This window comes from Miniopterus schreibersii (genome assembly GCF_964146895.1).
Source record: "Miniopterus schreibersii genome assembly, chromosome: 12".
Taxonomy (NCBI): Eukaryota; Metazoa; Chordata; class Mammalia; order Chiroptera; family Miniopteridae; genus Miniopterus; species Miniopterus schreibersii.
Window position 1 is genome coordinate 57935318 of NC_138112.1, and position 142982 is coordinate 58078299.

The 142982-nt window shown below is 46.5% G+C and overlaps 2 protein-coding genes and 1 long non-coding RNA gene across 6 annotated transcripts; 1 reads left to right on the plus strand and 2 right to left on the minus strand.

Moving 5' to 3' along the window:
• Nucleotides 1–1306: 1306 nt before the first annotated feature.
• On the minus strand, nt 1307–38939 carry LOC308565096. Its single transcript, XR_014000007.1, has 5 exons — nt 38875–38939; nt 22023–22065; nt 10123–10238; nt 2696–2881; nt 1307–2420 (listed from the first exon to the last, which is right to left on the minus strand). It is a non-coding gene; the product is annotated as an uncharacterized lncRNA (long non-coding RNA).
• An 820-nt stretch (nt 38940–39759) lies between these two features.
• PRR5L (proline rich 5 like) lies at nt 39760–99911 on the plus strand. 4 transcript variants are annotated; one of them, XM_081153009.1, is made up of 9 exons: nt 39760–39869; nt 56243–56533; nt 56998–57078; nt 69471–69519; nt 81104–81161; nt 85545–85636; nt 88316–88456; nt 92512–92638; nt 97160–99911. In XM_081153009.1, exons 2-9 carry the CDS (start codon nt 56370–56372, stop codon nt 97552–97554), a joined length of 1107 nt encoding a protein of 368 aa, XP_081009135.1. In that variant the 5' UTR covers nt 39760–39869; nt 56243–56369; the 3' UTR covers nt 97555–99911. The 4 variants fall into 4 exon arrangements, with proteins under 4 accessions (XP_081009135.1, XP_081009136.1, XP_081009138.1 ...); XM_081153010.1 differs by lacking the exon at nt 39760–39869 and adding an exon at nt 40009–40206; XM_081153012.1 differs by lacking the exons at nt 39760–39869; nt 92512–92638 and having other exon boundaries at nt 56280–56533; nt 97160–97291.
• A 9557-nt stretch (nt 99912–109468) lies between these two features.
• TRAF6 (TNF receptor associated factor 6) lies at nt 109469–127686 on the minus strand. Its single transcript, XM_081153008.1, has 7 exons — nt 127475–127686; nt 121873–122190; nt 118759–118909; nt 117710–117868; nt 116276–116347; nt 114402–114479; nt 109469–111997 (listed from the first exon to the last, which is right to left on the minus strand). Exons 2-7 carry the CDS (start codon nt 122166–122168, stop codon nt 111131–111133), a joined length of 1623 nt encoding a protein of 540 aa, XP_081009134.1. The 5' UTR covers nt 122169–122190; nt 127475–127686; the 3' UTR covers nt 109469–111130.
• Between the last annotated feature and the right edge of the window lie 15296 nt (nt 127687–142982).

Below are 142982 nucleotides of genomic sequence, written 5' to 3' on the forward strand. Positions count from 1 at the left end.
CAGGTAGAGTTTGGGGATGGGAACAGAGCGGGCAGGAGACTTTGCACTTAATACCATTTTGATAAACATGTAAATGTATTGCCTGTATCTATCTAGAGATCTACAGAATGGCTCAGAGAAGGGAAGACACAGTGGTGATGGGTTAAAATCGTGGCTTTGTACCTCATTGTAAGTCACCTGCTTGTCTGATATCATGACTTTGGGAAAGGGAGAAGGGACAGGGCAGGCAAGAAAATGTAAAGGGTGCAAGTGAAGACTAGGGGGTGGTGTGTGTGCTCCGCCTGAAAGTGGAGAGTGCCACCTCCACATGCTGATGATGCCATTGGTGTGCTCCCCACGTCTCAGTTCACTGGATGTCACTGAGCAGGTGCTTGGAAATATGACTGCTAAGGTCTGAGGCGGCGAGTGCGCTGTGTAATCTGGTGGCACAGCTCTTTATTGCCACCCACTTGGGAGCCAGGACAGGGCATGGAACCCGGCATCAGAATAAACCTACATTCAAGTCCTGGCTCCTTCACTAACTAGATCCATGGGCTTGAGTATCTAATCCATCCCCTCTGAGCTTGTGTTTCTTTACTTATAAAACAGGAATGATACTAGCCCCCACCTCACTGTTATAAAGCATCATCACATGAGTGCCCTGAACATCACCTGGCCTGTTAGAGATGCTGTTTGCTTTTACTAGTGTAGTCATTTACTTTTGTGGCCAGGAGCGTAGGCCTTGACTCTTTGTACTTAAGACAGAGCAGAGGCTACGGTTTCTGTCCTGGGCAGGGCAGCCCGCACCCTCCTGGCTTGGCCGCCCGACGAGGCGGCTGCGAGGCCTAACGCGGGGCTCTCTGGGGGAGCTGCTCTGGGGCCAGATGTCTCCTCTAGGATTCCACAGGTAACGCCAGATGTTGGCGGGCAGCTGTGTTCCCAGAACACCCATCCGTGCTTATTCCCTGCGTGACTGCAAAGTAAGCTGCTTAATGTCATTGTGAAAATGACTCTAAAAGTTAATGGTTCCTCGAATAGGAGAAGCCTCCTCCCGCCTCCCAGCCACACCAGATCGCTTAATTCTCTGTCTTCTTTCCATCTCACGGAAGGAAGCAATGGCCCCAACTACGCCCTGGGCGAGAAGTTTCCTTAGAGCTCCGTTTGTGATGAACTAATCTCGGTTGGGGTGAGAAGTAAAGGACGTGTTAGCTGTTAGCTGTGTTATTGGGGATTTCCAACTCTTAATATTGTTGTGTTTTTTCCCCCACCCCGTGAAAGAAGTTTTAAGCCACACCAATGTCCAAGGTTCAAAGAGTTAAGTGCGTCTCAGGTTTTAAAAACGTTTAATGCATCAAAGATAGCTTTGTCCCGGGCCCCATGCTGTGGTCAGAGACAAGCCTTGCTTTGCTGTGTTGCCAAATGCTATCTCTTTATGAAGCAGCAGGTGAGCCAAGGACAGACAAGCCTGCCCTTCAGATGTAATCAGACTGTGCTCAGAGCAGGGACGGGCCTGGGGACCCGACATCTGGCTCAAGTCCCATTTCATCCCCTGTGTCTTTTCCTGCGGGGGAAAAAGCCAAACAGCTCAAAACAGGGGCCCAGCAGCAGCAGCAGAGCAATTGCCCTTACCTGCATTGCCAGGGACTCTACGTGAAGGAGACTGCGAGGCAGGGTGTGGACACTGGGAGCGCAGGAGCTGCATTCGGGAGGTTAGAGGGCCCCGCGGTTAGAGGGCAGCCTGCCCTGGGCGGTTTGGGGGCAGGCACACCTTGGAGACATTGCAGGCTCCATCCTGCTGCAAGAAACCGAGCTGTCGACTGCTTGCTGGTGGAGGGTCTTGCTTTCGGTTTGTAAAAAATATGTAACATTTATGAAGCGCAAGAAAACAGAGCGAAATAAAATGAACAGTGCTGGTAGTGGTTCATGTCATAGCCTCTTAAGCCAGCGGCCTGAGGTGAAGTCCCAGCTGTGTTTGTCCCCAGGAGCTGTGTGGTTTTCATCCCGTCACTGAACTTCCCTGTGCCTCAGTTTCTCTTCTGTACAATGATCATAATAGCACCTACTTTGTAGGGTTGTTGTGAGGGGTACATGAGTTAATATGGGGGAAGTGCCTGTTTCATAGTGAGTGTAGAGCAGTTTAGTCTCACATACCCTGTGACGAGTCTTTTATTTTTCTGGCTTGGTACCTGGTACTGCAGAATACTTGATACCGCTGAATTGTGTGGTTGGCAACAAGGAACTGAAATAAGCTCCCTGTCAGTGATTTATGGAACTTGGATGGGTGTCAGTTGGCCCCTGGGGCTTGGCTTCTTGTGTCCACACAGATAGTCTCTGTGTTCGCCTTGCAACAATCCAGCTCTTGGCGCCTCGGAGTTACCCTAAGAGAATCTCCTCGCACATAAGTGCACATGGTGGACTCTCCAGCAGTCTCCTGGTGAGATCTGACGAAGAGATGGGGGTGCATATTGCAGCGTGAACACACACACACACACACACACGTGCGCACACTGCCACAGGCTTCACCATCTCCCTCAGGATCTCTCCCCTCCAAAGTCCCTGCTTGGCTGTGCTTTCACGGTTTCCTTCGGTGCCCTTTTCCCCACACCAGCCTCCAGTGTTGTTTTCTTCTCTCTGCCCCTTGGGAACCTCACATTCCTCACTCCTTTTACTAAGCACAGCCGTGTGGCCCTGCCCCAGCTCGGGCGCACGAACTTACCCAATCAAGCGCAGCATCGCCCAGCGTCTCCAACTTGAGTCATTTCATGTATCGGGACGTTGCTTTCCTGAGGGGCGTGCAAGCACTTAGCTGCCATTCCTCTATCGAGTACCTACTGCTCTGTCATTTACGCGCTGTGTGACGGTGGGCATGCTGCTCAGCCTCTCTGAGTCCCAGGTTCCTCATCTGAAAAATGAAGAAAACGATAGGACTGCTGGGGCTGTGGTGAAGACAAAGTGAGCTGGTGCCCGCAAAACCCAGAACAGTGCCTGCTGTTCAACAGGAGTGCAGTCGGTGCTGCGTGAATAAAGAATAGCCGACTCTCTCACAAAACATAAATGGGATTAAAGAATAGCCGACTCTCTTACAAAACATAAATGGGATTTCTCCCAATTGATAACTTCTGATGAGATGTGTACAAGGCACAAAAGGAGCGAACAGTTAGGTCTGTCTGGATGGCAGCGGGAACTTTTGCAAGTTAATTAATCATTCTTCACCTTAGTTTCCTCCACTGCAAAATGGGAATAATAATAGTGCTTATTTATATGGATGTTGGGAAGATTAAATGAGATAATGCATATAAAAGCAAAGCCTCATCCAACTTAAAAGTTTAGAAAACTGTAGCTATTTTTATTAATTTTTTTTTTATTGAACTGAACTGTTAGGATAGGAAAGTGTATTTGCCCCCTTTCCTGGTATAAAATTAAAATTTGCAAAGTTCAGATGTATTTAGGAAATCTCGGTGCTGTTTTACTGAAGGCTTTAGTCAAGACAGAAGTTATTTAATTTAAGCTGATAGCTTTGGCTTCAGAAATTTTAAATCACTACACAATCCATAAACTTACTAATGAATCTCTTGATATTCAGTTTAGGGAATCTTAACTTCTTTGGGGGCTGTTAGCTTTGTTGTAGTTTCCTTTCATCAGCTACACATTAAGAATTAATTTGGGGTATGAGCTAATAGCCCAGCACTCCTGACCAGTCTTCCCTTTGATTTTATGTAAATTGTGAGCAATTGACCATATTCCACGAGCAACTAGTTATGAAGATGGAATATGCATGAACAGAGTTTAGCGTTGGGATCAAATAAGGCTTGTAACAAATTTAATATGATGTTGTAAGGGATATGCAAAATCAATACAGTGCTGTGGAGTGACTGGACTTCAGTGCAATTCACACAGATGACTGTAGTCACCTGGCCCCAGAAAAGTCCTTTCAGGATTAGCTACCAGAGGAGGGGGTGGGTCTGTTAGAAACAGAAAGCATCCAGATGTCTGTCTTTGGGGATGGGGCCTGAGTGACCAGGAGTCTTGTTGTTTAGGACCAGGACATGATGAAATCAACCTCCTCTTGGACCCCCTCCTAGGGGTCTAACTGCAGGCCAACTTGATTAGTCTGGGCCAGGGGTCGGCAATCTTTTTCTATAAAGAGCCAAATAGTAAATATTTTAGGCACTGAGGGCCACATGGTCTGTGTTGCAGCTACTCAACTCTGCCTTTGTAGGGCAAATGCAGTCACAGACTGTACGTAGACCAACAGGTCTGGCTATGTTCCAACAAAGCTTTATTTCAGAAACAGGCAATGGGTTGGATTTGGCCCGCGGGTTGTAGTTTACAGACGCCTGGTCTAGGCTGAATGGGACACGGGAGAAAAGAAGAACCCAAAGCAACGTTTTCCTGAGGCAAGCTAGCATCTGGGTTCACGGGTGAAATAGGGGCGAAGGAAGTGGGAGAAAATGCCCTTTTCTCTTCCCTCCGTTCACAGAGTTTGCCTATTTTCATGAAGGCGATCACTTGGGAAGGTGGGACAAAATGGATACGAGTGTCAAGAGTGACTGGGATCAAGTTTAAATCCTAATGCTTTCGTATTTAGCTGTGTGACCTTGGGCACGTTTTTCTACCCCTGTGAGCCCACCTGTAACATTGGGATGATAGAGCTTGTCTCACAGAGCTGTGAGGATTAAATGAGCTTTGTTATATAAACTGTTTAGCACACATTCAATGGTGGACATGGTGTGTTATGTGCAATTTAAGGAAAGTTCAAGAATAATTTTTTGGGGGGGATTATTTTTTACCTCTCCTGCAGACTTTAGAATGCAGCTCCCCATAAATTGGGTCTGTGTTATTTGACTAGTTCCAAGATGTCCCCAGGAGGGGAATGGTTGAGTGGTAGGTTTTTCATGTTCAGCTTTAGTAGATACTAAACTGGTTAGTAGACGGTAACTGGTTTTCCAAAATGGTTATACTTATTTGCATTCCCATGAGCTATGTTATGAGAGTTCCAGTTACCATTCTGGTTTCTGGTGGTTTTCACTGGCATCTTGCAAGGGGGTCATGACCTCTTGACATGTGTGTTAGCCACTGGAATATCCTGTTATGGGAAGGGCCTGTTCAAGTACAGAGCTTTCTGGTAGATTTGTAGAAGTTCTTTATATAGTCTGGAGATGAGAACTTCAGCTGCTAAGGAGTTTTCTGATAAACAGAAGTCCCTGGTTTTAATATAGTTCTATTTTTCAGTCTTTGTTTTACTTTTCTAAGTTCAAAGATTTAGTAAATTATTTGATACTCTTACACCACACTGCTTGTAACGTGTCACACAGCCAATCAATACACACCAGTTAGATCACCGGATTAGCTAGCCAATTTCCTCCCACTCCTGAGATTTCATGAATCCACGAAACCTGACCAGTTGGTGTTCATTTGGGTTCATTTTCAACACACGTCAAAAGGATGGGTGTGGATGTGTGGAGCTACTGACCAATATGAATCATGGTGAACACTGAGGGTGGAAATTTTGGAGTGCTCGGACCACACTAGGACAGGACTACAGGGGTGAGGTTAAGTGGTACAGTGATGGAGGTGTGAGAAACCACTCAGTGTAGCCAGGGAGGGGTCCTGAATATCTGAAAAAGTGAACACGAATTAAGAGAGTTGGTCCAGGATAGGTGGGAGGGAAGGGAGTTGGGGGGAAGGTAGAAAAGATTGTAATTTGGTAGCAAATGTCAGAGACTCGAATGTAACAAAAGAAGGTGTTCATGGGACTTTGGCCTAATGACAACTACCGTCCTTGACTTTTCCCTATTTTTTACTAGAAAGCCTCTAATAGTCCAAACCACCTACCACCATTTAAAAAAATAATAAAGGCACTTAATACCCGCCACATTTTTCTCTCCTGATGAAAATAAAATGGATTATTAACTCTTGAATAGGTACTATATGAAATAAAGGGAATAAAAATTTAGAACCGGAAGCAAGCACTGTGAAGAGTACACATCCCATGTCAAGATTATAGGACTGGCCCGGCCTGTTCTCCCGTTTCCCTGAGGGTCCTGTGCAGGCCATACGGGAAGGCTCATTTTAGCAGATAGAAATCTCGTTTGTAAATGACTGAAAACCCAACTTGGAGGCCTCAATGATAAAAGGAAGTTTTTGACTCTCATAATTGAAAAATCTAGAGGGAATGTTGGCCTCAGCTTCGGCCTTCTCCAGCAGCTCGGGTGATATCACCAGGGATTGGGATTTTCTCTGTATTTTCTCTCTGCCTTCATTACTGTCCGCTTCATCCGTTGCTTATATGCACGGTGCTCCTGTGTCCCCTGGTAAGTTCTCAGTGCCCCCTCATGGAGCTAAATCGCTAAAGCCGCTGTGGTCCTCATTCCCCGCTGGACACGGGAATGTAGGGAACCTCTTCTATGTCTCCTGCTGAAAACCTGGGATTTGCAACCTCTCACTGGCCGGGATTGGGTCGCATGCCTGAGCCTCACCCACTCCGGCGGCCAAGAGTCTAAGGCAGGCTGCTGGACTGGAGAGTCCAGGTCCAACGTGGGACTGGTCCTGCCCACTCTGCATGGCTGGTCATGGCGGAGGAATGAATTCTCCAGTTAAAGGAAGGGTGCTGACGTGGGAGAGGCATCGAAGACAGGATGCCCTGGACCTTGGAGCTTCAGGGAAGCTTCTGTGAACAAAGAAAGGACTTGTGATTTTGGAGCCAAAAGGCTAACACAGTGCAGCTTCCAGAAAGTGCTGCTAGAGTGAGAAAACCCGGCTGGATTGTGGTCCAGTGCTTATTAGGTTAACCGAACACCGAGTCTCAGATTCCTTATCTGATTCCAGGCCTCTTGTTATTGGAGGAGTGAATGACAGAATATTTTCAGAAAGGCTTTGGACAATGTAAAGAGAACACGGACATAAACGCATGACGTTTTTACTGCTAAAGACCGTAGCAGGCATAAACAAATCCCGAATGCAGCATTTCCATTTAAAGTTTGACTTCTGCAGCTAACGTTCGTGTAAAGTGACATTTTGGTTGGGCCATCAATAGTAATGATCAGGATCATAGTGTCGAGCATGTCAGAAGTGCTAACCGCTGACATCTATTTCGGGTTTACGACGTGCCAGGCACTGTTCTCAGCAATTTTCACATATAATTTCATTCGATCTTCAAACAGCTTTATGAGTCAAGCACCGTAATTATCCCAATTTGATAGATGAGGAAACTAAGCCACAGAGAGGTTAAGCGACTTGCCCGACATCCCCCAGGTAGCAACGGTAGAGCTGAGGGTCAGATCCAGGCAGCCTGTCTCTAGAATCTGAACTGAGCGTCGCTGTGTTACCCAGGGCTCGCTTCGGCAGCACACATCCTAAACCACGATCTCACCCCCGGCCCACAGTGCTGAAACCTACCATTTTGCAAGTCCGACGATGGAGCCAAAGTTACTTCCACCGTTTTGTGCACTAATATATCAATTAATGCAAAGTATGTTAATAGACTCATTAGCCTGTGAAAATAAATACCTAAATAGAGACATTTATTATGTTGGTATTTTTTTCTTGTGGTGACTTGGTTCTCCAGCTTTGATCTGTGGGTGTGTGGACACATCCCAAGGCAAAAGCATGTTTGTGGGATTACAGTTTGTAGAATAAAGAGAGTTTGGAATCAAAAGATGAGAATTACGGGCACAGTCCAATTACCAGCTATAACTGATTCACATTTCTGTTTTCTAATCTGTAAAGTAGAGCTGGTGTCTCCTCCAGAGTGAGTATGGGGCCAAAACCGGATGTTATGTAGGACTGTCTTTGGAGAGCTGCCAAGCACTGTACAGATCTAAGATGTTTATTAATTTTCATAATAATGATGCTCCCAGAGACCATTTGTGCTATCATTGAATTAATTATGTACCATTGAATTAATTAGGAACAGTTTTTAATACTACCTGTATTTCCACAGGATTGTGCTTTTAAATTTCCTTGAAGTCTGGCCCTCCTAAGAGGCCTGATCTCCATCCATGGAGATGTCTGGTCCAGCTGTCAGTATAAGGTAATGGGTTACCTTCCCTGTTTGGGGGTCCACCTGAAGTCAGCATAAAATGATGCTTTATGGGGGGGTCCTTGAGGGATAGAGGCAGCCTGTGTGAGCACACAAATCTCTAGGCTCTCAGACCTGACCCCCCCTGTAGAAATGGACTCTGAATTCCTTAAGGAAAAACAGATCTATTACCAAAATAAAGGGTAGCCAAAATGTAGATTCCCAGAAGAGAGAGCCCCATTGTTCTAGCTCAGGTCAGTGTCCCTGGAGGGCGATTTACCAGCCCTTCCAAGGCCATACACTGGGGGGAAGGGTTGTTTCTATAGGGAAAATTAGGGAGCTATTATCAGAAGAACAGGCACTGGGGTCTGGATCTAGTCCATCAAGACAGGGAGGAGTTCCCTAATCAAACATGTTCATCAGGCACCCTATACATGAAGTTCATCAAAAGCAGTTTTGTGTGAGATAAAAGCTCTCTTTGACAGAAGACCTGCATCCTAGTTGTAATCCTGCCGCTAACATGCTTTGTTGCCTTGGGCAAGGTAGCAAACTTCTCTGGGCCTTAGTCCTTCCAGTACAAAAAGAAGGTGATGAATTAGGAATCTTTAAGGTCCCTTTGACTGCCAAGTTTTGAAGATTCTTTCCATGTATCAATTATCTTGCCTGTTAATCTCTAAGATATAATACTGTGCCCTCTGTGTGGTTCACCCTTTTGCATAATCAGTAGCTGTGGGACCTCCCTGCTCTTACTTAATTTCTGGAGCATGAATTTCCACATCTGTTATTGGCCCTGCCCTGGAAAATGGTATGAGGATTAGAATTAGGTGCACTGTGTGCTCAAGAAGGCAGTTGTGTACTAGTTGAGAGTGGGGGTTTGGGAGTTAGATGAAAAGGACTTAATTCTTATTTGGCCTCTTTTTTACTGTACCACAGAGCAGATTATTTAAACTCTTGGAATCTTTGTTTCCTCATCTATAAAATGGGGGTATTTATAGAACCCTGTCCATGGGACTGTTGTGTAGATTTATTGAGATACTGCATATAACAGGTTTAGTACAAGGCTTGGCACATGGTAGATAATCTGTAAAGGACAATAGTTTGTCATAACTGCTTGTAATGGTTTTACAGGTCTGAGACCCAGCCCCTCTGCTATGTAACTCAAGTGATTCTCTTAACCCTCCAGACTTAACTCATTACTGACTCTCAAACGATAATCTCCTAAATATCTTGCCAATCCATCCACTTGTCTCCATCTCCCTTACTTCTGTCCACCACCACCTCTTATCTAAACCACAGGAGTCCTCTAATTGCCCTTCTTCCTTCCATCCTTGCTTTCTGTATTCAATAGGATCAGCTTTGGCTGAGAGTTACAGAAAATCCAAAATAGCATGGCTTAAACACAATTAATAAGGTAATTCTTCTTCTCACTTTCTGCACCCCCATTAGAATATATAAAAGTTTCAAGACTAAGTCATGGCAAGAGCATGGAGCAACTGACACTCTCATTCACTGCTCGTGGGAGTATAAAACTTTACACTCACTTTGAAAAGCTGGCTTTTTCTCATATTGTTAGATACCTACCATGTGACTCAGCCATTCCACTCCCAGGTGTTTACCCAGAGAATTGAATCATATCTCTACACAAAGATTTGTACAGAAAACAACCCAATATTTGTAGAGTAAACCCAATATTTGTCCAGTAAACAGCTCAAATATCCACCAACTGGTGAACGGATTAAACAAATTGTGCTATATCCACACACTAGAATACTACTCAGCAATAAAAAGGAAAGACCTATTGATACAATAACATGGATGAATCTCTAAATAATTATGCCTAATGAAAGAAGCTAGAAAAGACAGTACCTACTGTATTTCATTTATATAAAGTTCTGGAAAAGTAAAACTAGTCTATAGGGGGCAGAAAGCAGGTTGTCTCACGCTGGGAGTACAGGGACAGGTGAATCACAAAGGGGCATGGAAATCACTTGGGGAGGGTAAAATGTTCTGAATCTTTGTTATGTTGGTAGTTACATGGATGTATACAACTGTCAGAATGCACCAAATAGTATACTCTGAATGCAGGCAGGGTTTTATATATAAAAATTGTATATAAATTATACTTCAATTAATTAAAAAGTTGAAGGAGCGGTCCAGGGCTGGATCCTTTTTTCTCGTTGCTCCATGATACGTGGCTTCTTTCTCCCATCTAAGAAGGCAGCATCTAGTTTCCAGGTTGCTGGATGAAGGGACAAAGAAAAGCAAAGATCACAAGCAGTTTGCCTCTTAAAAGTCTTAAAAGCTCCTCCCACCTGACAATTCTGCTCGTATGCCATTGGCTATAATTTAGTCACATGGACAGATCTAGGTACAAAGGAGTCTGGGAAATGTAGTCACAGCATGTCCATCCAGGGGTGGGGAACCTTTTTTCTGCCAAGGGCCATTTGGATATTTATAACATCATTCGCTGGCCATACAAAATTATCAACTTACTTAAAAATTAGCTATGGCCCGGCTGGATTGGTTCAGCAGTTGCACATAGATCTATGATCCAGGAGATCAAGGTTTGATTCCCAGTCAGGGCACGTGCCCGGGTTGTGGGCTCGATCCCCAGCGGAAGGGGGGGAACGTGCAGGAGGCAGCCAATCAATGATGACTCTTATCATTGATGTTTCTATCTCTCTCCCTCTACCTTCCTCTCTCTGAAATCAATAAAGACATTTAAAAAAGATTAGCTATGAAAAAAGCTCCTAGATTTATTGAATTTTGAGTCCCACCTGCAGTTGTTGCCTTGGCAGGGCCAGCCCAAATGATTTTGCTGGTATATACAGGCCGAGGTCTCGACCTTCCCCACCCCTGCAGACCAAGGAGAAAATAGATATTGAGGGACAATTAGCTGACTTAGAGCTCTTCAATGGCTTTTCATTGCTCTGAAAATTAAGCCCAAACTAACTCCTTGCCATGGCCTCCAAAATCCTGCCTGATCAGGCCCCAGCTTACATTTATATCTTACTCTCTACTTCAGAACCGCAGCCTTCAGCTCCTCTAGTCCGTCAGCAGGGGTTATTCATTGCTCCCCTCTGCGTAGACCACTTTTCCTCTCCTCTGCCTAGTTAGCCGCTCTTTATCTTTCAGCTCTGCGTTCATCCTGGCTCCTCAGCTTCGGTCAGATCCTTCCCCAGAGAACACTTCTCACAGTTGGGAATTTTGTATTTGTGTGACATTTAGATCGCTATCTTTCTCACACACTAGGCTGTCAGCTCCTTTTTGTTCACCTTTGCATTCCAGCGTGTAACCCATTACCTGACAAGCAGAAGGAGCTAAACACACCTTTCCTGGGTGAGCGAATGAATGAATGCACAGGCTTTCTCTCGCACTATTGATCCAAGGGAGATTGCTAAGGAGCAGATTTGTAGTTCTGCTGAGCCCTGGCTGCAAAACAGCTCACTCACTAATTACCTTTGTTAGGTGTCAGTTTTAAAAGACTCAATAGTGTTTTATTTGATCATTTGCTCTGTACCTGCACCTGAATTTTCATTTCAGTTACCACTTATACTTTGAGATCTTTCTATAAATATTGTCTGCTTGGATGGTAGGGTGTGTGTGGGAGCGGGTGATGTGAAATGAGTAAAGTTTGTGGAAATAAAAGTTACTGTACGGTTCATTAACTCCTGTTTCCCTAGGGGGAAATCTGAATTATTTAGGACAGGAACAGGAATGGTATGCAGACTCAGGGGAGAGCGGCAACATGCTGTAATGTGTTTATGTTGCTCATTTAACTTGGAGGTGAGCCTCTCTTGATTTACTTGACGGAAAAATTATTCTCAAGTTAATGGTATTTATTTAGATGCAGATACAGTATGGTCTGCTGAAGTGGGAGCTTTGACGGGATAATTACAGGATATTAATAGATTCAGAAAAACAGGTTCTTCACAGTGCACCTTGTGGCCCACCAAATATATAATAAGCAAAAGTGAAAACCACTTTTCTTTATAAATATTTTCTCATTCAAATTTTCCTTGATTCACAAAGCTTTGCCACAGTTAATCCAATTAATGGTGTGTGTTTTTTATAATTTCGGCATGCAAATACTCTGATTTTATCTTACTTACATCTCAAAACATAGTCAAAGAAAGAAATGGAAGATATGAGATATAAACACAGGAAGAGAAGGGGTTGGGGTGGGGATGCAGGGGGCATTTCTTGGTGAGAGCTCAAGTCTGGAAACACCTTCCCGTGGGCTCTAAAGGGCCTGCCTCTGGCCCAAGGCATCCCAGATGTGGCTCACTTGGTGGTGCCTTCGCCATGTTGCCAATATCAGCCAACCACCCAGGCTTTGCTCGCTCAATAAGATGGGTTCCATTTTTCAAACTTAAATTTACTTAGGAAGACAAACTAAACTAATTGTAAAAGAAAATGTATCATGCCAGCTCCAGGGGTCAGGGATTCCTCTGCTCTGCTCCCTGCTGTGTCCCCTCAGTGCCCGATATGGTGCCTCATAGATACTCGAAGAAGGCTTGTTGGATGAGTGAATGTCATTGTCACCAATAGGGAAGCAAGCATTTCTCTAAGATACGCTGTCAACATATAGCTGTTAAAAACAATAAAAAAAAGCTCATTTGCTTCCCACGTACAGCCCCCTTGCATGCCACCATCCTTATGTACCATGCGCCACACTTTCCTAGGCCACAGAACAGTGGTCACTGCAGAAATGACCTCACTCCGTCATTTACTCATGGTCTTTGTCACTCCCTAGATAGGCAACTCCATTCTTAATGATTTTGTCCATCCTTGTATCCCCAACACCTAGCACAGTATCTATGAAAATATATAACGGAATATATATCATTATTATTCCCCTGACTACTGGAATATATATACTATATATTATATATGGACATATGCTTTATATATATGTACGTAATCTTGAGTTTGCACATAGGACTTTTCCTTAAGTCCCACTGGTCTTATCTAAATCAGACCTTAGTCACATGGCTGCACCCAGCTACCGGTGAGCTAAGAAGTATAGTCCATTCCTGGCAAATAAATTAGGTGCTTTGTTAAAAAAGAAGACAAGGACACACCTAGTTGTCTCTACCATAGCCTGGCGTTGAAGGCCTTTTAAAATCAAATATCGACCCAGCTTTCTGGGTTTTCTTTGTCTCCCAGGTGTTCTGAACTCTCTGTCCCCACTGAGCTCCTGAGCTGGCTGTCCCGAAACACTAAGTACTTTGTCACCTCCTGTCCGTTTACTCAGCCCTTCTGGAATGCCTTTTGCTTCATGTCCAAGCCACACCTTTGTTTCCTTGATGTTCCCCTGACCACTCAAATCTGAGATGACTTCCCCTGAGTCTGAACTCGTCTAGCCATGAGCGTGTGTATGACATTCTCTCACATAGCCACGCTCTTCTGCCTCAGACGGCTCTCTTTTGATGCCTGGAACAGTGTTCAGTCTTTCATTGTCTATTTTTTACACATTTAGGTCTTGTCCCCCACTTCCACCCCTCATTCTAGATTCCCTGAGGACAGGAGCCCCTTACTCAACGAACATTCCTTGGCCTCCTACCTCTCATGTGGCCCGTGAACAGTGTTTGGGACTTAGTAGTGAGTGAGACATGGGGCCTTGCCTCAAAGTCTAACATTTCCCATGGAACCTGGTTTTAAAACTTGCACATGTTAAGTGCCTTATAAATTTCTGTTACTTTGTGGAGCAATAAGAGCTGACATTTATTTAAAAGATTATTACTTATGTTCATAGTGTTAACTATATTACGTGCTAGGCACTATGCTAGCCTTTCATGTGTTTCCCTTTCTTTCTTTCTTTCTTTCTTTCTTTCTTTCTTTCTTTCTTTCTTTCTTTCTTTCTTTCTTTCTTTCTCTCTTTCTTTCTTCCTTTCAACAGCTATGAGCAGGCACTATTAATTTTCACAAGGAAAGAACGAGGCACAGAGAGGTTAAGTTACTTGTTCAAGGTCACACAGCTGGTAAGGAGTGAAGCCAGGATTTAATTCACGCAGCTTGAGTCCTGAGCTTGTAGTTACTATGTTAAGAAAGTGACTGGAAAGTAAGGGTGATCTCATGGTTTGAAGATTTAGTGGCATTATTTAAAATAGCCTTCCACAATTTGGACATAGCCTGCATCCTGGTCCAATAGGAGGCTTTCCTAGGCTGGATGCCCTTTTCCTGAGGAGTGTCCCCAGGCTGGGCACTGCCAGCCTGCGGTTCCCCATCTGAGCCTCAGCCCGCCCCGTGGTGTCTCCTCTCTTTCCTTTTGGCTTTCAAATCCTACTGTGCATACAATAAAAACAACTCACCCACCTCTGCATTTCGTGAGGCTGCCCGGCTCTGATGTCATCCATTCTGCGGTAACAAGAGGGAATAAACGAGCAGATGCTGCGGTCTGGAGGCTCCCAGCTGGATCAAGACCACTGACTTGTTTTGTTTTGCCCAGTGTTTAGTAATGTTTTAAAAAAAACTTGTTGTCAGCATTTACAAATTGGAAGATGCCATGCAAAAATCTGGATTTTTGGCTTCTTAGGAAAAACTGGAAGATTTTGGAAACATTGGGTCTGTATGTCTGCAGGCTCAGGCTGCCAAGTTCAGATGGAGCATGTTCTGTCTGAATTGACACAGTGCCTTCCTGCCTCTTACCCAGACACCTACAGGCACATTCATTTCTCTTACCAGCCTTCAGCAAATAATAATTGTAACACAAAAAGCATTATACGTATATATACATAAGCACTATATGTCAGACACCATCCTAAGTGCTTTCATTGCCTTTCATTACCGCAGTCACCTTGGGAAGAGGTACTGTTACTATCCCACTTTACAGATGAGAAAATTAAGGCCGCACTAATAATAGTGGAAGGGCTGGGACTCGCACCCAGGCTCCACAATCTTTGCTTTTAAGTTCTATCCTGTTACCTCTCAATGCAGTATCAAAATTTGTGTCCCTGCTCTGAAGGGACAAGAAAGCGGGGAGGGGCCCTTTCCCTGTCCCTTGTGCTGCCTAAAGTTGACTCATCGAGAACACAGACCCACAGAGTTGATTTCCTGTACAAGCGGCATGCAGAGGGAAAGGCTGCTTCTCCTTACTCTTCTGGACAGAGCTGAACCTGCACCAGAGGGAATCAGGACAGTGAAAGGAACCCGGGGGCACACCTGCCAGTGACTTTGGGGCCATCTCAGAGCCAGCTGTGGGGGAGCATTTCCCTTATCTCTCCTCCCTCCTGGAACAGAGGGAATTAATTCCACTGAGTCTCCAGCCAGCTCTCAGCTGAAACATTAGCCCATAAACAAGTGTAATCCATCTCAGCCCCGATTCTCTCCCAGGGAGGTGATTGGGGATGAAATACGATGCCAGGCTGAGCAAGCATCTCAGCCTTCCCGAGGGGTCCAAGGTGGTCCCCCGCCTGCCTGAGCCCCTCCCTGGGCTGCTGGGTGAGTCCATGGGGAGAGCAATGGGGTCTGCGGCACAGAGAGAGTCATTTGGCCAGGTTCCCTGCCTGTGCCTCACACACCCTGAGGAAGAGGCGGGTGGGTATAGCCAGTTCAGGTGGGTGAGGGCTGTCCCAAGACCCACTGGGAGAAGTGTCTCTGAAGCCATTCACCGAGCACTTTTCATGCACCAGGTGCTGTGGACGCAGAGATGGACAAGCTTATGACATAGTTGGGGTGATCATAAGATCCCAGACCAGGGTGCCCTGGAGAGTGAGGGAACATAGGCTTGAAGTGGGACTATCTGGGCCTAACAGAGATATTTGGTCACAATAAGACCACTCACGGCTCTGGAACTCCCGATTCTGGATCTGGCCAAGGAACAGTAAGCAAGTTCACCTCTGAGCCTGTTTCTCGCCTGTAAAATGGGGATGCTAACAGTCCAGAGTCCTTACCTCTCAAGAATGTCCTGAGGATTATATCAGATAAGGTAGTGGCCGGGAGGAGCTGAGAACCCCTCCCCACAGGGACGTGCTTGAGGCCAAGCAGCTGGGCTCGGGGACTAACCTGGCTTTATAAGCTGAGATGCCTGGCAGGCTTTGCAAGGTGAGAGCTGGTGCCCAGTGGCTCTGGGAAATCAAGGGGACTCTACAGGCTTAAGGTGGGAAAGAGAGAGGAGAAATGAAGAGACAACTGAAGAGGAAATAAATTTGGGGTAGTGACAGAAAGAGAGCTTAATGGGGAAGTTTTAAGTTACACTGTGACCGTAGGCTACATGCCCATCTTTGGGTGAGGCCCTTAGTGGAGGGGCCTTTGCTCACGGACGCCTCTTAGATGTCTTGGAGGATGCAACAGACTCCAGGTGGGTGCGTGGTGAGAGCGGGGACCCCCTGGTGAAGGCTCACTCCCCGGAGTTCCTGGGTGCCAGGCGCTTAGCTGGTCCATAGGGAAGGCTCCATAAAGGTGAGTTCCTGCTCTTGTATCACAATTGTTCCTACCGAGGCCAGGTTTCCTCTGTCAACACCAACCTGGAAATACAAAGCTGAAAACCAGTGGGGCAGCCAGGATGGAAAAAATGCCCCATGAAGACAAAGGAGGGTGTTACTAGAACACACCATTCCCAGAGAAACCTAGCATTCGGCAGGACTGACTTCTGGAAATCGCAGGCCAGCCTTGGGCAGCTCCCGGACTGGTCAGGCCTACCTCAGAGAGAAGAGGGGGGCACTCTTCCCAGATCGCTTATTTGCAGAATGAGAGGAATGTTAATTAATCCTGTTATCTGAGCCGAATACTTTCTGGTTTAATTTCTCTGATAAAACCTTCCTGAATGGAGAGTTCTCAGAATACCAAAGGAGGCCTTTCTTCGGGATTCCTGAGGTGCAGTGAGACCTGGAAGGGTGAGGGTGGGGAGGGTAGCCTTTCTGGCCCCAGAAACTTCGAATTCAACACTGACTTTGTCTTCCCAGTATTCTGACTGCAGACCCTTTACCATCCAGTCTCCTTGCTCCATTAAACATGACTACACTTCAGAAAGGAATGGGAATATATAAATTCATTGAAAGAAGGAAGGAATGAAACAAAGAGAAAGAAAGAGAAAAAGAAAGAAAGAAGAGAAAAGAAAGAAACCCTAGTTCAAAATCTGTAAGGGGGTACATGTAGGAAATTAAAAATTCAGAACATGGAGTTACCTAGAATTTTTGCACCAGATTTAATAATCATGGAATCGTTGTGCACTTACATGTGCCAGGTACTATCCTTATGGCTTTACAGGTTCTATGTTTGTAATTTACTCTGAAACATTTCAGCTTAGACTGTGTGACATTTGGGTACATTATTGGAAGTGATAGCACAGGACAGCCAATCAGGCGTCTGTTCTCGAGGGGTGGTCAGCTAGAATTATACCAGAAAAGTCTCACTCCAGAACAGGCCATTTTTAATGTTTTGGCTGTCTTAACCTTGAGAAATACCAAATGTCTTGCCAGTTAGCAAACTAAGTGTCGGAAATGGGATTTCACTGATGACATTAGTAGCATGTTTATAGGTTTAGTGGATATCAGAAAGAGGCTCTCAACCACTATTGGTGGGTGGTGTTCGAGATCTGTAGATTGGCTAAAATGTCTTACTATTGATATCTCCACCCTTGTGTGAAAAGTATATAAGAATTCAAGTCATGATTGTAAATGGCCCTTTATCTAACTATTTGAAGAATTTCTTTGTTGTCTGAGGGTTGCACAGTCGTATCTCTGAACTATTGGGGACCCTTTCATGTGTAATAAAATAGGACAACATGCCCAAAATGGAGCTGTTTATGCTAAGCCGCATGCAACCAAACCAAAACTTAATTAGTTTCAGCTCTCCTAGAAATGGAATCTTAAATCAATCAGAAATCACTTGATCAGCACTGCTGGATAGACCCCTCCCAGGTCCTAAAGGAAAATAACCTTGAAATAACCAACTGGCTTTTTGCCTAGTATAACTTCCTTATATCCTTCACCCACCCTTCTGCCTGTAAAAGATTCTGCCTGATTCAAGTTGATTTTTGCTTAAATAAACTCTTAAGGTTTTTAATATGTCTCAGTTTATTTTTTAACACATGCAAGGTGGTGGTTGGTCTGAACAGCTAAAAAAACAATTAGAAGGGACTTAAACTGAGCACATAGAACAGGTTGTAGAATTTATATTATTCCTGTTCACTGATAAGAGTTTAGCAAATGTTGGCAGAGTGGGGAAGGAAAAATACTTTCCTCTATTCTATTAGGTTCAGTATCTGGGGTATGTGAATTAAACTGACCAAAGACATATTAACAGGAAAAAAAGTTTATTCTGTATATACATGGGGGGGGGGGTTTCACAAAAAAGAAGTAAAAACTCCACCAAAGTGGTTGGACCTAAGAACTTATACCATTTTAACAATGGGTGATAAATTGTGGAGAAGTGACAAGACCTTCATCTTGCGAAAATGGGTTTTTAGGGGTGGTAAATTGTGAAAAGGTAAATATATAGGGGAACCAATGGAAGAGAGCGGTTGTTTGCAGACTCAAGGCTTACTATAATTCTGTGATGCAGGCATTATTATTACCTCCACGTCCTGCTAAGAAAACAGGTCTGGAAAGATTGAGACACTCATCTAAGGATACAGAGTCAGAATATAAATCTAGGTCATTTGACTTTAAAACCTGTGCTTTTTCCACCACATGGAAATAAGATTTACAATTTTTTTCTTGGTTTTACAAATATAACATGACCACAAGGAAATTGGAAAACATGAATATATAAAATAGACTAATTCTTCTACTCAAAGAAAACCATATTAAACTTTGGTGTAATACTTACAGAAATTTTTATGCATATTTATTTGAGATTATACAGTGCTTATGTTTTTATCTTGCTTATTTAACATGTTGTAAATATGTCTTTATATTCTTAACAATTCTTCATTAACATCATTTTAAGGTGAACATAATATTCCATCCTATGGCTGTGTCATACCACCTGTCAGACAGTTAACTTTGTTCTGATTTTTTACTACCATCAATAACAAGATGGCCATCTATGAAGCTAACCTCTTGTTTACATTTCTTACTATTTCTTCAGGGTAGTTTCCTGGAAAGAAAATTTCTGGTCAACAGGCAAGAACATTTAATAGATATTATGAAGCATTAAACTAGACCACAGTGTACTCTGCCTTTGTAAATAACAAAGACCAACATTACTTTCTAAGACAGATTTAAAATCAAGATAAATTGAAACTGAGCGTTTTGACTAAGAATGGACTCACCAGCTGTTTCTTTAGTGGTTTATTTAGTGTTACTTTTCTAACCAGTAGGGGGCAGCACAAACAAATACCATCAGAGATCCTCCTTGGCCGTGGAACTTGACATTTTTGTAGCATGGTGATCTTTTTTTTTTTTTTTTTCCAAACTTCCTTTGTTAAAATTTAGTAACAACAAAGTCATCAAATTTACAGGCAAGGGCCAGAGAGGAAAATCTATTTGACTTGAAAGATTTACACTTTTCAGGAATGCTCTGGAAAACTGATCCAGGAAGCAAAGGGCTAAAGAAAAGAAGGCCTTTGCAACATGGCCTTTGCTCCAAAGGCTAGGAAAGCAAGTCAGGGTGAGAGCAGCAGCAGAAAGAATGGTGTTGGTCGGTGGGATTGATGGTGGCATTCTGTGCCTGGCGAGACGTATCTGAGGGCAGGGAAGTGAGTTTATCATCCCAAACAGGATAGTCAGAGGAAGGAGCCACATGACAGCCAGCCCGGGGAAGACCTCTGGACCGGCAGGCACAAGGTCAGTGATGCAAGGAAGGGAAGTGTTAATGAATCACAGAGAAATATGCTGTGTCTGAACTAATGACAAGGGGCGGGCTAAGCCTCAATAAGGAACATGATTGTGATATACCTGGAGCCAGGGCTGCTGACCTGAGAACTGGGGGCCGTGGAGAGCATCTTCAGGAAGTCTGTGCGCACCCTGAATTTATGCAGAACTCGTATAGAAAAATAGACACAGTTTTCTGGGGGAAAGAACTGTAGCTTTCAGAAGTCCATGACCCGCAAAAGGTTAGGAACAAGTGATCTGTGTATATTCCCTCCAACTCCAGGGTCAAAAACACTTTCTCCCCTGAGTTGAACCCTTTCAGCCCTGTTCCAAAGACATGTCTTTCCCTACAAGTGGCAGATGCCTAGATGGAGTGGCGGGTGCACCAGCTTAAGACCTGGGTGATGGAGGGCTTAGCGAGAGGTGTGGGTGGGTCAGATGATACACGAAAGACCCTAGGCTGTGCACTAGGAGAGGTCAGTGCAGGGCACAAATGGAAGGTGACATGATTCACAAAGCCTGGAGCTTCCCATCTCATCTTTCTTTGTACCCAGATCGTGCTCCTCCTTCAACCGACTCAAGTCCCGCTTCTCTGACCCCTCAGCCATCTGCCCTCGCAGAACGTTCGGCCTTTCTGTCATTATTGCCCACTTGGGCTGGTAACACTATGCCGTGTGGCCTCGTATCATAAATGAATCGTTTCACAGGTGTGTGTCATGGCCACAACAGAAAGTGAGATCCCAGAGAGCTGGGGCTTTGTTTTCTGCATTTTCAAGTGAATAATTATTAATAAGAAATTAATTGGAAACTAATAATAGATGCTAAAGTCAAAGAGATTGCTGTGCGTCAGATACGGTGTGGATGCCTTCGCATAGAATTAAAATTTAATAATATTCCAAAATCCCTATAAAGTAGGTATCAGTGTTCCAGCTTACTGGTGAAAATGGGGTTTAGGAAAGTAATTATGAAGCTGTAGTAATTGAGTAATTCAGTACCACCAAACGATATTAAGGGACTGATTCTTTTAGTCTCAGTGCCAAGCACACTGTGAGCGCAGAGTAAACGTGAAGTAAAATACCTTTAGCACCCCTCTCTGATGAATTTGAGATTTTAAAAATTGTTATATCTAAAAGCATCTAAGTTAAAAACAAAAACCAAAACCCGACAAACCATGTGAGCTTGCATTTGGTCCTTTGTGGCCTCTGTTTACCGAACAGGCAGAGACTCACCTGGAACTGAACCAGGGCCAGCGAGGGAGGGGAAGCAGGAGGCCCTGGTGGGGCTCTGGTTTCCTGCGGGGAAGGCCAGGGGCTGAGTGTCCCGCTTCCTTCTGGTCGATTGTTCATAGGAAGGAAGGAAAGGGACCTCTGTTCTTTCTCTAGAATCTCATGATGCCAGCAAGAATATTGATTCCCCCCCCCCAAGAAGCCCTCCACCAAGAGCCCCTACCTGGGGGCTCTTGAAGGGGAATGGGGGGTCCTGGTGGGGTGCAGCTTCCTTTATTTCCTCCCTGATGGCAGCACATGCAGGTTTAGCTTATCACTTTTTTTTTTTAACTCAGCATTTTTGAACCCTCCACTACACAAAGCATCTTGGGGGTAGCCCAGGTGTAATTGGGCTCACTCTTTCATTAAATAACCAGAAAAAAAATATGATGAGACATGCCCATCCCCCCAGAAGGTTCAGCAAAGGAGCGTGGCCTAAACCATTTCTGGCTCTGACCTCCTGCCACCTGCTTCCTCTCATCGCCACTAGCCTCTTCCTCATTGATGCTGGAGGCCACTTTCAGCTCTCTGCACCATTTAGCCCCCAGAGTAATGAGGTTATATGTAATTTTCTCTCGATGTTATTTCCCATATTCTGGGGGGCTAAGAGAATTAGTTACATCACAGGGCAAGCACACTACCGGCAACATAGTAAAGTGACTAAAAGCACAGATTTCCAAGTCAGACTGCCCCGGTTCAAATCCCAGGCGTGCCTCCTACCAGCCGTGTGGTGTCAAGTAAGTCACTTAACTTTTCTGTGCCTCAGTGTCCTCATCTGTAAAATGGACATAATAAATAATACCACTAGGATTGTCGTGGGGATTAAGTACGTGTGAGGAGCTTAGAACCCTGCCTGGCACATAGTAGGCACTAGGTAATCAGCTTTTCAACACCTTCCGTAGCATCTGGCACATCTCTGCCTCTGACCTGGCCAGTTTCTGTGTGGCCGGAGCCTGTGCCCCACCTTACCTTGACGAGCAGCCGCTTACATTTTCTTACCTTCCATGATTCCTGGGCCTCTCCAAAATGCATATGACTCAGGCTGCAAAGGAAGATGGACAATTCTTACTTTATTATGGACGACAGTTTTAGCTTCCTTTATTTCTGCTTCTTCCTTCCAGGGTGAGGCAGACAACATTTTATACCTAAAGGCTTCTCATCACGCTTTTCTAAATAGAAGATCAGTCTCCTCCTCCTCACTCCCCCACCGCTGGAACAATAGACAATGCCCCTCGCTGTGTTCATGATGCAGAAAGACTGTGGTCATCGTGTTTTAATAAGACTTTAGCCTTTGCAGGGGAGGAAAAACATTTTTTCTGCCCTCTCAGGCTCTGAGACTCGGGACTGGAAATTTAGCTGACAAACGACAGAGTAACAGGGGAAAAGCATACACATTGTATTTGATATTAATATTTTTACATGGCAGTGGGTTTCATAGAAGAGAAATGATCATTTCAAAGAAATGGATTCAGGGGCTGATATACCATTTTAACAAAGGAGAGAAATTGTGGAAAAGAGACTGGACAAAGGAAAGGGGTGTAGGCTCCGAGGGGTGGTAAACTGGGAAGGTGACTAGGAAATATATGGGGGAGGCTAGTGGAAGACAGGGTTATTTTATTAAGGGTTAGCTGTGAAGGCTGCGCTCATTGTCAACTCCCTGTCTTGGGTAATAAGAATGTTCATGTCTTCCTGGGCCGGGAGGGCACCCTGCTCCTGGGAAACTAATGCCTTGCTTTTGGGCAGAAAGGGGTAGTAGAGTAAGAGCAAGAAAGAAGCAGTTCTGCTGGCTTTGGGGGAATCACCATGAAGAAGGATCCTGAAGCATCAGCTGCTTTTAGGGAAGGTGGAGAGAGCATGACAGGGAGAGAAAACGTGCCTCAGGTCACACGTTAGGGGCTGCTGGGAATCCAGGTCCAGCTCCTGCATCTCTCAAGGATTTCGCTCTGGAGAAAGGGGGGTGGATTAGGAATTTTGTCCTGTAATTCAGGTGGTGATAAGAAGGGCCTGGGCCGAGAAAGAAGAGATTACAGAGGAGTGAAAAGAGGCAATTGCAAGAGATTCTTACAAGGAAACATAAAGCTTTACTTACAGAAGGATAAGGGAGGGAGGGAGGGAGGGAGGGAGGGAGGGAGGGAGGGAGGGAGGGAGGGAGGGAGGGAGTTCAACTTTCAGAATTTGTTAAAACCAGAGAATTTTAGAGCTGCAAGGGCTCACCCCTGCCCAAACACATCCCTTTTCAGATGAAAAGTTGAGCCCCAACACATTCATGTTAGTTCCAGGTAGAGCTCTGGATCCCCAGGCTGCATCCCCAATTTTCACCGGTTCCTTTCATTTAAATGACAGGCCAGTGCCAACAGTAGAACTTATCATCCCTGGTGCGTTTCAGCCACTAAGGCACCAGTTTTAGAAAGAATGGACTCTTATACCAGGTTTCTTAACCTCAGCACTACGGACATTTTTGTCCGGGTGACTGTTGTGGGTGACTGTCCTGTGTGTTGTAAGATGTTGCCCTTAGCATCTTCCCCTGCCTTCAGTCATAAAAATTAATAATGTTCATAGACATTGCTAAATGTTCCTGGTGGGGTGGAGGTGGGGGTGCCAAATCACCCCTGGTTGAAAACCAATGCCTTCTATCAGTGTTCTCACAATGAGTTCCAGCACTGCATGAGTGAAAAGCCCATAAAATCTTAAAGGCTGAAGGCCTTAGATCATTCATCAAGAGTTAAATGATTAATATTTTCCAAATAATCTTTAGAAAGGTGATTTGTTCATTCATTTAACAAACATGTACTGTGTGTCAGGAGCTGTGGAAGTCTTTAGAGACACAGGGATGAATGAGACGGCTTTCAAGGACTAAAGCCAGATAATGAGGTGACGATTCATGACCCTCCCTAGTTTTTAAAGAGTCCCACAGAGGGTGGGAGAAGGGAAAGAAGCCAGAGAACTCAACAGTTACGTGATGTGCACAGAAAACTTCATGCTGCTACAGAAGCCGATAAAAGGTTGGGCTGCTGAGAGTATGGACTTCAAAGTCTGATGCACGTGAGCTTGATATGACTTGGGCAAGTGCCTTTCTTAACCTCAGTTTCCTTATCTGTAGAATGGAGATAATAACAATACTCAGCTCACGAGTGTTTTTGAAGATTCAATACGATAATGCATGTAAAGCTCTTTGTGCAGAGCCTGGGACTCTGTAAACACTCGACAATCCCACAGAAGCCTCTAACCATCTTTCAGCTCATGCTCTAGGCAAAAGCACACTCACTGCCACCAAAGAGGGGAGTAAGTCACTGGGCAGTTATTTTAGTTTCAGCCACCTGATTGTCCCTTATTCATGGCTTGTTGGTTGTGTGTGTGCTTGGTTTTGAGGTGTCTTATGAGTATTGCTAAATCCTGTATTTCCTATATATGCACAAGAGCAATGAGAGTCTTGAACGTGCTACTTATGGGAGATGTTTGCTCATAATAGAAATAAAAGTAGAGATCAATTTATTAAATCAAAAGTCAGAACCTGCAGAATTTTGCATGTGCACTTGAAGCAAAGCATTGTACAGTGGGGACAATGATACATATAAAGTCCTTAGAAACAAACATGATACACAGCAGGGACTCAAGAAGTATCTTCCAACATCATTTTCATCATCATCATCATCATCATCATCATCATCATCATGTAGAAAAAAAGAATCCTAGAGTATGTCAAAAACGGTGAGCTTATGCACTCTACAGTTACCAGCCAGAGGCAAGGGAGAGCACAAGTGAACTAGAAAAAATCTCAAATATGCGGCTAGACCTGAGCACCAACCGCAGAAGCCTCATGCAAATTTAGGAGCCAGCTGGGGGCTGGAGACACAAGGCTTAGCTTGCAGAAAGTGGAAATTGCCACTTGGATGTTTGTCGCAAGCCACGAGTGTTCCGTGAAATTAAGGTTCCTTGGAATCTGTTCCTCATTAAAATGAATCTTGGGTGAGTGGGCATGGATCCCATAGATCTCTGAGACCCTTAGGAAAACCATCTGGGAACGGAGTGTCATTTGCCTCAACAGATTTCCAATGTGATCTATTTTAAGGAAATATGCCCCAGAGAGGAAAGTATGACCATAGCAAGGAGAAACATTAACTTGAGAGCATAAACTAACGCCTCTATTTCTTGGATTGTGAAGGGGAACTGCAAACTTAAACTCTTCTCGGTCACCTGAGATTTACAACAACTCTCATTTATTGACCATATCATATGTGCCAGACAGTGTTCTAAGCATATTTCATGGACTTTCACCAAAACTCTATGAGCCAGGTACTGCTCCGTTTCCACTTAATACATGTGGAAGTTGAGGCCCAAGTTGCTTAAGGGATCCACGCAGTCGGTTGTGCAAGCAAGAGGTGAGCTGAGCAGTCTGGCTCCAGAGCCCATGCTATTAACAACTGAACTTACAAATGGCCTTTTAACACCTGACCGATTTTCAAGTATAAAAGCTTCTGTATTATCATCCTACTGCTATCAGGGCAGCACCGTCACTGGCGTCAAGGAGAATTACGACCAAGTCAAAGGCATTTGATTTAGAAACAAGCACATCACTGACCCCTGAGTGCGTGAGTTCTGTAAAGCGCTGGGATGGCTTATGGAAGCCAAGGGAGCTGAGGAAAGGGAGGCCTCGGTGTATAGATCACTTCCAGGAGTTTGGCAGTAACGGGAGAGAAAAATAGAATTATAACTACAAGGAGCAGCCAGCCATGCGAAGGCTTGCCTTCTTCTCCCCAAGGTGATGGATACACGCTGGGAGGAAGGAAAGGGGGCTGGTAGAGGGGAGGATGAAGTTGCTGAGAAGGAAGGAGAGATGTTTCATGGGAACCCCTGGGAAGGGATGGTGCTCAGGGCACTAGCGGGAGGGCTGACGTCCGGCTGGATGTGGAGATGATTTGGGCTTTATGAGTTAATGATCGCCCATGAATCAGTAGTTAAATTTTTAGAAATCTGGACCCACACTGAACTGAAAGCCCACATTCTCCCAGTGTGGATGGTTCATTATCTAATTAGAAGAACTGGGTGTGCTTCTTGGAGCTGCTATGAAGTAGCTCTGTGGTCTTGGACAAATAAGTCACTTCTTGTCTCTGAGCCTTAGTTTCCTCATCTGTAGAATGGAAGACTTAAACTAAAGATCTTAGATCTTTTGTACTTGCAAAGTAGTAACTTCTAATATGTCTAGGACAATGTCCTGCCTCTTTAGGTGAAGGATTAATACCCTTACAGTGCGATTTTTATCTTAGAATGAGAGGGAGGCCACAGTCACTTCCCTCAGTGCTAGAGAGAGAGGTGCTTTGACCAGAATTGTAAGCAGACATGCATTATATTTATAAAGGTACATAATGTTCACTGAAATTGTCTAATTTGTTACCAGGATTCTAAAGGCATCATTCTAAATACTATAAAAACTTATGATCTTTATTAGCTATCTATCTATCTATCTAGCTAGCTGGCTATACATATATATATGTATGTATATCTGAGCCTCAGGAACGTCGTGAAATATGGCTAGCTTGTTGCTGGAGATTGAAGCATTGTCATTTGAATACACAGGCCCATCTATTAGTAGTGGGACTACTGATCTCCCCAAGAGCGTAGTTCTCAGGAAGGAGAACCAAATGGTGTATTTGTGTTGCTAACCATCAATCATTAACAGCGTCTAATAAGCAGAAATTCCCCTAGCCACCAGAACTATAAAATTCAACTCAGCAAGTGCATAGAGTGCCTACTATGTGTCGGACACCAAACAGGAAAATGGAGAAGGTAGATACCAGTTTTGCTGATCAAAGCCTGTAACCACAATAAAAACACAAAACAGGAAACCATGACAAGTATCTATCTGGTGTGCGACCATTAGGAACACAAGGGGTGCAACCCGTCAGCTAAAGGGGTGTGTGTGTTTGTGTGCATATGTGGTGTGTGGTCAGTGTGGATGGATAGGCTGATAAGGCAGAAGGCTTTGTGGTAGGCACCCACAGAGAAAACCTGCAAGAGTGATGGTTTTGTCTTGTTATGGATATGCTATTGCTCATGACCGTTTATCCCGGGTGTTCCCAGCAGCTCCAACACACACACACATGCACGCGCACACACTCCTACCTCTAGAGTGCCTTGGTGTGTACTCATGGCCCTAAGCCAGCCATTTGATTCAAGATGCAGGTGGTATACTCAGTAGCAGTTCTCGAGGTGTGGCCTGGGGACCTTTGAAGTTGCCCTTGGGACCTGTGCAGTCACACACAGGGCCCTGTGCTCAGTTTAAAGCTCTGTTGTGGCTGCCTTGAAATTCTTAATAACTTTTGAGCAAGGCACCCCACAGTTTCAGTTTGCACTGCAGACTATGTAGCTGGTCTTTGTTGCTTGATAGCCTTCCATGGGGTCCGTGAGCTCAAAGCTATTTTAACAATATTATTATTAATAATAATATATAATAATAATAGATATTTTGCCTTTTCCACTCTTGTTCTCACACAAGCACACAGTGGCGTTTTCCCAAGGCTATATGCCATAGGTATTGTCACAGGTTGAATGGAGAAGCAGATAGGAGAATCCAGCTGTTTTCTCTTCAGCCAGGCATTAGAGAGGCTTCTAAAAACCAAAAAAATGATTCCACTCTCCTCACTGTATATATGTTGCTTTTGGAAAATACAGTCAGTTTTCACAAAAATATGCTATTTATGTTCTTAAAATTGTTACTAAATAAATTAATAAATAGTTTAAATTTTTCTCAGTTTTAGTTTTTAATATATTAAATATTGATAGATATAACTCACAAAAGCTGAAGGTCTTTTGAGTCATCAACATATTTTAAGAGTATAAATGGGTACTGAGTTCAAAAAGCTTGAGAGCCACGGTTCCATAAATATTTACTATTTCTACTAGTAGAAAAGAACCATTAGGAGATGTGATCAAAAGATACAGTGTGTTTGTTTATACTTGCTGTATTAGGGTTCGCCAGAGAAACAGACCTTTAGGATGTGAATATAAATGGAGACTCATTATAGGAATCAGCTCACGTGATTGTGGAGGCTGAGAAGTCCCACGACCTGCCACCTGCAGCTGGGGCCCCGGCAGAGGCCGCAATGTGATTCAGAGAGAATCGTACGTCCCGAGATCCTGGAGCACCCGTGTCCAGGGAAGGAGAAGACGGCTGTCCCGGCTCAGGCAGAGAGCACATTCGCCCTTCCTCTGGTTTCTGTTTGTTTTTTGCTCTTTTCATACTCTCAGCGGACTGCATGGTGCCCACCGTCACTGGTGAAGGAGATTTTCTTTACTCGGTCTACCAATTCAAAGGCTAACCTCTTCCAGAAACATCCTCACAGACACTCCCAGAAATACTGTTGCATCCGCTATCTGGGCACCCTTTAGCCCAGTCACGGTGACACATGAAACTAACCATCACGATTGTTCATTTATGTAGGTAAAGATACATCTATTGAAAGATGAGGCAAAGACATAATCTTTCCCTCACCCTTGAACTTCTGCACAATTCCCCAAAGTGTCCTCTAACACAATTTACTCGATTTTCCTTGTTTCTCTCCTTTGTAGGAGTTGCGGAGTGGCAGACTTTGGGTTGCACCTCGCTACTGGAACTTTCTAAACTGGAATGGCTGCTTCGAGAGGTAGCGAACTCCTCTCTCCTCAAGGGGTTCCAGCAGAAGCTAGCTGCCCACTTCTGGAGGGGTGCTGGAGAGGATTCCAGCATGAGGCTGAGTTGGACAGAGCGACCTGAGAGGTCCCCGGCCCGTCTGGAATGCTAGTAAATGAGAGTGTTTTCCCTGACCACATCCAAACTCGCAGGGCTGAAGTAGTAATGAATGGGTACAAATCTTAAAAGGAAAAAAAGAAAGAGAGAGGGAGAGAAAAGATATTCTGTCAGCCCCAAAGCAGTGGACTAGACCCTGGCGGTTCCGGCCTTGCACATGACAGGGCACCCACTGGAGCCTGGGAGAACTTTCTCCAAGTGACGCAGGTACGTGAGGGAGAGCGCAGGGCAGGACACGGTGGGGGTGGAAATGACATGCTCTGGTTCTCGTGGCGCTGACTCACTGAGATTGACATTTTTTAAAGTCACGGATCCCTCCCTTCCCTTTCAGGAGCCCCTTTCCTCTACTTTTAGCAGCAAAGTGTTCACGTGCTTTCTCCCCATTTGCTCTTTGAAAATCCATCTTGTACAGGAATGTAAGGTGTTTGCAGTTGATAATTCAACACATTACCCTTGCGAAAGAAACAAGGAGATCCTGGAGACAGTATCTTGACTGCAAGGAGCAAACCTCCTAAGGAGGAAATCTGAGACACTGGGTAGGCAGAATAAGACATGTGAGTGGGTGGGGAGGGGTTTTCTAGCAAGTCTCCAACTACACCTATTGTTCTAAAGGGGTGATGAATTATGCCTGCCCTCCCTCTCTGCAGCTCTTTCCTTCTTCATTCCCACTTTCCTCTTTTCTTCTGTAAAATCTTTCACGGAGCCTCTTGTTAGACCCCAGGCATTGCCTAGGTATTGGGGATTCAGAGATCAACAACGTGGCGTCACTCATTTCTTAGTTTGTGAGCGGAAACACAGGTGAACTGATCACTATAACATGCAGAGGCAAAGGCTCTGGGGGGAGGCGTGCCAAGTGCTGGGCAGCCCGCTGGGATGGAGGGGAAGGACACGCCTGACCTCGCTCCTGGAAGGGAAGTGGGAGTTTAGATGCGGAACAAGAGAGCAAGGCACTCCAGGCCCAGAGAGGTCAAGGCACGTGCCCAGTCACACAGCTGGACCAGCGCAGAAGCCTGGTTCCATAGCCTGTACCCTTGGCCTAAACATAAGGAGCTCACCTGGCACAGGGTGAGGTGGAAGAACAGGAAGAGTGACCCGGAATGAGCCCGGACGTCGCATAGCATCCCTTTAGTCACACTGGTAAACAGAAAGGGAGGCAAGCATTTATGGACCAGGGCAAAAGAGAGCCACTTCTTTGAGGCGCTGGTAACTTATATCCATGTCACAAGTTATTGACATATATGCACTGAGCGCCTGCTCTGTGCCGGGGCAGGCTTCGCTCCCTCCCCTCCGGAGCTCACGTCCTTCCAGAGTAGCTGGGGGCAGCCACCGTGCTCAGCAGGACTCATTGTTAATGGCTCCCCGTCATTTCTGTAGATGCTGCGGTTGCAGCTTCTCACCGCTTCCTTAGAAGACCTCCTGCCCCTCCTCCTAACAAAACCCCCGACTTACGCCTTTCCTTCCCTCCTTTCCTTCCTCCCGCTCCCTCCGTCGGGGGCACGGAAGAGCAGCGAACTGACCCCGCAACAGGTTTCCCGCCCAGGGAGGAAGGGGCCGGCGGGGCAAGCAAGGATTGACCTACCTCTACCAGCTGCCGGACAAAGGGACTTGGTCCCCTTTACCTGCCCGATGCGGGCAGAGAGCTTGCTCTTCCAGAAACAGCCAGGCCCAGGGAGAATGGCCCACCCCTCCCGCAAGAATGCAAACAAACAATTGGCTATTAATCTCAAGGAGGGGGCACAGGAACCCATCCAGCCAGGAAATCTAAATCGAAGAGTGCTTAAGTGCAAGCTCCCCGGCTCCGGTTAACTGCCAGGACTGCAGATGGCTCGGCATTCCCCTTAGAGGCCGGTTTAGCGACAGGTCTTGGGAAAGGACTACGCTTTTCATTGAGGGGCCCCCTTGTGCTCATCCGGCAGCTCTCTGGGTGGTTAAACCTGAGGACTAGGGAACCAGACTGTCTGGGTCTGAATCCTGCTCTGCCAATTGCTGTGCGTCTTTGGGCAGATTATTTAACTCTCTGTGCCCCAGTTTTCTCATCTATGAAATGGGAATAATAATAGGAGCAGCCTCATACTACTGTTTCTTTATATTATGAGAATTACATTAGTTGATATTTGTGATGGGCTTAGAACTATGTAAACACTTTTAAGGGTTAAACTAATAAATATATTATCCAGCTGCAGGTGGTACTTGTTTCTGTCTTGTCCATCTCCCAGCATGTCTGTGACTGGACAGAAGGAAAGGATTTAGCAAAGAGTCTTAAGAGCAGGAAATTTGGGGTCAAACCATCTCAGTTCAAATCCTGACTCCACTGCTTAATTAGAGACTGTCAGCTAATCTCTCTGATCCTCAGTTTCCTTATCTGTAAAAGGGGGTTATTGTTGTACCTATTTCTTAGGATGGTCATGAGGAATGAGCTGTGTCAAGTTCTCAGTGTAGTGCCTGGAACATGGGAAGCATGCCCTAAATTTCAGCTATTATTTTCAGGCATTCTGGGGGAAAAAGTGCTATATAAACATAGCAATTTTAATTGCACAAGTTACACTAGGGCCAAAGTTAACATACTGAGCAAATGTGGCCAGACCCTCAAGCCAGCGCCTAGAAGCGGGTTGTGTGCTGGGTAAGGAAGAGCTTGGCGGCTTGGCGGGGTGTGGAAGAGCCCAGCTGTTTGAGTTCTGGCTCTCCTGCTTGCTAGAGGCGTGATGTTGGGCAAGTTAACATCTCCAAACCTCAATTTGTTTCCTTCCTCCCACCCTTCCTTCCTTTAATAAAGATTTATCGAGTGTCTACTCAGTGGAGGCACAATGCCAAGCTCTGGGTCTTCCCCTAGGGGACAGGTCAGTGATGCATCCCAGGCAGCTGTAAGGACTGAAGGAGTCACTGTCTGCTGGGGTTTAGCCTGGGGCCTGGGCCCCAGTGGGCCCTGCTCATGCTAATTTACTCTCAGATGTCCTCAGATCACATCCCTCCTCGTGGCTGGTTCTTATTCTTTTCTCCAGCCCCGAGGAGGTGCTTGGGCAGGTCAGGGGAAATCACTGGTCGAGGTTACTCGTTTTGTTTCTGCAGTGGCAAGTGAGCAGTGATATTTTACCCCAGTAGATTTAGGATAGTATCAGTAGATTAGTCATCCAAGAAATTAAAAAGCAGAAAGCACAGTCTACTGAGTAGACTCAATTAAGATTTCCCCTTGATCTTATTTAGTCCTGGGCCCTTTTCAAAGCAAATTTGACCAACATGCAATTCTTCTGTCTAGGATAGCATTTCCCTAATTACAGTCTGTGGAACACTAGATCCTAAACTGTTAATGATATTCCATGGAAAGAAATTAAATTATTGAATGTTTCTTTCCTGCAGACCACGGCCAAGTTCTTAATAGACTAATGCATATTATGCTATTGTATGCAGTATTTTCAAAATTTATTTGACTAAGGAATCTTTCTCCAGCAACACTAGTCACATCCTGGGGTCCTTCCTTGGAGAACAGTTTAAGAAATGTCCATCTAGGAGATCTAAGCTAGACTTTGTTGATGAAACCAGGCTAAAATACCCAAGCTCTGGTAACGTGAGTATCATATTTATAAGGAGAAGTGAAACAGGTGTTGAGTGAGAGGCTGGCTGTTGCTGTTGTTAGACCAGAACTGCCCCAGTTAATGCTGGAGCAGGAACAGAGAGTCTTTTGAAGGGCAGCCATCTACATGCCGGCCTGGCTTACCTGGATGGGGGGAGGGGGAGGAGGCATCCAAGCACTGCCTGGTACTATTGTCCTAGGGGTCAGGGCATCTTTGCTCTGCCCACTTTCTACCACTGCAGAATTCTCCTCATTTCCCACATCCAGCAGGAAGCCTCCCTACAGTTGGTGGTTTGGATGAAAATATTTATCTTCCCCAAACAGCTCTGCAACTTCCCCTTCCTAAATTGGGAGGTCAAGATGACTAAAAGTCGGGAAGAACTTACAGTGGGAAATAACACCTTGTAATTTGTGGTTATTTCTACCTCCGAAGAGCTGTGTGACCTTGAGAAAGGACTAAACCATTTATTTTAGCCTTAATTTTTTCATCTGTGAAATGGGGGTAATAATAGTGTGCATGTCATAGTGTTGTCGGAGGAGTGAGGTACTGCTTGCAAAATACGGTGACTATAAAGGAGACTGGTATAGTGTCAGCACCTTGTACGTCTGCAATTAATACTAATGTCAGTTGTAATTGTTATTATGGAGTGCACACTTGTATATGTGTGTGTGTGTGTGTGTGTGTGTGTGAGAGAGAGGTTGAGAGAGAGAAAGAGACTGGGAGAGAGCATTTGAGAGAGTGAGAAGGGAGGAAAGAAGGGTGAGGCATGTGTAATGCTTAGGGTATAACGGGAATTCCATCTTGCAAAGAAAGATTTAGATTAAAATGAAAACAAATAGACTTCCTACTAATGCTGACGCTTCCATCTAAAAAGATAATTTGTAAGTGCGATGCTAGGTAAAGTCCCAGGGGCCAATATTATTGATTATATATTAATATCTTAGTTTATACATCAGTCTCTGGAGAATTTAGTTACCATGAGTCAATCCCAAAAAGCTTACTTTACTTGGATGCACCTTGTGGAGGTATCATGGTACCCAGGAGGCTGGGTTAGTGGGTAGAGGGCTGTTTGGTGGGCACTGACTCTGAGGAAAGGGGCTCAGGTGGCCTCAAAGGATTTTTCATTGACATTTTGACCGTAGCCTAGATGAACTACCTGGATCAGGAGGCCTCTTTCACCGCTGCCAGCTGTGTATCTGTCCCTTCCTGTCTCCTTCTCCCCTCGCCCAGTAGGAATAAGCGAACACATTCTCGTTCATTCCATTTGCCTTTGTCCACACGAGATGCAGACTATTCATTATGTCATCATATTTATACGATTATGCTCCTTATTTTTATTTTATCTGTTTTTGAAACAGGGAGAGCATGAATGTCACGTCTTTACTCTTAGGATTACCAGTTTATTTCCATATTCTTGGACCACGTATTGAAGTCTCCTTTATAGTCAACAGTATTTTTTAATACAAAAATACTTTTGCATATGTGTATTGCAGTAATACAATAAATACTAGAGTATAAAGAAAAGCTGAAACATATCTGAACCCAACTGGGAATCGAGCACAATACAAGGCTTCAATAACTGTACAATTTCAATAACTCTTATAAACCTCATTTAAGTCTCATAAAGTCCCTGAACACCAGGCTGTGTCTGCAACTGGGACTATGATGGATTAAGGAACTGCCGCCCAGCAGTACACAAGGTCTAAACCAAACCTTAGGCTTCTTCCCACAAGGAAATATTTCTTGGCTTTTACAAGAAGGGATGACTGTTCTGGTTAAGATACCTGTGGTGCAAAGGACAGCCTTACCTGTACCCTGTACCCCGCTATCTCAAATAAAAGGGGCCTCTCATAGAAACGAGGCCAAGCTGGACTTCATGATAGCTGGGGCCAGAAAGAAGTCTGTCTCCCTCTCTCTGTGTCTCTCTCTTTATCTCTATCTCTCTCCCTCCACCTCCCTCTCTCTCTCTCTCTGTATCTGTATGCACATGCGCACACAGATGTATAACTTACCAGTTGTGAGATTCTCACTGTCTGCGAGTCATTCATTCATTCTCTCAACAAGCATTTGCACAGTTCCTATGTAACATGGAGGTCATGGGTAACACTGACAAGTGGTTTCAGCAGAACAGAGAGGCTGAAAGCCAGATTGGAGAAAGTCAGAGAAAGAAAAAGAGAAGAAATATTAGGGACATCGAAAACTCTTTCAAGGTGTTTGCACTACATGAACCAAAGGGTGGGGTCGGGGACATTTTACATGTTCCACTGGGAGACGGAGAAGGGAGGGGGGCAGGATCTGATGCCCTGTGGAGGGCGTAACCCCAGGTTTGGCACTGGCAGTTCATCCCCAGCAGCAGGAGGGAGGCAGAAAATGGCTACAGCAGTGCTAGTCTACACCTCTTAGCTCAGGCTGCTACTACAAAAACCATAGATGGGAGACTTAAACAACAGACACCCATTTTCTCACAGTTGTGGAGGCTGGGAAGTCCAAGATCAAAGTAACAACATTTAATTCTTGGTGAGGGCCCTTCTCACAGCTCGCAGATGCCACTTTCTTGCTATGTGTTCACATGACCTTTTCTTGGTGGAAAGAGAGAGGAGAGAGGGAGAGAGAGAGAAAGAGAGAAATCCTGTGGTGCTTTCTCTTTTTAAAGGGTCACTAAGCCCATCTTGAGGCCCCCATCCTCATGATCTCATCTAGCCCTAATTACCTCCTAAAGTTCCCACCTCCAAATGCCATCCCATTGGGGCCTAAGGGTTCAACACATCAACTAGGGGAGGGAACACCAACATTCAGTCCACAGCATTATGGAAGTTAGTATTAGACTTTCCTATATTCTCAAGCAAAGAAGGAGGGAAGGTTCTCAGGTGAGAGTGAGGATGTGGGAGAAAATTTTGTAATGTTGGAGACAGTGGGAAAGGGAGTAGGCTAGAGCCATTTCTTTGATGTGGGTGCAGAGCGGTGTGGTTGCGTATATTTCTCCAGCCGTGTTTTTACTGAGTAGGAGGAGGCTCAGGCTAAACAACTTTGACTTAGCAAAGCAAATACAGTGAAGCGAGAAAGGAGCAAGGGAGTCCAGGATGTATGCAAAGAAGTTAACATAATAATGGAATCTAATCTGGGTGAAGACAGAAGTGAGGACCTGAAGGGAAGGAGAGGCCATAAAAAGGCAGCATATCTCAGGGAGTTGAAGATTTATGGGAGTCAGATTACTGGAAGGTTGGAGACTGGGAGAGGGTGGCAATAGGAAATGACAAGGTCAAGGCTGGCCATGAGAATAAGCCACGGTGGTGAGAGTGGAGAACAAGGGCATTGGGGCAGAGCTCAAGGAACTGAGATGCCAGGAGATTGAACAAGATTCTTTCTATGGAAATTGAAATCACCTTGTTTCTCATAGAAACAAGGCCAAGCTGGACTTCATGACAGCTGCCCCCAGTCAGTGTTTGTCAACTGACTGACTTATAACTGTGGGAAGGAATAATTGAAATCTGGAAAGTTCAGGGGAAATTCAAGTAAAATTGCTAAAATTCTTTTCACTGTTCAGATTTGCTCATTCAAGTCATTCTCAAAGTACAATCAGATCGAATTCAATACCAGCCCCTTTGGAATGGATGACAGATACTTCCCAGTACCAAAGACAAAAAAAGAGAGTAAAAAAACCAACATACCAGAAACACCCCATTGTTATCAAGAAAAAGATGAAAAGGGTGTGAAAATTATGTTTTGTTTGCATCATCCAAAGTTCTTCCAAAAACAAACTTCAAGGTCCTCAGTGTTCTACTGTGGAAGTTAGGAAGAGAGCAGAAGGAAAGGAAGCTATTTTTGACGTGTGTAGTTAAGTTTTGCTGCTGTGCCAAAGGTCACTGATTTTACACCCTGGGGTTAGATCAGATGCTGAGCTTATTTCTCCAATGGTCTGTTTTTATGGATGGTGTAATACTGTTGATGAATATTGAGTGCTTATGCAAGTTCTATATCTAGATGAGCATTTTTCATGAGTAAGTACATTAACTTATTTTATGACTGGAGCTCTGAGGACCTGAAAAACTGTGTGTTTTAACACTGCACAGGCCTGAGGGACCTACTTGTACTCCTCAAAACCTCTGTATCAGGCATCAGCAAAGGATCCTTTTATTTATATAAAGGAGATAAGTTATGGAAGGGTATGATGCTTTCCTTCACTGGAATAATTTTTTGACATGGTATGAGACATGGAAGTAGCATGGAAGGAGGTCCAAACGGGAGACCAGACCTTGAACACCTTAATTCAGCAGATGTTGATTTCCTACTTATTGTAGATCAGGTCCTAAGCCACTAAATGCTATGATTCAGGGATGGAAGTAGTCAATCAGACCAAGAAGGAATATCATGTAGTTCAAGAGCACTGAGTTGGGATCAGGGTTCCATGCCCTGTCCTTTCTTGTCCGTGTATAACTTTGGATGGGCACCTACCCTTCTGGAACTCAGTCTGGTAAGTCTTTGGGGATAGACATGTGCAATGGGGATGGGGTGGGTAGGCACTGTTACGGGAACAAAAGAAAAGTAGAACAGGCCTCTGGAAGAGCAGGAAGTGGATGGTGGTTTTGATCTCAAGGCAGCCCTTTGGGAGGGCCTCCGCTGCTTCTCCCTGTCTTGATGCCCACTGGCCCCCATTTCTACCCCCTAGCTTGTTTTACTTCAGTAGCGTCCAGATTATGTGAGTGCAAGCAAATTTTGGTTAAAAAAACCTTGTTGCTATGGAGCTGGAGAGAACCCATGCCATCCTATAGCATAATTTCTGCTTCTTCCTTCCGCTGGTCCCTCCTGATATATGTCAGCATCCCTTCTCTAGGTGCATCTGGTGGCAGGGGAATGGGTGAGCGGGCTGGGAACGAGAAGCATTGATTGGGGAGCGCCTGGCCTTGGGGCAAACTGGAAACTGCCCGGTCTAACGGGGAGAGAAGTGCTCCAGTTCCAGCTAACTGTGGCTGTGCCGGCCTGCAGCATGTTCAATGCCACGTCTTCCAGAGTTTTCAAGGCAAGCTGAAAATTCATATTTTTTGCCTGAGGTTTTCTGATTTCTGCACGTGAGCAATTATTTTTTTTAAATGTTGACACAATGGGGTTCAAATAATATACATTGAATTTACATTTAGCCCGTCCACAGACAGCCCATCTGCAGCTTCTAGAGTCTAAAGTTCAGATAAAGCCAGGACCTTTCAGCTTTTGTTCTGGATACTAGCTACAGTGTGTGTGTGCTTATGTTCTCATTCCTGAAATGGAATCCCATTGGCTCAGTGTATCTTTTTCATGCCAGTGTTTGTCACAGAGTTTGGCTACATTTGGGTGAGGTGCTTGCCCTTAGTCTTAAAGGGGGCTACCTAAGGCCAACTTCCATTTCAGAGGCTGTGGCCATGGCAAGCTGGATACCTGACGTGTCTAACAAAGACCTTGAATTTCCTCTTCCATAAATGAATGTTTAAATAGAGAGACCAGTACTGGATTGTCCTGAAAAAATTCTGTTTCTTAATAAGAAAAGGAAATGTTCCAGTGACACTTAGAATTTTGGTAAAAATTTGGGTGGTAACAAGTATAATATATTAATCATCCTTAGGACAAAGTTCTGATTTACACCAAAAGGTCAGCTACTTCTTATTTTGAGAAAATTCCGCTTACAAAATCAGCAACTTCTAGGGCAGAAGAGACTTTTACCTCTGTAAAACTCCCTTCTAGTCCCTGAATACTCTTTTATGGCATCTCCACCAAGCTGGCATTGCCTACATTGTGAATACGTCTCTTTACCAGGGAGTGTACTCCTTCCAAAGGGAGCTTCTTTTATCCTTGGATAGGCCTGGTGATTATGTTTTAGATTTTTTTTAATTGCACAGTGCCCAACCCACCATAAGCACTCAGTACAGCATAAATTTGCTAAATGAATCCACTTACCCTTCATTCATATAATATTTACTGGGTGCACAGGATATACCTGGCACTGTTCTAGAATTTTGGGCAATATCAGTGAACAGAATAGATCCATGTTCTTATAGAGCCACGCTGTCCTGGAAGTAAGAGGTGGTGGGAGAGAGACAATACGTTTTTTTTAAAGAAGTAAATTGTGTAATATGTTACAAGTGATAGATGCAATGGAAAAAGAAAAAGTAGAGTTGAATGAAGGGGTGAGAGGAGTGAGTTACAATTTTAAATAGACCCAATAGAGTGGACCTCATTGAACAAAGACTTAAAGGAGATGAGGGAGTTTGCAACATAGAACGAATGTTCCCAAGTCAGTCTTCCTGTAGCTTTGTAGAAATAGCTTCCTTTTCACCTCCAAGACCTGACGGATAATTATAGTAACAATAGCATAATATCTGTTGAACCCCAGCACTTTCATTAAATCCTCATAACAACCCTACGAATTCATTAAATCCTCATAACAACCCTAAGAGATAGTTCACTACGCTATACCCATTTTCATGGCGGCAAACTGAAACACAGCAAAGTTAAGAAACTTGGCTCTTACCCTGCAGCTAGTAAGGAAAAGAAGTGGCACACAAACCTTCACCTTCTGCTTCAGGGCTTTGGCTCTTAAAGGCTCAGCACAGCTGCTTTTAAGACAAAGCTCAAATCCCCTCCCAGATCACTGCCCCCTCAGGTTTTTCTTTCTTAGGCACGTGCCTGGTGCCAAGTTCCTTTCATTGTACGTGATTTCTGGGATAGATTTAAAGTCTCTCCATCATCCTGGGGTTTGTACTGAGAATACTTGAGCTTTTCACTAATGTCGCTGGACAAGTGGGAGACCCAGAGCTTCATCAATTCCCCCTCCCCTTTGGGCACACCCTGACCAGCGACCCTTACATAGGTGTTGTAAGGTCACAGTGATCAAAATAAACATGAATTTTTCCCCCTCTGTTTTGACTTAAAAAGATGCATCTTTTCTTCAGCAAATGTCACTGTGGTTTTGAAGCCTAAGTGTGATGTGTAAGCAGGCAGCATTTTAAAAGTATTTCCTGCTCAACCATAGGGTGAAATTATGCAAGCCAGTGAGTCCTGAAACAGCTGCCTTTAATTCTTAACACCTGCAAAAAAAAAGAAGTTTTGAAAATAATTTTACGTTGTTTTTAATTTTGGGATTGGTTGGTTTTCTGTTGTTTCAAACTCTGAAGGGCCGTCCAATTCATGAAACCTTCAGTTGGAAAGAGAGCTTTCAAAGAGCTTTGCGTATCTAAGGGAGAGGCTTCACTGAAATTATACTTTCACAAATGCACTTAGAACAACTTCTGGAATGGGCCGGGGGGCGCTTCTTAAGACAACAGAAGGTCCAGGCTCTAGCTCTCCAGCGAGCCTTCGTGTTTCCAGTAGTGAGGAGGGGGAGTGTTGGGGGGGGACCCCGGCGTGGAGGGGGCGGGGCGTCTGTGCTTGTGTGAGGGAAACGCCGCACCGAGCTCCCTGACCTGTTGCATCCTCCCAGGCTTTTCAAGTGCGAGAGTTGGATTTCCTGAAATTGTTGAACTGGATGTAAGTGCAGGCGCCCCCTCTCCCCTTCTCCCCCCTCTCGAGCCGGGTGAGAGTGCGATGGAGGGAGGAGGTGGGGGCCTCGCAGGGAGACTGAAGCGATGAACACTGGACAGGAAAAGTGGGAGGAGGAGGCGGCGGGGGAGGAGGCCGCGAGACGAGCGAGGAGGGAAACGTGTCACCCGCCGGCTCCGGGAGCTGCGCGGCCGCCCGTTGGCTGACTCGCGCTGGAGACGACTGGAGGCTGGACGGGACCCCGCGGAGGGCAGCGCTGGGAGCGCGCGCAGGGGGAGCTGGGCAGAGCGCGCCGGGGGGCCCCCACGTCCCGCGCTTCCCTCGGGTGAGAAAACTCTCGGGCACAGCGGAAACTTTTCCCCGGGCGCGCTCCTGGGCGGGAGGCGAGCTGCGGGTGTGCACGACCCGCAGTGACTCACTCCCGGACCCCAAGAGGGAGAGTGGGGAAGCCTCCGGGAGGGGCCGGAGTCGTCGGCTCAGCAGGAGCACGGGACTGAGAACAAAATTTCCGGGCACGCCGCACACACTCCGGTGGGGCACCGGGGAAGGGGGCTTGGGGAAAGCGTCACATTTGGGGGCAACCGGCTGGGGACCCCCCGCGAGGTCGAGGGTCCTTCTATGGGACGCTGCAGGCAGGCTTAGAGGTCCGGACTCGAGACCCCCTTGGGGGGCAGGGTGAAGCGCGCTCCGCGTCCGCGACTTAGGGTGGGCGAGGCACCAATGTGGCTCGGGATGGGGGATGCCGCCGATCGTGGGACCCAGGCTGAGCCCAGGCTGAGATCGAAAAAGAAAGTTTGCTTGTTTGTCTCTCTCATTCTCCTTCGGCCTGTGGGGCAGATTGCTGCCGCCCTCGGGCGCAGGCGCCCCCGCGCCCCGAAACAGCCCATCTTTTCCTGCCGTCTCCGTTTTCCGGAGAGAGGTGTGGGAGGGGAGGGCTGGGAAGGCAGCCGCTCTGTCGTGCGCGCAGCTGGACGTGCGCCGACTGGGGTCCGGGGCGCAGCCCGCGGGAGACCCGCCTGGGGCCGGCGGCGCTGGGCGCAGGGCGCTCGGCGCCGGCCGCAGCCCTTTCGCTTCGTCTTTCCCGCCGCCCTGCTTTCGGCTGGGCTCTTCCCTGCGCGCCTACTGTGCGCGCGCGGCGAGCTCACTTGCGCACAGGGGGCGCTCTGGAGCCCCGCCCGGGCGGCTGGGATCCTGGGCTCCTAGCGCTTTTCCTAGGGACGCCGCCCCGGGTCAGACCTGGTTGTGTACTTGCAAACTGTGCTTCAGGAATCGGCCCTGGGGTGCCTCCCTGGTTGGCGGTAGGGTTTTCCCCTCTTCAGCCCGGCCCCAGCCCTCGGTCACATGCCGCCGCCTCTGCCCCGCGGTGGCGGGAGCCCGCGCTTTGTGGCTCAGCTGCACTGCGGTGAGTATTTATAGATGCCACTGCCATCCTGCGGTAGGCAGGGTTTCAGTTACTGCGATGCGCTCCGAAGACCGACGGACGGCTCACGCGCGGCGGCTCGGCGGCTCGTCTGCTTCCGAGACCCGCAAGGAGAAAGCTCTAGGCTGGAGTCTGCAGGCATCCCTGCCGCGGCGCAGTTCTCGACCAGAGGAGACGTGCACATTCAAATGACCCATGCAAAGGGACAAAGCAGTCAAAGGGTCCGGATTGTCTCCTTCCTCTGCCCTCCACCCCCACCCAAGGGTGCTCGCTGATCAAGCCGTGGAGACTGCCCTTTTTGACCTCCCTTTGGTGATTCTGACCACCCTGGGTTGCAGACTTGACATTTCGTTGGCCTACATGCTGCAAAATGTCACAGTGCTGCACTCTGGTAAATTGTTCTGGGGTGGAAGGCTCTTACTGACAGCAGCAAGTGAGTCAGGAGGGGAAATGGAGCTTGCAGAAACTAATTTAGCCACATTTTAAATTTAGCTCGTGCTACTGAGAACCCTGCAGGGCTCCTCTGTGGAACCGGGTTGCAGGATTGAGCCCTAGAATCTGACCTAGGGTGCTAAGGGAAACAATGCTGGGTGAATTCACAAAGTTGTCTTCAGTTTTTCCAACCCCAGCCATTGTCCTTTCGGTATTTTACTGACGCTTCTAATAGCCAGCACCATTAATGGTGTAAAAAAGAAAGGCATTAGAGGTAAGTTAGTCCAACTGGCTTATTTCTCAAGGGCTCAGTTTAGACTAGCTTGTTTCTCAATGAGGAGACCTCATTTCTTTCAGAACCAGAGGGTCATGGATGTATACTTGTTTCAGTGGGCAAGATTTCAATAGTGGTCTGTGTTTAAACATTACAAAAATCTTCCCTGTTTGAGAAGTTCAAAGTCACACACGGGGTGGAGCTGAGAATGGGTTCCAGATCTGTTACTGCAGGCTTACAGTGCCAGCCTGGCCTCGAAGCGGCTTTCCCTTCAGCTCCTCGGTTGTTGATTAGATTATAGTTGAATTTACCTGGTGGCTTCTTTCTTTTTGAATGTCACATAATACATAGAGCGGCTCAATTATTGAAAATAAAAAAATCCACCCTGGCTGGTGTGGCTCAGTTGGTTGGGTGTAGTCCCATGTGCCGAAAGATCTCGGGTTGATTCCGGGTCAGAACACATGCCGGGGTTGGAAGACATGCCCGGGGTTGCAGGCTGGATCCCTGGTGGGGGGTGTGCAGGAGGCAGCTGGGTGTTTCTTTCTCACGTTGATGTTTCTATCTCTCCCTTTCCCTTTCCCTTCCTCTCTCTCTAAAATTAATAAAAACATATTTAAAAAGAAAAAAACCCTAATCTTGTCTTTAGAACCCTGTTACACTGCTATGTGAAAATTTCATGCTGGTAACCCAGACCTAAATGTCATAATCTTTTTTGTTCATTGATGATGTATGTGCAACATTTAAACCATTTATCAGTAGAAAATTGAATTTAGTAAGGACTTTGTGGATTTCTTAATTATTTCTCTATCCTAAGGATTTGTGATATGCATGTGTATATTTCCCTGTGGTCACTCCTTTTGTACTGCCCTTGTACAAGGTAAAATGTACCAAAACCTTTCTTGAATTGCAGCCTTTTTCTCTTAATCTATACAGAATTGATTTGAGAAATAGAGTTTGAGCCCCTCTGAAAGTTCCCTACTGTGTTTAACACCTGTCATTAAAAGTGTGTTCCCCAGAGTTGCCTCTATATGCAGAATGCAAATGCTTGTTAAAAGCAATGCTTATAGAAACTATCATTTGTTAACTCAGTGTGAATTAATATCTCAGTTGCTGAAATTTGGAAATCACATATTTTGTGGATTTTTTAAAATGGAGAATGGGGTTAGGAGTGTGATACCCTGTTAGGCAGAAGGCATTGTTTTTCAAGGGAAGATTCCCCTTTGGAGCCTATAAGGAAGATGGGAGTGGATGGTGCAAGGCAATGGCGGGGCATTAGAGGTGAACTTGAGTTAATTCACGTTTTTGTTAAGGGCTGGGGATCTAAGCTTTGCTTTGAAACTTGTACAGTTAAACAGCCTAACTTATGTATTGGGCAAATACTGTGAGCCAGGTACAGCCATGGTAATGTTGTTTGAGCCTACCAACAACCCGAGCAGGTAGATGCCCTATTTTCTGCTTAAGATGTGAAAATAGAGGCTTAGAGAAGCTCATTACTTTCCTGATATCACACAGCCATTAACTTAAGCTCCTTGTTCTTTCCAGTCCATTTTGATATCTAACCTTGAAGGCTTTCCCTGAGGAACCAGCATCCCAGGTACTCAAGAAGGGCCTAGTGGTTCACGTGGAAGTTTCTGGATCGGAAATTGATACCAGAGCAGTGCAGGAACTCTAAAATGAGGGGACAGGAGGTGGGTGAACAGTGGAGGAGCTGAAGGGACAGACTGGATAATTCTGACAGTAGTTATTCCACAGAAGAAGGAGAAAGGCCCTGTAGAGAGTGGGAATATAGAGAATTACCAGCATTGATCTGGAAGGGGAGGGGCTGTCACACAGCAGAGCAAGACCTGGCGACTGGCATGCCAGACGAGGTGCCCAGAGGGCAAGAGTGCGGAGGAGTCCCTTGACCTCCCTTGGCAGGCCTTCTGTTGTGAAGATGCCTGGTTAGAATCCTCAGGTTATAGTTGATATAAATTAGGGAGCCGGTGTGACCTGTTTTCATTTTTGTTGAACTTGGCCCTTTGAGGTAACATTTGCCCAATCACTGTCTTTAAATATTCTTTTCTTATTCTTTGCCAGTTTATGGCCTTTGTAGATCAATTCTTGAATTTTATTTAGAGGAGAGAGAGAAGTAAAAAGCAAAGGTTAGTGATTACCTAAATTGGATTAAGTTCTGTCTGCCAGGGTTTAAAGAAATATGTTTACTCTCTAATTACCATCAACTAGGAATTTAAATGGTCTATTAAATTTGACTTTTTTTTTTTTTTTAAACCTGCAATTGTTTCAGCTCTAACATATTCTGGGATTTGGGAGGCTTTTTCTGTTCTTCAAATGTGTAGAGGAAAGTCTCTGCCTCTCTCCCACCCCCTCCTATAGGAAAACCTGGTTAGCATCTACCCTCGCTGCTTCCCAAATAACCTATCGTAATTATTTGTACAGTTTATTTTGCGTATAATCATATGTTACATAAAAGCATGTATTTACCTCTCTGGGCTTTCATCTGTTTCCCTCTCCTCAATTTTGAGTTGTAGATTTCTGTCATGCACCCATCAGTGTTCTGGTTTCACTTTAGCTGCTTGCCAAACGCCAGCAACACCTCCAGTTTCTTGGTTCTTTCCTCACTGGTTCCAGAACTTTCTCCAGTTTGTTGGTCCTTTTTGACACAGGTCAGTTCTGGGGCCACTTTGGGCTCCCTCAGCCATTCAGGAAACAGATTCTGTGTCAGCTTAAGCTGAGCCTGGGAGAATACCTGAGAGAATTTGTTTTTTGTTTTTTTCCCAAGGACTGGGGCAAAAATCCAGCAAGGGCTGTGATGTGTGTCCGCATTATTCTGCACTAAGCTGCCTGAAACCCTGCTATAACCTGCTCATGACCTCAGCTGCGTAAATCCTCCGTGTAAAGCCTTTTACACTTGCTGGTTAATTCTAAATATGCTTTAGAGCTAGTTTGGGATCACTCCCCACATGTCTTTGGGAGAGACCACGTCAGCGGCTGCCGTCATTTTGGAGAACTCTGCTCCGGCTTGCTGGCCGCTGGCTGCTGGAGTCCACCGCTGTGGGAGCCTTGTGGCCACTTTCAGTGTAAACTATCTGGAGGCAGAACTAGTGGGCAAACGTGGTAATCCTTTGTTTAATTATCTCAGATAATTTAAAAAAATTCTTGACCAATGGGACAATCAATTCCTTTCAGGCTTCATAAAAGACCCCCAAACACCTAAAACATCAGTATCAACTTCGCAGAGAGGGGAAAGCTGTTGAAACAGTTTGGGTGTTGATCCCCGGTGGCATCTCAGAGACAACACGGATCAGGGTATTGAGATCTGGAATCTGGTTTTGGCTCTGCCGTGGGTAAGCTGTGGGACCAGGGGCAAGTTGCTCGGTTGTTCTGGGTCTCAGTTTTCCTGTCTACAGAATAATGAGATTGGCCTACCGCCCAAGTTCCTTTCTGTTCTGAAATTCTGTGATGGCCAAGGAAGCATGGTCTAGAGCAGTGCTCAGGTGCATATGAATCACCTTGGGATCTTGTTAAACCAAGAATCTGATTCGGTGGCTCTGGGTTGGGGCCTGAATTTCTAACAAGCTACGACTGAGGTGATGTTAATTCTGCTAATCCTCAGATCACAGTTTAAGAAGCTAGGAGCTAGAGTCTAGATCAGGGTTTCTCAATCTTGGCTGTGTTGACATTTCTAGCTGGATAATTTGTCGTGGGGCTGTCTTGTGCAATGTAGGATGTTTAACAGCATCCTTAGCCTCTACCCACTAAGATGCGTGTAGCATCATCCATTGCCACGCACTACAGCCATGACAACCCAAAATACCTCCATACATTGCTCAGTGTCTCTGGGGAAAGGAAGGGAATGGCAAAATCAGCCCAGTTGAGGATGTTGGTCTAGACCAGTGTTCTCAAGCCTGGTTGTGCATCGGAATCACATAGAAGATGTCCAGAAAGTACAATAGCCTGGAGTTCTTCTCTTTGAGATTCTGGAAAAGTACAAGTGCTAGATTTGAGTCCCAGTGCTGTCCCTCCACAACAGTGGGACCAGAGCTCATATGCTCTCATCCAGAAATCCTTCACTTCTAAAATAGGGGTGATAATGATGCCTGCTTCATAGGGCTGTTGGGGAGATCAAATGAGATGACTTGATCATGAGCTTTGGAAACTACGAAGTCCTGTGCAGAAGTTAGTGGTGAGGGTTATACCACAGGCCTCTGGGGTTTGATGTCATTGGTTTAATGACTTGATTTTTCCCAGGACTGGATTCATCTTCCCTCTGGCCTGCCTCAGTGACCTTCACACCCTTCCTTCATCATTCCTCCAGCCCTCACTGTGACAAGCTGTACACGGTTTCCTGCAGTCACTCTAGAGTCTAACCCAAGGGCCTCAAACTGGCAGCCTGCGGGCCCAACTTTAGCATCAGATGTGTTTGGTTTGGTTTGAATGGTGTTTCTGTTTCACTGCAGCCGGCCCTGGGCCCTCTAACCACCATGGTGCTCCCTACCTCCCCCCCGCCCCGCATCGAGTTTGCCCTTCCTGCTTTCGGCCCTCTTGTCTTTTTCTTTAATCAGGATGAGTCAGCCTTCCCCTTTCTTTTCTTCATCATTGGTAGGACCATATCTGGCTCATCTTGGTGTCCAGGGTGGTAGGTGCTCACCAGGTATTTGTTGAGATGCGGTATTTTCATCCTGTCCTTGCCTATCACAGATAAAAAAGCATATTTGTTGAGCTTTATCTATGGAAGCTTGTTTTGCCTTCCCCAGATTTCCTTTCCAGTCCCCAGTGTCCGTATTCCTTAGCTGGACAGGACAAGGAAATGGAGAACTCACCTTTGTTAGCTGACCTTTCATTAGTTTTGCCTTGTAACTGCCCCAACCTTGTTTCAACTGCCCATCTTCAATTACAGCCCTTGGTGTCGAGTTGCATTTATAACATTACTTTTGAGCATTTCCTGAGAGCCCCTGAGGCCCTCGGGGAGGAAGGTACTCCCTTCTTTGCCCGGTAGGGCTTCCTCTCCTCAGATCCTGGCTCACAGTGGACCTTCCATCGTCTGGTGTTGAATGGACTTGAGCTGAACTCATGACCTCCGTGAAATGATCAGATGTGAGAGCCCATTCAAGGCCCTTATACCTAGCTATGTGACCTGGGGACACGTTTCCTTTCCCTTCATCTCCTTTTCTTATGAAAAAGTATTTCATCCTGTTGAGAGAGTGCAGCTAATTTTTAATCAATAGCACATGTTAGTCTAGGGCACATTTCCCCATAGTTAAAACTCTCGTGGGCTGCCAGACAGTAGCTTTTGACTGCTCTGTCACCCACCGGGGTTTTATATGTGTTACATGTCAGAAATGTAATTGCTCACATAATGGTCAGTCAAGCTCCCGCTTGCTTGTGTCTAGACTTATCGGTTTACCATCTGGTATGGGCAGGGAAGAATCACCCTGGATGGCGTTTATGGGCCACACCCAAACAATTTGCACTCCAAGAAACTCGATGCTGAAAAGTGGGGCTTATAGATGAGTAAATAAGTAAGATGTGTGGTTCTTTCCCACAGCTTTGCCTGACTGGTACCAAAGCGGGGATTTTTCTGGTGATTACACAGTGGTTTTGCAGGCCAGGGTGGTGATGATGATGTGATGAAATAATTACTGCTAGATGGGTCTAAATTGTCAGTGCTCTGAGTCCTGTGGACATTTAGCAAAGGCTGCTGAGCAGAGATAAACACTCCAGCTTGCATCCTGTTTGCGCCAGTGTTTACTACTGCACAAATTTGGACTTCCAGACTCTTTTGTCTGCTTGGTTTCCAGTGGAGGGCTGAGAAAGTTGTCTCATCCTTCCTGTTGAGCCTTTTCCATAGTCCAAACGTGACCGTTAACATTTTCTCCTTTGTAGGAGCGTCTGTCTCTCTGCCGGCCTCTGTCTCCTGAGTTGTGAAGTCCATTCTGAATTAAAATAGACCCGCTGTGCTATGCATAAGGTGCCTCTCCTCTGCCACGTTTGTGGGCTCCCCTAACCAGCAAACAGACCCAGGGTCCATGCTTGACAATGCTTAGGTGGCCTCGAGTTCAGCCCACTGTGAAGAGAATTTTTCTGGTCCCTGGGAAATGGGAAGGCCCTTCTTCCTGGTTGCTCAAAAGTCCACATTTCATTCCATCATTCATGAGTATTTACTGGGCACCTTTCGTGTGGCCAGCACTGAGCTCACAGCAGGATACTGCCATGAAGGAGATGGGCAAGGTCTTTGACTTTGAGGAACTTAGATGCAATCATTCCGGGCTGGTCAGACAGTAAACAAACACGATGACTTCATTGTGCTTGCTAAGTGCTGTGAAGAAACACAGTCTCCTTCCTGTGAGGGACAGAGCGCTTGCTGCCTGGACCAGGTAAGAAGCTGTCAGTGGTGTTCAAGAAGGGAAGCCACCGGTGGCGTTCAGCTCTCGCCTCTGCGTGTGGTAGACGTGAGCATTGCTTAACAAAGTGGTTAGCAGCTCAGGCCCTGGAATCAGGTAGGATTTGACTCTGGGTCCCTCTTACCAGTCTCCTGACTTTGGGCAGGTTAATTCCTATGCTTCAGTTTCTTCATCTGCAGAATGAGAATAATAAAATCTACCCCTCTGGTTTAGGGTGGAAATGAACTGAGATGACAGATGCCAGTAGAGCATTGGCACCATCCTGACCCTCATGGCCAGCCTGTGATGATAGATACTATATTCTTATCAGCAATAAATATAATAAAACAGTTATGATAAGCAATTGATTTGCAAAATCAAATTACTGCTCTTAAGAGAAATCCTACTTCTGACTTGGCTTCTATCCAGTGGGCAGGGTGCGGTGTGTGGAGTTCAGACCCACTTTCCCAGGTTGGCTCGGTGGGTCCTGTTTGCTGTGTGTTTCTTTTAGCCATACCCCAGGTGCTGCTGGCCTGCCCTGTTGTAAGAGTGGATCTGGGTGTGTGTTCAATACAAAGGGGAACTGAGGACTCAGTGGTGGGATCAGAGTGAGATAAGACAGAGAGCTGGTTAAGAGGCTGGCCAACTAGATGGTGTGGTAGATGGGAGTGGAAACATCAGCGGAAGGTTCTGGGTTTGTGCTGTGCCACCTGCTCTCTCAGAGGTGCCCAGGGCTCTCAGCCAGGGGCTGAATGTATACTTGGTTATGCTGAGAGATCATCATGGCCATCGACTAGGCCGAACTCTTAATTAATTGATAAGTCAGAAGCCCTGGGGAAGGGGAAGGACTTGCCCAAGCCCACAGTGGCTGGTTCATGCAGGCTTACATTATACCTGGCTTAGGCCTGGGTAAAAGGTGTGAGAAGGCTGGTGGCCATAGCTGTGACGGGATAAAATAAAGGTCTGGTCACAAACCTATATGTCAGGCTTCTAAAGTGCTAGGTGGCTTGGTGAACTCATTGCCAACACTTACAAATCAGTGATTTTGCAGTTTTAAAAATCTAGATTTCTGGCTTTTCTTGAAAAATTCAGATCTGACAAAACTGAGCTTATATCCTGAGATGGTAAAACCAGATTGGACGGAGTGGTGGCTGCCTCCTTTAGCCTGGGCAGGACTTGCCCATTGTCTGTGACGTTCCAGGCCTGGACCTTTGGGTAAATGTATAGTAGTACATGGTGCAAAAAGGAAAGAGATTTTTTCTTCCTTTTAGCTTTTCTTACCAGGGTTTATTTTCTGGCCCATGTGTCCCTTACTCAAGGCAGCTGCTTTGTAGAATAAGTGCTGAATAAATGAATTTGTGTGGAATGAATGAATGAACTGTAATTGATAGAGCATTGAACTTGGGATCAGAAGCCACCTTTGAATCCTGACTTCCTCCAAACAGCTGAGTGACTTTGAACAAATCCTATAACCTATATTTTTGTCTTTCTTTTTTGGGGGCAGGGGAGAGGGTTCACTGTTGTTCTTACTTACTTATTTGAATAAGTAATACATTTTTATGTTTCAAAATCCAAAGGTACAAGAAAGTCTATGAAAAAAGTCTTCCCTGCTGTGTTCCTGCCACCCAACTCCCTTCCCTGTGGGAAAGGAGTGTGAGCAATTTCTGCTTTGTCCTTTCATAGATATTTTTATACATATAATAAAATATGTAAATGCTCTTTTCATATTTTTTTACCTAGATAGTAGCATAATATGTACACTCACATCTGCGTTTAGCTTTTTAGCACACTTTCATTTAGAGCGCCCCCTGGAGAGCACCCCGACCAATGCATGAAGAGTTTTCACCTTTCTTAGAGCTGGGCAGGGTTCCAGCATGTGGGACACCATAGGTTACACAGCCAGTCCTCTGTTGCTGAGCATTTAGGTTCTTTCCCACCTGTTGCCGTTGTAAAGAAGGCTGCAGTAAAATCCCTCGTTATGTAGGTCATTTGAGACACCTGGAGTAAAATTCCTGGAAGTAGAATTGCTGGATCAGAGGCCTTTGTCATTTTGGTAGGTCTTCCAGCAATGTGTGAGAGGGCCCTGTTGCCCCATACCCTGGCCAGATGTCACCTTTTGAAGCCTATGAGTTTAGTGAGGGACACAGTGTTTTATAAAAATGTTAATGCGAACTGCAGTTTTTTTGGCCCCTACTATGGACCCATCATGATCTAGGGCATCTAATTTAATCTTAACAACGTTGAGGGAAGTATCACACTCATTTGACACATGAGGAAACTGAGATTCAGAGTTTGAGTCATTTACCCGGGTCACCCAACTGATACATTGTAGAGGCTCGATTTAAACCTAGGGTGGCCTGGCCGGACGTTGCTCAGTAGTTGAGCATTGACCTAGGATCCAGGCGATCGGGGTTCGATTCCCAGTCAGGGCACATGCTCGGGTTGTGGGCTTGATCCCCAGTCGGGGGCATGCAGGAGGCAGCCGATCAATGACTCTCTCATTATTGATGTTTCTATCTCTCTCTCTCCCCCTTTCCTTTCCTCTCTCTGAAATCAATAAAGATATAATTAAAAAACAAAAACAAAAAACAAACCTAGGATGATCTGATTTCAGTACCAGGATGTTTTCATTGGTAAAGCTCTAATTTAGGTGTTGGTGTTCCCAGGTGACACTTGCTTACAGTTCCTGTGCCCCTCCCAGCAGTAGGGCCTCTCACATGGCTGGTTTATATGCCCATTCATTAAATGCTTGTGAATCCCCGTATTATACTAAGCCCTGGGGATGCACTTTTCAAACAAGATAGACATAGACATAGTTTATGGACTGCACAAAAACAATACAAAATAGTTCTGTAGTCATTTATTGTGATAGATTGTGACAGGACAACAAAGGTGGTGAGGAGGGTGGGACTGTGGAATGATGTGACCTAATCATGGGTAGGGGTGAAGGAGTGCCTCTCTGAGCAAGTAAAGGACAGGTGATAAAAGGTATGTGGGTTTGAACCTGGAGAAGTGGCGGGGGAGTGGGGGGAGAATATTTCACACAGAGGCCACAGCAGGTGCGAAGGTCCTGAGGTAGGGAAGAGCAGGCGGTGGTGGAGGAAATGAAGGAAGGCCAATGAGCTGGCATGCAGAGGTGGGAGGTGAGTGTGTGATGATGGGGTTTGGGATTTATCCTAAGAGCTCGGTGGAACCTTTGAAGGCATTGGAGCTACAAGGTGATGTGAGCGTGGTGGGCCCTGGACTGTTGGGTTCTTGCCCCAGCACCACCTGTCACAAGTCTTGTGACCTTAGATAAGTTAAACAATTGGCACTTCTGTTTCCTTCTCTGTAAAATGGGGATGGTAATAGCATCCTGGAGGTTGTGAAGATCAGACACTTTCATACATTTTCATACATTTCATACAGGGACTTTCATACATTTTCACTGCCACATACAGTGTGAAATATGTGATACATTTTGACTCAGTCCACGAGTACACACGTAATGTATATGTTTCCCCAAAATGCGATTGATGCACTCTGATGTTTCTATTCCAACTTATTTCATTAAAGATTTTTGGTCGAGCCCTAGCCAGTTTGGCTCAGTGGTTAGAGCGTTGGCCCTCGAACTGAAGGGTCCTGGGTTCGATTGTGGCCAAGGGCACGTACCTTGGTTGCAGGCTTGATCCCTGGCCCCGTTGGAGCACGTGCAGGAGGCAACCAGTTGATGTGCCTCTCTCACATCAATGTTTCTCTCTCTCTCCCTCCTTCCCACTCTCTGAAAAAGCAATGGGAAAAATATCCTCAGGTGAGGATTAAAAAAAAAAAGATTTTTGGTCAAGACCCCCTATGTTCATTTAAAAAATACTGAGATAATACACACCAAGTGCCTATTCCACAGTTGACACTTGTTCAATGGTGCAATCATTCTCCTCAATGTCATCATTATAAAAATAATTCTGGCTGCAGTGAGAGAGTGGATCGGTCGAGTCCAATGACAGTATCCAAGTCCTGACGGTGCTGAAGGACATTGGTCTCCGTTCCTGTGTCCCCTGGCAGAGAAGAGCTCCACGCCGGGCATACTGACTGCAGGAGCTCCCGAGGGGAGTGTGTAACATGGGCTGGCTGTCTGGTTTCCCTGGGAACTGGCTTTTCCTCATTTTCGGGCGGTCACATCATACTGTGCTGTTTTCTTTGACTTCTTTGTTATTTACACGCAGAACGGCTTTTTCCTGGAAGCCTCAGAGTCATTATAAGCCTCCCACTTCTTTATTTTCAGTTTTGCCATGATTTTACTTCCCTTTTCAGGGTCAAGGGTTGGTGCCTTAGTAGAATTCATTTGCATTTTCCACGAAGAGTCCCACCTTCTTCTGCCCACTGGCCCTGCCTGATGGCTGTGCCCCTTCCCTGTGCCCTGGCCCAGGCAACTGGGGTGAGAAAGCAAGACCCCACCTTCTTTTTCTCCAGGAACACATCCTGGATCCTGAGCTCAGGTTCGATGCTGATTTTCTGGCTGCGTTTGGTAGCATGACTAGGTAGGAGTGGGCTGTAGCATTGGGCACCTGTCAGGGATTTGACACTTATTAGCTGTGTGACTTCTGGCAGGTTACTTCACGTCTCTGATCTCCTGATGGGGTTTTGTGAGGACTGAGTACGTTTACCCACTGTGACAGTGCTTGTCACGGTGTCGGGCGGGCAGTTGATGCCTCATTAATTGCTGTCCTTTCCTCCCTCCTCACCGTGGGCAGCGTGCTTAATCTTGAGGACACAGGGATGAGTCAGTCCCCATACCAGTCTTCAAAGAGTTTATAGGATGGCCTAGGTGGGGGCTGGGGAACTTTCTAGATCAGGAGTCAGGGAACTTGAGTTCTAGCCAGTGCCGGCTCTCTCCTACCTCAGTGAGGGTAGGATAGGTTTCTCTGCTCTTCAGGGCGTCACTTGTCAGTGGGGGCCTGGGCTGGCAGCACTCCAAGGTCCCATCTGTCTCGTCACTTTCTGATTTGTCACGTTCAAGCCAGGACAAGCCTGTGCCTGCGGGGCCAGCGCGTAGCAGGTAGGTATAGGGTCCATCAGCTCTTCCCTTGAGGCCACTCTTGTCGACGCCGCCAGCCGCTTCCTCTCCGTGGGGCTCTGCAGAGGCATGTTGGCTCTGTCCGCAGTCGGAGTGGTGGGAACAAAGATGGCTTTGGGTTGCCTTCCGCCCATCAGGATCTGAGGGCTGCAGATTTTGCTGAGCAGTGAGTCAGAGGCAGCCTCTTGTTGTGTGCCCCTCGGCAGCGATGGGAAGCTGTGGGAACTGCAGTCATCGTCCTTTCTCGCTGAAAATCACCTTTCTTTAACAAGGGTCATCTGTGTGGATGGGGCTGCCTGTGTGTCTTGCTGGATGCGCACATGGCTTGAGGTGGGAGGCCTGGGGAACGCCAGCTGAGAAGCGGGGGTGGCAGGAGCCAGCCGCATGATCCCCAGTGTCACCCGGCCTCCTGGCGAAGTGGCTGTCTTGGCAAGCAGCCAGAAGGTGAACACCTGGAATGATCCATTCAGCTCACCTTTCTACCTCCCCGTTCAGCTGCCACCGTGTGGGAGGCAGCTCCTTCACCTCGAGTTTAAGATTCTCATCAAAGGAGTTAACATTCCTGTAATTACACAGATAGATTGCACTTAGCAGGCCCATTTAAAGAAGGGCCGTGAAATGGATCCTCTTTTAATAGTGTGGCCTTTGCTTGGTAAGCGAGCTCCCAAAGCCAGCCACTGTGAGGGCTCCGAGGGGGCCTCTGTGTTTTCAGGATATCTTTGCCTCATTCATTGATTTGTATCGATCTTTCCAAATTCCAGTGGCACTTATGGAGTTGCTGAGGCCCTCCCACACTTGAGCAGGCGAGTTCTGACTCCCCAGCATTCATTGATAAACTTTAGCCATTACTGACTCATTCCAAGAAGGGGGTGGAGGGACAGAAGACTGTGAAAGAAAACGGTGCGCAATTCTGCTCTCCTTCAAATTTCACAGGGGTAGGACAAGCCATTCTTTCTTTGGCTCCTGTTCTCACAAGTTCATTGCCCCTGTGCCCATTGGCTATTGACAGCTGCTGCCTCACCCACGCTCTCTGAATGGCAGGACTTGGTGCCTGTCATACCTCCGTCTTCTGGCCCCGCACAGCATTGAATTGGGAGATGACACCTTGGTTTCTTCTTCAAATGCAAACCCCCCCCCGGTCAACCTGCAGATTGACACTTAGGCCAGAATATCTTTCTTTCAGCTTTGGTTTTTGGAACATAGCAGAGTTAGCTCATGAAAGGGGTGGGGCGGCCGTGAGAATACTCCTGGGCTAACCTGTAAGCCCTTGAGAAAAAAAGTGACTGTAGCCTTGGTGGGGTTTCCTCTTGTCCTTCACTCTGATCAGCTGCAAAACTCACTCTAAGTCATTGATTGAGACGTTAGGTTCACCAAAGAGTAAGAGACTGAAATGACGGGTCCAGAGGTGCTGAGAAATTCAGCGATTGGTCTGACAAGTTGGTAGTTACAGAGTAGTCACGGGGGTTTTCAAGTACAGCCCAGGGAATATAGTCAATAATATTGTAATAATATGCCAGTCGAGTACTGGAAATATCGAGGGGAACGCTATGTAAAGTATATGATTGACTAACCATGAAGCTGTATACCTGAAACCAATACAAAATAAAATTGAAAGTAAAAAACAAAACAAAAACGCAATGGATCTGAGTGGAAATAGACAGTTCTTGAGGGTCTTGAGTCTGACTTCTGCTGGGTATGTCACACGACTTCATTTCACGTCTCATCAGTCCTATGACGTTGACAGTGCTGACAGCTGAGGACTCTTAGGCACAAAGTGCCCAAAGTCTCACAACTTGGGAGTGGCCTCATGAAGACTAGAATCAAGGTTCACTCCAAAGCCATTGCCATTAACCAGGAAGCCATAAAGTCTCCCAGGAACTGCTCAGGCAGGGGACAGTATCCTTGAACTCAGTCCTGCAGGGTAAGTTAGATTGAGATAAGCAGAGAGGAAAAGGAAGGGAATTCTAGGCAAGAGGAGCAGTAGATACAATCAGAAAGCCTGGGAGAGGGAGGAAGGACTACATGGAACAGCACCTGCTGGTTGTAAGCTCCATAGGGCGGGGACCATGCTCTCTAGGGCCACGGTTATATCCCCAGTACCTGAGTGAGGGCCTGCTGCATAGTAGGTGCTCAGTAAATATTTATTGCATGATGAATACACAGTTGTCTTCTCCATAGACCATGAGCCTCTTTAGGGCAGGGACTAGGTCTTAGAAATCTTTGGATGCCCCACAGCTCCCGGTGGTAGTAAACACTCAGTAAATCTGTTCTGATGGCATGAGTGAATGAATGGCAGGTCAGGGGTGGTGGGAGATGTGCCCGAGTGAAGAGGTACCGACTTTAGGGAATACTTAGCAATGCACATGGGCTGGCGTGGTGAGAACATCCTGTGGACCGCCTTCAGTGCCAGGACAAGGAGCTCTTGTGTTCTCCTTGAGGCATTTTTTAAAAGCTCTCTTTTAATGCACAACATTGTGGGGTCCGCAGAAACCCAGCCAGTGCCCAGACTTTGATGGTGTGCACAGGAACCGAGGTCGAGCACAGCTTAGAAATCACTTTTCTGTTGGGCTGGCCTCAACCTGGACCCATTGACACTGCCTTCCTACTTTGGGGTGACCACATTGTTTTAAACCAAAAGAGACCTATACAAACTTGTGAATGGGATCCTGCAGGGTAGAGATGTTACTGGGGGGCCTGGAGTTGTTTTTAGGATCATTTGGCTGGAAAGTCCCAGCTAGCTTCCTCTAAGACTTGGTCTGCTCAGCCTAGGGGTTTTCAATAAAAGCTGCCCTCTCTTTTCAGGTGTTGGCTAAATTTGTGGTTTTAAGAAAACCTGAGAGACTGAAGGCAGCAGCCCTGGGGGAAGCCCTTTCCGTGGGCAGCCGGAACCTTCTGGTCCAGAGGAGAAGCCGTCCCCTCACCTGGACTTATGACCCGTGGCTTTGCCCCCAGCCTGCCCATTGAGTGCCACAAGATGGGCTCCTTCCGCAGGCCCAGACCACGCTTCATGAGCTCCCCGGTGCTCAGCGACCTGCCCCGATTCCAGGCCACCCGGCAGGCCCTGCAGCTGAGCTCCAACTCAGCCTGGAACAGGTAAAGGAGGCCGCCGGGTGTGGAGTGGGGGCTGCCAGGGGCCAGAGCAGGGCCGGGCACTGGCTTAGCTTCTGCTTCCGAGATCTCTGCTTCAGAAGGTCGTGATTATAGGGGCAGTTGATGAAAAGAGGATGTTTTCCTATGGTTTCCTGAGAGCAGATCCCACTGCGTGCTCTTTATTACGGTCACTCCCCAGCAGGGCTGCCAGTGAGGGGAGGAAGGGAGGCTGCCAGCCTGCGAGTAGGTGTGGGGAGAGGACCTGCTTTTGGGTCCTCTTGACTTCAGTCTTCCTGCCTCTCCAAGGACCCTGGATGGAAAATGATGGGTTCCAGGAATGGAAAACGTGGCCGTGTTCATGCCACAGGTTTTTTGCCCTTTCAGCCACCTGCAGCCCTGAGCTGTTTGTTGAGATGGCCCTGGGGAGGCAGAGCCCCTAACCAGGACTTGCTTCTGTTTCCCCGCAGTGTGCAGACTGCTGTGATCAACGTCTTCAAAGGCGGAGGCTTGCAAAGCAATGAGCTCTATGCACTGAACGAAAACATCAGGTACGTGCGGGTCGGGCCAGAGGCCGTTTCCCCGCGGCCTGAGCTGGGGCAGAGGAGGCCTTATCTTGAGTTTTGTTTTCTGCTTGGCTCTTCTTGCTGCCTCTGTCGGCTTTTATGTGGCTCTTATGGCTGTTAAGTCCCAAGACCCTCATTGGTCTAGACTTCTACTCCAGAGGGGGTTCATCCATTTCTTCATGGCTGTGTGTGTGCGTGTGCGTGGGGGGGGGGGCAGAGGCTCACAGATGGCAGCTGTCTTCTATTCTGTGAACATTGACTTTGCCCTGCTTAATGATTAGGCACCATGTTAGGCAAGATGCCTAGGGGTTGTAACTAGACTGCTTGGGATTTTATTGCTGTTCTTTGTACTAAGTGACTTCCCAACTATTTTGTGCCTCAGTTTCCTCTTATGTGAACCAGGGATAGAAAATGTGTCTACTTCCATAGGATTCTTGTATAGATTAGATTGTTACACACATAATCTATTAGAACAGGGTTAGAACACGCTAAGTACTTGGGCCTTGTAGCTCTTAACATCATTATTAGTTACTGTCATTCCTGTTAGGTTTTGGCAATATAACCCTCAATAAGACATGGTCCTTGAGGAGTTTATGGTTTTCCAGAATCTTCCCAATAGAGTAGTGTCGGCATTCATTCATTCATCAAATATTTGAGTGCCTCCCTATTGGCCAGAGACTGGAGAGATAACAATAAGCAAAGACACATGGACCTTGCTCTCCTGGAATTTATATTCAGCCAGGAAAATAATCATTAGTCAACCAGTCACACTTGTAAGATGCAGAAGTGCAACTGTGACAGCTGCTGCCACACAGCTGGGTGTTGAAAGCATGTCTGCAAGACCTGATCCTGCCAAGGAGGCCAGGAATGGTGATGCAAAGCTTGTGCTGTGAGCTGAGGCATCAGAGGGAATTAACTAGGTGAAGAGGGACCCAGGTAGTGGAAACTGCAGATGCAAAGGTCCTGTGGTGGCAGTGAGCAAGGAACTAAAAGAGAACCCACGTGCATGGAGTGCCAGAGGTTGGGTGGTGGTGTGAAGAGAGGGCAGAGAGGTGGGCAGGGCTCTGAGCACCAGGGTCTCCTGGGGACAGAAGGTTAAATATCAAGTCTTATTAATGCCCTGGTGTTCATTCCTCTCTGGTGTGTTAAGTACAAAACATCAAGGCAAAAGACTCAACCCTGGAATGGGCAGAACAATAAACAAGGCCATTATTCAGGTCCTGTTTACATTTAGTCAAGACCTGTGTTAAGGGTCAATGAGGTGTTTTAAGAGCTCTACTTTCATTAAAACCTTCAGAGCTCAGAAGTAAACAGAGTTGTGTTAAATTTCTATCCAGGTGCTTGAATTTCACATAATTATTGCACAAATATGGAAAGAGTCAACAGATATCATCTAGCCCAAGGCCCCTCCTTTCACAAAGGAGGAAACTGAGGCCCCAAGATGTTGAGTGATCGAGGCAAAGTTGGGTCAGCCAAGCCCCAGTTACAAGAACTCCATTTTACTCCAAGAACTCAGACCCTGGCCTCTCCGTGAGGGGTCTTCAGCTCACAATAGAAGCATAAATAAAATGGGGGACTCAGGAATGTGCTAATTGTTCCTCACTTCAGGAGACCAATCCTGAAATTGTATTTAAAATCTTTGTTCACGGGCAGCAAGGAAGAGTACAGGCCACGCCAAAGTTCACCAGCCCTGTGAGCTCAGGGCTACTAACTCAGAAGCCTCAAGTGCAGAGCATGTCTTCCATGTGGGTGAGGCCAGCCTGGTGCAGGGAGGTGAGAGCTCACCCCCTGCCCAAAGGGGATTACCCCGGCAGAACCAGGTCCCATGACATATCATCTTATTTCTCAAGAAGAACAGGAAATTAGGATTTTTATGTGAAATTTCCTGGCTTTTAAATGTTGATAAATAACCCACATTTCCTCAAACATCAATACAGCCCAAACAAAACACATCTGTGGGCTGAATTTGACCAACAGGCCGCCCATTTATAAGGTCAGCTGTGGCCTGCATGGGGGAGGCATCGCTCATTGGGAGTCGTAGCATCCCAGAATCTAGCACTAAGGCCACCGGAGGGGGAGAAGGGAGCCTGGAAAAGCTCTAGGCACCTTTCACATCCATCAACACACTTACCCTTCCTCACAGCCCCGTGAGGGAACCATTGGCATCAGTAGTTTACCTACAAAATTGTGGGATAAGAAAAACGAAGTAACTTGTCCAGGGTCCTGCAGCCATAAAGAGTGGAGTCAGGATTTGAACTCCTGTCTGACTTAGATACCTGGATCAGTCTGCTCAGGCTGCCATAACAAATGCCATAGACTAGGTGGCTTAAACAATAGACATTTCTTAGGTTCTGGAAGCCAGAAGTGTGAGATCAAGGTGCTGGCAGATTTGGTTCCCTGTGAGAGCTCTCTTCCTGGTCAACACCTTGCTCTGTCCACATGGCTTCTTTTCTATGTACAGACACCAGGGGAGAGAGCAAGCTCTCTGGTGTCCCTTCTTGTAAGGGCACTATTTCCGTCATGGGGCCCCATTCTCATGACCTCATTAAACCTAATTACCTCCAAATACCATCATGTTGGTGGGGGTGGATGGAGGGCTTCAATATGTGAATTTTCGGGGGGACACAATTCAGTTCATAGCAACGCTTGTGCTCTTTGCACTATATTGTAGTGTCAGAGAGAGAGGTTTTAGGTTGGAAAAAGGGTTAAGGTGATGGTCTTGAACTTCTTTCTGCCTTCATCCCTTTCATGAGCCTCTGAGCCCATGATCACCTTGTGCTGTGATTCTCAACACCCTCGAGGAGCATGACACTCACCCAACCCTCCGCTGCTGGGTTTTGGGGGCTGCTGGATATTCCTCTCTATTTTTTTTGAGTGATTTTCAGGCTGATGAGAAATACATATGGTTGGGCTTTGAAACGGATCGCTCATATGGGAATTGAACCCAGTCACAGCTGTTAAAAACCAGAGCAGAGCTTCTGTTACCCATGTTCTCTACTGGCCCATCGCCTGCCCCTTCTCTAGAAAGGTGGTTAGGCTGGAGATGGGCTTTTACATCACAGAAACAACTCAGAGTGTAACCGAGAATGTGGAATGCGTCCCAGGCCCGCCTGTGGCCTGGTCGTCCAAGCTGAATAAAGTGGGCTGACCTGCACATGTGTCCACATCTGTAAGTGCCTATGTGGAATTTAACACAGCTGCCCTTATTTCCATAATTAAAATGCCAAAAGAGACACGCTGTTCTGCAGTTACACTCACATAGCCAGGGGAGTTTTGCTTTTCCCTTTTTTTCCCTTTTGGAGGACCTGTTTGCAGAATAGATCCAGAAACTCCACAGGGTTGAGGCACGACCAGTGGGGAGGGCGTGTGCGTGAGGGTGGGGGGCACAGGACAGTCGACAGGGAAGATGTGGAAGGAGAGAAGGGAAGTTATTCTCGGACCCCTTTCCCAGTCCATTGTGACAGTTTTCTGTGCAAGATCTGCGTTAGGTTCCGTGGAAATCTTTAACTTAAGAGAGTAGCTTTTGGATTCAGAAAGACTGGGGATCATGATTAGACTAGCTGTGCCCTGGCCGCTGTGGCTTAGTTGGTTGGGCGTCTTCCCCTGCACCAGAAGGTTGCCAGTTCGATTCCCTCAGGGCACATGCCCAGGTTGCAGACTCGGTCCCTAGTAGGGGGCGTGCAGGAGGCAGCCGATCAATGTTTTTTTCTCTCCTCCCTCTCCCTTCCTCTCTGTCTTAAAAAAAAAATTTAAAAAAAGATTAGACTAGCTGTAGGACCTTGGGCACAGCACTTTGTTTTCTAAGATTCTTTTTCCTTTTGTTCAGTGGGGCTAATAATAACATCGATCTCATGGTGGTTGGGGAATGAGATAATAATAAACATGTCATGGGTACAGCACCCAGCGCATAATAAACTTAGTGGTTATTATCCCGTTACAATGAAAATCTAGCAATAGTAAGGTGATAAATGGTGGTGAGCACTACGCATGGGTGCCTGGGCGGTGTGGTGAACTTGCCCGTGCACAGTCTGAAGATTTCTCTAGCAGTCTGCACGAGGTGAGCCTGCTTTGAACTACAGAGGTCCTGGGTGTGCTCCTCCAAGAATGTGCTGGATTTGACATCGGGGTGAGGCTCGGTTCTTACATGGAGAGCCAGCTGTGTCTCCTTTCCGCAGAGCAAAGAACAGAGGAAATGACTCTCTCAGTTCTCCATTCTACTCAAGCCAAACAGTAATAAATTTTGTTGGATTGTACACACTCAGTGTCAAAGCCTCAATCCATCAGCTTCCCTGGGTCACCCCAGCCAGCCCTGACCATCTTTGTAAGTGTAGAGTTAGTATAGTCCATGGGAAACGTGAATCCTTTTAAATACAGGGCAAAAATCGATTTAGAGTTGTTTGTATGGAAAATAATACAATAATACAAAAATAGACTGTGTTTAGTGTATTCATCGCTGTAAACCTACTTTTGCTCCACCCTGTATTAGCCAATGTGAAGGATGACCAGGGAGGTAGAAGTTTTATGACTGTGTCCCAAAATGCAGTCATTACAAACAATGGGTTCTTCCCAGATGTGTCATCAAAAATGAACTCCAGTATAAGTTTTAGCAGGTAGACTTTGGGGTGGCTATGAGGAAGAGCTTTGGACTCAGGATGGTCAAATTCTAAAACATTGTTAGATCAAGAGAAGGGTGTGGAGACCTTTTAAGAACAAATTCATCAGGAATGTCACACCTCAAAGTGGCAAATTGCCCTAGATAAAAGTCAGGGCACAAGCTTCGTCAATAGGAAAAACCGTAAATCCGAATATTTTCTATCGAAACTGCCTTAGAAAGCAGGGTGTACACACTGTTATGTCCCTGGAGGCAAGAAAAAATGACCTTTCAGCATAGATGATATAGTCTAACCTGCCCTCCGCCTGCCCTGAATTTCCACCTGCCCCGCCCTGCCCTGTGCTGGTCCTGCGTGTCCTCTTGGTTTAAATTCTCTGTGGGACATCAGTGTGGTTTTTTATGCCCCTCTCCCGCCTCCGTCCTGCTGGGGCTGCATTTTGGCTGTGGGGACAAGCCTGGCCAGAGGCGTGGGTTTCCCGAGCTCCTCCAGGGAGAGTGGCCAGACTGCGCCACGGGAGCGCGCTCTTCCTGAACATTCTCTGAAGAACCAGCGCCAGCAGGTCCTTCGAGCGCTTTCAGATTTGCCCGGCGGGAGCGTGTGTGTAGAGGGGGCGGGTTGTCGATGCTCTTACTCATGTTTTCAGTGAGTGTCTGTGCAGCGCTCTGTCGGCCCTGGGCCGGGCTCTGGGGTAGCTGTTGAGGTGGGTGGTTCTTGTCTTTAGAGGGCTCACTGTAGAGAGAGAGGGGAACTGAGCAGGCAGTTGCCATAGGATGTTTTAAGTGGGGCGATGGCCAAATCCGGAGTGCTGGGGAACTGGGAGGATGGGCACATACTTAGATTTGGGCGAAAGTGATGCCTCGGTTGAAATCTGAAGGATGAGCAGGTGGCTGTCCGTGGAAACTGTCTCGCCGCTCCTCTCTCCATGCCCTCCCGCCCCCTCCTCCCTCGCAGGATTTTGTTTCTCTGCAGAAACAAAAATGCTCAGAGATGAGGTTTCCGGAAACCAGAGATGAGTTATCTGCAGCTGGCCTGAGGCAGGAAACTCACATTTTCCTTCTCTCCCCGACCACCTTGCTTCTGTTCATGCTGGGAGGGAGGTGTCTCGAAGGAAACCCCAGAGATTTTCAAGGAAAGGGGAGGTTCCAAGAATCGTGCTCGATCGTTGACAGATCTGAGTTGAAACGTCCCCCTTCAGAGTCAGTTGGCTGCCTGAGCCCCCAAGGGGAATCCACCTCCAATTTTTCCATCTCTGCAAGGGAGTCCCTGGGACCCACACCTGGGGGAAGGGCTGGGAGGAGATGAGAAGATGAGATGAGAGCCAGGGTGCAGCCCCCAGGCTGGCAGAGTGGGCCGGTCTGAGGCGAGGGAGTGATAATAGCAGACATTCGTATAGCGTTTGGTAGGAGCCATGCTTTAGAATTGTCACTTTTAAAACTCACTACATCCGTATGGGACAGGTACTATATCCCTGGTCTTACAGGTGGGGAAATCGAGGCACAGAGAGGTGGGCTAACTAGCCCAGTGTTGTATAGCTAGTTAGTAGCTGAGCTGAGATTTGAACCCAAGCCTCTTGTGTTCTTAAAAACTCAGTAAGTAGGCTGCCAGAGGTACACAGAGCTGGCATTATCTATATTTAGGCCTGACTTGCTGGGATATAGATGCGTTCATGCATCACAGTTTGGGAGGGCCCTAGTCTGGACCCTAGTTTGGGAGGGCGTAGGTAAGGTCTTCTTTTATTTTGGCTCCGGTGACTGCCTGTGTGTTGACACCTTTTGTCTGCTCTGGCTATGAAACAGACCTGACTTTGGGGGTGGGATGAATAGTTAGAGGGAAGTGGTGAATCTGAAACCTCCGGGGCTGCCTTTAGAAATGTAGACATCTCCCCTAAAAATCCAGGCCTTTCTGGAAAGTTCACTCAGGCAAAGTGGACCCACAGTCCCACCTAGTACTGGCCAGTGGGAGCCGAAGCCTGGCTGCTGGCTGTGGGGGAGTTGGCTGCAGCCCCCACTGTCCGTGCCTGGGCGCCTGCCCCTGTGGGCGTGGGAGGTACCACTGGCTAGTGTTCAGGCTGCCTCAGTTTGAGTTGGGATCTTCCAGTGTATGACGATGACCCCGGACAAGACGCTGAGCGCTGTTCTCCTCACCTGCAAAGCGAGGATACATCCCTACCTAAGAGGCTGTTGGAGAACTTGAGGAGCTGTGTGCCAGTGTGCACCACATCTGGCATCTCGTGTGCACCAGTTAGGAGCTCAGTGCATGCTCTTTGTTGGGGTTCTCCATCTCTTCCACGGTCCCCACTGCCACCCCCTGTGTGCAGAAACCAGAGGTGTGGGAGGACCGGCATTTCACCCGAGTCCTGGCCACCACCTCTGATGGGCCCCCATGGAATGTGCCTCTCACCCAGCTGGACTCCAGCTCTCCTGGTGCCTCCCTTACCTTCAAGCCCGCAGAAGTGGGAAGTTGAGTTGACAAGCCCGTGAGGGGCAAGACGGTGGGTGGTGTAATAACAGGAAATCCTGTCATCTGGGTTGGTGTCTTACCCGGTCAGCCGGGGAGGGACAAGGGATGAGATAATACAGACCAGTGGGTCATCCCCCCTTTTTTTTCTATTATGGCCCTTTTGGCTTCTGACTGAACTTCATGCCTTGCTTCCCTTGAGGGCTGGTCCCACTACGCGTTCCCTTCCCACTTGTCTCAGGTCTCTCCTTCCTTCCCCTCGTAGCTCAGTGGCTGCTGCTGCTGCCGGTGGGAGCAGCAGAATTGTTTTCAATGAAACCTGGTGTGGGAGTCCAGTGTGTGAAATAGAGGAAGCCGGGATGTTGCTTCCATCACAGTCCCCTCAACCCTTTCCCCGAGCTCTGCCCCGATCGTCTTAATTCCACCTTTTATCGGGGTGGTCTGGCCCCTACTCTACGGCCCCCTTCGTGAGTTTCACCTGCGTCCTTAATGCAGGTTAACTGCTGGTCTGGCGATACTTTTAAAAATATGCTGACAGGCAGGGGAATGGAGCTCTTAGAGGAGTACAGGCTCCGGGGTCAGATGTCCTGGGTGGAATCCTCGAAGCCAACAGCGGCCGAGCCTTGCTGTGTGCCAGGCTCTGCTCTAGGAACTAACCATTCTAGGATTAATTCCTTTAGCCCTGGGAACAATCCTGTGGAGTAGGTGTCTATTATCCCAAAGTTCCTGTTGAGGACACAGGCACAAGGGACTCAACCTGTGAAGCGAACCTGCACAGGTAGGTTATTGGTCACAGCGGCCGCGAAGCGAGCCCAGCTGTTCAGGTCCTTGCCCGCAGTGAGGCTCCTCTCTGTGGTGGCCTGGTCGCCAGCCCTCCTCACAACCTCTGAGGGGCCGTTTCCTTGGGTATAGAAAGTGGAGATGTTACTGCTACCTTATGGTTTTGTTTTAGGCTTAAATGAGGAAACACCTATACCTTGTTGACAATAGTGCCTGTGACTTAGAAAGTCAACTTTAACTGGGGGAAAAAGCCAGCCCCCGTCCTAGGAGCAATCTGGTTTTTATTTCTTATTTATTTATCTGTCTGTCTATCATCTATTTTTGCTCCAATAAGTCATTACTTTTCTGTTTCCCAGGAAAGGGTGGAAAGAGTAGAAGGAGGCTGCAGGATGCCAGGCCTCTGTGCCTGGGAGGAACATATGTCCTAGAATATCCTAGAATTGGGATTTTCATCTCTTTGCATCTAGGGAACCACAAACCACAGACTCTTCAATTCTGTTGTTTTCCCCCCGCTTCTCTTCCTTCTTATGCTCTCCAAGTTGAACTGGCTGACTCAGTGAGGACGGTGACAGGGCGAGTTGTCCCCCTGCGATTGTAAGTATAAGCATCTCTAATGCCTGGGCACTCTGACTCCCAATTTTTGGAAAAGATGGTGCTCCTGAGAGAGTGGCCCTGATGGGAAGAAATCACTGTCGGAGCTCTGTGTCACCCTTTCCTTCCAGCATCTAGCACCATGTCTGACACAGCGCAGGCTTTCAGGAAAGGGTTATGATTCAGTGAATGAATCCCCAGGGTCCCAATTCTCAGTCACTCTTTCCTTTGTTGGAGGGAAGCCGCTGCCCAGTTCCCCCCAGAAGGGTGGTGCATCGAGTCAGGGGGGTGGAAAATCCCTCTTTCTCTCAGTTCGTCTAAGACCGGGGTAGAGTTTTTCAGAAGTGCCCTTTCCTAGTAAACCAAGTACAAGCAGAATAAACACAGGGTATAGAAATAGAAGGTGGATTTTGCATATGACTCAGCCCCGGCCCTTTCCCTCTCCTCGCCCCTTCTCTCTCTGAGTTAAGTTCTCCGGTTACCAGCCTGAGGGGGTTTGGGCTGGCAGGTTCTCAGGCCTGTGGGATTCTCTGACACTCCTAGGACAGCCTGCTTCCTGATATTGTGCCCTTGATGGGAACTCCCTCCCACAACTTCTTCTCGGCTTCAAGCCATGCACGTAAGCTTGGTGGCGGTTATTATTAATTGAAAAAAATTGTTTAATGGTTTTTGAATAGGATTGTGTTCCTAGGGTACAAAATTTTAAACATATAAGGAGCTATATGGTGAAGAATCTCCCTTTCCGGTGCCCCAGAAACTCAGTTCCCATCCCCCCCCAAAGATAATATAACAATAGTTTATTGTTTAGTCTCCCGAGCTGCTTTATGCCCATATAAGGAATATTTGTGGAAAAGCAGCTGGGGATACCCACACTTTATACATACAAGGTCCCTGAGCAGCGTGGTGTAGCATCTGCAAGCCAGTGTTGTTGCCATCCCTAATTTCCAGCAAAAGCTCCAAACTTCTCTAATCTCTCACTTGGGGAGATGGAGAACAGGAGAAAAACCCAGTGCATTTATACATAATTTCAAAAATGCTGTGTGTGTGTGTTTAAAAATCAAGGTGCTAATTTCAGTGCTGAGGGCCTCCTGGAATGCAGATCATGACAGGAATTTGTTGGTGTTGTGTAAATAAAAATGTGCCTATTCCCCTTTTTGACAAGGTAGCATGTCGTACAGACTGCTGTGCATCTTGCGTCTTTCTTTTCACTTCATGTGACGTAGATCTTTTCATAGCATTCCTTAGAGCACGTCAAGGTCTTGAACTTGGGACTCGATAAGGGACAGATGCGTGGTTCTCTTGCCAAACCTAGTTTTAGCACTTCTTCCAGTTGCGTGGAATTCCGTTGTCCGAATGAACCGTATTTTTCTGGGAACACTTCAGTGGTGCACATTTGTGTCGATTCCTGTGATTTGCTGCAGTGAAAACTCCACACACGTAGGCAGAGGCCTTGTCTAATTCAACGTGCTCGGGCAGAAATAAGACGGGGTTTTGTAAGGGACGGAGGAGCTTGCTGACTCGCCCAGCCAGGAGAGGAGAGCGCTGACTCGATTGGTCAGATAGGGTCGACTCTGTTCAGATAAGTCTGTCTGACGATACCTAGCGGGGAAGGTCTTGAACGTGGGACTTAATAAAGGACAAAATGTGTGGGTCTCTTGCCAAACCTGGTTTTCGTCCACTACGTCTAAAGTATATAAGGCAGACTCCCGCTCCTGTGCCTGGCCCCTTCTCAGTAAAGGACAAGGACTGCCCTTGCCCGTGGGGTGAAAGCGCCTCAGTGTCCTGCTGCTTTGCTCACCCGCCACCACCTCCCGCCTCCGGTGGGGCTGCTTCTAGCTTCGGTCCTCTTTGCTGAGCCCGTGTCTGGGCAGTTGTGTCGAGTTCACTCCTTAGCCTCCGCTCCGTTGTCAGCCGGTTTCTACCTCAAGCTTTGCCTTCTCGTGATGCTCTGCAGAATTCTGGCCTTGGCCGTGGCTGGCTGCAGCCCTGGCTGGACCAAAGGGGCGGTGCCTCCCCCTCACTGTAGGCTGGAGCCTTTTCCCCCTCCGTGAGAGGCAGGGGAGGAGGCAGGGGTTGCTGGAGAGCATCGTGAGACTCCCCAGTACCACTGTGAAATGTCCCTGGGCCCCAATCACCTGTGTCGTCACGTCCAGCCAGTTAACTATTGTTATGTTACGCTTGGGTAGATGCCTCTTCTACCTGTTCCAGGAGGGTCTCCATAGTTCTTGACCTTGAAGCCCACCCTTCTGCTGACCTCTTCCTCTTGCCATTTTCCCTGAAGCGTCTTCTTGAGTACAGTGTTTTCCCAGCGCAGGTTCCTTGGGACACCCGTTCCGTATCATCTGGTCTCAGAATCGTTAGTCCCTCAGCATCGTGAGTCCCTAAGATAAGCCGGGAAACTGTTCGAAGTAGTGTGTTAATAGGACTAGTTTCCCCACCGTTGAGGCTGGGCTTCTTCTCCTCTGGTTGGGAGACTTCCCAGTGGCCATGAAGACCTCGCTGGGAGGTGTTTCCCCTCGGAAGCAGCCGTCCTGCCTCTTCCTGCTCTACAGCTGTCTTCTGGGGCTGCCCACTGGGTTTCTGTTTTTCATCAGAGAGACACCTCTAGCCTCTAAACGCCCTGATGACCAAGCTTCTCGAGGCCCAGTAGCCTCTGTCGGACCAGCCCGTACCTGGGGAAACCCCTTGGTTGTGTTGATGGGGTGGCCTTCCAGGAGCTTGCCGTGAAATTGGATCTCAAAGTGCAGTATCCGCCACAGACACGTTTTCTGTGGTGGGAAAGGAAGGTGTTTTTCTTGCTCAGCGCCTGTGTGCAGCTGCCCGGGCTCTTTCTCATAGAGAAGTTTAGATTGCGGGCGTCTCTTCTCCTGTCTCCATCCTGCTGGGTTTGTGTTCTGCACAGAATGATATCTCGCCGTAACTTCCTGTGTATCCTACACGTGGGAATGCGTTTTCAGGGAGGAATTAATACCCAGCAGGTGTTGTCAGAAGCATTTTGCTCCTTAATAACCAGGACTGGTGGGATGAGTAAAGAAATCATATGAAGTCATGAAGAGGGTCCTCCCAGGGAACTCACTGGAGTGGGAGCCAGTTATTCTTGTTTTTAGCTTCCTTACCTGGATCCAACTAAAGAAAGAGCAGTAGGGTGGGTCCCATGATTTGACAATCTCCATCCTGTCACTGCAGCTCAGTAACTGTTTGCTGCCTGGATACATAAACTCTGTATCCATGGTGGGGATGCGTAACTCCCCACCAGGGTCCCCTGTGAAGGACCGCCTCAGTCCCTCGGGAATGGGAGGAAAGACCACCCAGACCATGGCACCGAGGCGAATGCCTCCGCTGGATTTGGAGGAGAGCTGGGGCGGGGTTATGGGAAAAGATGTTGAATTTGTAGAAGGTCTGGGTTTGAATCTTAACTCCGCCACTGACTTACTTAGGGGACCTCTCTGAGCCTCCATTTCTTTATCTATACGTGAGGGGTAATAATTGCCCCTCTCTCCACACACACGTACTTTATAACCTTTGGTTGAAGAATGTATGAAAGATGCATTTTAGACCATAAAGCCTACAAATGTGGGGACTTACAAAATTGTGGTCTTTCTCTTCTTGGCATTTTGTTTGTTTGTTTGCTCCTTCTGAAGCCAGGAGCCTTGGCCTGCCTCCACCAGCTCCGTTAGCTGGGACCTCCTGGAACTGCCTTTTTGAGAAGGTTGTTTTTGTGAGCTAAGAAGTGGGCCCCCTATAGGGTTTCCATCACCCCAGTTCCCTAATAACATTGGTGGACTGGTATTATCAGGGCCGAGGAAAGTTCACCCTTCTGGGGCTCGGCCTGGGCCCCTGCCATTGGCCAGCATGCCATCATTGTCACCTGTCCGTGAACTGGACAGCGGGAGCTGTACCATTGAGGGCTGCTTGACCGTGTTTTTCTCTCCCCAGGCGGCTGCTGAAGAGTGAACTCGGATCCTTTATTACAGACTATTTCCAGGTAAGCGTGTGGGTCTGAGTGTCCGTCATTACTGTGCCTGTGAGATGTGTCCCTAAAAGGGTGGCCGATGCTGTATACCTGGGCATTCATTCAACATCCGAAATGAGCATCCCGAGTTCCTGCTGGGCACTGGGCACTGCAGTGCAGCGGCTGCCTGGGAGCACGGGGCAGGTATGGTCCCCGGTCTTCAGAAGGTCATAGTCTCAGGCACGGGCTCCTGGGCTTTTTAGTCTCAGGACCCCTTTATGCTCAAAGCTTTTAACTTATTTGGATTCTGTCTATCTGTCTTCACTATATTAGGGACTAAACCTCAGAAACTTTACAATATGCTTTAATTCACTTAAATAACAAAGTTATTAAATATTGGCCCTGGTTGGTGTTGCTCAGTGGTTAGAGCATTCGTCTGTGCATTGAAGGGTCACGGGTTTGAGTCCCAGTCAAGGGCACATACCTGGGTTGCAGGTTCGATCCCCAGCCCCAGTTGGGGTGTGTGTGGGGAGGCAACAAATTGATGTTTCTCTCTCACATCGATGTTTCTCTCTCTCTCTCTCTCTCTCTCCCTCTCTCTCTCTCTCCCTCTCTCTCCCCCTTCTCCCTCTTTTCCTCCCTTCCACTGTCTCTAAAAAATCAATGGAAAAAATATCCTCAGATGAGGATTAACATAACTCTCAGAATAAAAAAATAGTTAGGAGAGTGGCCTTGTTTGATGTGTTTGCAAATCTTCCCCATCTGGCTTCTGAGAAGGTAGCCAGACCCTCATATCTTTTTCCCATTCAACCTGCTGTGATACTGCATGTCGTGGCTCTGGAGAACTCCACAGGATACTCACGGAGGGTGCAAGGTAGATAACAGCCTGGTGTTGTTAAGGAAGTAGTTTTGAGCATGTGGAAAGGTCTGAGGGATCCCCCAGGGGACCCCAAACCACACTTTGAAAACTGCTTCTCTCATGACATTCCCCCCCACCCCTATGTATGGCATCTAATTGGGTTAATTATAGGTACCCTTTAGCCAAGTTATTTCTTGTTGTCTATTTTGTTAAAGACAGACTTGTATCAGATGATCTAACGTTTCTCCTGCCTGAACACTTGTTATGGGGCAAATGAGTTCAAGGTTTCATTAGAGGATGGTTTCTAATCCCCTGACACAGCTCCCTTCCTGATTTAACCCACAGGCCATGGGGGGAGGCTGTGGGGAGGTGTGTAACACCTGCATGAAGTCAGAGTGCCCGCCTATTGGCTGAGTGGTCTTGGGAAAGCTGCTTCACTGCTCTGTACCTCAGTTTCCTCATCTGTAAAATGGGAATAAAAATATGATCTACCTTATAGGTCATTGTATGGTTTATATGAAATAACACATGTAAAGCACTTAACAGTTGGTGTATGGGGGGCGGAGTAGGAAGGTTGTTAAGAGCGTGGCCCTCAGAGTTAGGCTTCCTGGGTTCAACACCCACCATACACCATAGCCACTTACTCGCTGTGTGACCTTGAGCAAGTTGCTTTACGTCTCTGTGTTTTAGTTTCCTGTTCTGTAAAAACAGGGATCATAGGACCTAACCTTATAGAGTTGTTGTAAGGACTAAATAAATTGTTATTTGTAAAGTGCTTAGAACAGTGACTAGCACTGAGTAAGACCATGATAAGTATAAGTATTCATTAAATTTTTATATATTCATATTTGTTATTCTGAAGTGTCACCCACCTCTTTTAATGAGAAGGTGACAGAAAAATACATAACATCTTGGTTTCAGGTTGGTGAGGCTATTCTGTGTCTGAGGAGAACCTACTTCTAAGACAGTTTTAAGAGATTTTAGGTTTTAAAAACGGCATAGGCATCCTTTTGTTTATTTTTTCTTTTTACGAGTCAGGAAGCTTAAACTTTCATGTGTATTTTAAGAGAACGACAAATGTCAGTCGTTTCACACACACACAGTGGAAAATGGCTGCTGTAAATGTGGACAAAGCGAGACCCTACCGAAGCCTGTAATTCAGCTGGGTCAGACGTCTCCGCTGCTTGAAAGGAAGCTCCTGCCCTGGGAAAGACCAACGTAAAGATTAGGAAAGAGATAATTAGTCACAAATGTGAATCATTTCAGTTGACCTTGACTCAAAGGTCGGTGTTGTCCTTACTCCCTTCTTTCGCCGCCTCTAATGATTGTTTTTTAAATCCAGCTACGGAGAAGTGGTCTTTTAATCCATCTTGGAGAAGCCTGCTGGCCCAGCAGCCTTCCTCGCTGACATTTAAAATAGACAGGGTTTGGTGTGGTTTCAATCGAGTTTTAAATGTCAGTCGTCTTTTGGCATTGGGGGCTACCCTCAGGACAGGTGAGGAAGGGCATTTGGGTGGGGACTTGTTTATCTGAGGAGGCCCTGAGGTTTTCGGGGAGGTTAATGCTGCTTGCAAAGTATGCCAGACACTTCACAGCTAATAGCCACATGTCATTTTCTACTGAGAGCTTAATCAGAGAAACCACTGAGTGAATATTGAGTCTCTGGGGGTGTGAGATGGGACCTGGTTTTTACAGTTTTGACTCTGGGGTTTTCCTTAGCTTTAGGTGCTAGACTGGAAAGAAAGCTATCCTAGACACTGTGTATTTAAATGTAGGTTTTAAGTCTCATGTGGGTGCAGAGCCTTTTTTATTTTTATTTTTTAATTTTAAAAAAAAGATTCTCACCTGATACGCTTTCATTGATTTTAGAGAGAGAGGAAGGGAGAGGGAGAGAAAAAGAGAAACATTGATGTGAGTGAGAGAGAAACATCAATTGATTGCCTCATGTACTTGCCCGAAACGGTGATCTAACCCTCAACCTTGGTATGTACCCTGACCAGGAGTTGAACCCACAACCTTTGGGTACACAGGACGACTCTCCAACCAACTGAGCCACACTGGCCAGGGCGAGCCTTTTCTATTTTTAAATGCATTCGGTCCTCTAGTTTTTAGAAAGTCCCTGGTACATAGTAGATGCTCAGTAAATCTTGGGGAGGCGGAGAGAGGGGGGTTGTCCACCACAGATATGTAAGGCATTTTAGGCGGTACATGCAATGGCATTAAATAACATAGACAGTGTTGTCAGAAAGTGTTTCCCTTCCTTATTTTCCTTTAGTGCTTCTGGTTGTGCCACGGAGAGTCTTGGTTTGTGCCACTATCACACACTTCTAGCCTGGGTGACCTCCCTTGTTTAAGGAAGAGAGAGCAGGCCTCCAACCTGGGGTCTTCAGCTGGGGACACTGTCTGATTAGGATTTGATAACACCCATTTGTTTGAGTTGGGTTGATCATTGAGTCACATTCTATTTAAGACGCATGATGTCACTATTACTTCCTTTTTAAACATTAACGCTCTTAAAAAGTGGGTTGATTTTATAAAATTTGCATACAAAGAATAACAGTGTAGGTGGCCCTGGCTGTGGCCAAACTGTGGTGGTGGTTCAGGAGAGACAGGTTCAGAAAGGCCCGTGCTAGGCGCTGCTCGACAGTGGGCTGGTTCCAAAGCCATGCGAAGGACTGTCCTTGTGAGCAGGAACATCCAGGAGGGAGGCTCACAGAGGCCAGCCGCACGAGGTTCAGCCAGCAGATGTAGTTGCAAGAAGAAAAGTCAGATGGGCTCTAAAGAGGAGGAGGAGGGAGGAAGGCCTGGGGACAGGTGAGGAGCGGAACCCAGCAGGGGACAGGTAAGACCCCAGAGGTGCAGATGGATGTGGCTGTTGGGGGAAGTCATGAACGGCTGCTTGACACCGGGCTTCTCAGAGTGGAAGACAATCAGAGGGTCTCCTCCTGGCCATTTGCCTTCAGCAGCCAGTCCGTCTCCTCCCAGACCCCGAACCCGGTATCACCCACCTCTTGTAAAGCCGTCTTGGTGGCCCTGCTTTTGAAGGTGAGGACGTTTAAGTTGCAGCTTTTTTTTTTTTTTTTTTTAAATATATCTTTATTGATTTCAGAGAGAGGAAGGGGGAGGGAGAGAGAGACGCATCACTGATGAGAGTCATTGATCGGCTGCCTCCTGCGCCCACACGAATCTCTGACATCTCCAGCGTTGGTTTTTCTTTTTCCTCTGTTTTGAATTGCACCCGGAAGGAAAATTGGGGTTTCTAAGAGGAACTCTGTGTACTAGCGACAGCTCTGAGGGATCGTTGGTTCAGTATAACATTGGAAATGATGATATGAAATGCTCTGCATTTTTCTGTCGCCTGACTAGGTACCTCTGTGGTTCGGGCGGTGGGGATGGGAGGTTTGCACTTTTTGTCTTTCTGCCTCTGCTGGCTGCGCTATGTTTGTTAAAACCTTTTCGCTGGGCCCAGAAAGTTCAATTTCTTTTGGTTAGAACTAGTTGTACTTGATACAGAAACTCAGTCTCTAGTCAGTGGCTGTGCACAAGATACCACTTAGGAGAGACAATTAGTCACCGCAATTGCCAGTAGGTCGTGGGGCCTGGTGGTGTTTGATATAAACATTTCTGTTTTCGGCTCATATCTGCTTGAGTTCCAGAAAACCAGTTTCCCCTTAGCTCATTATGACCAGAGAAGGTTCATTATGCTTGTGGCACATGGCAGAAAGCCAGAGGAGGAGATCCAGCGTCCCGGTCACCGTGGAGTTGGAAATTGAAGACAGTGTGGAGGCAGGGATGCCTCCACCTGGGTAACACACAGCATCGTGCTAACTGAAGACCTGAATGGGCGGTGAAGGCCTAGAAACAGGCCCAGAATGAATGTATTTTGTAGGGACAAAGATGGGACTTGGAGGAATCCACAGAAAGTTGGGTAGAGGGATGATGAAGAGAGGGGGACATTTTTTGGGTGATTTTTCAAACCCACCTTGAATAGAGGGGAAAAGTCTCAGCTCCTCTTTGATCAATCTGGGAAGGCTTCTAAAATGAGTGGAATTCCCAAAATGGAAAAAGAGATTACTAGGTGGATAGAGGGTAGTGAGGGACAGTTCGCATATACTCTGCTTTGAAGGTGAAATCGGGGCCAGTATACAGAAGGGCTTTGAACAACCGGAGCTGGGCTCCAGAGAGAAGACAAGAGAGGGAGATGGCGATGGCTTAGGTGAGGTCATTAGAGGTCGCATTTTGGATTTGGCCAGTACTTGGAGGAAAGGCATTGTGGAGTTTGTAACCACTGGGGTCGCCACCCCGAGGAGAGAGAACGGGGTGGCACCAGTCTGAGGGCTGCGAAAAGGACCCCTGGATGTTTCAGGCGACTGTCTGGGCTGCTGCCCGCCAGCCAGCGGTTACCTTTCAGCAGCTTTCTTCTACTTAATCTCCCTGGCAATTACGTGAATTTTATGCAATTATTTGAATATTTTTATTATACTCTTCTCAAATTTTATGAAGATAAATGGAAAAATGAATCTTGAAATTGACCACCGTAGGGCTTAATATAATTGAGATGACGATGAAAATCAATAGGCTTGCTGAAACGGCGGATCTTGCGCCTCATTGGACTTAGGTTATTGCACATTCAGTTGTTACAGAAGGAACATGTAGGTACGAAATGCCCAGCATACATCCCCCAAAGACGAGCTTTGAATACAAGGTTAATTAGGGAATTTACAGTCCTTTGTCGCTTTATGGGAACAGAACGCCTCCTTCGAGGAATCCTGTAAGCTTCTTGTTCCACGTGACTACTTGTTTTCAGGAGCCCATTATGTATGAAATTGGGTGACTTCCTGTAGACCAGGCAAGGAGTCCAGGAGCCAGCTTTAGGGTGCCTGGGGCCGGGGGCGGGAGGGAGTCGGGTGGGAGGCAGGATAGACACTGGCAACGTGGCATTCAAATAAGTAGGACTGTTCAGCAATTCAGCGGCCATGAGGCGTAAGGCCTGAGTTGGACGGGCTGAGAAATACTGGTTAGGCGTGCCAACTTCCTCCCAGGATGCTTAAGATCTGTAAGGAGGACAGATGTAATAATAGTAACAACAGCTAACACTTTCAAGATTTATATGCCGGGCAGTGTTCTTAGTTGGTGGTTCTCAAAGTGCTTGTTGCTTGGGCCAGCATCTTCGGCATCACCTGAGAACGTGTTGGAAAAGCAAATTCTCAGGCTCCAACCCAGACTAACTCAGAAACTATGGAGTTGGGATCCAGCAGTCTGTTCTCACAAATCTGCCATGATTCTGATGGGCACACAAGTCTGAGAGCTGCTTCAAGCATCTTTCCTGAGCTGTCATTTATTCCTCCTGACAGCCCATGGAGAAGATTTTGTTGTTAGCAGTTTGCAGATACTGCAGCTGCAGCTCAGAGAAGGGAGGTTATCCAAGATCACGCAGCTAGTAAGAGGTAGAGCAAAAATCAAACCCGGGCCACCTGGCCAGAGATGAAAAGAATTTGGGTCATACTTTAAATGTTAAAATACCCTTGAGACATCCCCTAAAAAACTCCAGAGAAGAGAAATTTCAGTGTTTGTGTTTTTTTGGGGGGGAGAGGTGTTGTTCAGCATAACAGACATGGACTGTTTTCCTGTTTCCTTGTAAAATAACTTTTTAAAAAGCCCCCATTCACCTTTTAATCACCACTGACAGGGTGCTGGATGCCGAATGAAGAATTAGCATTTGTACCAGGTTTTTAATCTGCATTCTCCACCTGGGGATTTCTCTCTGGTCCCAGCACACCCACATACCTCCCCCTCTCCCCGAACCAATTTATTAGGGACTCTCTGGGCCTGGGGGTGAATTGTGCTTATAAGACTTTTTGTGGCTTATCTAGAAAGGCATCAGAGTTCACAGGAAACGTAAGCATCCTTGGAGATGCTGGCGGTATTTCAAAGTCACAGAGGGGAAAAAAGGAGAAGGCCTGTGATTTTCATCACTGGCTGGGTGCCAACCACAGGAACTTTCGTAGACATTGATGTCCCTGGAAACGTGCCTGGACTGGAATTGTTGGTTAATACAACTTCTCGGTAGGTGGAGTGACACACTGCTAGATTCCTCTGGGCTAGGAAAGAATGTCTTATTTGGGAATAGGCTCCACCTAGGAACTAGGTATTCACCTTGTTAGACATCAGCTCTGGGTACTGGAGATGAAAGCCCCAGAGAATACTTTTGGAGATGTGCAAATTGGGAAGCTGGTAGCGGCAGAAATGACCCAGCTGGATGGAAGCTTTGTAGGGGAACCCAGTTACATGGCTGGAGATGGCCAAGCCTGCTGCCCCCAATGTCTGTGAACCTGAAATGGACCTCTTCTACTTTCCCCTGTGGGCAGGGACCTAAGAAACTTCTCCAATTGACAGGGCAGGAGAGTGGGATGGCTAAAAGCACCGGCCCTTCTGCCAGGTAGATCTGGATTCCAATTCTTGCTAGAACACTAATTGGCTGTGTGACTGCAGGCAAGTTATTTAACCTCTCTGAGCCTCAGTTTTCTTAGCAATAATCTAGGTGTAATCCTGGTACCTCCTTCAAAAGGTTGATGTGGTTACTAGATGAGATGCCATGTGTTAAGGGCTTGATACATACTGAGCAGTCTACAGATGATGGCTATTCGTACGTTAGTATTTTTTATTATCATAGCTAAAGTAAACCAGAGGAATATACTGGGGCGGGGGGAACGTGGGCTTTGGATTCAGACCAACTGAGATGCAAATTCCAGTCTCACATGTGCAAGTTGCTTCTCTGAGCCTCCGTGTCTTCATCTGCAAATGGGGATAGGATTGTGACTAAGGTAAATGAGGTATGCATGAACAGGGTGTACCACAAGGGCTGACAAAGAGTAAAAACCAATAAACAACTCTGGCATTTTTCCGAATATTATCACGCAGGGCTAGCAGCCTCAGCACTGACAGAATTCCCACTGTGTGGAAAGTTCTTTCTCCTGGGAAGATGGGGGTAGCCTCACTCTCCCTGCCCCCTAGCCCCGTGGTTCCCCGTTTTCCTGAGTCCCTGTGGCCCTCTCTGGAGGTGGAGGTGCCTGCTTGACTAGAGGCGCACTGTTGACAGCCCCCCCCTCCCCTCCTCCTGCCCACCCTCTGGGATTACCAATCCCCTGCAGACTGGGTGGTTTCGGATGCCTTTCCCCAGACATCTTTGTTGTTCACATTCTTCCTAGCTGCACCTCATTTTTTGTGGGCAGCCCATTTCTTGATGCCTTAAAAAAATACATATGTCAGCTGTGTTTCATTTCCGGGCCTGTCCGCCACTTCATTAAAGTGCTGTGTATTCCACATCTAAGTTCATCGATGGGGCGGGGGTGCCTTAAGTGGCAACGGGCCTGGTTCCAAGTCCCAAATCATTTCCTAGGTGGCTGCTACTTAATGAAACCGTTTTTTGGCTTGAAGCCTTCAGGCTCGGGTAGTGGGGGGTGGGTGCCGTGGGGCAAGGAGTGGGACAAGAGAAAAGCTGGTTCCTCTCCAGCTCCATTGCCCCCCACCCCAGCCCCAGCCCCAGCCCCAGCCCCGCTGCCACAGCAAACATCACCCAGCGCCTTCCAGAGCTGGCATTTGTCAGGGGCGGGGGATATGAGAGGTGAGGTCGGCGAGAACAGACACTTAAAAAGACAAACAGCGCAGACAGCTGCCCGAATCGCGGCTGGTTTTCTTTTCTTCTTCCTTTTTTTAGGTCCCAGCAGCCTTTAGCCCCACCCATGACCAGCTGGCGTGTCCCTTTGTGAAGTGACCAGCAGACAGGCTTCATACTTGCCAGGGCCCAGTGCAAAATGAAAATGTGGCTGTTTCCCATGGGCCTGTGAATGGGTGACCCCCAAGAGATTGTCACCTCCGCACTCTGGGCCCAGAGATCAGGGGGTCCAGAGGCCCCTGCTGAGTCACCAGCACATGTGTCAGGGTCCTGTTGCCTGTCGAGGCCTGGGAGGGTGGCACCAACCCCGCCTCTCCCTGCCCCGGTGCCTGGACCCCCACCACAGGACCCTGTCACCATCTCAGGGGTAGGATGACTGACAGTGATGGGGCCAGGCTCCAAGAAGCCGGTGCCTAAAAACCCCTTCTGGGGAGGGGGTAGAAGGCAGGTCCACTGAGGCCCCAGGTCCCCGGTGTGTGCTCCATTGCCCCATCAGACTTCACTTACAAAACACAAAGTCAGAGGTAAAAATACTAAGAAGTGTAGATGGCAGCTGCAGAACCTTGAACCCCAAGCAGGTTCAGTGTGCAGAGCCCGCTGGGGCACAGGGGCCTGGTGGCTGCAGATTCCCAGGAGAGAAGGTTATTGGCTCGGTTGGAGACCAGGTGGGGTAGGGGCAGGAGCAGGCCAGTCCGCTAAGAGGGAGGTTGCAGGTGTAGTCAAGGCTTTGAGCTGCGCGACGGGGCAGGGCAGGCTCCCCTGGGCAGGCGGCGGGGCTGTGCTGGGCTGACCCAAAAAGTCCTCTGGTCGCCTGTGCTCCTAGCCTCAGCTTATTCAACTGTCAAATAACAGAATCTGCAAACTCCCAGCAGTCTGAGCATTTTCAAGATGTGTTTGGTCGGTCCGGGCGTGGCTCAGCGGTTGAGCGTTGACCTAGGATCCACGCGATCGGGGTTCGATTCCCGGTCAGGGCACATGCCCGGATTGCGGGCTCGATCAATGACTCTCTCATCATTGATGTTTCTATCTGTCTTTCCCTCTCCCTTCCTCTCTCTGAAATCAATAAAGATATATTTAAAAAAAAAAAAGAAGAAAAAAAGATGTGTTTGGAAGGTGCTCGAGCTCCCTGGAAAATGGCTCCCTACAACTATCATCAAAACCACGTGAGACCATTGGATTTGACCGCAGGACTGGGGAGAGCAGGGAAAGACTAGATGATTTTTGAGGCTCTTTTTAACCCCAAGGCTACAGAATTTTCATGCTGTGTATCATGAGAATTTTCAAAAGAATATTTTCTTTTCCATTCCTCTACAACATACAAATACCTTCTTTTCCTTGAAAAAAAAAATTTCCCCCCTAATGTCTTCTTGATGGGGAAGAACTAGAAAGAAAAGAAGGAGAACCTAGGCCATATTTTAAAGTTTATTACTTTTACAATGTAATTTTTTATCACGTGAAGAAAACATCAGCAGACTGAAAGGCTCTATGTTGCTCAGTCTAAATTTGGTGCTGTGGTGTTTTCTTGCTTTCCCACCCAGAAGCTGCTGGAATTCATTTGCTTGGCTGGAAGGTGGAGAACACAGTTAGGGTTTTACCTCAATTAACTGTCCATTCCGTAATGTTTTGTAAAGGAATTCTTTGTCATCACTTCGATTTTAGGGTTTCATCTACCGTCTTGAAACTAACTGGTGACCAGTTTTTAAAATTAGGCCGCGTCTTGTGAATTTTAGTAGGACCTATAAAATTTGGTTTATGTATATTAGTCACAAATGAGACAGTACCTTTGATAAAACGTTTCAGTGTTTTTGATGGAGGCCTATTTATTACAGGCTCTCTTTACTTGCTGCTCCTTGTGTGAAGATAGTTGGGCTAAGAGAGCAGCTATTATCACCACCCACCACTGATTACTGAGGACATAAAATGCCGTGTGTGGTGTGTGTGTGTGGTGTGTGTGTGTTTGTAATGATTATTCTTATTAGAGCTTTATGAAATGGTATAATGCCATTTTACAGATGAAGAATTCAGGACTCAGGGAAATTAAGCCCAGGATCACACAGCTAGAGTGTAGCCGAGCTGGGACTTGAACCCCTGTCCTATACACAGTTCTTTCCTCTCTGCCATCCATGCACTCATCAGCTCTGTAACAGGGCTTTTTGTAGAGGAGAATACTAAGCCATGCATTAAGTTAGGTTGTAGGCTACATGTCATCTTGGGCCCCCCACCCTCTAAGCATAGGCCTTGGATAATCTAGTGATGTGAGGTGAGTGGCGAGGCTCTAGCCCACTCTTGCTCTCTGAGCTTCTGTGACTTGCAGAGAGGCTGCTCTGGGACTTACAGGACCGGCTATAGCCTTTTGAGGAGAGGAAGGGGTTGGGGGGGCAGCTTTTTCTGGAAGGCAGCAAAGCAGCATGGAAAGAACAGTTCCTGGGCCCAGGAGGACCAGTGCTGTCTCCTGTGGACAAGTGTTCACTGTGAGCACCAGCAAGATAAGAGAATGTCCCCAACCTGAAAGGATGATCAGGGGGGTTGGAATTCAATGAGATGAAGAATATGAACCCTCTGGCTTACACAGAATGTTCAACTATTAGTTGCAGTTGCAAAAGGACTAAATCTCACTGTCTCCTTCCATGACTTTCCCATGCACACTCCTGACAGACACATACTCACTTCTGCTCAAGATTTTGCATGCAGTCTCCTTCATGACGGCGTGAGAAACCCTAAATTTATCTTTTAAAGAATATTCTTTCTGCATAGTTTCCCGGTGCCTTCATGTTCTCTTTCCTGAGTTTAGATCCAGGGCTCGAAGGACACCGGGTGTCAATGTCCGTGCACAGAACCCGGCCAGGCTTGTGGGGTGCCTCTCCTGTGGCTGGCGGGATGGCGGGGGGTGGGGTGGCTCTTGTCTCATTCTTTGGTGGCGGGATGCCTCAGTGTCTCCTCCTGAAGCCTCGGCCTTCAAGAGGACAAAAGGCTTCTTAAACTTGGAGGCCCGATGAGCTCACAAGTGCCCGCCCGCTGGAGGTGGGAGAGGCCTGTCAGGCTGCAGAGGCGCTCAACTCGCGTGTTTTGTTCTCTCTTGGCAGAACCAGCTTCTTGCAAAAGGACTGTTGTTTGTGGAGGAGAAGATTAAGCTGTGCGAAGGCAAGTACAAGGCTGCCCCCGTGCAGCGGGGTCCCTGTGACTCAGCCTTTGATGTTCGGACAGCTGACGGGCTTCTGTCCGAAGGTGACAGGCTCCAAGCGAGTGAGTCACCGGCCGCCGCCTCTCCAGCTGGGCGCCAGCGTTTCGCTGTGAGCCGGCCACGCGGCGGTGCAGCCAGAACTGTGTGTAGCGAAAGGAAGGGGAACTGGGTGGTCTCTTTGGGGACCGCGCTGAAGGGGTTTTTCCACGGGATGTGTGCTGGTGGCCTCCTTTGGTGGGGTGAGCTATGCTGTATGGACCCTGTCACGCTGTTCTCTCTCGTCGGACCCAGGCTGTTTCCTAGTGGCCTCTGTCCTATTTCCTGTGGTCCTATGTGACTGGGGGCCTGTCCATCAGGGAAACTTAGGCTAAGCGGATACCCACGGAAGGGGGTATCGTTTGATAGGCAAAGGCAAACTTCTTGGCTTTAAAAGATTTTTAGAGCCCGGTTGACAAGACAGAATGGAATTGGAAGGTGGGTCCAAAGGCAGGAATCGACTCCGCCGGGGACTCTTGTTAGCTCCCCTCTGTGTGGATCCTGATCTCAGCTGCCCCCTACTTTTTGGATGACTTTTGGCAAATTTTTAGTTTCCCTGAACCTTGTTTTTTATTACATTTAAAACGATGCAACGAGGGTAGGGGCTGTAGAGAGGATAAAGTACACATCGCAGCACATAGTAGGTATGCACTCTGGTTCCTTTTTTTTCTTCTCCCCCTACTCTAGCCTGAGACCTCTGTCTGTAGGACAGACTGACTGCTAGACCCAGACATCAGGCATTAGATCATCCCTTTTTCTTCCCATTCCCTGGAGAAGAGACTGGTGTCTAGGGAAGTAGCTCCTAGAAAGACAAAGTAAGAAGGAAAATGCGGAGCTGACAGTGGAAAGTCAGGTGTCCGGCACACAGTAGGTGCTCACCAAACCTTTCAAAGAACAGAGGTTAGAAATTGACCTCTGTCCACTTGAGAGTTATCTCAATCTGTAGCCTGGTTTCCTTTCAGTGCATCTATGTGAAGACTCTTCCTTATAAATACCCGCTAACCCAAGGCCTTGTTTATAAGTGACTTGCTTTGACAAGAACTTAGTGGGCCTTTTGCATTTTGGTGGCAGGCTAGTTAGTATACATGTGTGGAAGGTGGCGGCCTAGGAAAGAGAGGAAAGAGAAGCGTGGTCTCTTGCCACATTCTTTGTAAGTCATTTGGGAGTTATTACATGCTCCTGTAAATATGGAAAAATACCAGCTTTATAAAAAAAATGCTGAGCAAAACCAAAGATCTGATTGCCCTTAAAAAGGGAAGTTGAATGTCTCTCGCCCAAGTGACACTCAACAGATACATTCAGAGTGAAACCTCAAAAGTGGAGCTAGATGGGTAAACAGAGGTCACCCAGGGTTCTGTGCCCAGCCCCAGAGTGTGGCCAGAGAGCTCCGGGCCAGGGCCTTCTCTCTGCCGCCCTCTAGCCCTGGGGTCTGGGTGTCAGGGTCCTTTCTGCACAGTGAAGGGGCCTGAGGGGAACCTTTAAGGGTTTTTTGTATCTTCAGCCAGAATGTCTCTACTTTATTTTATGTATGACGACTCCAAGAGAGATTTTGTTTGGTAAAAGGATTCTCTTGCTATAAAATGTAGTTTGGAAAGGACTGATAGGACCCATCCTGTCCCTGAACACACTTCTCTTTATTAATCTATTTGCTTAGCTACGTCCACCCCGCCTCATGGCTGCAGAAGGGCAGAGGCAGCTCCTGCCCAAGTGTCAATCTCTTGTGGGATGTGCCACGTGACTCTCAGCCATCTGTTCCAGGGCTTTAGGGATCTTGACTTTGAAGAAGTTTCTTGTACCTACTCTCTGTACCTCTGGTGATCCAAACTCTCAGGATACATTAGAGGAAGGTTTTCTAAGAGAGTCATCTAGAACCTTCCATCTAAACCCCCTTCATCTTTGCTGGGACTAAGTCCTTGACTTGGGGGCTGTTTCTGGAGGCAACGTCACCTCCTTCCCTCCCCGGGGCTACCCTGTGTCTGTCTGATGTTCTTTTCTGTACGCATTCCAAAGCTTCCATTACTCTTTGAAGTTTGCAGCCAGCAGTTAGGCCCAGGACGGGTGCCTTCCTGCTGCTGGGCTGAAGGATGACCTCGCGTGCCGATGAGCCTTCCTTCTCAGCGGTGAAAGGGACTAGGTGGGCTCCGGCACTGACCTGCAGGATTCTCCTCCCTCCCTTCAGGGCAGGAGGGCCTCTGCTTGTCTTTGTAACGGAAGGCCTGGGATAGGGGCTCTCAATAAAGGAGCTGGGGCAGCCTCTTCTCCCTTGAGGTTGGGGTTCATCTTGGTTTTAGGTACAAGGATGACCTCACGTTTCAGATGGTCCTTTTGAACATCCCTGACTCCTCCCTGCAGAGAACTAGCATAGCCTTCATTTGAAAGGAGGATGCTGACTGATTGATTCAAACATTTATTGATTATCTAGGTACTTTCCTAGGTGCTGGGGACACAGTTGTGAACAAAACCATCATAAGGTTACAGGCCCTTGTAGAGACACAACCTGATAGTAGAGACAGATATTAATCAAATCATCACTTAAATATAAATCTGCAACCAAGACAAGTACTAAGAATACTGTCCTTTCCATAGTGGGGGGATTTGACCACTTTCCTTTGGACGTGATGTTGGAGCTGAAACTACAAAGATCAACATGTAGGTTAGGCAAAGAGAGGAGGGAAAGAACAGTCTGGGCAAAGGGACTAGCATATGCAAAGGCCCTGCGGCACGAAGGGACATGGTGAGTGTGAGGGGCTGAAGTAAAATCCACATAATGAGGGCCAAAAGGCTGAGGGCGATATGGAAGAGCAAAGACACAGAAGGAAGCAGACTCTCCCTGCCAGGTTGCTCACATTATGGAGCTTTTCTTTAAGCAAAGGAGAGTATTGGAGCTGACCATTGAGTCCTGTTCTGTCCTGTCCCATATGTCCCCCTTCCACTTACCAACCCTAGCATCTGCAAAAAACAACAAAAAAACCCTACACACATAATACTTACCATTCATTCATTCATTCATTCATTCATTCATTCAAAGATTTCTAGAAGTTGCTTTATTGATGTGTCTGGTATCATGCTAAGCACTAGAAATATCTGCACTCACTCCCGTTCTAGTGGAGACAGAGAAGCAAAATAAGGGATTCCAACCAAGTGTAGTTAGTGCTGTGAGAGGAAAAGTAGAGGGTGCTTTAGGTTTGCATCTCCCCGGTACACCTCACTCCGACCTTCCTAGGTCTGCATGTCTTTAGCCCTGCTAGCTACTAGTCATGCCCTTGTTCTGTTCTCTCTCCCAGCCACTGCTTTTTATCGTCCATTGAATTAATAGACGGAAGATGCTAAAGGAAGCTTTCTGTATCAGTTTAGTGGAACTGGCAGTGTTTTGCCAAACTCGGCTGTCGGTGTGTAATCTTGGCTGACCCAGTTTCTCTGCCTCGGATGAGCAAAGACAGTGCCCAATCGGCTCCGTTATCTAGGTCATTAATCAGCAGCCACTGTGCAGGCCCCTCTCTGCCAGCGCCTGCCTTTCCTGCAGGTGCAGAGTTCCTCACACAACCTTCCGGTGGCATTGGGTGACCCGGGTACATCTAGCCTGGGGGTGGCACCTGGCCATGCCTCTGGCTTCCTGATCCAAGGGGTGAGAGTAGGCACCACATCAGGATACGGGTCCTGTGTCCTATAGGTGACCACTTCAGAAATGCTGCCCTCCTGGTTACTGCAAAGCAGTGGGTGGAGGTGACAGTTTCTGGGTCCTCTTTCCATCTCCCTCAGCTGTCAGCTCAAATCCAGAATAAAAAGGCCATGGCTTAGTGTTTAAAAAAACAATAACAAAGTGCAGAGCAATATATAACGCAGCACATGGTCTGACCAGATTACATTGGTCAAGACCACGGGCTCTGGAATCCCAGCTCTGCCTTGCTGCTGTGACTTTGAGCCAGGTACTTGGCCTCTGTGAGCCTGTACCATGGGGTAATAGAGTCTACTTCTGAGATGTCTCATATATAAGTAGCTTAGCACAGTCACTGATAATGTTGTAACCATTCTCATGATAATAACAATTATTATACGATTTTTAAAATTCAGCTCTCTTTTCTGGATTGGGGTTAGAAGGCATATTTGCATATTTCTAGTTGAGTCTTTGCATCCAGCCCCACATTTACCGTAGTTAACACTTACAGATCAAATGTAGGTAAAGCCTTCTTCCCCTGTGGCCCCCCTTCCCTGCTCCATTCAACGTGGAACTGTCTTCTGGCCTCTCCTGCAAGTAATGACAAAGTTCTTTTCTTTCTTTCCCCTCCCGTCTTCTCGCCCTCGTGTAGGTGAAAATCGCATTGAGGTTCTGGCTGAAGTCTGGGACCACTTCTTCACTGAGACTCTCCCCACCCTGCAGGCCATATTTTACCCAGTTCAGGTCAGTCTCACGGGAACAGCCTCGGCTTGGCCTGTGCCACCTGGAGCCTCCTGGTGAACGAGGGAGCACCAGGAGGTCCGCCTGAGTTGGCTAAAGACTTTGGAGATCTTTGCAGGGCGCTCTGGTTGTCTTTTTAGCATCTAACCTCAAAGAGGAGACCCCACAAAAGCAGCGATTTGTAGGCCTGTGTAGCTCCATTTCGTGTCCTGCAAAGTGAGGAATTTAGACTGAAAGATGAGAGGTGTCTCTTTCATGTTCTTACTCTGTGACCTCAGCTCATTCTACCACTTGATTACTTTCTGCCCTCCGGCGGGACTGGTCAGTGTCAGGTCACAGTGGACATTCCCCAAGGCCGGTTGACCAAGAGACCGTCCTTTCCAAGACCTATGTCTCTGTCATACACCCACGCTGCCCTGTGCTCACTGTCCCACTCCTCCCCCTGGGGTTAAGGCTTCCTTCCTCCTTGGGCTTTGGTGACGTGCCGGCGTGGGTGCTGCCATAACACGGCCGTTGGCAACGGTAGGCACTGTCTTGTGCCACAGGTAGTGACCTACGTGCTCTGTTGGCTCTGAATGCCGTTTTAAAGGAATCTGGAATTCTTTTAAGTATTTGTCAGATATTTAAAAGTTGGGAGGCTATGCCTATGGAGTCCGTCTCCCATTCCGAGCCTGCCCGACTGCTGCGGTAGAAGCCTCCAGCCCGCAGCCCCCTGTCTCCTTCGCTCATTTTCAGCTCATCCTGCCCCCCCCATGAGAGGACTGACAGCATTGATGTGGACAGCTCAGCTCCCCTCGTGCCACGAGTGTCTCCCTTCCCTGCAGTGATCACTCCTCGGCCAGCAGTGGGTCTTACGAGGACAGTCCTGGGAGACAGGGCTGACAGATTTAGCCAATGAAAATACAGGATGCTGAGTTAAATCTGGATTTCAGAGCAACGTGAATAATGCAATGTTTGTGACATAGACTAAAAAACTGTTCACATTTAACTGGACCTCTTGTGTTTTATTTGGCCACCCCACTGAAGGGGATTTGCAGTCCTGGGTCTCTCTTAGGACCATTCGAGTGTGGGATTCCCAGGGGCAGAAACCCGGATGGGTTTAGAATGGGAGTGTGGGATCTTGGTGGGCGTGGTCCCGGGGTAGTCACCCGAGGACCAAGAGGGGCCCTCTTAGGCTCTGATCCAGGCAGGAGCCCAGTTGTGCCGGTCTGAGGCTGGTACGAGAAACTGTAAGATCTGGAAACAATTGGTTTTGTCCCCTGTCCACCTCCCCTAATTTCCCAAGTGATGCTGCTGCTGGTCCAGACACCCCACTTTGAGAACCCCTGACTTAGGTTTGCTCACTACTGGTGGTAATACCCCCTGAGGTGCCTGTGAGTCCAGCCAGATGCTTCTCACAACTCCCTGTGTGTAGAGGTGTCTGTGAGACATACTTCCTCACTGGACAGGTGGGTTTTTGAGTGCCTACTGTGTTCAAGGGGGTGGGACTTTGCCTTAGTTTATCCGCCCTGTAAAATGGAAGGGCTTCTGGAGATGAAGTGAGGGCACTGATACCTGTGAGATAAGTAGTCAGTGACAAGTGCTGGGATGTGGTGCAAAAAGTAGAAGCTGTAGGACCTTGGAGAAGATGGGGGCGGGGGGTGGGGTGCCAGTGGAGGTGGTCGGGGAAGGCAGCCTGGAAGGGGTGGTTGGGGTGAGCCTGTGCGGCCTGGGTGGTGGTGTGTGTGTCTTTTGGGATTGGAGGGTAGAGGGATGTAGGGATGGCCACACCACTCTTGCCCATGTTTCTGTAAAACCTTGCTAAGGAGTTATAGGAAATGCAGAGCTTTCTTAAGCTTGGTAGCCTTGAAGGCTGTGTCCTGCTCGGTAGGGTACCACGCGAATTATGGCTTTGTCTCTACTGAGAGTAATCGACTTTTGGAGTGCTCTGTGTACCTATGTGCGAAGGAGAGCCTGGAAAATGGGCCCTTCTTTCCCTTGCTGTTTTGGCAAACTTCAGGAGCTCTAATCCAGCTCTACACTGGGTAAATTACTGTCACTCTGGGCGTTAGGATTTTCCACCTGTGAAGTGGGTTTTGTAATAGGACCTGTTTCAAAGGGTGGTCGAGGGCATTAAATGTGTTATTTACATCAAGAATATCTAAATCGTGCCTAGCCCATAGCCAGAGCTTAGTGTCAGCTCTTAGGATTATTAGCGATTATTTTATTTCCTTCCCCCACCCCCCATGGTTGAACAAGTCCCTTTCTTCTACTTTCCCAGTTATTTTTCTTCCTACGTTACTTGCATTTATATAGTTGTCTAACAGGTCCCCTGTTTGCCTCTGCCTGGCATGTGATTGGCGCTCCGATATTTAACGGTTAGGCTGAGGAAGTGGCCTTGAACACGGGGAGGGGGTTGTGATCTCTTCTTGTTTCTCTCTGACCACTCACGGCACTCGTGACAGCATGGTCCCCATTATATGTGTTTTGTATCACCTTTGGGTTACCGAGGCAGGTCGAGTCACACCTTATCTTAAACAAAGCTTTCACTCTGAAGGACGGGGGCCAAGTCTTCGACCCTCTGATAGCCCCTGGCATTGCAGACACCTTGCCCTATCCCTCCCTGGGTCCTCTGAACCCCATGTGGCTGGTGGCAGATCCAGTGAGCTCTCCCCTCCCGACACTGCCTCTTCTCTCCTCCAGGGCCAGGAGCTGACCATCCGCCAGATCTCTCTGCTGGGCTTCCGTGACCTGGTCCTGCTGAAGGTGAAGCTGGGTGACCTGCTGCTGCTGGCCCCATCCCAGCTGCCCTCGTCCATCGTCCAGATGTTGCTCATCCTGCAGGTGAGGCCCCAGTGGAGATGTGACCCCCAAGGCCAGGGAATGAAAAGGAGGAGAGACTGCCGCTGTGGGACAGGGGGGAAGGAACCAAATGACCAGAGCACCTTAGCTCAGCTCAGCTCAGTGTCCTCGAGTCGTTCACATTCCTTAGTTCATTTGCTCATTTGCTGTATGACCACTGAGCATCGTTGGGGTCCCTGGCACTGAGCTCTGTGCTGGGACCCCAGTGGGGAGTGAGACGCACAGTCCCGTCCTTCAGGGAGTGAACACCCTTCTCTCTTCTCCTGTCCTGTCAAGAAGTACAGGGTACGAGTAACAGCAGGAACCCACTGCAGCCTAGCTCAAGGCAGACCAGGACTCCCTGGAAAGCTCCCAGGGCAGGTGGGCTTCCTAAAGTTATAGCAACCAGAGGGGAGACCGTGCCAGTCCACAGAGCCACCAGCCTGTCTCCACTCACTGGTCTTTACTTAAATCTGGCCTACCTTGGTTCTCTTTGACACTGCCTCTCCTGGCCTTGTCTGGTTTCTCTTGGACTTGGTCTCTCTCTCTGCAGAATTGCATTCGGTGCTTTGGTTTGCACCTGATCAAATGTGGCATCTCATAGCTCATGTGTTTCCACCCAGAGACAACCCCCGATGGTTGCCTAGTATCTCTTCATTCCAGTTCTAAATCAGTAATAGGAAGGTGACCTAACATTTACTGGTTCCTGCCAGGCACGGGCCAAAGCTTTAAGCGTGTTGCTTTCTGAATCAAATCATCCAAATGACCATGTGATGAGGTGGGCGCTGTTGTTATTCCCATTTTACAGGTGAGTAAACTGAAACTCAGGAAATTTATGTGCTTGCCGGAGGTCCCTCAGCAAGGTCGTAAGATTAAGAACTATGTACACTCAGGGGAAAGACTTTGATTGGTCCAGCGTGGGCTACACGATTCCCCTCTGTCCAGTCAGCTGTGACCTTGAGTGGGATCAAGGAGTATAAACATGGCCTCAGCAATCCCAGTCCTATGGATGGGAGCACATCATTCTCAAGAAACAGGGCTAGTGGGCTAGGGACACCCCCAAAAGGAGGCTACTATGCATCCTTCATCTCTGTACCAAGTTCAGAACCTGCAGGACCAGCTCTGAGCCCATCCACAGTGAAGACAGTTCATCCTTGGTCAGGCTGGTGGTGGCCCCTGGCTGTCCTCTCGGCAGGGGTGGGACATCAGGCTTGGGGCCCTGATATATTTCTCCTCCTTTGGCTGTCTCTCCCTGTTCTCTAGTCAGACCATTCGTCAGGGCATTCTCCCCCTTTCCTGAAGCAGTGGGGGAGGAGTTGCCTAATAGGATGAGAGTGGGCGTAACTGGCTGGAATGCCAGGTCACATTTTTTTGTGGCAGGGCAGAAGGAAGGGGGCAGAAGAGTGTGTGCAGCTTGTGTCCAAGAAATATAAGTGAGCTTGGATCCCGAGTAAGCAATCTAGACAACGAGCTCTTTGGGATGAGAAGAGATTCCTCTTTTGTTGTTTCGTTTGTTTGGAAGGAAAATGGAGGGGAGGGCTCTCACCTGTGGACAGTAGACCAGGAGGCCTGTCTCTGTGGTAATAAAAACACCTACCCCATTCCAACATTCCAGGCCCTGTGTCCAGCAACCCAGCAACCATACAAGAAAGCTGTCAGCATCCCCATGCAGCCCCTAAAGATGGTTAGATGGCTTTCCCAGGAGAACCGTCCTTCATCCACCCTGCCCCCCACATTTGTTCTTAGTGAGCCCTGGTAGTTGGAATAGCTCCCTTCTCTCCCCAGTCCCCACCCTCAGCACTGCCATGAGGTCTGGGGCTGATTTTCCCCTGCATGCCTCTCTTACAGGGAAAAGAGCCGCTTCTCAGGCCTGCTCTCTCCCTTTCCCAGTGCTCTTCCACAATGTCCCTGATCAACCCCCTCCCTTTCCAGAATACACGAGGGGCTCAAGCTTTCCTGCTGTGGGCTGCGCGTCCCATCCTCAGGCTGTGTGGGAAGAGGCTGAACTAGAGATTTTGACCAGTGTGGAGGTCTGGTTCCTCCTGACAGGTGCAGAGCATCCTGAGGTCAGCCTAGAACGGTGCCTTCGAGGTCCCAGCCAGGCAGCCAGGCAGGGTGAGCGACATGTGCAGTCGCCCACGGCCCCAAGCTCAACAGGGCCCCTGTGCTTTGTTTAATTCTCTCCCATCGCCATCCTGAAATTCTTAGGAATTTTTGAACAAGGGACCCCACATTTTCGTTTTGCACTGGACTTTGCAAATGCGTAGCCAGGCCAGCAGCCAGGCTGAGGTGGGGGGCAGTCCCTTACTCGAGGGCTGTGTACGAGCCAAGTTCTCAGTGGCTACCCTGGGACAAAACCATCTGGCTCCAGATCATGCACCTGTTACCCATTCTCTGCCCACCTTTCGCTGCTTCTCCTTTCTCTGTCAACCCTCCTATTTAGGGCTTATAAATTGTAGGAGGGGAAAGCTGGGGGAGAAATACCATGAAGGGGAAAAAATGGAAAGAAAGCTTCCTGGGCTCTGAAACCTCATCCAGGTGGTTTGGGGGCTGAAACTGCTCAGCTTTGGAGGCCTGGGGTGGGACCCCAGGAACAAGAATCAAGCTCCCTCCTCTTCTCCGGCCCTGAGGATTCCCTTCCGTTTGTGCTGATGAGTGTGTATTCCTCAGAGAAGCACCTCCTTTGCCCCCCCCCCCCCCCCCAGCATTGCCAGCGTTGCTGTTGCTTGCTTGGGCTGAGCAGACCTGGAGCCAAGGAGGCGGGGAAAACCCTCATGCCTTCTCCCCATCGCCACCTTCAAGCGCCAGGCAGCCTTCATTGGAGCACCGTGGGTCTGAGGCCCACTCACATTTTCTCTGCATTTTCTCCCTTCAGCCCCTTCCCAGACCCGACCTCCAAGTCTTGATGTCTCCTGCACCACAGCCCCTCCTTAGCCCCCTCAGTGTCTCATTAAGCTGCCCCTTCCACCCACCACCCCACCGTCCTGGAGCCAACAAGGAGCCAAGCCAGCCTGCTTCCTCGGGAACATCCCTCTCACCTGCTGATCCCCACCTGCAAGGTTGGCCCTCTGGCTTCACAGCCCGGCCATCTTCCCCTGCAATCCCCCCAAACTCCAGTGCAGTGGAGGGCTCTAACTGTAAAGGGAGGGTGATTTAAATCCATTCCACTTTGAGAATTTGATGGGACGGCCCCCACGATCCTTACCTCTCTGCTCCCCTGCAGCCTCGACGTGAGAGCGTGGCTTGGAGACCTTTCCGGGGATCAGTTGAGTCCCCTAGGAGTTTGCTGGTTTTCTGGAAATCCTTGGTTACTTCCTGGCTCCTTTCCGATTTGACCGTTGTGGTCATTGTGTTAGCTGGTGTTTGCTCTGGCCTTGGCTCCAAGGATTCTGGTCATGCTGGGCTTTTGAACTGACTTTTCATCTTGGTGCTAAACACATCTTGTTCCACAGCGATGCTCCCTTTCTTCTACTGCTCTGGAGTTTTTTCATATTCTGTCCCCCTTTCTTTTCTAGCCTGTTCACAAGTGGAAGCAAGATGTGCTTAGAGCCAGACAGCTTGGGTTCTAGTCCAGATTTTTGCTGCTTACTGGCTGTGTTTTCCTGGCCAACTTGCTTAAGCTCTCTGGGCCTTAATTTCCTCACCTGCGGAGGCAGAAGATGGGCGTGTCACCTTCCTCGGGTTGTTGGGAGCCTCTGTGCTTTGATACATGTCACGTGCTTCTAGAAAGTGCCTGTGCCGTTTGAAGCTGTCATTGTGCCATTGGGGGTGGGATTACTATGGTTGGGGCCAATCCTCAGCCCTGGAGGTGGGGTGGGGACAGTCCCACCCACACTGCATTGGTGGGATCTGTGGGGAGAAGTGCCATAGCACCCAACATACACACAGTTCTAATCATGGTGTCCCATGACAAGTGACTCGGGCTTCAGGCCTCTGTTTCCTGTGTTCCAGCCACAAGGACGCTGCTTGCTGGCATCACTGCGTTGGACATAGTAGGAGGGCCAGCTGGCCGTGGTGACTTTGGCTGACCTTTGCCTCTCTCGGATGTTTGTTTCCAGAGTGTTCATGAGCCCACAGGCCCCAGTGAGGGTTATTTGCAGCTGGAGGAACTGGTGAAGCAAGTGATTTCTCCTTTCCTGGGCATCAGCGAGGACCGTGGCCTCTCGGGCCCCACGTACATGCTGGGTAAGGGGCACGGCTCTCGGGCTGCCAGGAGCCTTGATGATAACGCCACCAGCTATGTATTCTGGGCCCTGGTTATGTGCCAAGACTTTTGCTTCCTATGCAGGCCCATGCAAATGTGTGCATGTTAATCCCTCACGTTCCTGGCTGCCCTGTGTCTCAGTAACCTCCTCCTTGCTCTGGTATTTCCCCCAAGGGACCCTACTGAGCCTCTGCGGTGGTGCTTGTCTGATCTGCATCTTTCATCAGTGGCTTTAATCTTTTTCCTGTGCCTGCCACCTTAATTTTCCCTGCATCTGACACCAGAAGCTGTGCCTTATTGCACCCCCACCACTCCACTGAGTGGAAAAGCCACCCGTGGTGGATTTCCCTTTGAAAGCACCTGGAAGTGTGAAGCCAACTATTTGCATGTGTGGCCAGATGAGATGGAGCTGCTGCTCCCCGCACCGTTTCTGTAGGTACCGCCAGGGCCTTCACACCAAGGAGAGGGGCTCCTGGATTTGGGGATCAATACTGTTGGGGCTGTTTTTGGTGTCTGGAAAGTTAGCATTAGCGAGCATCTGGCTCTGTACCAGGCACCCTAGGGAAGCTAGAGCTGAGTCACATTTATTCTTTCTCTTAGTGAGACCTCTGTCTAGATGGGGAAGTAGTTCTGTAATAAGGCTTATCATAAAAGATGTTTCCGTTCCATCTGAAACAAAAGTTCCCCAAATGTAGGAATTTTTTGGATTGTTTTATCTCTAGTAACTGGAATGGTGCCTGATATACAGTAGGCACTCAAAAATGTATGTTAGGTGGATGGCATCTGTACCCTGAGGCCAGGGTGACCAGCAGCCACAGAGAGGTGCAGAGACGAGAAACGATTTCCTGAATTTAGAACCTTTATCCCCTCTCCTTGCTTGAATGGAGTTGGAGCTGCACTCAAAGCGAAAAGGAGGAGCAGCCTCGGGTGAGGCTCCTGCCCCTTCCTGGGCCTCTCCACTGCAGAGAAAGGCAGGGCCAGCCGCAGTCTTCTCGGCCCCTTCGTGTTTCTCTGGAGACATCAGCTTAACCACAGCCACCACAGATCGGGGGTGCTGCCCCAGCCTGCCGCCTGTCAGGTCCTCCCCCCTCCTCGCTCACTCACTCATTCTACCCAGGAGCTGGAACAAGCCAGAGTAGAAATGACAGCCGAAGGAAGCCTGCCCTCCGACCGTGCCTGGGTGCCATGTCGCCGCCCCTCCCTGGAGCCTGGTTTCCTGCTTGGGCTCAGCCCACTGGCTCACCTCGCCCAGGCCCCCTGAGCCGGGTGGGGGGACCCAGGCAGATGTCAGGATGCCAGCAGGTTGGGCCATGGCAGGGACTCCACCCATCTTCCCTGGGCCTAGAGCCAGGAACAAGGGTAGATTCGAAGTCTGTTCAGTGAGAACTTACTCTAAGAGGCGTACCTTCAGTTTTCCAGCTAAAATAATACATACTTTTGTCAAATTATATATAAAGCAGAGGCCTGAGGTTTCATTCTTGGACCAGGGACTGTCCTTGCCTTCTGGGGAGTTGTCTCAGTAGGGGCAGAGAAGGGAGGAAGTGACCCTCTTTAGATTATTTTTTATTATTATTTCAGCAAATGTGCACTAAGACCCTATTCCAGGCACCTTGTGAGGTGTTGCAGGTATATCCTTGAACAAAACTGACCCACCCCTGGCCTCTGGTGTGCAAGGTCCTGTGAGGAAGTCAGTGTACAAGTGCTCTGAGCAGAGAAGTACAGGGGCCATGGTTCCCCACCACAGGGGGACTTTGCCGTCACGGGGAAATCAGGGAAGGCTCCCGGGGGGAAGTGATATCTGTAATGGGACTTAGAGGAGGAGTAGGGGTTAGCTGAGTAAACTGGGAAAGCAGACTCTCCCCAAAGCAAAGGGAGGGATCTTCGAGAGGGCTTTGGAATGGGGGAATTGGGGGATGGGTGTGCCTTTGAGGACCTGAAGTTGCTTCAGAGTTGCAAAGTGGCTGGTGGCAGGGGAAGCCCAGGATACAGGCTAGGTCCTGGGCACTGTGCTGGGTGGCTGGACACCATGCCACGGAGTAGGCACCGTTGTTCCTATTTCACAGGTGAGGGGAGTGAGGATTGAGGTCACTTGGGGGCTTCCAAGTCCCCAAGCTGGTGCACTTGCCTGGCTTTCCCGCCTGCTCCACCTCATCCCCCCACCCCTGTCAGCTCCTAGGAGGTGACTGTGATTTTACTGGGGGCAGCTGAGGCAGAGGTCCTTACCTATCATCCCATAGTCCAGGAGGCCTCTGAGACCAGACATTTCCCCTCCGACCTCTGGATACTAAAAATCTGAAATGGCCTCAGTGGTGTCCTTCCTTGCTGGGGACACTCCTTTCCAGATTGAGAGGACTCTCGGGCTCAGTCTTCCCCTCAGCAAAATGGAGACAATGACATTTATCCTGCCCGTGGGAGAGGAGCATTGAGACGAACTGCTGCAGTCGAGACTAAGGAGAGGCGTTGGATGTGAGAAACCCCTGTACCCACAGGAGGGTTTGCCATGGTCCACGGGGGCTGACCAGGAGTGGGGGTCAAGGGCAGCTGGATGGTCATCTGCAAAGCCACCACTTATCAAATGCCCGTTGCATTGCAGGTGCTTGGCATGCGTTCATCTCATCATGGCACAACCTGGGGGTGGGTACTGTGGTTACCTGGGTCTCAGAGTCGTTAAGAAACGTCCCCAGGATCAAGAAGTGGTTTTTCTAGGAAGTTCCTTACATGTTTGATCAGGGATTCACAGGAAGTCTCCCTCTCTCTCCCTCGCCGGCCAGGCCCACGGGCCTGAGGAATACGCCTATTGCCTGGGTATTCGAGGCTGGCTGCAGAGAGAAGATAGGAATCCGAGGCCATGATGGGGTGTGCGCGTGTCCCCTCCAAAGCCGTCATTTTTCGAGGGCGGGGGGGTGCAAGGAGGAAGAAAATGAAATCTTAAATAGGTCCATCTGTCAGAAGCCAGGCCCCATTCTACCTTTTTATAGAATTCTCAGTTTCCAAGCTGCTGTCCCGGCTGCTTCCAGGGCCCTCTGAGCAAACACAAAAGCCCTGGCCTCCCACACACCTCCCCCCGTTGTGTTGCGGGGCTGGGGGGGCTTTGCCTCCAGATACTGTAGCCTCTCTTCCTGACAAGTAGGCATTCATGGGCTTTCAGGTGCTGGGGCCTGGGGAGGACGCCCACAATGGGCTTGGTGTGCAGGGGTCACAATGTCCGCATTATGGCCGCCCCGCCGCCCCTCCGGTGGGGCCCTGCCGGTGAGCCACAGAGATCAAAGGCCTGGGAACTGAGTCCCCAACAAAGGGCCAGAGGAGAGGCCTCACCCAGGCTTTCTTCTTTCTGGGGTGTGAAAGGAGCTGCCATCAGGAGCTGCCATCGCTGGCTCCGGTGCAGGGGAATGGATGCCAGAGCTCAGCGGGGGAGAGCCTGGTCCCTGGGGAAGGACAAGAGGCTCCCCCTCCCCCACCCCACATGAAAGGCAGGGGTAGGCCTGGAGGTAGGTGCCAGTAGAGGGGGCAGGACCCAGCCCCTTTCCCTGCTCAGAGGGCACCAGGGCAAGGGAGGGACCAGTGTTTAGGCTCCAGGGGGACTGACAGCTTCATCAGTCCCTACATGGGAGGTTTCCTCTGAGTAGCAGGACCCGGCCTTCCCTGGTGTGAAGAAGAAATGTAGGAGAAAGCAGACAGCAGCAGTGTGGGGAGCTGTCAGCTCGGGGCCCGGCGTCAGTTTTAAGGCCTCCCAAGGGGCCCAGCAGGGGCTCACCCACTGGGGATGCAGCTGGCACACTTGTCTGGGGGTTGCCTCTGGAGTCTGGTGGGAGTTTATCGAGCAGACACCGCCCAGGGCACAGTCCAGCAGCCCCTGTGGTCTGGCCTCTGCCCACACCCAGTGTTGGGAACCAAAACATTTTGCCCGGAAAGCAGAAGCAAGAGCTGTAGGCCCCTCTGAGTCATCGCAGGGAAGGCAGGGAGCAGCAGTAAGGAGGGAGGTGGGGCCAGCCGCAGAAGGAGCAGCGCCTTGTACACTACAAGGGCTGGGCTTCAGCTGTGTGGCCAGGGCCCAGCTTTTGTTCTAGCTCTTTCCTCTTCCTGGTCCTGCATGTAGTAAGTGCTCAGCGAACAGTCCAGCCCCACCTCCCGTCAGGCTGGTTGTAGAGTTGGGGCCGCAACAGGGGCTTTGCAGTTGCTAATCTCAATCTCAGGTGCTCGCTTTTAGCAGCAGCAGGAGAGAAATGAATTATTTTCGAGGGCGTTTTTAAAGGTTGGTTCTTTAACAGGGTCTCTGTTTCTTTGAACTCTCCTGGTGCTTCTGTTTCATAGGGATTGATTTTTGTGATCGTAAGAGAAATACATGGTTATTGTAAAAATGGGCCACAGGCTGGCATAGGTTCTTCTGTCTCGGTTGCTCCCTGGCATGTTGTCTCCTGTTCATTCTTCCCTATGGGTTAGGGGTTGTTGACCCCCCACTAACTCCTCTTCAATCACAGCCTGTGCTGGTTTCTCTCTTGCAGCCAGACGCCACTCCCGGGTCCGGCCCAAGGTCACTGTCCTGAACTATGCCTCCCCGATGGCCACCGTCAGCCGGCCACTGAATGAGATGGCCCTGACCCCGCTGACGGAGCAGGAGGGGGAGGCCTACCTAGAGAAGTGCGGCAGTGTCCGGCGGCACACGGTGGCCAACGCCCACTCGGACATCCAGCTGCTGGCCATGGCCACCATGATGCACTCAGGCCTGGGCGAGGAGCCCGGCGGGGAGGACAAGTGCCTGCTCCTGCCACCCAGCTTCTCCCCACCCCACCGCCAGTGCTCCAGCGAACCCAACATCACCGACAGCCCCGAGGAGCTGGAGGAGGTGGCCGGGGGCAGCCAGGAGGGCTCGGAGCCGAACTGTGCTTCCCTCAGCTGACTGCCCCGCTCTGCCTCGCAACCAGGGTGAGGACGGCTCCATCCTGTGAGTCACCAGCGGGCTCTTCCTTTGGGCAAAGCTGCCTTATGTCTTCTTGGGTACAGGCCTAGTCTGAGTGCCCTGGGGGAAATCCCTGTTGTAAACCTGTCCGTTTTTGTGACTGTGACCACCTCTCCGCAGCCATACAGACCCACCTGCCTAACGCCGACTTTCTGACTTCCAGCCTTGCCTGCCTGACTCGGATCCTCGTACTGGACAGTCCGATGCTCCCAACGACGGATCCCAGTGCCCTTGGCATGGCGTAGCAGGAGGCTGTCTGAGCCACACATGGAGCCAGCAGGGATGTGTGACACGTTCCCTTTAGGTCTGGTGACACAGAGGCTTGTGGGTGGAAGGATCCCTCTCCTCCCTTGCCTTTGTTTGTGGGGAGCGAAAGGACACACAGCCCCTACCAAGCAGGGCTCTGGGAACGTGCGTTCCTTGTTTTAGTTTCAGAATTACTGCGACAGAGTTGCCCCCCTGGGTGGTGAAGGCCTGTCTTCACCTACATTCGGAGGGCCTCAGGGCTGGATTAAGCCTCAGCCTTTCCCGCTCAGGCTTCCCCCCAAGCTGTAGAACTAAGCTCCCGGGTGGAGTAGCTGGTGCCTTCATCCCTCTTTTCCTTCAGAAACTGACCGTTTTCCTGTTGGGGGTGAAGGGCTGGCGGATGCCAGCCAACTAGTTTTATTCCTGGATTTCACTTGAATTTTCAAAATGTGCATCGTTTCAAAAAAATCGTTTGCAAATATTTGCACCTAGGATGTTGCTTTGCTCCTTTCCAATGGGGTCTGTCTTCAAGCTAAGAAACAAGCAAACCCCCGGGGAAAGGAGCCTGAAAGTGGTTTGGGGTGAAAGTGATCGTGGTGGGCAGGTCTCTCGGGCTGCAGAACTCTGGAAGCAGCTGGATTTGCAGCCAGAATGGCCTGTGTTTGTGACTGTCATGGCTCGTAGGAGAAGCTGCAGCGAGGTAGGGCGACGGCTCGCCTTGCGCTCAGACGGTTGCAGCCAGGGGAACGTCTCAGTGCTTTCCAGTGGGGGAAGCGGGGCAGGCGTAGGTAGGACCTTTTGGAGAGATGTTCGTTCCCTGTGATTAAAGAAGTACCCAGAACTGCCTGGAATTTCTAACACGTGAGGTCTCCAGATGCTCTTGGGGCAGCAGGCTCTGTACCATGCTGTCTCCTTAACGCTGCTCCCTCCAGGTCTGGGCTTTTTATGCACCTCGAACCTCTTATTTTCTCTTTGTATTTGCCTGTTGGCCCCACTCATAACAGCTCTAGAAGAAAAGAGAAGGCTCCCCTGGATCCTTCTGGCACCTCCTAGGTATCCTGTTAGGCTTGGAAACGTTAATAAAATCTCAGAGACGGGGGCCAGCTTGGCTTCAAATGTGGCAGGAGGAGGCTGGGAGAGGACGAGTGAGGTGTCAGCTGCCAGCCGCCGAAGGGCCTCCTAAGATCCTCTGAGCCTTGACAGCATTTCCCTTCCGGGCAAAGATCTGAAATACGACCAGAGCGGTGCTTTTGATGGCTTGTAATTTGGAAATCGTGTTTAACAAGTTGTTTCATGTTCATCCTTCTACGAGAGTGATGGAAGAGCAATGTCCAAAGGAGATCTGAGAATTTCAAACACAAACAAATAATAATCTTGGTATGTGTGTTGGATAAAGTCCACAAATTGACGAACATGCATTAGCAGATGGAACATCAGTAGGTAATAGCACGATGATTTATTTAACTGATGGCTCTGGTCCTTTAGTAGGCTGAGCACTCAGGACTGGTATTTATTGATGCAGGCAAAGTAATTAATCATGCTTGGTTTTTTGTTTCTTTTTAGTTTACAATGTTAGCAATACATATGTTTTGAAATGCTTTTTCCATATAGTGAGCGGCCCCGATGTGGACAGCAGTCATCAGTTAAATACATGAGCTCCTAGGTGGAGAAGGGGAGTGTCAGCCCAGACCAGTGGACTCGGTGTTGCTGATGACTGTTAGCCAGTTTACAACATCACCTGTGATGTACACACCGGGTGTTTGTGCAGTAAATATTTCAGACTGTACCCATAACAATGTTATTGGTGTCCATGGGCATTCCAGCCATCGGAGCCGGTGCAGGAGGCCAGCTGTCGTGTTTTAACCACTGTTGCTCCCCTTTGTGAGATGAAGGTTCATTCTTGTTTGTCTGAGCTCGGATCTTCCTGTGGCTAAGGTTTAAGGACATGAAGCGATCGCTCTAAACTCCGAGTGAGCTCACAAACCCAAAACCTCTCATGTTGTCTGTGTCCAAAACGGATTCAATAAATACCATTTTGCACACGTTACCTACCCTGTTGCCACGTGGTGGTGCCTTGATTGAATCTGCCCGCGCAGCAGACCACTGGGCGTCCTGCCCTCGCACTCTGTCCCCGCTTTCCCTGCCTCCGTGTCCCTTTTCCTGCAGCCTCCCTGTGGGAGCGGCGGCAGACTTCCCTCGGCCAGTGTCCTTGGGCTTTGCCTGCCAGCCGTGTCTGGCTTGGCAAGCCATCTCCTGGAGGAACGGCCTGTCTGCGGAGCTTGGGAAACACCGAACAGAGTCCGAGAGGGCAAACGACTTCTCGAGCCAGCTTGGTCTCTTCCGCCGTGTCTGAGCTAGAGGGGCCGCGTCCCCCTCACTCGTGGACGTCTCGGGTGTTCCCCTCGGGCTCTGTTGGGTGAAAGGAATTTATACTATTTTACTGTCGGCCTAAGTTTTCCTAGGAGGCCTGGGGCAGTAGGAGCCCGAGACCCCTGAAGGCTTAGTAAGAGCATTTAAAGAGGTGCGACCTGAGCTGATTGAAGGGCCTGGAGGATGTGAAGGGGGCGTGTGGACGTTTTTGTTGAGCCTTCCGAGGCTGTAACTGGGGACAGCCGCTGCTGAGCACTGTGCTCGGTGGGTTTCCTGTCGGTGCACCACGGCACTCCCTCGCCCAGCCGCCCAGCCGCCCGTCGCGTATTTGGGCAGCTGCCACTATGCGGAGGCACTTTCCTTGGTGCTGGAGATACAGTGCTAGACGGAACCAAGGTGCCTGTTTTTTTTGAGCCTACAATCTTATCAGGTCAACACAGGAATTTCAAATAATGTGAACAACAGATGAAATAAAATGGCCAAAGGCAGTGGCTAGAGGGTGACCTTGGGTGAGGTGGCTCAAGAAAGTCTCTCCGACACGGACTTGAGCTGAGGCCTGAGGGGAAGGGGCCAGCCTTACAATGTGTTTTCAATGACCACAGACCGGTGGCTCAAAGCAGCGCACACTTGTTAGCAGTGCCGTGGGCTAGAAGCCTGACATGGGTCTCCCTGGGCTAAGACCGCGGTGTTGGCAGGCCGTGCTCCTTCCTGGAGCCTCTAGGGAGAATCTACCGCCTCGCTCTGCGAGCTGCCAGAGGCTGGCATGCGCCGTGGCTCCTGGCCCTCTTTCTCCAGCTCCAAGCCAGCAACGGTGGGTCAAATCCCTCTCATCCCATCACACCGACCTACGTTCTGCCTCCCTCTTCCACCTTTAAGGACCCCTGTAGTTCTGCTGGGCCCATCTGGATGATTCAGGATAATCTTCATCTCAGGATTTCTGTGGGCACTGCCTCTGCTGCCCCCTCTGCTGCTGTCTCTCAGGAAGAAAAAGGCTGGCCACGGTGTGCTGGAGCCCTCTGGAGGCTGAGACTGCGCCGGGCAGGTGGGTGCTGGTCTCAGTGTCCAGGGCACACTGGCTGGCCTGCCCTAGAGGCCTTGGACTCCAGCAATGACCATGATTCTGGAGTCCCTTGCTCAAATCTTTCTCTTCTCTTCCCGTATGCCTGTCAGGCCCTCATCACCCCCGTCAGGCCCTCATCACCCCGTCAGGCCCTCATCGCCCCCAGTCAGGTCCTCATCACCCCGTGTGGACCTCATCGCCCCATCTACAGCTTGGTACCAATTTGCTTGCAGACTTCATCTCTCCCTGGGGATGTCCCCAACTGATTTTTCTAAAGTGCAATTCCTACTTAAAACTTCTTCCTGGCTGCCATTAAAATCCACATACCTGAACTTGTCTTACACAGTTGCCTAGGTCTTCACTCTACCTTCAGAAGTATGCCTTTCTCACCAAGTCACTCATTAAATTGGTTCTTAATTTCTTTGACCTTTTGGCCTACGTTTGATGACCTTTGAGAAGAATCCTAAGCAATGTAAATAACTTGAATCTTAGTAGGCTCCTGAATTCTTTCATATTTACAGGACCGCATAACATTTAAGAAGTACCTAAACTTCTGTCTTATATCAGTTAAATATCGCAGATAGTTTTGTCTGGGGTCCAACTTATGAAGTCATTCCATTCTCTGTGGACTGATTAGGATCAAGTCAGTTGCCTGTCAACCAAAACTTCTGCCCATTCTAAGGTAGTTTGGAGACGGGCTCAATGAATGGAAATAGCATAAGGCTTCTTGTTCTGGCCATAGGGGAATGGCTTGTCTCAGATTAATCTTCCTGCCAAAATAATTCTAAAAGCTGGACAATATATATAAAGCAATCGTTTGAAGGAATTGGAGAGCACCCAGTGCAGGCAGGATTTGAGAGGCTATGACCCCTAAGAGAAGGGAAATGTATTAGGCAATCTTCACATTCACCCTGGTTTTTCCTAAGGGCATTTTGCCAAATCGCTGGTCGGGGTGGGTGGTGGGAAGAATGGTGATAGCAGTAGCAGCAGTCTGACTGGGCTGAGATCAGAATTTAAGGCGGCCAGAGTTACTGGGACTTGGAGGAGGAAGGCTGGAGAGGACTTCATAAGACAGCTACTCTTCAGGCTTTTGGCTGACTCCTAAGCTGAGCGTGCAGTGAGAACTCCAGGAAACCCAGCAGAGAACAGCAGCTGGGAAGCTAAAGAGCTGAACAGATGTGAGCTGTTGCACAACAGTGAGGAGACAGAGGTTCAAGTCCCACTGAGGTAGAGGGGCTTTGACAAATATCCTGGGCTTTTGGGTTAAGACGCCAGAAAGGCCACACTCTAGGAGTCAAAGTCATGCTCAATAGGAAGATGGTAGACACAACTATATCTGTAATTACATTAAATGTAAATGGACTAAACATTCCAACGAAGACAAAATAGTCAAACCAGATTAAAAGTTAACAATATGCCATTTATAAGAGACTTTAAATGTTGGGACAAAGAAAGGTTGAAAATAAAAAGATGGAAAAAGATACATACCATGTAAATGCTAGCAAAAGAAATTTGGTGTTGCTAATTGACAGTCATGCAAATTTCATTATGATAAAGGTGGATTCAAAAGAAAGATATAAATTTACAATACATAAATTATCACTTATTGGTCATCAATTATATGCCAAACATCACCCTAAGCATTTCACATTCATTGTTTTGTGTAATCCTCTGAGCAGTTTTATGAAGTAAATGTCATCCTCTCCATTAGATGAGGAAATTGAAGCTCTGAGAGACTGAGCAATTCGACTAAGGTCAACACAACTAGAAAATAATAGAGACAAGATTCAAACCTAGTTCTGTCTGACCTCTTGCCAAAGAGCTTCTAAACACTGCTCTGCTCTCTAAGCACCATGCTGCCAGTTGGAGAGGACCCCTGAGGGCCCAGGAGAGGACATTCTGTGGGGAGTCCTGGGACTCTGGACTGGAAACCCTGCAAGAACTAAGATTGTTTGTGTGACTCTTTTGCACATGCATGCACATTACACACACACATACACACCCACACCTGTGTGAATGCTTTGCCCTTCCATACACATGATCCCCAAAAGGTGCAGAGACCTTCCAGGATGGACTATTGAAACCTGACTTTGAATTTCTTAGTCCAAGTTCTCAAGAATCTGGTCTGGTTCAAGAATCATGTATTTGTCCCTGATTCAGTCAATCAGCTGAACTCCACAGAGAAACCAGGGCTAATAAATTTTAGATGCTGTTACCAATAACTTAAAAATTGGTAAATTTTATCAACAAAGTGAGTTTTTAAAAAATAAGTCAATGTAATACAAAAGACATGTTTGTGGTTTAATAAAAACAGAAAAATGCAGAAGTACAAAGAAGAAAATAAGTCTCTGTTATTTCACTTAGAGATTAAAACTGAAAGATTACTGTACAAAAGTTACTAAATTTTACTTTTACTTTGAGTAGAAGAAACAACTGAAATGAGGAAGTTGCTGAACTTAGTTTCTTTATTCACAACAGAGCTATTCATCTCCAAACGACATCTCTAAAGACAAAATAAGTTAGGAAAAAATATTGAGGTTGGCTTTTCTATTTAAATATGTGTTTCTTGACGGTCAGAGTTTAATTTCCCCACGTGGACAACTGTTTCATAAAAATCAGGGGATATTTCTGATGTTTAAACAAAGTGCCAGAATTTTTAGAGTAAAAACAAAAGAACAAAGTTGAAAATCTTAGCAAACTTTTAGATAAACTTCAAAGAGAAATTACTAGGGAGTAAATGACTAGTTTGTAAGCCAAATAACTACAGAAATGACAGATCACCTATTTAAAAAGCAGGAAGAAGTGATTGTATCTAGTGTCTAAAATAAATCCAAGGAGGCTGTACATGAATTCTGAGTATCAGTCAGTTTTCTCCTCCCTCTGAATTAATTGGTTCTTGGTTTTGAATGTATCTGCTGCAGCCTAAATGTTCTCACTCAGAGGTATAAAGTAGACACACTCCATGTTCATCTTTCACTCACTGCAAAGGAGAATTATTTAACACTTGGAAATAAGGCAAAAAGTTAGGCTGATGTCCTTTCAAAGTCATACTGAAGGATTATTTAATTTTCTAGGGAAATGTACCTGTGTTTGATTTTGCTATTTATTATTTGAGTATAGCCTAGACACTGTGAAGTTACATGTTTATATTTTTCTATCTGGTAGGAAGGATAACCTCAAAGGTTATAATTTTATTTAAGCCTGCAGGACATTAACCAGTTTCTTCTGTAACCTACCAATCATAGTCTAACATTCTTTTTAGTTTTGAAGATGCTTTCCCTGGTGGATCACATAAACTCTTTTTCCTTTAAGTGCTCCTGGAATGAGCTTTACCATCTAATGGCTCCATCGTAAATTAACAAGATGAACAAAACCTGTGACATATGTTCATTCTATCAAACGAGAAGCGTGATTTTAACATTTTAACAATTATACTTTGACTTAGTTGACAGACCTCAGATGGTACTTTCTCTCCGTCTTCTGTGGCTGTGTGTGTGTTACGTGCTGTTGGGTCGGCTCTGACTCTTGGCGACTCTATGAATGAGTGACGTCCACAATGTCCTGTCCTCAACAGCCCTGCTCGGCTCCTGTAGACTCACGCCTATGGCTTCTTTTATGGAGTCAACCCATCCCATATTTTGCCTTCCTCTTTTCCTTCTGCCTCCTATTTTTCCAGCATTTTTGTCTTTTCCAAAAAACCTCCCTTCTCATCATGTACCAGAAGTAGGGCAGCTTCAGTCCTGATTACTTCCTCTATTTTGCAGAAGAGTCACCTGGGATGCTAATTTAGTGTGCAGATTCCTCAGCTGCCCCCCAGGAAGGCTGACTCTGGGAGTTTGGCACCAGGCCTCCTAATATGCATTTCAATATGCACCCCAGGAGATCCTGAGGCTTTGGTCCCAGAGAAAGATCCTGCAGATGCCTTGAGAAAGCCCCTCAGTGAACTGCCTGGTGGTGGTGGTCCTAATGCCCGCTTGGTTCTCGCTGTTCAGCATGGTCAGGGACAGATGGGTTAAACGTTGATGCCTTGGGATGGACTACAGCCCAACAGTCCATTTTCCTAAACTTCAATTTGGCGATGGCAGCTGATCTCAGATGTTCATCACCCATGGGCTGTATCAGAACGGGGGTAGGAGAGAGAAGACAACCAGGAATCTGTGTATACAGGTTTAAATTGCTGATATTCAACTCTTTCTGACTTTACAAAAATGGTGGTTTTATGTGGGGGTTGACCTAATAATTCCTCAGGTGTTTCTAATTTGAAGCTAATTTGGCAACCAACTTGTGAATATGACAGTTGGGACATGGAATTTCCAGTATGTGGGAAAAGTGTTTTGTAGCTTTCATCAGACTTAAAGGCAATAAATGAACGAATGAATGAATAACTAAATAAGGATGTTCTTCCCGGAAAAATGTATAAAGTAGAACTTTTTGCATACAACCTCTGGGAGCTTTATGGACTCAACAGGCTGAAGACTCCGCATTAACTCTGTTTTACAACTTTCTTTCAGAAGGCTGCATCCTCTAGGGGTGGAGCTTTGCTGCCCCCTGCTGCCACCTGGTTCTCAAAGGGCTGGCTCTGTTCAGGCCTGGGTTCTAGTGTGGAGTTTTGTAGGAGCTAGAACCGGCTATCATCTCAGATAGACTGACAGAGTGGCCCCGCTCTGGGCAGACGTACTGTTTTATAACTCACACACAATATTGAACTACTGTTAGTACAGGGTGTGGGGGAAAAAAGCAAAAAACAGTGACATCTATGCCTTACAACCTAAAACTTACATGACAAATAAACTATCAGGAACTGGTCGGCTTCAGCCAGTAGTCGTACTAAATTTTATTATTAAACATTTGAATGTGTTCTTTGTGCCAGGTACTGCGCTAAGTGCAGAGTTTCAGCAGTGAACAGTGTCTCTGTCCTTCAGTTTCTTATTTATCATTTATCCCAACATTCTCCTGAGGCCTAGAGTAAAAAACTGTTCTTCTGAGCTTCTAGGACCACTGGTGCTTTAGCTGCCACCGAAAATCTACTTAGAACTTTGGGATAAATGCAGTTGGTCAGCAGAGGCAGGGAAGCTCTCAGGAGTTTCTCCTTTTCAGAGAACATGGCTGGGAAGTGGCATCCCAGCTGTGCCTTCATGATGTTCTGGGAGCCAAACTGCCCCCAATATTCAGAGCCTCAAGCTTTGAGAGGGCAGAACGTCTCCTTCCCTTTTGTTCCGAAGGCCAGGCTAGTGACCTGCTGAGAAAGCCTTTTGAGAGAGAAAAAGCAGCAACACCCCATCTGCTCATTCCACGAAGTGTTTCCCCCCTCTGGAGTTATTTTTCAGTATTTTATAATTTTATAATTTTATAATAACAGCCTAAATTTTCAGGGAGGAGTAAGCTTTAAAACATTAAAGGCTTAGGTGACATTTAGTGAAAACAACTAGGCATGGGCTGCTAACAGTGAAGGCTGTGAGCCAGCATTACAATCTGCAGACCCATCTCATGGATTTCATCAGGTCATTTTTCCGGATACTGGGAACCGGGAGGCGCCAACTGCATTCTACGGTGGCAACGACAGCAACTGTGAAACTAACTACGACTCATCATGTGAACCTGAGAATTAAAAATAAAGGTTTTTCAAAAGAAAAATACAAAATGACTATTTTCCCTTTTTCATTTCCTTAAGGCACTGCCCTGCTTAGGAACTAGGCGTCACCAAAACACCTAATATATAGAAAACGAATTAGAGACAAGCCAAGTAGAATTAGAGGCAAGCCAAGAAAAGAGCAACAGCAGTAACTGAATAAAGGAAAAAGTACTTCAGAGTCCTAGGTTTGAAAGACCTCTCAAATAATTTAAAATGTTCTGGTCACCAGAGACTTTGAGGATTCTCTGGATAAAGGAATGACAAGCAGCTGCTCCTTCCTAAGGAGAATGCACCCTAATTACACGCATCAGTCACAAACATGCTCTTAGTTTATCTAAGACTTACTGGCATAAACAGCAATGGAGGCCCATTTGATAACTTTATACCTGCTAATCGTCCAACATCTCATTTTTCATTCTATTTCACTTTTCTATTTTTACTCCCCAAAATAAAAGTTGAATCATATTATAGCAGCGGTTTTCCAAACTTTTTCATCTCATGACACACATAAACTAATTACTAAAATTCTACACACCAAAAAATATATCTTTTGCCAATCGGACACACACAAAAAAATATATAATTCTGATTCATTTACATCTGATGGCTATTGTGTTGGCTGTTGTCATGTTTTTATTTGACAATCTAAGGGAAAAGAGGTCAGTGCCCTGACTCAATAGTCAGGCATTGCACATTTTAAAAATTCTTGTGGCACACGGCTGAGAATCACTGTTTTTCGATATAGCCAGAAACTGTCATTGCTGCAACAGCTGAAGGACAGTAAAAAACTACTCAACTACAAATCAATATCCTGACTTGTTTTCCAAGGGCAAAATGTATGTCTTGAGGCAAGTTTCATCCAAATTGGGTCAGGTATGTCTGGGAAACAAGGAAACAATTTATTTTCAATTTGTCAATGTCCAAGAATGATGTCAAATGATAAACATGTTAAAAGGTTGGTAAAACATAAGCCTGAACACTTGTAGGCCAGCTGAGTGAGACTAGCCTGTTTGGGGGGGAAGAGAGGAGATTTGAGAAACAGACAAGCTTTTCAGGAAAGACTCCATTCTGAGTTGAAGTCTTAACAAATGTTTCTATTCGGAATGACAGTCTTACCGCTACTTTCATTCCTTATTCACAATGAATGACTAGTATAAAATAAGTGGCTGGTTTATTACAAAATGCCAAATGTTGGGGGTTAAAAAAATTGCTTGTTAAAATTAAGATGAGACCCAGCTGACAGAAAGTAAAGTATTATGTCAACAAAAAATAAGCTAACGTAATTTTCCACCAGCAAAATCCTTTCATGAGTATTGTTGACATGCTGCTAGTTAGAACTTAATTTCCTAAAGCAGAATTTTATGGTTGGAGTGGACCATAGAAACGTCTAATCCAACTCCTTATTTTACAGATAGGAAGCCTGGGGCTAGAAATTGAAGGTAGATAAAAACCGTTACTGTTTGGATTAAGATTCCTGAGTAGGAAAAAAACACAAACTAACCAAAGCAGGAAATGACTCCTCAGTACCTAATGCACAGCCATGCTTTTAATAGAAATTTGACTAGACCAGGAAGCTTTTAAATGTCAATTCCTTTTTTGGTGAGGTTGAATGTTTTGTGGCAACAATTTTTTTCTCTGATAAAAGTACGTTTATTATAGAAAATGCAAAACATACAAGAAAGGCCAAAGAGAGTAGGTCATAAAAAATAGTTTAGTATATTTCCCTCAGACTCTTTTCTAGGCAACAAAAATAACTACCATTTACTTTGTAAATGGAAAGCGACGATTATTTCTTCTTGGACAAACAATCACAGGAACAGCAGGGGTACAGGGCTCCCTACCTAGTGGGTGCTGCTGCAATGATTCTCAGGAGCCATTTGGAAAGCATGGTAGCTAAGGGACACACACTGCCCGCTAGTCCGTCAGGTGGTGCTGACCATGGCACTGGGAAACGGCATGACCTGGATTTTCACTTTAAAACATAAACCCACCACAGCAGGAACCTAAACATGGGGTGGGGGGGAGGGGAGAGATAAGTAAGGGTCAAGGTAAGGGTCAAGGTCGAAGTGCACTTTCCAGGCTGGGTCTGCCTGGAACTAAACTCTTCTCCATAGTCTCTTTGCTTCCTCTTGAAATTAAGGCTGATTTTTTTTTCTTTCTAATTTTTATGAATTAAATTTATTGGGGTGGCATTTGTTAATAAGATTACATAGGTTTCAAGTGTAGATTTCTGATAAGGGATCTGTATATTGCACTGTGTGCTCACCACCCAAACTTAAATCATCTTCCATCACCATGTATTTGGCCCCCTTTGCTCCCTCACCCCCTTCCCTAGGTAACCACCCTACTGTTGTTTGTGTCTATGAGTTTGTTTTATGTCCCACATAGGAATGAAATCATATGGTTCTTAACTTTTTCTAAGGCTGGTCTTTAACACTGGTTAGGAGGCTCTGATTTGGCTTCTCTGGAGATACAATACCATCTCTCACGACCACACAACTTTAAACAGCCTGTGTAAACAGCACAGTGTATGGGTCCTCTTAGAGTCTTTTTAAAAATTTTTTATTATGCACTACGTAATACACTGCATCACCTTCTAGCAGGGGTAGATGAGCATAACCGAGTTATTCTCATCCATCAGGAAAATGTTTCCTTACTCGATGTTCTCTAAATCTTTGACACATAGCAACAATTAACTTCAGAGACACACCTATCTCTTTTATTAACTTCAGAGACACGCCTCTCTCTTTCTGACAAAGTCCACTGATGGAATAACAGGCAACCCTTTCCCCTTACCCATCAGTGAGCCTGTGGATGCACAGTGGCAACTCCGGGCATGGGAAAGCCCGTGCCCTGACGGCGATCCCAGGGAGAATCTCGAGTCAAACTGTGGCAAGGTTACCAAGGCCTTAGATTCTTGATAAGAGCCCATACTAGTTCAGGACACCCACTATATTTAATACCTGTAGGCCTTTAACAAATATATAAAGGCATAGAAATCATCTCTCCCTATTAGGAACATTTAGCCACTTCAATAAATTCAACACGATCCTCCTCAGGCATGAACTGTTGGACTAAAGCAACTGCTCAGGCTAAGTCCTGATGTAACACTATGACTTCCAACCTTAGTTTGGTGACCTCTCAGGTAGCACCAATGATTTCCTAAGTATTAAGAAATTTTGCTTTTAGAAAATCAACTTTGTCCCACTTAACTAAACCAGAGTGTTCAGAAAAGCTGAAAATGTCTGGCTCAAACAGCTTTTGTCAACACCACTGAGAAGCCCTATTAGCTGACCAGTTGAGCCATTTTAATTTTTATGTTGGTAATTTTATGTGTGCATCTCCTTGTCCTATAAGCATTAAGTGTCAGGAACACATGCAGGGCTGTGGAATTCACTGTGCATTAAGTGGACACAAAGGGATTTACAGCACAACACTGAGCAGCTGGTATCCATAGGACTGCGGGCATCCTAAACTCTGAAGATGCTACTTTGTAACCTCAAAAAAGTACGTAAGCAAGGTAGAATGAAACATTTCAACAAGAATTATTCAAAAGACAACAGGCACACACTAAATACGTAAGGTTATATTCAGGGTTTAAACTAGTCCCTGAACATCCTTAGTAACACCCCGGAAGGAAATGGGGTAAATGAGAACTTAAGCTTTCCAAGGATTACAGTTCAAATCCTCTGAAATTAACTGGAGGTCAAATAAAATGAGAACTCAAGTTTACAGTAGTAACTTCTTGCTGGCACCAGCACAAGGCGGTAGTGATCTCAAGTTTAATATATTACATGTAATACTATAAAAATAAGCTGAAGTTTTAAGGAGTATCCATTATTATTAAAAGGTTTGAGCTTTACTACTCCAACCCTGGGGTTCTGACAGAACATTCTGGAGAAAAGCTCCTAAGAGCACAAGAAAGAGGTATACTAATTGACAAAGAGCTGCTACGATGTGCCACAGGCACTTGAGTTGTAACAATCTGGAAAAAGCATGGAACAGGTAGATTTCCAGGGAAAAACGGCTTCAGGCATGTGTAACAGAAACAAGTAGCAAATGACAAGTGACCTCTCTCACCACATTCACCGATGGGTATTCCATCTTTCCCACTGCTTTTTTGTTTACATATTATTATTGAGAACAGGGCAAGGAAAGGCAGTTTTTTCCAGGTGGCGTTTAAAAAAATAAAAACAAACGAGGGGATGCTATACCCCTGCATCAGTGCTCCGTGGCTGAAAACCCTCCCTCCGAAGACTGCCCATGTCAAAGCGAGTAGAGACCTCACAGCGTACTAATAAAGTATCATCCTTAATGAAGGTTCTTTGTCTTAGGGCTTCCAGATGCATAAAAGTCACATAACCAAAGCCTTTTGGGTTCCGTGGGATTGTGGGTCTCTGGAAGGCAAGGAGCTCTGGTTTGGCATCCATTATCTCCTCATGGTTTTGCCTTATAGGTGCTTCAGACTGATCGAGAATTGTAAGGCGTATTGTACCCTGGAAGGGCCAAGGGAGGTGGCTGTCATACTCTCCTTGCATTGTGTGGACAAAGAGGGATATATAGTTTGCACAGCGCTGAGCAGTTGGTAACTGAAGGTGCAGGCGCATGCAGAGTTTGTATCCGGGTTTGCCTGTGTAGAACCCAGGGCTATGAATGACAACAGGTTTCTCCTCTTCTTGAGATTTCAAGTGCATCCCAAAGTTACCGATCTTCCAGATGTAAATCCCATTGCACTGCTGTGCTTCTATTTCAGCAACTTTGTCCTCAAGGGTTCGAATAGTTCGTTTGAGCTCACTTACATACATGCTCTGAGTTTCCATTTTCGCAGTGAGCTCCCGGATTTGATGGTCTTGTCTTACAAGGCGACCCTCTAACTGTTGAATGGTTTCTTGGAAATTCTGGACCTCTGGGTGACACCCAGAGACCCGGGGTAGAGAGGCAGAGTCATATGGCAGCATATCACGCTGTGGCATGGGAGCTACAGCAAGGTTTAAACTCTGCACAGCCTGGGCCAGCATTCTCATGTGTGACTGGGTATTCTCTTGTAGGTGGCGCGCCAAGTGAATCCTCTGCATCTGAAAATCAAGTACAAGCTTTAGGCTGGACTAGATACTGTGAGGACTAGGACAGGGGCCTAGCCAAGCCAAATATACGGTTTTTAGGTAACGTCACCATTTCCCTCAATCCCCTACACCCTTCTTTGTCTTCACTAGATTCTAGATCCTACTGTTACTGGACAGGGTCTGGGCCCAGGGTGGGTCTGCCTAGGGCCTGCCGGTAGTGTGTGGGTTCCCGACTTTGTATAGGAAAAATCTCACAACAGGAGTCCAGGTGGCTTTTGAGAGTATGTTTATTAAGGCTGGAGACAGTAAAACAAAGGGAGGGCTTGAGGTAGGAGAAGCAACAGGAGAGAAAAGTCAGAGAGCAGGATGGAGGCCTTGGAGACAGGTTCAGGGGGTTCGCCGGGGTAGAGCTGCTGCCCCTGCTCCCCTGGCTGCAAGTGCTGCGGGGTCCCTTGGAGTTTAGGAGAAAAACAGCAAAGATACAAGGTGTGGGCGTACTCTTGGGAGAGCACAAGGTGGGTGAAGTATGTTTATTAAAGCTGGGGCCAGTGAAATGAAAGGGCGGCTTAGAGCCTAGGTGGGGTTGCTTTGGCTCTCTGGGAAAGTGAAGTCACAGTGACAGAAGTGAGCTCACTGGGAAGCCAGAGAAAAAGGGGGCCCTGGAGACAAGTTCAAGGGGTAAGCCTTGGACAAGCTGCCACTGCCCACTGCTCCCCTGGCTGCAAGTCTCATGGGATCCCTTGGAGTCTAGGAGATGCTTGTGGAGGAAGAAGTTGGGAAGGGAAAAGTGCTGGCTTGCTCCCGGGAGGGAGAGAGAGCTTGCCATGGATCCTTTGTCTTGAGGCTTTTTAATCTCTCTTTGGCTGATGGAATCCTAGGGGAGGTCTCTGGGGAGGGTCTCAACAGATTATTCATTAGCTCTTCAGATGTGTCCTTCGATATGCTGATTCATCAAAACGTGTGTGTAAAGGGGCCAGAGTTATTTTCTGGTTAGTTTTATGAATGGTATTGAAGAGAGACTGGGACCAAGCAGGTCTGCCCAGGACAGTCTGGAATGTGTAACCCATTTGCTCCTAAGTGTCCTTGGTTGAGGAAGATAAAACCTTGTGATTTATTAGCTGGCTGTAAATTGCTCAAATTGTTTGGCCTTGTCTAATTATTTTGTCTCAGTTTCCCTTATTCCACTTGTCAAGGAATTTCCCGAGCTTCTTACTATCCTCTCTCACTATGAGATAACCCTGTCTCTTAATTCGCTGAAAAACTGAGGCAATCTGCTGAGTATGCTCCTATCTGTCATTCAGATAAACCTCCCTCCCACTTACAAAAGTATCAGGATCCACACCCGTCCTCCTCTTCTGACTCAGGGATGGCTCTCCTCTGATCCAAGATTAATGCTTCACCTGGGCTCTTAAGTGGCACCCGCCCCTTTCAAAACCTCAGAGGTGTGGCTCAGTTATCCCCTTTCTATCATCAAACATTGTCTCCCCCTAACACTTCCCCTCAGAATATAATTATTAAAGTCTTTCCCATTAAAAAAAAAAAAAAGGCAAACCTCTCTATTGATCTTGCGTCTCCCTCTAGCTAATACAACCTCTTCCTTTTATAACCAAGAGTAGTCTACCTGCACTGACGCCAAGTACTCACTTATTATACAAATCTATTGCAAATTAGAATCTTTCCTGTCTTCATACTCTTCTCAGGTCATCAAGAACATTGTAATTGTTATATGAAAAAAATATTCCTGATGTAACAATTTTTATTGTAATAATAATTCGTGTGTATTATAAAAAATAGAAAATGTAGATGATCAAAAAGAAAATGTTACCTCATTTAGCTATTAACATTTTGATACATTTCCTTGAAGTCTTCTTCTCTATCCACACATATACAGAATTTGCACCCCCAAAATGAAATCATACTGTACACAATTTGCTCCTTTTATTTTTTAAATTATTAAATACATGCTTATTGTAAAAAAAGTCAGATAAAAAAACATAATGGCAATGCAAAGTGTAACTGTACTCTCCAGAAAGAGTACGATTAGTTATTTTATAACTAATGACCTATCTCGGATACTTGACACAACTGATCACTACTAGTCTTGACACTCATTTTGGAGACTATAACACCACATTCTCCTTGCCTGGTTTGAGTTCTAACACTGTTCACTATAGCTTCTGCCCTGGTCGACTTCTCTTTCCTGTACACACTTGCCCTATGTGATCTCAATCACACACCTTCCATTCATCACTAACTACTTCCCCAAGTCAATATTCTGAGTCCCAATTTCTCTTTGGAGTTTAAGACTATATACAATGCATGCCAGCCACCTCCATTCCCACTGGTATTCTCCACTGCATTATATAACTGAATTTTCTTGATCTATATTTAAGAATTAAAAAAAGAAACACCTTACCTTTTCATGGCAACCAAAAGAACTGAATGTGCATGGAATTGGGGCTGTAGGACAGTCTAGATCAAAATGATTAGGCATCTGAAAACGGAAACAAAGGTTGAAAAATGTTTTCCCCTGAATATCTGGTTATAGTTTGATGAGATCACACTTAAAATAAAGATTTACATTTCATCTAAACAAAATCGTGGATTATCTATGGCTGCCTTAGCATCACAAAGGCAGAGTTGAATAGTTGGAACAAAAGGCAGGTAGCTCACAAACATTAAAATAATATTTACTTCTAAGTCACAGAGAAAGAAAATACCAACATCTCATACCATCCCCCAAATTACTCAAAATTCACGAAAATGAATTTGTTCCTATTGCTGGGAAGTGGAACCCTCTAGTGGCACTTTAAAGAAAAAGCACCTTCTGACGTCAACCTCAACTGCAAATTTAACCAGAACTCTCACTGTTGGTCCAGACTATTTAACAGGAACCAGCCAACTGTAACCACACACTGCACCCAGCACTTCCCTCATGACCATCTTTCATAAATCTTCTTAGCTTTTGTTAACCTGAGCATGTTTTGGCTACAACGGGAGACTCAGATGTCAGAAGGTATTTTAAGTACATTAATAAAAGTTCTAAAGAACGTCTCAGCTTTTGATTTGGGGGCTCAGTCTTTAAGGTAAGACCCATTACAGAGAACCATATTCTTTGGAACTGACACCAAATTCCCTTAGAAATTTAGGTTAGCTATAGTCATAGACATTTCAAGGGGAAACGACATTAGAGACTATTTAACCCAATCCTTCGATTTTGCATAACCCACAACAGTGAACAGCAAAATTTTTTGTAAAGGGTCAAATAGTAAATATTTTCAGCTTTGTAGGCCCTATGGTCTCTGTTCCAAGTACTCAACTCTATCATTGTGGTAGAAAACCAGTCATATATGACATATAGACAAATGGCATGGCTGTGTTCCAATACAACTTATTTATAAAAACAGGCAGCCAGAACACATTGGGCTGGGAGGCTGATATGCTGATCCCTTATCTAGAATCTCAAGTTTCTTGCCAAGATCAATGGCAAGGCAGTGGCACAACCAGGGTCAAAACCTAGGTTTTCTGACTTCTTAACCTAGGATTTTTTTCCTACATTAAGTTTTATTTTTCCTAGGTTTTAGATGTGCTGCATGGTTTCCTTTAAATATTTTAACAGAGCAGGTGAGACTTAATAAGCAAAAAAAGTTTAACATCTTTAAATTAAGACTTCGTTGGAAAAAGCTATAGGACTCTATTAAGACAAATGGAAAAGTTTAGTCGAGTGACAGGTTTTGCTTGCTGCTAGTTAGTAAGGTAATCAATTATGATTTCTGGGTTTGCAGATTTCATGGGCGTATAAATAGTGACTAATATTCAAATTCTGTGGGTAAATTCCCCAAATGTCAGAAGATAGCAATCAGATGGAATTTTCCTATCTCTATTAATTACATAAATGCATAGTTTTCTACTGTAACTGCTACTGCTGCGGCCCCATTAGTGATCTATGGGACAACTAAATAAGAGGGGTTACAGATCTTGGGAGTCTCAGAATCTCTCAATATGCCTCAGGCGCCATGCAGACAAATAATGCTCTGCCACTGAACAGACCTGCTTTCTTCTATTGCATTGTTCTGTCAGTCAGTCTCTGGATACCTAAGACCCTTATTTCACAGTGCGTAAATATGTATTTAAGGTGTTTTTTCCTTTAAACGGGGATTTTGATTATTTGTATCTTAAAGTTACCTGGTTTTATCTGGAAGTTTTATAAATATTGATTTAATTAAAAACCTAAGTCACTCCTTTAATCTATTTATGGAAATACTAACTGATGAAAGGGAATCATTATACCTGTTCTCTGATGAGCACTGTATTGCAGTATTCACAGATGACATTTGCCAAAGGACAGTTCTGGTCGTGGAGCTAAATTTTATTAGAGAAATATAAGAAAAGTGTGAGAAAATCTGAAAAATGGGAAAAACAACCTATTTTTAGAAAAGTAATTTTTTCACTATAAAATTAAGGACATTAACATGTATTTTAAAAAAGTGACGATAGTAATGAGATACATCTCGCATTTCAGCTCTTTAAAAGAACATAGTAGTACACAAAAGAGAATCTTTTAAATGACTTCTTTTAACATGAGGCAGAGCATCTCTCACTAATCTGGACATCATTTACCAATACTATAATTCTCCAAAGGCATTCCTCCAAAAATCTCCAGCAGCAGCATGACAATTATATTAAAGCTCTTATCAGGAGGGTTAAAGAACAGAAGCGTTATTAGGGCAGGAGGCTTTGGTGCCCAGGTTCTCATAGGCCCTGGAAGGGTGAACTTGTTTTCTAAAATACAGTGAATTTAAGAAATAACTAACCCTTCAGGTTACATCCATTTAATTTACTTAAATTTAGGAAAACATCAATTTGTTCTAATTATGCCTCAGCCTTCTCTCCATTTTTAGCAAGTTTGTTGACTTTTTTCAATATTTCATCAACTTAATGAGTATAATATGCTTGATTTCATAAGAAAGCAGTGAAAATTACTAATATACACTTATAAGAAATAAAGTTTGAAGAAGTATGATAGTAGTTATAAAAGAATGTAAGTTATATGTAGATTATTTTAGTAAAGAGGACACAGGACTAGGATCTCAGTGCTAGCTTTGCCTTTACAATGTTAATATAAAATTACTTAACTTCTTTACATCTCAGTTTCTGAATGAAAAAAACTGCTCTATTATCATGATGCTGTCAGGTGCCATGAAGTTTCTTTTTAAAGATAAATGTTTTAACTGAAATGTAACTTATTTCCAGAAAAGTGAATTCATTATATGTGTAAAGCTCAGTGATTTACACATATATCACCAAAGAAACGCGCGTGGGATTTAATTTGTTCTCCATAAAAGTTTTAACAATCCATTCTCTTTCTCAACGAGTAAAGCCTAAGTCTTATATGGTAATCATTCTACTTGTCTTTAATTCAAGACTAGTCATTAAAATATCTCCTGGGAGAGTGGGTCAACATGTCTTTCCTCGAAGATTTTTGTCACTTGCAGATCTACTATGGTGGTAAGTAGTATAAACAGTGTTTTCTAAGACAGATATTCGAATATAAACTCCACGCTTATGTACTAGAATGGTTAACGGAACTTCTTAAAAAACGGACCTTTCCACACTGATAACAGAGACTCAGAACTGGGAGTGACAGCCTCATCTACCACAAAGTCCCTTAAACGTACATTAAAAAAAAAAGTAGTGGAATTTAGAAATCCAAGTAGTACGTGCCTCTTTATCTTCAAATGCCATCAACATAGCACAGTTTTCACAAGAAACCTGTCTCCTTGGACATTCCTTGAGAATATGGATATTAAGCTGGCACTTTTGGAACCGACGCTGGCACTGGGGACAATTCATGAGAGCAAACTCACAATGTACTTGATGATCCTATAATAAGGAAAAAATAATCTATTAGTACCTGCCAATCTTTAAGAAACCTCCCAGATATAATCTCTTCTGAGTACACACTATTCTCTCTCAAAACAGCTACTCCTTCACAAGGAGCTAAGTAAAAGGGACAGTTGCAAATATGTTTTAAACACTTAATTTCAAATAGATCATAAACAATATTTAATTTCTCAGAAAATGACCAAACTAAAAATGAATTTAATTTAGAGGCAAATTCTTTTACCTGGTTGCTTCAGTTCATCTCAAGTTATAGAAAGACTCCATTTAGTTCATAATAAAATGGAAAATTTAGAAAAAGAGATAAAAGTATAATGAGGGTACTAAGATGATGGCTATATGAGACTTGTTACTTATTTCAAAATGAGAGAAATAGCCCTGGTCGGTGGCTCAGTTGGTTGGAACATGATCCTGTACACCAAAAGGCTGCGGGTTTGCTTTCCCAGTCAGCGCACATACCTAGGCTGGGGGTTTGATCCCCCATCAGGCCGGTAGGGGAAGCAACCGATCGATGTCCCTCCCGCCCCCAGCTCCCTCCCTCATATCCTAGGCAAGGATGAAAGAGAGAGAGAAATGAAGAGATTAAAATGTGACATTTGTATTTAAAATGCTCTTCAGTTTTATAGCAAATAATGTTCACCCCAAAACTTAAAAGAATACTACCTTCTTTATTATCGTTTGGCAAAATCAGAATAGATGGAATAAGAAATTTCTATTTCTACTTATATTTATATCCAAAAACGAAAGGGATGGTATCTTATTAACAACTATTGTATGCTACGCACTGGCAATACACAGACAGACACAGCAAAGTCTCTATTCTCTGGGAACTGCCTTGCATATATGCTAAGGCTAGAAAATAACTTTAATACCTCAAGATGCCTCAGTTCCATCTTGTGCAAACAACCTTCATTTGGACACCTCACCATCAGAGAAAGAATCTCTCGTTTTGCAAAATTGTCAGGAAACAGCTGAGTTTCCAGTAGTATTTCGTTATCAACTGGACATTTGTGACCTGCATCCCTAAAAGAAACAAATAACATACATACATTTAGTAGGTTTAAACAAACATTAACATTAAAAAATACAAACAAGTTTAATTCACCATGTAAAAATTCTCCATTTATTATTTCCTGTGGAAAATAATTCTAATACATTATATTGCATATTACCAAAAAACCTCCCCAAAACCAAAAAAACACACACACAAACCACACAAAAAAATCAAAAAACAAAAACCCCAAAACCTGTCCTTTTATGTACAGTTCATGAACTGTTCTTTTATGCAATGAATACAACTAGCACCATATTGGTTACCTATCAGAAACTATGGGATTTTGGATTGTGGGATAGAGTTCAACCAAAAAATGAGAAAAAGTAACTGAATCAAGTAATATTCTGATTGTCATTAAATGAAGTAAAAGTTACGGATGGGGATTTTGCAGTCTGGCAGGCCTCTGTTCTGTCAGCAGCTACACAACATGCTGGCGAGATAAACTAAATATGCTGCTTGTAATACCAACAACATGTCGATAGCTCATAACAACAAAAGCTTTCCTTTATTTTTATGTATAGGGTACAATTTAGTAGGGAGTTAAAGGACCTCTACTTCTTGCTTCCCAGTGGTTTCCCCGTGGTTATTTCATCTTATGATGGGAAAAACCATCCCCAGGAAGTCTGGTTGTCTGTCACTTCCCTTTAACTTTTTGGGATGTCTCAATCTTCACTCACAAAATGTGGCAGGTCAGGTAGGCTATAGGAGCATTAGTCAATCATTCAAATCATTTGTTGAGCATCTCCTGCGTATAAGCCAACAGTGGTAGTTGCTGTGGTAGGTAGTTGCTGTGGTAGGTAGCTGAAAATGGGGTCTGCTGTCAAATGCCTTAAAACTAATAAAGGTGAGGGATACAGACAATCTTTAATGGGGATTCTCTCAGGCTAATGTTATTAGTACACTGTCAAATATTTTATGAGAAGAATAGAAAACTATAAACAAGTTTATTGAAATATATACCCAAGACCTAAGTGATGGATGTCTAAGAGAAAAGAAGAAGAAACTTACAAAGTAAACTGAAAACCATTATCCACAGCAAATGGAATTGGATTAACATATATTTTCATTCCTGAAGGATTATAATGGATGAGAAATTTTGAAGCCATTCTTTTAAGAACATTAGACTCAAAGTAAGTGGTCATTTCTAGCTGAGGGAGATAGAAAAAGAAAGCCTCAGACTTCCTTTTGTGGGTTTTACTTCCTTTTTAGACCACTGTCCATTACTTTCATGAATATCTTGCTATTTTAAAAAACTGCTAAAGATTAGCTACCTTCCTGGGCATGATGACACTTTGTAAAACACTGCACATCTCTCTATCTACAAAAAAATCAACGATCCATAATATGGTACATACAACCTATGAAGACTGAATCATGAAGAAACAAAATCTGGACAGATTACTAGTAAAGAAAGTAAATCAGTAATCAACCTCTTCACTTCCCCCCAAAACCCCCAAAACCTCCCAACAAACAAAAGTCCAGGAGTAGATGGCTTCTCCATCAAACATTTAAGGAAGAATTAATACCTATCCTTCCTAAACTCTTCCAAAGAATGGAAAAGGAAGGAACACTTCCAAACTCATTTTATTACCCTGATACCAAAACCAGACAAGGACACAAGAAAAGTCAATTTAAAAGTTGAAAGAAAAATTTGCAAGATAGTTAGTAGCCAGCTTAACTTACTTACAAAAGATTTCACCAATATAACTAGATGTTTGTTATTGAAGAACATAGAATCCTCCCACTACTTCCAATTATTTTTTGTCTTATACAGAACTCTTTAGTCACCTGAAATATTCCCATCTACTTTTGCATCATAATAAAATGTATTTATTTCTTGGGAGATGAACTTGACTCATTCATGGAAATCCCACATACCTTCATTCAGTTAAAGCAACTATGATTTACTGAGTGCCGGGCACTATTTCCGGCACATAGGAAATATCAAGAAATTAAACAGATCTCAACCTCTGCTCTCAAGGAGCTTATTTTCCAATTGGGTAAGAGAGATTGGGCGGGGGGGGGGGGGGGGGGGAGACGGAGGGGAGGCATGCTGTGATATAAATAGGGTAGCCGGGGTACCTATGAGAGGTGAGATTTGAGCCACATCGGAGGGAGTAAAAGGTTGTGACGCAGTTAATTGAAGTAAGAATGTTCCAGAGAGAACAGCTACAGCCAATTCCCCAAGGAAGGAGTATGCTTGGCATGTTGAAGGAAAAGCAGAGAGTGAACTGGTAGAAGGAAGAAGAGAATAGTAGACAGGAGGTCAGAAAATAGATTATGAATTTATCAGAGCCCAACAAGCCCTCTGGCTTTTACTTCCACATGATGTGCTACAATGTTGAGCAGAGATAACCAGGTTCACTCTGGCTGCTATATTGAGAACAGTCTGGAAGAAGGCAAGGGTAGAAGCAGGAGGCCTGTGACAGAGGTGATGGTGACTCAGGACAGGGTGGTAGCAGTGGAGGCAGTGAGAAGGGATTGAATTTTGGATACATTGTAAAGGTAGAGCCATCAATTAATACTTTCTTTAAAAATACTGGTTATTTTACAGTTGTCCATAGATATTAGATAACAGATTCTAATGGGGCTAAAATCCTAAATGGTCAACTATAGACGCATCTTTGTACGGTTGAGCTGCTCAGATTCTACTGTCATTTAAGGTATGCTTATTTTATATTATTTTCTTAAAGCTCAGAGAACTTATTTATTTATTTATCTGAGGGTCAGAGGAGGGTAGGGGATAGGAAGTACCTTTCATACCACAGTAGGAACTAGGGTAAGAATGTAGACGTCTCAAGTTTCTGTCCAATGTTTTTTCCTTGAGTAGGTTTTACGTGTAAGACTACTCTTGAGATGTCCTGTGTTCTGTGAATATCGTTCTCTGTATTTGGTTCTGGTCCAGACACAATTCTTTCTTATGCTCACATACCTTATGGATTTGATGATGCAGGCTTTGCAGAACCTATGGCCGCATGGTGTCTGCACTGCTTCCCGTAACGCCATCAGGCAGATGGGGCATTCGTACTTGCTCTCCAGCGGTGGGTCAAACTCCACGTCGTAGCCCTGGATCTCCTCCATAAAGGAGCTGGAGAGATTCCCTGTGCACGCAGTTGCACCCACGCTGTCGTCCTTCGTGGCAGCACTACAGGAGCTGGCCATGGCAGCGCAGCAGTCGCTTTCAGACTGGCTGGATGCACAGCTGTTTTCACAGTTTAGCAGACTCATAGTAACGATATTATTAATTGCTCTGTGGAAATAGCAAGGAAAAAAATGCTTTAACATACATATAAGTATACACACTTACATATCACAGCTTATTTATGCAGGTCACCTCTTAGTTGATATAATCTTCATTAATATAATTTATGGAAAACTTTCAAAGTTTTTTGAGTTTTACTTCATGACTACCATTTTATAATAAGTTAAGGAGTTCAAGATCTATTAGGTAGCCAGAATGTAAAGTTAAAAGAAAAAATTACCTCAACTGTAATACCTAGTTATATCACAATTATCTGTTTAAATGTCTGTTTCCTGTGACTGAAGTCAAGAATTTAATTTTCATATCCTTAAGTACTCAGCACAAGATCTTTCACATAACAGGTGTTCATTAAGCATCTGCTGAAGAACTTAATTATGCTGCTGAAGTTCCCTCAAGCATCCTAAGCAGGCAGTGCAAGGAAGAGCAACACACGGGGGATTAGATGTTTATGGGCAACTATTAGGTGTGTGATTTCGTGCAACTTAGCCACTTGGATCTTGGTTTCTTCTTCTAGATCTAAAATTCCATGAGTATATCCAAATGTTCAGTGTGGAGATTTCCATTATGTAGAAAGAATAGAACTAAAAAAGTATATTTGGACGTTCTGCCTTCAGTCATGTCAAGTGACTATGTTTCATTATCTGACAGGAAAAACAAGTGAGGTTTCGTTTGCCTATGGAAAACTATTGCTTTCATGGGTAGGTGGGGCGCCTTCAAATTCTAAATCATATGACAGTACTGAGTGAGAAACTAATGTCTAAAGGCAATTCATGGCCTAGGTAACCAGGTTTCTGCAGTAGATAATTAGACCTGTGGAAAATTCCTAGTATGTGCCCGATATAGTTCTAGAAACCGAATGTAAACTCCTGGTCAATATGGTGAACAATCATCCCTGCTCGTGGGTTAAGAAAGTAATCCTCTGTCTTTTTGTCTTTTTTTACCCCCACAGATATCTTTTTTTCTTCTCAAAAAGATTTTGCATATCATCTAATGAGCACCTACAAAGGATGAGGCCCTGTTCTGGCAGGAGGGGCAGGACAGCCAAGTAGTGAATTACCAAGAGGATGAAACGTGTTAATATGTGAGAGGACTTAGGACTGTGCCTGGAAGTAAGAATGCGTCAGTTATGTGCAGCTCTATACAGTAATTTTATGTAATAATCTTATTGCCCCCTCCCTCTTAGCAAAGTGGAAACTATGGAACTTAAAAAGGTGAAGTAACTTGCTGAGGACTACTCAACTAATAAGCAACAGAGCTGGAATCAGAACCCAAGTCTACCTGAGCCCAGAGGCTATGCACTTTGTACTACACCATGTTTGTCTCTTTGTGTATGTGTGTGTGTGTGTTTTGTTGTTGTTTTTTTAATATATCTTTATTGATTTCAGAGAGAGGAAGGGAGAGGGCGAGAGAGAGACAGAAACATTAATGATGAGAGAGTCATTGATTGGCTGCCTCCTGCATGCCCCCAACTGGGGATCAAGCCCACAACCTGGGCATGTGCCCTGACCGGGAATCGAACCCCGATCGCCTGGATCCTAGGTCGATGCTCAACAGCTGAGCCATGCCCGGATGGGCTGTCTCTTCCTGTTTTGACAAATGTGTTTATAAAGCTGCACTTAAAATTTCTTTCCCTTTATTTTTATTACAGTAGACTAAGGTGTTGACCTCAACTGCTCAGCTTCTACAAAACATGACCTGTCTAGCGTTATTATGCTGGGTTGATAGAATTTCAAAGAATCAGTAGAAAAAAATTGACATTTGTTTTACTTTTGACATACTATTTTCAAAAAAGTTAAAAACAGCTCCCATGCCCTGGCCTATGGCGGCTCAGTTCGCTGGACCATCGTCCTGTACACCGAAGGGTCTTGGGTTCAATTCCTGGTCAGGGCACATACCTAAGTTGCAGGTTTGGCCTGGTCCCCAGTCAGGGAGGCAACCAACTGATGCTTCTCTTTCTCTCTTTCTCCCTTCCTCTCTCTAAAATCAACAAACATACCCTTGAGTGAGGATAAAAAAAAAAAAAAAAGACATTCCTATAGCTAATGCGGATTTCTAGGGAAGACTTAGTACAGGCTGAAAGGCAGCAAGGGATGGCAAGATAGTGCCAAACACAGAACTAGTCATTATACCTGTGCTCCAGGATGGGGTAGAAGGCCCCTGTTATACCCTCCAAACCTGAGGACATATGACACTGCTATGCTATACTTAGGGTTTACATCCTTAGTTATTTTTCTTCCCATACACTTTTGTGTCCAATTACTTCTTTAGGTAAATCTCATAGATTTAGAATTATTTGGTGAAAGGGTATGTGACTTCCTAAGGTTTCTGACAGACAATGCTGGTTACCCAATGTGTATCAAAGGCTTTTTAATTCCCACTCCCCCAAAGAGAGTAAGTTTGAGATACCCTATATGTAATTTTATATACCCTTGACAATTCTAGGTATATTTATCTTTTGGATCGTTAACCATTTTCTTTTTTAAAGTAAAACCATTTTGAGAAATTAGTATTTCTCACTTAGCTGTACAGAATATATCAAAGTGTTAGAAGACAAAAGCAAGTTACTGAGCTATATCTCCTTTTTCTGTCCAACTGTCCAGTTACAATTCAGTTTACTAGGCAGTCTATATACTGCCCTCTTGCAGTCCAGTTTGAAAGAGTTGAAGGTCTTTGGATTTAAAGAGACCTTTCATAGCAAGTGTGTTACTAAGAAAACGTCTGTAATCAGTCACAATTCCTTAAAAAGAGTTCCACTGTAGGAATGCAGTGTGCGCACTCTTAAAAATCTAGATGTCGTCGATTTTCATATACTTTTCATGCTTTAAGAAGTGATACAGACGCTCTACACCCTCCAAGTAAACTTTTTCAGGTAGTCACTTTCTGTGCCTTCAGTATATAGACCCATGGAACTATACTGCAAAGAAAAAATTAAGCTAAAACAGTATTTTGAGTGCCATTTAGTATTTTTATGTTTACGCTTTCTTTCTGGCAAGTTAAAACATTTTCCCCTTTACTTTTAGAGACTGTGATGACATAATGACTCAAGTGAAAATCACTTTCCTAACTATAATAAATATTTTAATTAGTACTAAGAGAAGAATAAAAAGTGTTTTGCGTCCGCTACAGAAGTGAACGGAAGATGATCTGGCACCCTTGCAGGAAATATGCTCTATTAGGGTTCTTTTTATTTCTTATGGTGCCACAGGTACCCGCTTCATGAGAGGCTACAAAAGCAGGCTTTGGCTTTACATAACCTGTGAAAGATGACAGGGGTGGAGCCATATTATGAGAGTCAGAGTAGTCACTTCAGAGGAACTGCCCTGCGTGCCTGTGTTTCTTTACCCTCCAAACCTTACGTTCTACCTGTTAGTATCTGGGGATATAGTAGAGTCCAGAGTATACTGTTAAATTTCTGCGGGAGGGGGCGTAGGGTGATGCACAAAAATTGTCTCCCTAAGGTTAACAGGTGCTAACAAGAGAAATGTCTAAGCTAAAGAAGTCAACAAGTTATATCTTGAATTGGTTAATTTTAAGTTAACAGAAATTCATTCATGGCTAAACACACAACTCATAAAGTAAAACAAACAGATCGTGTATCAGAGAAATGTACACCTGAAACCTACAGAATCTTACTAACCGATGTCACCCCAATAAATTTAGTTTTAAAAAAACACCTTAGAAAAAGAAATTGCCTTTAATTTGCTGCTAGCTTTAGGAACAGGAACTACTTACTGACTCTTTAAAATCTATTCTTAAAATACAAAGACCTGCAGATGCAAATGCTGCAAAACAGTCAACTGTTATGTCTTAATTCTGAAAACAGACTCAAGGGGCAGTCCCCTTCCTAGGCGCTATTTGCTCCCCTCAGGAGGCAAAGGTCTGAACAATTTCTTTCAAAATCCAAGCGGTCAAAAATTTGTCAGCATCACAGATCGAAATTTATCAAAGAAAAGTCCTCAAGTTACAACCCTGAAATACTGTTAAGTATACAGTGTGTGCAGGTTGAAACGCTCTGATCATCACATGGGCAACAAGTGCCTGAAACACATCCCTTCCTTCCTAGAGTTACAAGGAGGCCGGCTGTCCTTACCCCACCCCGACCTCAGTCAGAAAAGCCCCTTCTCCCTTCCCCAGTAATCGCCGGGGAATGGACGAAACGCCAGGGGCCAGATTCACAAGGCCAATACTCAGAATTTCTTAACAAGTTTTTCTCGTTTCTGTGTCTGTGTAGCGAGACATTTAGTGATCTGCTTGTCCCGAGAAACAAAAGAAACGCACAGATACTTTATATTCAGGCCGCTAGCACTTTAGGTGCTTTCTGTTCAGTCATGACGGTCCCACCTCTCGGCTCGAGTTCCGCTAAAGCCAAATACTAGGAACAGCTTTATCAGCCCGGCGTCTGGAACAATCGCTAGCGCTGCGCGTGCAGGGGCGGGGAGGGAAGATCCGTGTCATCTGAACCTTTTTTTTTTTTTTTTAAAACTTGCTCCCTGGGACCTCTAACGAGTTCAGCAGGGAACCCAAAAATAGCTCTCCCATGACAGTGACAGGGGGAGGCGCTGGGAACTTAAAAGGGATTTTAAAATTTATTTTCAAGCTGGTATCAGCTCCGAGGGACGGGAAAACCCAGGAGGCAGTTTCCTTTGCTGGGAAGGGGAATGTGCGGGCTGACGAAGCGGGCGCGGGATTCCCGCCAGGGACGGGGCGAGCGGGAAGGAGGGGGGGGCGGCCCCAGCCGGTGGGAGACGAGGGGAGGGGGACCCCAGCCGGTGGGAGACGAGGGGAGGCGGACCCCAGCCGGTGGGAGACGAGGGGAGGCGGACCCCAGCCGGTGGGAGACGAGGGGAGGGGGACCCCAGCCGGTGGGAGACGAGGGGAGGCGGACCCCAGCCGGTGGGAGACGAGGGGAGGCGGACCCCAGCCGGTGGGAGACTATGGGAGAGGGAGGGGGGAGGCGGCCCCAGCCGGTGGGAGACGAGGGGAGGGGGAGATGGCCCCAGCCTGTGGGAAACGAGGGGAGGGGGGGGACCCCAGCCGGTGGGAGACGAGGGGAGGGGGAGGCGGCCCCAGCCGGTGGGGAGCGAAGGGACAGGGGGCGACGTCCCCAGCCGGTGGGAGACGAGGGGAGAGGCAGGCGGCCCCAGCCTGCGGGGAGCAAAGGGACAGGGCGATGTCCCCAACCTGTGGGAAACGGGAGGGGAGGGGGCGGCGTCCGCAACCTATGGGAAGAGAGGCCGCGGCTGCCCGGAGGAGACGTCAGACGGGGACTCACCGCTCTCGTCCTCCGGGCCGCCGACTCCACTCGACCGCACGACTCCGCTCAGCCCAGGCACCCGGAGAGGATCGGCAGCGCGCTCCGAGCCGAGGCGGCCCGGACACCACCCTCCCGGCCAGAAGGCCGCCGCTACCGCGCCCCCGGGCCGCCGGGAGCCCGAACCCCAGCCGCGGAGGCCCCTACTTCCGCCTTCCCTGCCTGCCGGGGGTGGGGGGTGGAGCCAAGGGCGGGGAGGGAGCGGGGGGGAGGAGACAGAGCGGCCGAGCTGCGGCTCGGCGCCCCCTGGCGGCGGTCCTCCACAGTGCGCGGGCTCCGGCGCAGGCGCGGGGAAGCCCGGCTGTCAATCAGAGCTCTCGGGCTGGGCTCCTCTCCCGCCGAGAACTGCGGCCGGGGGATCTGCCGGGAGCCGCCGAGCGATCCGGTGCGCGGCCGCCGCGCAGCAATCAGAGCTGCACTTTTATAGCTCCCCTTATGCAGGCAGGAGAAACCCCAACTGGGCTAGCTCATCTGACCTTCGGCAATTCTTAAATCCCTCCCGACTCCACCTTCCTGGCCAAGGAAGTGTTCCCTTCTGTGATCACCTGGCCCTCCCCCTTCAACCAGTGCGAGCGAGTCAAGCCCATATATTAAACACCCCCCGAACTGCTGCCAACTGTACCACTCCTTTTTCTGCCAATGTCACCAGAAAGCTATTCGGAATTCCTTGTTTCACTGGATGCAAGCCTCTAAGGAATGTAACAGGCACTTTGCAGGAGATGCACAAGAGTTTCACCCACCTCTGCCCATTTGACTCAGAGTTCAGCTCTTGGGGGAGCTATTACAGGGTGGGGTTTTTTTATGTATACATACCCTAAAACCAGAGTGCTTTATTTAAATCTAGTTTTTTCTCCTTTGTAAATTATGACTTATGATAATTTACTTAATCTGACTTTCATCATTTTTTTTTTTTCATCTCATAATAAAATGGGGATAATAATAGCACCTCCCTCACAGGGTTGTTGGAAGGGTGAGATTAGCTGGTAATGTAAATACATTATTTATCTAGGGCAGCAATTTTCAATCGGCGTGCCGCAAGAATTTTTAACACACGCAATACCTGCCTGGCCTGCGTGGCTGGGTGTTTGAGCCTCGATCTCTGAACCAGGAGGTCGTGTTGGATTCCCCAGCTGGTCAGGTCCCATGCCTGGGTTTCAGGCTGATCCCCAGTAGAGGGTGTGCAGGAGGCAGCCAATCAATGACTCTTTCATCACTGATGTTTCTATTTCTCTCTCCCTCTCCCTTCCTCTCTCTGAAATCAATAAAAACATTTAAAGAACAAAAACTTATGCAATACCTGAATATTTAGCCAGGGGCACTAACCTCTTTTCCCCTAGATTGTCAAATAAAAAAATGACAACAGCCAGGACTACAATAACCTTTCAGTGTGAATGAACCAAAATTATACCTATTTTTTTTTGTCAGATAGGCAAAAAATATATTTTTTGATGTGATGCAGAATTTTAGTAATTAGTTTATGTGTGCCATGATATGAAAAAGGTTGAAAATCGCTGATCTAGGATATAGTATGTGATAACAATACTGTATTTCCTGCTTTCTGGCTGCCAACATTCATAGAAAACGCTTATGTTTTCAAGATAAGAACCTGTCATTGGTTCTCAGACTCCATCTGCCTTCCCCCTCTTTTATAAAACTTTTTTTGAAATATTTAAGACATAAAAAGAATTATACACACACATCTCTGTGCTCACCACCCAGCTCAAGAAACAAAATACTGTCAGTAGAATTGCCAGGCCCTGTGTTTTTCCACTCCTCACCTTATAAAAATAAATCACTTATGGGATGACAAAGAGAGCATTATATGAAACTGGAAAAATGGAGGAAAGGAAGAGCAAGGGAGTTAGACTTCCCTGCTCTTATTAGTATGAACTCTGGAGCAAGTTATGTAACCCTCATGAGCTTCAGGTTCCTAAACTATGAACCCAGGGATAATATTTACCTTCCAGACTGTTGTCAGGATCAACCCATAAAAATGTATGGGAGAGCCCAGCTGAAAGTGGCTCAGTGGTTGAGCATCCACCTAGGATGCAAGAGATGGCGGTTCGATTCCCGGTCAGGGCACATGCCCGGGTTGCGGGCTCAGTCCCCAGTCGAGGGCATGCAGGAGGCAGCCGATCAATGACTCTCTCATCACTGATGTTTCTATCTCTCTCTCCCTCTCCCTTCCTTTCTCTGAAATCAACAAAGATATATATATATGTGTGTGTGTGTGTGTGTACACACACACACACACACACACACATAAATAAATGTATGGGAGAGAACCCAGCACTGTGCTTTCAAAACATTAGGTGTTCTGTGTGTGTTCACCATGTTTGTAAGTGTCCTCAAGGGGCCTCCTCCTACTTCCACAAATCCTATTTATTCTTCACCACGTTATATTTGGTGGAGAGTTTTAGTGCTCACCCGTGCCCTATACACACAGGAAACATACATTTCCCTGTGTCCTTGCAGTGGGACAGTGTCATGTGATTAGTTCTGCCCCACAGGCTGTGAGGGGAAGGGATGCATGTCATTTCAAGGCCAAAGCATTTGATTTTCATTGCAAGACCCTCTTCCCCAAGGAGACCATGGGGCAGCTATAAGAGTGTGGACCACTAAATTGTCCTGTGGAGGGCGCTGGCCTTGGAAATTCAACCCACTTGCATTGGACTCACATGAGCAGGAAACAAATGCCTGTTGTTTGAAGCCATTGAAATGTTGGGGTTGTCTTTTCTGCAACATCCTATCCTATGCACAGGTCTCCTTTGAAGTCTTTTCTAACAGTTCGTACCCTATTGAACTAGGAATCAGAAAACCAAAGTTTTACTCCTGGTTCTGCCTCTTACCTAAATTGGGACCTGGTCAGGTGTCTTCATCTATAAAGTTGGAATAAAATCTACCCTGTCTTCCTTTCAGAGCTGTGATAATTTCAAATGAGATCATATATGTAAAAACGCTTTTCACACTAGCAAGTCCTATACAGATGGGGGGAAATGAATGCTCTGATTAGTGGTATTACCTATGTACAGCAACCATAGTGCCCAGGTTTTCTGGAATGTTGCTAATTTAAAATATTTTGCTCAGCTGTCCTTACATAAGTAAATCAAAGTGCACAAAAGGATCACCACATCATTCCTGGGTTGCTTTTTTTTACATTCTATTTGAAAAATGAACTAAGATACACCTTGTAGACTATTGCAGGCGAGGGTGGGCAGATGAGAGATTCTTTTCCCAAACATTTAGCAGTAAGATAGCTAAATTATAAATGAGCTAAATTATAAAATTCAAACACAATCCATTAGTTCAAAACATTTATTGAACAACCATTGTGAGTGTGTGGCAATCAGCCTTGTAGTATTTATGCCCTGTGTGATCTCCTTCCCCAGTGAATGGGGGGTAACCAACAAGATGTGAAAATGACAGAATGTGACTTCCTAGGCTAGGGGGACTCCAGGCTCCCAAAGAACCAAGTCAAGAATTCACAGCTGCCAGGGCAGAATTTCTTGGACAACATGGAGAGATTCAGTAAGAAATATTCTAAGTGACTGCATCTTATTTCATTCAGAAAACAAACTTGAGACAAACCAGTTTTCTATCATTCCTTCCATCCACCTAATTCGTCCTTTCCTTCCTTCCTTCCTTCCTTCCTTCCTTCCTTCCTTCCTTCCTTCCTTCCTTCCTTCCTTCCTTCCTCCCTCCCTCCCTCCCTCCCTCCCTCCCTCCCTTCCTCCTCCTCCTCCTCCTCCTCCTCCCTCCCTCCCTCCCTCCCTCCCTCCCTCCCTCCCTCCCTCCCTTCTATCTTAACATCCATCCATTTGGCTATCCATTGATCTAAAATCTTTATGTTTATTTTAGAGTTAAAATTCACAAATAAGATGGTTTTCATGATGCATTCTGTTAGACTGATTTTGATGGAAAACTGATGGAAAATGAATCTGACTGACTGAATTGGAGTGTCAGTGAGAACTGGCTTTGTTAGATTATATAGTAGTTTTTCCCCATAAATTGAATGAGAATTGAATGATCTATATATACAGCTCCAAAATTTTGTTGAAAATACATAAAGCATACAATATAACAGAATTACATTCTTTGCAATTATTTGAGCTTATAAAAAATTTTTAGATGCCAACCTAAAAGTATGCAATGGAATGTATCATTTTCCAAGAACACCTTAAAGTCAGAATCTTTCTCACACCCGAAACAGGAAGAGCAAGAAAATAAATATAATAAACTTTGATAAAATTACAAAGAAAGACTCAGTCAACCAGAGGAGGAAGTAGAGATGATGGAGCCTAGAAAAAGGTCAGAGAGATCCAATTGGGCATTTCCCACGTGCATTCTGTTTGGGGGAGGAAGGGCCCTGCCTAGAAATCTCCCCTTCGTTGTCCATTTCCAGAGGCAGGAGTTTTGGAGACGGCCTGATGTCACTCATCTGTGAGTTGTAAAAGCAATCACCCGTTGAATGAGTTCATGCTCGCTAACAGTGGCAAAGTGAAGCCGGAGGAGCCCACGAAGGGAGGTTGTTACCCAATAGAGGATTCTGGCCTTGGAACGGGTTTCAAGTACAGCAAGTTTCAGGGTGGCCTCCACCACCTCTCCTTCCCACCCCACTCCCACAAAGTAAGGGACAGATCTCAGAGGGCAGAGGAGGGAGGAGGTGACGACCCCTGAAGGGGTGGGGAAGGAAGATGAACGAAGTGTGTAGACACGTGGGTGTGTGCAGGGGAGCCCCGGGGGCGGTTTCAGACAGTAACAAGCGGCTCCGATGGTGTGGCCTTGCCTCAGGCCACTGCAGGCTGAGAGGGGACTGAGCCACCGGGACGCAGGAGCTTAGTCTTGGAAGCTGCCTGGGATCTGCGGAACCTCCCGGGGTTGTCCGCAGCAACGAGTTCTCTTTGGTAAAGGCTGGCTACCCCCAAGTAGTAAAAATACTTGCCCTTCCCTCTTCATCTGCTTCCCGAATCCCAATCGAGAGCCCGAACTTTCTGTGTGGCACGCTCATTTTTCCTGCTCCTGGAAATAGGAGGGGATTTTTCTTTTTCATCTGGAAAAACGGGGAGGGTGGTCATGTTCCCACTGCGTTGGGACCAGTTTTTTCATAGTTTCACCGCTGCTCATCAGGCAGTGTCGGGATGGTAAACTGGCTCAACTTACTCAAAATCAGTGTTTGAACTGAAGCGCTAAGGGTCAGATGAATCCACCGTGGTCAATAATACCTTGTGACTTCTCTTGGCACATTCTCTTTCTGGACACTTTTAAAACAATTTCTATTAAGAAAAATCACCCCAAACTTGAAATATAGCAGGAAAAAGGCTACATATCCTTTGGTGTCATTGTTTAACGTGTTCACCTAATAGTTATTTAATTTTTGATGTCTGAGAATTCACCTGTGTTTGGCTTTGCTACTTACTATTTGATTAGAGACAGGATACTGACGTTACACATTAACTTAGAGATTTCTGTCCGGTAAAACGTCAAACCCCAGAGGTTAATGCACTAGAAGATATTAACCAGTTTCATATCTATTAAGCAGGGAAATTAATTTCAGTATTCCTTTGGCTGAATATATAAAATCTCAATTTTTCCAAGTCTCCTTTGAACTAGCTTTATCCCTTTGCCTATTCATTAATTAATGGATTGAATAAAATCTTAGATGGGTGCTCAGTCTATATTTGTACAGCAGCCATGTGCTTAATTTTTTTGAAAATTATTTTGACATTACAACATTCCTGCTTGACTTCGTTTCTTTCCAATGTTTGCATATTGAATAAATCGCTCACTCAGATTTCTGCATGTTTGATGTTTGCCTCTTGAATGGGAAATGTTGAATCTTTCTGGACATCAGGATCCTTATTTCTTTTAAAAAAACACACGTTAATCATGGCACTGTAGCGCAAAACCAAAAATGTACATATAGACTTTTGGCTTATCCACATTCTGGGACAATTAGAGGCTAATAGTTTAGGAAGGAGGGGAAGGAGGACTTTGGAGCCATAGGTTGGCAAACTTGAAAAGGGCTGTTTAAAGGTACTGATAACATGAGTTGGAAAGGGTGAGGGAATTTAGTCAGAGAAACACTTAAGATTTATAAGAAGCTGACCGCATTTATTTAAGAGAGTGGAAAAGGAGCCCTTGTGCTTGTTTAGACAAGTAAGACATTAACCATTCCGATTACAGGACAAAGTTCGTGACTATTGATTATGGAGGCTGTTTGTCTACTCACCACTCCTTGAGTGTCTTGCGTATATGCTTATCTCTCAGAAATGTTCCATGTCCTCCCTTCCCCCCCTTCTTTCTCAATTATTTGAGAGTTGGTGTTTTTTTTTTTTTAAATTTCTGAATTACTCAAGAGTTCGGTGCAGACGTTGCTACATTTTCCCTAAATTCAGCATACTAAGAATAAGTGCAGTTATATAGTCTCCGAAATAACTACAACATTATTATCGCGCTCAAAAATTTAACGTCTACAACAGATTTTTTATTAAGTTTATTGGGGTAATGTTGGTTAATATGAGTATATAAATTTCCAGCGTACAATATTATATAACACATCACCTGTATATTGCATTGTGCGCGCATCACCCAAAGTTTAGTCTCCTTCTGTCACCATATATTTTACTCCCTTTGCCCTTTACTACCCCCCACCCCCTTTCCTCAGCGGTAACCACGATACTATTGTCCCTGTCAATAATTTTTGTTTTTGTTTTGTTTGTCGCCTTCTGTCTTATGTCTCATATGTAAGTGAAATCATAGGGTTCATGTTCTTTTCCATATGACTTACTTTGCTCAGCATGATACTCTCAAGATCCACCCATGTTCTTGCAACTGGCAGCATTTCATCTTCCCTCGTGGCTGAGTAGCCTTCCATTGTATACATGCCACATCCTCTTTATCCAGTCACCCAGTGAAGGACAGTTGGGTTGTTTCCATGTCTTGGCTACTGTGAATAAAGTTGCAATGAACATAGGGGTTATATAATCGATATTATCCAATATGCATCCATATTTGAGTCTTTCTAATTGTACCCCAAATAGTCCTTTAGAGCTGCTGATTTGGTTTGGTTTTCTATCCAGGATTCAGTTCAGATTTACAACTGCTTTTGCTTGTCAATCTTTTAAAAAATTAAACCTTAATTCTGAAATAATTATAGATTCACATGTAATTATAAGATATAATACAACCCTGACCAGTGTGCCTCAGTGATTGGAGCATCAGCCAGGGCACTGAAGGGTGACAGGTTCCATCCCCTGCTCTGACCAGGGCATGTGTGGGAGGCAACCAATCGATGTGTCTCTCTCACATCGATGTTTCTCCCTCTCTCCCCACCCCACTTCCACTCTTTCTAAAAATCAATGGAAAAATATCCCCAGCTGAGGATTAACAACAACAACAGAATAGATACAATACACAGAAATCCCATTTATCATTTATCCAGTTTCCACCAATGGTAACATCTTGCAAAACTGTAGCACAATATCACAATATCTTGATATTGATCCAGTAAAGATATCAAATATTTCCATCACCACAAGGATCCCTCACATTGCCCTTTATAGTCACACCCAAGGCCCCCTAGCTTTTACCTTCCTTAAACCCTGGAAACCACTAATCTATTTTCCATCTCTATAATTTTATCATCTCAAGAATGTTACATGAATAGGCCCACATAACCATGTTAACTTTGGGATTGGAATTGGCTATAAACATTCCTGTACAGGTTTTTGTGTAAACATACATTTTCATTTCTCTGGGTCACATGACTAGGAGGGTCGTCACTGAGTCCTATGGTATTTGCATTTTAGCTATTAGGGAAACACAAATGAAAACCACAGTGAGATATCACTACACAGCCACCAGAATGGCTAACAGAAAGCTGACTCACACACACATTGCTGGTGAGAATGTACAATGGTGCAGCCATTCTGGAAAACTATTTGGCAGTTTCTTAAAAAGGAGAGAGGCTTCAGGAGAAACCAAACCTTCCAACACTTTGATCTTGGACTCCCAGCATCCAGAACTGTCAAAAATAAACTTCTATTTATTTATATTCCCAGTTTATGGTATTTTGTTATGACAGCTCTAGCAGACTAATATAGACTCTGTCTATCCATTGTTCTGCTAATCTATAGAGACTGCCAGGGATCTTGGCATATGTCTAATTTTTATCACTAATGTCTTACACTGCTGAAATTTCCTCTCATTTTGTAGGTTTTATAGGTATTTTAATGGAGCATTGAGAAAAATGAGTTCATATATAATTGAATCCGGATTCGGCTGTCTGCCGCAATGAAAGCCAAACTCGAGAGGCCAGTGCTGGTGGAAAAGGAAAGAGGTTTATTTGAGTGCTGGTATCTCGAGGTGAGGGACTTTCCCAGTCCTCAAAAACCCATCTTAAGATTTCAGTGCAGGTGGAGGTTTTTCATAAAGATGGAGAAGGAAAGCAGAAGAAAGAGATCAAGGGAAGGGGCTGTGGACATGCAGGTAGTGTCCTTGCTGGTCCAGTTATGCATTGCATTGGCCGTCTGATTGAATTCCTGTGTCTGGGTGATCAGCATTAACCAGGGCTTTGAAGGTCAGGCTGCTCCTTAGGTTCACACAGGAACTGAAGCTGCTGGATTGTGAAATATACTAAAAGAACTTTTAACATGTAAGTTCTAGTTTTGATAGAAAAATCAGGTCAGAGTAACAATCTGGGTTTAACATTTACTAAGATTAATATGGGTAGCTTTATATAAGTATAGCATATTCATTCCCCATTACACATTGGCCTTCCCTTTATCTCCTGTGAAACTTTGTATTTGTTACGGTTTTTAGTATGCAATTTAACCAGTCATGTCCTATCTTGTTCCATTCATTAATAGCAACAGCTTTAATATCATCTGCCCAATTAACCTGAAGCTTGCAAACATCAGGTTATGTTATGTAATCCCTGTCTAGCACAATGCATGTGCTTAAAAACTTGGAAAGGTTGGTTGATTGTTTTAAAACCTCAAATTGGATCCAGGGCACAGGGATCTTCTCTATCCTTTCTGTTTCCTAGGTTTAGATGGTGAATTCAGATTCCTGAGGCTCGAGCACAGGGCGGCTGGGACATCTCTCACCAAATGGGAGTGTTTTGGAGCCCCAGCCTGCTTTCCGCATGAACTAATATGCTGGTCTGTTGTTTTCCTCTGGGACCCAGAGGAAGATTTTTTGTAGACAAACAGCAGGTGAGGAGGAAGAGCTGTAAACAAAGGGCTATATTAAGAATGTGCATCTGCAGAGCTTGCTTGTCTCAATCCTGCCACCTACTGGGCATGTTCCTGAACTGACTTTCTGTAGTCAGCTCATCAGCCACAGGTGTGGAATGATTTGCACTACACACAAGTGGCAGCATTTTAGAGTTGGAAAGTTTCTTCGACATCACACTCTTTGATGTTTTACAAAGTCCCACTGTGGTACGTGAAATATTTTAGGTAGTACATGAGGTGATTTTAGGTGGAGACATATTAACATTGGGTGCACATTAACACTGCACTGCTTTTCCGGTTTTCTGTCAATCCTTTTGATTCAGGGAAGGAGAAAGTATCTGCTTGGTGCTGGCAGACCTTTATGTACACCAACCCTCCTTCCTAACAGAGAGAGCATTTTCCCTCCTGCATCGGATCTCTGCTACTCCCGTTTGATAACATAAATATCCCTTTTTAAAGCAAATAAACTTAAGTAAGCAAGGCGACTTCCTTTAAAGACAAAAATTAAACAAGTAATAGTACAGGTGATATTTGGATAAAGCAAAAATGGGGAAGGCGATACAGAGTGAAATGACGGAGACACTGGCATCTCACCCCTCTCCTCATTTGCTTCTACAAATAAAGAAACCGAGGCCCCTTTTGTAATGTTTCATTGAGAGGCTGAGCTGGAGTAGTTGGGATAGTTGACTAGTGGCATCTGTTATGACCAGGATGTCCAAGGGGAAGGAAAGGCTGTGGTGGAAGAGACCAGAGCTTGGTGTCTGTGGGGACCTTTACAACGGCAAGGCCTCACACACGGAGAGGCGTCTGACCAGCCACCCTCCCACTGACCTCCAGAAGGCCAAGACAAGGATACTGTGAGGAGAAAGAGTACTACATATGTGGGAGTGTGGTCTCTGAGGCATAAAAAGGCATGGGGGAAATTGAAAGACAGTACAGAGAATCCTCATGTACCTCTCTCCTACTTTCCTCTATTACAGCAGTATGGCGCATTGGCCACAATTAGTGAACCGGTAAACTTCCTTTAGCAATTTTTTAAAAGGTAGGTACAGCAGGCTAAATAAACCACGGCCCAGAGGGATAGCAGGTTCTAATCCCTGCAACCTATACATGCTACCTTCATGGCAGAGATTTTGCACGTGTGATTAAATTAAGGATCTGGAGATAGGTTGATTATCCTAAATTATCCAGCAATGTAGCCACTCCCGTGGAAAGCAAGAGATGCAACTTTCGATCTAGGAAGAAGTGAGAAGCTAATCCTGCCTTAGAACCTCCCAATTCAAAAGGCACTAGAAGAATCTAAGTTTCTCTCCAGTAGTTCCCCTTTCTGAAGGCAGCCAGTGTTACTAGGTTCTTGTGCATCTTTCCAGAAATAATAGATGCATATACGAGCTAAAGGTATTTATATACATATTTCCCTCCCTTTTTATCTTCCTGTTAGCCTGTACATTGTTCTGTATCCCACTTTCCTCTTGCCTTTTCACTAACAGTAATTCTCGAAGATTATTCCAAATAAATGCATAGTTTCTTTCTTCTTTTTATGGTCCTTGTAAGAAGATAAAGAGACACTAGGAGTTCACACACAGAGAGAGAAAAGGCCGTGTGAGGACGCAGTGAGAAGGCAGCATCTGTGAGCTGAAGAGAAAAGACTCACCAGAAACCAACCCTGGATCTTAAAACTTCCAGTCTCCGGAACTGTAGGAAAATAAATTTCTGTTGTTCGAGCCACCGAGCATCTGGTATTTCGTTATGGTAGCCCTCCGGATGTGTCCAGATTTCTTCTTGTGAGGGTAGCAGTCAGATTGGATTAGGGCCCAGCCTAATGGCCTCCCTTTAACTGAATCACTTCTTTAAAGGCTCTATCTGCAAATAAAAGTCACTTTAAAAAAAAAAATTATCTTTATTGTTGAAAGTATTACAGGTGTCCCATTTTTCCCCCCTCAATTGACCCCCTCCACCTGGCTCCCACCCCCTCCCCAGGCCTTCACCCTGTCATTGTCCATGTCCATGGGTTACTCATAGATGCATATAACTTCTTTGGTTAATCTCTTCCCATCCTCCACCCTCCTTCCCTCTTCCCTCTGAAATATGATCGTCTGTTGCATACATCAATGTCTCTGGATCTATTTAGTTCGTCAGGTTTTGTTCATTAGCTTCTTCTTAAAGAAGACCCTTCAACATTTCCTGTAGTGCTGGTTTGGTGGTGATGAACTCCTTCAGCTTTTCCTTGTCTGAGAAGCTCTTTATCTGACCTTCAGTTCAAAATGATAGCTTTGCTGGGTAGAGCAACCTTGGTTGTAGTTCCATGTTTTTCATCACTTTGAGTATTTCTTGCCACTCCCTTCTGGCCTGCAAAGTTTCTGTTGAGAAATCAGCTGACAGTCATATGGGTGCTCCCTTGTAGGTAACCAACTGCTTTTCTCTTGCTGCTTTTAAGATTCTCTCTGTCTTTAACTTTGGCATTTTAATTATGATGTGTCTTGCTGTGGGCCTCTTTGGGTTCCTCTTGTTTGGGACCCTCTGTGCTTCCTGGACTTCTACGTCTATTTCTTTCCCCAAGTAGGGGAAGTTTTCTGTAATTATTTTTTTAAATACGTTTTCAATTTCTTGCTCTCTTTCCTCTCCTTCGGGCACCCCAATAATATGAATATTGGGCCTCTTGAAGTTGTACCAGAGGCTCCTCATACTATCTTCATATTTCTGGATTCTTTTTTCTTTTTGCTCTTCTGGTTGGGTGTTTCTTGTTTCCTCATGTTCCAAATTGCTGATTTGATTCTCAGAGTCCTCTACTCTGCTGTTGACTCCCTGTAAATTATTCTTCATTTCAGTTCGTGTAGCCTTCATTTCAAATTGGTACTTTATTATGTCATCGATTTTCTCAGTTATTTTTGTAATACTCTTACTACTATGCTCGAGCATCCTTATAATAACTATTATTCTGAACTCTGTATCTGTTAGCTTGCTTGGATCTATTTCATTTAGTTCCTCTTCTAGAGATTTCTTCTGTTCTTTCCTTTGTGACATGTTTCTTTGCCTCCTCATTTTGGCTGCTTCCAGGTGTTTGTTTCTATGTATTAGGTAGAGCTGCTATGTCTCCTGGAATTTGTAGAGTGGCTTTGTGTATTAGGTGTCCTGTAGGGTCCAGTGGCTCAGCCTCCCCAGTCACCTGAGCTGGGCCTTCTAGGTGCTCCCCTGTGTGGGCTGTGTGCAGAGTGTCCTGTTGTAGTTGAGCCTTGGTTGCTGTTGGCGTCACTGGGAGGAATTGACCCCCAGGCCAATCAGCTGTGAGGACCAGCTGCAACTACAGCCAAAGAGCTGCTGTGCTGGAGACACCCCCTATGGATCAGGATTTACTTCAGTGGAGGTTTGGTGTTCACCAAGTGTGCCCCTTGAGTGTGTCACTCGTGGATGTGGTAGGGTTGTAATCCAGCGTGGTTGAGTTTGACCACCAGGTGCACTGTCTCTGGGGCCTCCCGGGAGGTGCAAAGTCAGCCTCTGCCAGTGCCTTGCCCAGGGCAACCCAGCATGAACTACACAGCAAACCGTAGTTGGCTGCTACTTGTGCTGGGCTTGGAGGTGTCCAGGAGAGGCCAAGCTATGAGCCAATGCAGGCTGCCGCTAGTGCCAGGCCTGGGGCCACTTATCAAGCCGTATGGGGCCCGCTGCTGCTTGTTTGAGAGATTTTAGGAAAGTCCTAAGCATGAGGCTCGAGAGGCCACTTGCACAGAAAAGCCCCTGGAAATGGCCTGGATGAGCTGCAGGTGGGGAGGGGCGGGGCCTCCAGGATCACGGGGCGGGGCCAAAGGTGGGAGTCAGGTGCTGGCGACTCAAACATGGCGCCTGCCTGACGGCTGTGTGCGGGGAAGACTGGTCACAGGAGCCACGGCCTCCGCCAGCCCTTCTGCCCGGGAGGAAGCCGCCCCTCCACCTCTCACCCGGATTTCAGGCAGGTTAGTTCCCCCCCGAGTGTCCCGGGTCCTTTCCGGCTGCTGCCCGGGGCTGGGCTCAGAGGGAGCGTCCGAGTGAGTCCGTGCCGGGCCCTTTAGAGGAGCTGCTGGGGCTCCCGCAGCCTTCGCGACCCTCAGGGACAGTCCCCGCTGGTTTCACAGCCCAGAGTTGTGGGGACGTCTCTTCCCGGCCCTGGAGCCCTGGGCTGGGACCCCTCGCTCCCCCAGGAAACCTCCACCCTGAGATGCCCTCCGGGGTTTAACCCATGGCACCGGGTGTGGGCCCGCGGCCGCGTCTGCAGGATTCAGCCCTGATCCGCCCGCGTCTCCGCCCCTCATATCGGTCTCGATGCTGCTTCAGCTCCCTGGTTGTTGGCTCTGTGCAGCGGGATTTCAGGAGGCTCTGAGCGATGATGGTTCTGTATTTTAGTTGTGATCGTGATGTGGTTGCGGGAGGCGGCGGGTGCCGCTGTTCCCTACGCCCCCATCTTGTTTCCTCCAAGTCACATTTTGAGGTACTGGGAGTTATGATGCCAATATTTGAACCGTGGGAGACACCATTCAGCCCCTAACACCCACCTTCACACCCATAGGCATAAACCACACCTTACTTCAACACTACACTATATCACTGATTATAACCAAAGAGAAATGGCTTTGTTGGGAGAGGGAGTGATGAGTCCAGGCGGCCAAGAGGCCACTGGACCCGGAGCTGATTCCTGGCGTCTTACAGTCTCTACATAGGAGGCAACGAGAAACAGGAGCCACTGGGAGGTGTCAGGACGAGTCGTGACGTCTAGTCATGTTTCTCTGGTATGGTACATGTGATACATGCTAATAAAAGATAAACATGGTGATTTTTCTTGTTGGTTCTCCCATCTCCACTTAGGCGTTTGTTACCTATTTTCTGGGACTAGTTAGCAGTCGGGAGCTAGTGAGACTGGAGTTCCACGTTGGATCCCGGCCGTAGTGCAAGACTGGAGTGAGTGAGGGTGGGGCCTTTGACCGCCTAAACTTTTGGTGCTATTTCTTAGTCTATAGCAATTATGGGGGATTCCTAAGAGGTAGGAAATGGTGGAGGGGTTGGGAGGGAAGATAAGAATTTGGGATAAGGGAGGAGAGATGGGAACCAAACTTAGGATTCCTTTCAGACCTGTTCACAGATCCAGTACATTTTTGAGACTTTTCTGAGAGCTCAGTGCTATGGACCTCCTTGCCCACAGGATGGCGCCAGCTGTTTAGAAAACAGCCTCGCCAACCTGAGCAAGCCGCTGCGGCACTGCTGAATTTGGGGGGAATGAGCTGCAGCTGACGTTTAGAGCAATTAATGACGCATTAGAAAATTTACTAACAGGGATAATCAACGTTGAGTTAATTAGAAAGCAATTCAAGACTAGGAGAAGTGGGGGAGAAATGAGCGTTGTGGGGATGCCGGCTCTCTACCTCCAGTGTGGTGGCAAGTTTGTGCATCACTGAAGGTGCCCATCTAGCGAGGACCTGTCCCGGTTCTGCTGCGTGGCCAACTCGAGCTTCTTCCCAGGCGAAGAGAAGCACGAAGGCACCGAGAGAGGGATGCTCCCTGTCCAGGGTCGTGGAAAGAATCTTGTCCTGGGAGGCCGAGTTTGTAATGCTCTTTCCGCTGCTAACTCCCTCCTGTGATACTGAACAGGGCACTTTGCCTTTTGGGGAGGCTGTTTCTCACCTCCAAAATGCATCCATTGGGTCAGATAACCTCTAAGTTCCCTTCCAGCTCTCGCCTTCAACTGGATGTTAGAAGACAAGACTTTCGCAGGCTGGGCTTACAGATACACACTCATGTTTGTAATCACAGGGTGGGTAACCAGTATCTGCTGGATTATGATAAGGCCACGCGATGCAGCGTTCACACACTCAGACCACAGCTGCTCGGGTAGCTTTTGATTGATATCAGCCACCGGAGCTCATGGCTGTCTGGGAAGAAACTGAGTTTGAAAAGGTCTCTTAGAAGGGCGTCCAGGGAGCCAGGGGAATTAGTGTAGGCAACCTGCTAAGGAGGGCTTGGGGCTTGGATGGAGAGGCGGGTGCAGGGCGGAGCAGGGGGTGCAGGCGCCCAGTGGGAGTCCGGCCTGGGTAGGGTCTGCTGACACTTCTAGGACTACCCACAGCTAATGGCTCAGTGGGAGGGCCGAGCTCCAGGCGGGAACCTGGCGCTGAGTCCTTCAAACTCTAGTGTGGCCTTTTCACTCTTCCCCACTCGCTAAATTGGCCAAGATCTGTCCGCAGTGTTTTTCTTTTTGATTTGCTTGG

Coding starts and splice junctions, on each gene's coding strand:
- PRR5L (XM_081153009.1), top strand. CDS start 56,370: ATGACCCGTGGCTTTGCCCCCAGCCTGCCCATTGAGTGCCACAAGATG. Junction 57,079..69,470: donor GCACTGAACGAAAACATCAG/GTACGTGCGGGT, acceptor TTCTCTCCCCAG/GCGGCTGCTGAAGAGTGAAC. Junction 92,639..97,159: donor GGGCCCCACGTACATGCTGG/GTAAGGGGCACG, acceptor TCTCTCTTGCAG/CCAGACGCCACTCCCGGGTC.
- TRAF6 (XM_081153008.1), bottom strand. CDS start 122,168: ATGAGTCTGCTAAACTGTGAAAACAGCTGTGCATCCAGCCAGTCTGAA. Junction 116,348..117,709: donor TGGCATTTGAAGATAAAGAG/GCACGTACTACT, acceptor AATAAAATTTAG/CTCCACGACCAGAACTGTCC. Junction 111,998..114,401: donor CTTTTGGTTGCCATGAAAAG/GTAAGGTGTTTC, acceptor CTTGATTTTCAG/ATGCAGAGGATTCACTTGGC.